The sequence below is a fragment of the Pelobates fuscus genome, chromosome 9 (assembly GCF_036172605.1).
Source record: "Pelobates fuscus isolate aPelFus1 chromosome 9, aPelFus1.pri, whole genome shotgun sequence".
Classification (NCBI taxonomy): domain Eukaryota; kingdom Metazoa; phylum Chordata; class Amphibia; order Anura; family Pelobatidae; genus Pelobates; species Pelobates fuscus.
Genome location: NC_086325.1, coordinates 43,566,077 through 43,710,255, shown reverse-complemented (window position 1 = coordinate 43,710,255; position 144,179 = coordinate 43,566,077). Strand labels below are relative to the sequence as shown.

Sequence of the window (144,179 nt, the reverse complement as noted above, 5' to 3'; positions counted from 1 at the left end):
TTATTTCCAGCACCACACGACCTCGCCCCCTTGGTGACATCATCAGAATTGCAGATGGGGAAAGCATCTGTAAGCTCGTTTCAGCAGGGCCCTGACCACTTTCTGCTCCTGTACGTCCAACTTGTTTTGTTGTCTACTTATTGTACAGTGCTATAGAATCAGTTGCAAATCTTGGTGGACTACAGTTTTACCAGAACAACTATTGAATCAATGCATCTCTATGAGAAAATTTATGCAGAGCGTGGGGACGCTGAATGGCAGGGCTGCTTGCTGTGCAGCACTGACCCAGGATGCACCTCCAGTGGCCATCTAAGGAGTGACCACTTGGAGGTGTCCCTAGGGGCAATGTAAACACTGTCTTTTCTCTGAAAAGGCAGCATTTGCATGAAAATGCCTGAAGGTAACGATTATACTTACCAGAACAACTACATTAAGCTGTAGTTGTTCTGGTGATTATAGTGTCCCTTTATCTGGTAACTTCTCAACACAAAAAAGAGTAGCAGGATGAGAATTTTTACATTGTACAAAAACATTCTGTATATATGTTATACCTTTAAATGTAAAACTGCATTAGTGAGCATTTCATCTTCACCAGTACTGACTGTTCCATTTTGTTGAATTATAGTAACTCAAGTATCGATTTTTGGGATGTAATCAGTGAATTTTGACTTGATGTGCATTTTTTTTTTTAACTATAGGACTAAATAGCAGAGTTTTAAAACATCACCTCACTTTTTTAACTTGGCTGTTTTAGCCTATATAATGCAAGTCAAAGTTCGACTAACTAAAATTTTAATGTTTCATAGACAGATATGTTTGCATGTCACCTAACATAGGGTTCACCTAACATAGGGTACCACACAGCCACTAGTGGTGCTTCCTGCTGTTTCACGGAGTATTACCACCGTCTTCATAATCCCGATAGGAAAGCAAAGCATTGATTTAATGCTCTCTAATGGGGAGGCCTAATGCACGTGTGACGCTGGCCAATTATGTGCATTAGGTTCCCTCTTGCGATAACGTCAGAGGGGCCTGAGACGGAGTCAGGGCCGAGGTCCCTCTGTGCTTGAATAAGGTGAGTGTTTAAAGAGTTATATAACCCTTTGAGTAATAGGAATACAGTTTTGTATTCTTAGCACTATAATGTTCGTTTAAGCATTGCTTATACCAACTGCTGGCAGATATTTATTGCTAAAAAAAAAAAATATAGGAAAGTGTTGTTGGCTCATCCCTGTGTTTAATGTCTTCACACTAGTCATGTCTGTCTCCACTTATACCAGCCACCACATTTATTATTTAGCAATCTGCTCATACAACATGATGCTTAAATGTTCTTAAATACAAAATAAATGTATTTTTAGAATGTATTGAGAGTTTTCATTCATTAAATTCCATTTTCCTCAGTTACACCTAGATAAGACAGGTGAGGTGTCATTTTTAGTCAGATAAAGACAGGTGGAACGTTTTTACCTTTTAACGTGGAAAACAGGTACTCCTTAATGTTTAGCAGCTCGTAACAATCTTTATAGGAAACATTAAATCTTTCAGCAGGCACTAATTACTAGTAGCTAAAGATTACAAATTATAGATTTTAAATTATTGACGACAGTGACTGCTATTCTAGTGATTAACGACGTGACTCATAGAGGGTGATGGTTTTACATGTTAAACGCAGACTGTAGTGGTTATTCTGTGCTCTGGCAAAGTCTCACGGTAAGTAGTCGAAACATTTCAGTGCGGTTTGACAACTTACCTGGGTCTCCTTTAGAACACTCACTCCATATCTAGTCTTCTCCTGCAGGGTGAGTCAGATGTGTCTGTAGATTAAAACATGGCTCATAGATGATGGCCAAACATGGCTCATTGGCTGAAAGTGCCCCGCTGATGCTCTCAGCCAATTCGCGTTGTCCTGCTTGGTCCTGCTTAGCTCTGAAGGGCTGCAGGAGATGACTGGAAGCAGGCACTGTGGCTGCAGGTGCCACGAAGAACCTAAAATGGATTTACTACTTAAAGGAACACTATAGTCAGCAAAGCAACTACAGCTTATTGTATTTGTTCTGGTGACTATAATTAGTCCCTTCAGGCTTTTTGCTGTAAACACTGTCTTTCCAGAGAAAAGGCAGTGTTTACATTTCATAGAAATATAGAAAAATAGAATGTGACGTCAGATAAGAACCATTCTGCCCATCTAGTCTGCCCAATTTTCTAAATACTTTCATTAGTCCCTGGCCTTATCTTATAGTTAGGATAGCCTTATGCCTATCCCACGCATGCTTAAACTCCTTTACTGTGTTAAACTCTACCACTTCAGCTGGAAGGCTGTTCCATGCATCCACTACCCTCTCAGTAAAGTAATACTTCCTGATATTATTTTTACAAACTTTGCCTCTCTAATTTAAGACTATGTCCTCTTGTTGTGGTAGTTTTTCTTCTTTTAAATATAGTCTCCTACTTTACTGTGTTGATTCTCTTTATTGATTTAAATGTTTCTATCATATCCCCCGTCTCATTTTTCCTTCAAGCTATACATGTTAAAATCCTTTAACCTTTCCTTGTAAGTTTTATCCTGCAATCCATGAACCAGTTTAGTAGCCCTTCTCTGAACTCTCTCTAAAGTATCAATATCCTTCTGGAGATACGGTCTCCAGTATTGCGTACAATACTTCAAGTGAGGTCTCACCAGTGTTCTGTACAATGGCATGAGCACTTCCCTCTTTCTACTGCTAATACCTCTCCCTATACGACCAAGCATTCGGCTAGCATTTCCTGCTGCTCTATTACATTGTCTGTCTACCTTTAAGTCATCAGTAATATCACCCCTAAATCCCTTTCCTCAGATGATGAGGTTAGGACTCTCTCAAATATTCTGTACTCTGCCCTTGGGTTTTTACGTCCAAGATGCATTGTCTTGCATTTATCCATATTAAATGTCAGTTTCCACAACTCTGACCATTTTTCTAGTTTACCTAAATCATTAGCCATTTGGCTTATCCCTCCTGGAACCTCAACCCTCTTAAATATCTTATCAGTATTATCAGAAAAAAAGACATACCATACCATCAAGATCTTCTGCAATATCACTAATAAAAATATTAAAGAGAATGGGTCCAAGTACAGATCCCTGAGGTACCCCACTGGTGACAAGCCCATGCTTCGAATATACTCCATTGACTATAACCCTCTGTTGCCTGTCACTCAGCCACTTCCTTACCCATTCAACAATACTGGAATCCAAACTTAAAGATTGCAGTTTATTGATAAGCCTTCTATGTGCAACAGTGTCAAAAGCCTTACTGAAATCTAGGTAAGCAATGTCTACTGCACCACCCTGATCTATTATTTTAGTTACCCAATCAAATAAATCAATAAGATTAGTTTGGCATGATCTCACTGAAGTAAACCCATGTTTTCTCTGATCTTGAAATCCATGTGATTTTAGATGTTCAACAATCCTATCCTTTAACATGGTTTCCATTACTTTCCCCACATCTGAAGTAAGGCTTACTGGCCTAAAGTTGCCCGACTCCTCCCTACTACCTTTCTTTTGAATGGGCACAATATTCGCTAACTTCCAATCTTCTAGCACTACTCCTGTTAACAATGATTGGTTAAATAAATCTGTTAATTATTTTTAAAGGGGAACTGTCACTTGTCTGGAACTTAGGATGTGTAGAAAATGGATGAATCAGGTGCTCACTATATGATAAAAAAAATAGGCAGCAGTAACCAATACACGGAACCCCAACCTTGTAGAAGAGTAGCGTAAACAGAAAAGAAGAGAGGAAACCGCGCCCTAAATATGAAGAAATACACAAATATACTAAATTTATACGTACACAATGATAGAAGTAGTGGTCTCTTATGTAATTTGACCTCAAAAAGAAAAAGAACACATACAAAGTGATAGTGCAGTATATCAAATATAATAGATAAGTGAATGAATAATTGAGATATCTTCCACTCACATTTCACAGAGCTAACTAGGAGCTCTGCCGTTAGTGCGCGTGGACGGAACAATCCGTTCTGTTCTGAGAAACTTTAGGTGACTTACTAATAACAATTGACACAACTAAAATGGAATTTAAAAAAAACAAAACAATGAATCTAATTTATTTATAAAATATTTTACCAGGAAAGATACATTGAGATTTCTCTTGTTTTCAAGTATGTCCTAGGTACTTGGACTGATATAAAAACACATTTATTGTTGTTTAAAGACACATTATTACTGTGTAGCTCTGTTATACATTCAAACACGCCAACAATATGGAGCTCCTTGAAAAGAGGGACATTATGAAAGAGAAGAGGGACAGAGTGATTAGGGTCCAAAATAGGGACTGTCCCGCCTAAATAGGGACACTTGGGAGGTCTGCGATGACACAATAAAATGAAACAAAACATAAATGCATGCCTGCAAGTACAACAGCAGATGCTTGCATTATATTACTCTTATTTAAAGGGACGCGTTGAGAATTGCAGCACCAAGTAACCAGCTCATGGTGGGGAGGGGACTAACCTACAGCTGCTGGAGCTAAAGGTCACAGCTTATCCTTGGGCTGCTGATAGTGCATTGCTGGAAATGGCAGGCGGAAGCTCAGATAGTGCATGTAGCAGTGGCTGCAATAAACTATCTCAGGGCTGGACGACCTTCAAGCTTCTGTTGGACTACACATTCTATCACTCTGAGGCAGCCAGACAGCCAAAATGCTGAATTTCATTAATAATAGTGGATATTCATACTGCTGCGAAGGACCAGAGGCTGCACCTGCATTAATATGTGGCTGATGTCAGAGTTGCCAGCTGTCACCTGATCAGTTTACAGCACAGCGTTCATGGAAATGCATTCTGCGGGGCTAATTAATGAAAATGCAAGCCTGCGATGCATCTGTTAAAGCGTTTATGCTATAAAACAGGGCAGCGCTGAGATTAGGGGAGCCCTAAGTGGTCTGTCTCCCTCAACATGGGAGCGTAGTAAATCAGTGAATTAAGAGTAATTCGTATCAAACAATCTAGCAGTCTTGGATTTAAAAGGACAGACCAATTTGATGCTTTGTGCATTATTAGTCCCCAAATCAAGCTGACGTGCCCTTGGTGGCGTCATGAGATGTTCCCTTGTGGCCGGCCCCAACACCTGTCCCACAATAATACCACCAAATGTTGTATGGCACGTATAGACCTTAAATCACAGCGGCTATATTTCACTATAACACTATAACACTATAGTCCCCTAAATTACTTTAGCTAAATAAAGCAGTTTTAGTGTATAGATCATTCCCCTGCAATTTTACTGCTCAATTCACTGTCATTTAGGAGTTAAATCACTTTGTTTCTGTTTATGCAGCCCTAGCCACACCTCCCCTGGCAATGATGGACAGAGCCTGCATGAAAAAAAAAAAACTAGTTTCACTTTCAAACAGATGTAATTTACCTTAAATAATTGTATTTCAATCTCTAAATTGAACTTTAATCACATACAGTAGGCTCTTGCAGGGTCTAGCAAGCTATTAACATAGCAGGGGATAAGCAAATCTTAATTAAACAGAACTTGCAATTAAGAAAACCTAAATAGGGCTCTCTTTACAGGAAGTGTTTATGGAAGGCTGTGCAAGTCACATGCCGGGAGGTGTGACTAGGGTTCATAAACAAAGGGATTTAACTCCTAAATGGCAGAGGATTGAGCAGTGAGGCTGCAGGGGCATGTTCTATACACCCAAACTGCTTCATTAAGCTAGAGTTGTTCAGGTGAAGTTGTTTAGTGTCCCTTTAAGCATGATCTGGGCTCAATGATATAAACATGGTGTGGGTTATTTACTTATTTGTCAATTGTCAGGAATTCAAAGCGAATTTTAAATCTGAGCTCAAAATAACTGATCTGGAAAAATCCTCCATCCTCTTATCAGCTGTACTTAAATTTTGAAAATAATTTTGAATTCCCAACAATTCACACATTAATGAATAACTCTGACAGTGTTTACCTAAATGGACCTTCCCCAATTACTTCCTGTCCAATGCAATAAGGACATATGTTATCTGATTATCTACTTGATATTTAATGAGAGTAGCAGCTTTGTGTAGCACCATTCAAATAACAATTTATTGTTTCAGTTCACACTGGGTTGACTTGGGGCTCCAGAATATCTACGGTACCCTCATTAGAAGGGTCCACACATCATGGGTACGGACTGAAGAGGATTCTTGATGCACAAGTCCAGCTTTACCACTCACTTGCAACTATCACAGATTCAAGAGAAATGCATTGCCTTACCTCTGAGCAGAGATGCAGAAACTGGTCAGGAATCAGCAGCTGTCTTATAGTCCAGTGCAGTTTGGCTCTAAACATTCCGGCTGACGTGTGCCAAGCCCTGCATGATACTTCCATCTGGCTTTTGTGATGGCCCAGAATTTGTAGAAAATAGTTTATAGGGATAAAAAGTAGCACAGCCTTTGCTCTGTCTTAAAAATGAAGACAACTTTTAGACTCTGGTATTTTCTTCAGGCAATACACAAATATATATGAGGCATCACCTTTAAATACATTTATGACATATATTGGGCAACAGGTAATATAACACAGCCAAAACCAGTATCTTTGATCCACCAGTAAAGTTGAAAATTATTCAGTACGTGTAGCCGGTCTCTGTCAAAATAAATGAGTGAATCGTGATAAGGGATTTTTAATTACCTTATGATACAGGGCGATCGCTTTTACAGTCAATATGCAACACATCCTGATTCCTCGGAAACTGCGGAAGACCTTTGACACCGACAGAGACTGACTACATGAACTGAATGCTATAAACTTCACTGTGTTACTGGGCGATGACCAAATGTAGTGTTTCCTTGCTGTTTTTTTTTATTTTCTGATATGTAACAATCTAAATGATGTATTGTGTAACAATAATTAAAGGAGATTCTAAAATAAACCCATAAGAGTGACATCTATACTCTTACAGTCTACTTCAGTAAAATGATGTCACATATACTTTATTTCACTTGAGTAAATTGATGGTACAATATAAGTAAACGGTAAAAAAAATATGTACTGTCAATGAGCAGTGTCGTATACTTATGATATCCTTTCATTTATACTCATCAAGCATCTTATTTCAAAGGGCCTGCTGTCTTGGGTTCATCAAATAGAGTAAAAGTAATCACAGAAATAAAAACCAGCAAAACAGTAGCCATCCATCAAGACTCACTCCTGAGGAGGGACTTCATTTGTAACATATTGTCAGATTAATATTTAAGGGTTATTTCAAGCACCAAGACAGCTTCAGTGATTTGAAGTGGTCATGGTGCCTAGAGTCTGTATGTTCTGCATTTTGCTTTGTAATGCTGCACATGTGGAGTTTAAAATAAATTAGGTCCAGACACTCAGGATTGCTGCTGGAAGGCAGGTTTATAGGAACAAAAAGTGCGCTTTTTGTACCAATAAACCCACCTTCCCGCAGCAATCCGGAGTGCTTGGAACTAATTTATTTTATCTACTAAACTGGGTTTTGCCAAACCTGGCCCTGATAAGCACCTGGATTCCTAAGTGTAAGTGCGGTATCCTCCGTTTGTGAATTACTGCACATATGGAGTTTAACCCTTTTGCTGCTGGAGGTGTAACTCCACTTCCAGAGGTGTCATAGGGGTGTTATCAGTCATCAGAACTAGATCTTAATTCTTCCCAACTTTCATTGCACAGAATGTCAGTCACTGGCTGAGAGATGACTCTCTTAGTTAATGAATAACGGTGGCTGCTCTGTAGAAGCCAGAAGTCTGCCCCTGGACAACCAGGGAGCATCGTTGCTGGCAGGGAGCCAGGTAAGGGACAAACCATTGCTAAATGGGCTGTAGTGGTTATGATACTTGGAGTAACTCTTATGGCATCCTCAGGGTCCATGGATTAGACAGGTGCCGGCAGCGGAACTATCGCTGGGGCAGCCCATGCAGCTGCACAGGGGCCCGCACACTAAGGGGGTCCATCAGGTGCTCCAAGAAGTTAGCGCCACCAAATGGCAATGTGTCTTTAGGGGCCAGATCAGATCTGCAGCCCTTTAATGGCGTAACCGGGCCTCCTGTAATGATGTCAGCAATGGGAGGAAGTGACATCTGTATGCGTATCTATATGTGTGCGTGTCTGTGTATCTTTGTGTCTGTATGTGTGTCTGTGTGTAGATATATCTGTGTGTCTGTTTTGGCTGTGTATCTGCATGTGTCTATCTGTATATATATCTGTGTGTCTATATATCTGCATGTGTATCTGTATGTATCTGTGTGTCTGTATATCAGGAAGTGTTTGTGTACCTGTATGTGTGTCAGTGTTTGTATCTGTATGAGTTCAATTATGTGTATCTGAATGTGTGTCATTTTGTGTATCTGTGTGTCATTCTGTGTGTCTGTGTATTTTTATGTGTGTTAATGTGTGTCAGTGTGTGCCCCTGTGCATCTGTATGTGTGTCCGTGTTTGTATATGTATGTGTATTATTGCGTGTATCTGTGTGCTCATGTATCTGTATATGTGTCAGTATATGTTTTTCTGTTTATCTGTATGCATGTTAATGTGTACCTATGTATCTGCATTTGTGAATCTGTGCATCTGTGTATCTGCATGTATGTCAGTGTGTATCTGGATGCGCATCAATGTGAGCACCCATGTGTCTTTGTATCTGTGTACGTCTTTGTTTGTCTGTTTATCTGCATGTCTGTACTGTGTATGTGTGTAACTGGATGTGTGTCAGTGCTTGCATATGTATGTGTGTCAATGCGTGTATCTGTGTGTGTGTGTGTGTGTGTGTATCAGTATGTGTGTGTGGCTGTGTATATCTGCATACAACTCAGCATTCAAATGCCAACACTACACACAAATCAACCCCTGCATTGAAATGCCAACACTACATATAGACACACCCCTACATTCAAAGGTAAACACTACACACAAGTAAACCACTGCTTTCAAATGGGTACAGTACATAAAAACACACAACACTACACACATGCTCTTACATTAACATACACAAACTCCATACAAAACATGTTTGCATTAAAGCACACAAACATCGCTTGGTGCTAAATATAACCCTGCAAGGACGGGTAAATGGTAGATCCCCAGCTGGCAAAGCATTGTGGGAGTTGTACAACAGATGGCAATCTACCTTTTGGCAATCCTTGCAGGTTTATATTTAGCACCTAGAGGGGGCCCAAAAAAATTCTTGCACCGTGGGCCCTCTCTACTCTAGTTCCGCCACTGACAGGTGCCCCGATGACATGAAGATACTTGGTCAAGCTTGGTCCCATTCACCATGCCTATACTTAGATGGAAGGCAGGGCAAATTGATAACCTGTCATGGGTCCTTTTGGAATCTTAATCATTTCTTGGTAAGTACGCAGGAATAAATGGTGTGGTTAGTTTTGCAGAACTTTCCGCTGAAACAACTCAGACATTTAAACTTAGGGATGGACAATTTTACACCATCCGTCAATTCTCTGATGGATGTGGAGCCAAGTCAAAACAAAATGTGCTAGGTCAAAAATCGGCACAAAACCAGGTTAAGTCTGCAAACCATTGAAAATCAGATAGGGATAATAATTAATTTTTTCTTATTCATTTATTGACTTTTTTAAAGAATCCCCATTTGTTATGTGAAACATATTCATTATTTCTCGTGCAAATCTACATTTTAGCCGACTAATCATTTTTCAAAATGTGAGTATAAGCGGGGTGATTTAACTATTTGAGTACAGATGGTAAGGGTTCATTGATTATTGTTTTTTTCTGCATTTGGCTGATACTTTTCTGTACATTGTACAGTGAATCCTAACTTGTTGGAGAATCTGTGACACTGAAGCATTTCCATTTTGTTTCTCCTGCCCATTAGGCATTGTTCCCGTGTCCCATGCTTGTATTTCCATCTCCCCTGAGTGCCTCTTCTGTTGCTTTTCCATTGCGGGAAGAAAATGCTAGTGACTCATACAGGAAACAGCCTGAATTTTTACATGGGAGCCTGGAATCAGGAGCATGCGGCAGATGGCTAATTGTACTCTTTATATGTATTATAATACAGTCAAACGATATGCATTCATAATATGAGATCTTTGGCAACCAGCGTTCAAACATTAATACTATGGAATGGTACTGTTCCCCATAGTGAAAGAATGGTGCTGGGTCTCAAAATGAATGATTGGTGTGAATTCTGTATGTGGTCCTGTAGGTTTGTTATTAAGAAAACAACAGTACTAGTAATATTTAAGAGATGCGGGAGATGGGTCCATTTCAGCCCTGCCTACACTACTACAATGAGCAGATAATAGGCTTCTGGCAGAGAGGCAGTGGTAATATTTTCAATCTAGGTTTGCCATGACTAGTTTTGTTTTGGCATACCAAATAGAACCTCTCAAACAACAACATGACTTTTTAGGTTTCTGAAAACCTAGCAACGTTACATCAATCTCACTTACAGGATCCTTAATTTCATCCCTTGAAACTCATAAATAATATTCATTTTAAATAATTTCACCAGAAATGCTACATTTAACTTTCATTAGTTTTCAAGTATGTTCTGGGGGTACTGATATATTATATTATGTTTCTCTTAACAGTTGATACAGTCTGTTAATAGATCAGTGATTCTAAGTTATAATCAGACAAGGATAAAGATCCCACTGAGCCTGAGGCAGGTTATCAGTTTGGAATCCCCGCGACATTCTTCACATAAGGATGGTAAAAGGAATGCTATAGCATTAGAAATACAAACTGGTTGTGTTCAGCCCCGTCCACCATCTATTTGCTATTTAAATTAGTAAAAACATTTGCATTGAGATGACGTGGTCTAGGTGACTTTAGTTGTCCTTTAATGGGGTCAAGCAAATTCAAGGTTCTGGGGCCCCTGTCTAATTCCCTGGTCCGAGGTGGGTACGTTGGGTCATATTATGGTTAATATTGCTTTGTTTCTAATAAAGAGGAGACATGGACCTCATGAAATTTTAGACACCAAATAACATTTAAGATATTATGGAATTGGAGAAAAGGTTCAGAGACTGGAAATTGTAATGTCATTGGTGCAGTTTGTAAATAGAAATTGTGAAAATTTGTCCCTCAGTTTAATTTAGCTGCATAAGCTTTTTGTATGACTTTTTAAAAAAAATATTACAAAATTAAAATATCATTCACAATATTATATCACTGGAAAAAGGTTTATTCGACCATATTAAATCAAAACCTTAGTTGGATACTCTACACACAATTTCTTTTAACTTCATTGTGTATCTTTTAATAAAATGAATCTTATTTGTATTAAAAACATTTTTTTAAACATATATTATTATTATTTTTTGTATTATTCTTTATTTTATGTTGTGCATAGGTATACAAGCAGACTTGCAGAGCCACAGCAGCTAGTTTTATGAAAACAACATAGTAATACATTTGTGTGGCATAACGATATAAACATAAAATTAGGTTCAGAACATAAATTTTAAAAGTTTCTAACTAAGGCTTGCAATGTAAGGGCTGAGGGGAGAGCTCAAATCAGCCGATACCCTCTCAGGGTCTGGTCAGGGCCGGTGCAAGGATTTTTGCCGCCCTAGGCAAAATAAAGATTTGCCGCCCCCCCCCCCCCCCAGTGACATCACAAGGCCCTACCCATATGATCTGCCATATGAACTAACGCCAGTGGTGCACACAGTGTGTGTTTACATTAAAAAGCCTGCAGGGACAAACTATAGACACCAGAACCACTTCATTAAGCTGCAGTGGTTCTGGGGACTAAAGTGTCCCTTTAATGTGAGGTAAATTAGAGATTAGTGTCACTAATAATATACTAGATTGCCTATTTACAACCAGATGAGGATGGTGATGGGCTCTGGCTGCAGTCTGGCTCCACTGGTCTGGTGTAGAACAGGATCTCTGGAGGCTCTTTGTAACTGTGGTCACAAAATTCAATGTTCTGGGAGAATGGCAAGCAGCTCCATTTTTTGGGGCCCCGTACACAGCTCAAGATCTGGGCCCCAGAGCCTGACGGTGAGTATGCCCATAAGGTCCACCCATAAGTCCACCTATATGTTCGCTCGCAAGAAGTGGAGTGTGTAGGGGATGTGTTATGGTAGAGGATCTAATGTGTGTGCTTATGGAATGTAGTGTATAGGGATACCAGTTTGTGTTGGTGATACTGAGTGTTTGTGTGTAGTGGAAGCAGTGTGTTTTTGTGTAAGGGATAGGAAGCAGTGTGTGTTTGTGTATAAGGGATGTATTGTGTGTTTCTCGTTGTGTGAATCTGTGTTTGTATGCATAAGGGATGCAAAGTGTGTTTCTGTGTATGTAAGGGATGCAGTGTATGTGTCTGTAAGGGGTGCGTTGAGTGTGTGTAAGAGATGCATTGTGTTTCTGTGTGTGTGTTGAGAGAAGCAATGTGTGTTTACATGTGTGTAAGGGATGCAGTGTGTGTGTGTCTGTAAGGGGTGCGTTGAGTGTGTGTAAGATGCATTGTTTTTCTGTGTGTGTGTAAGAGAAGCAATGTATGTTTGCATGTGTGTGTAAGGGATGCATTGTGTGTTTCTCTGTGTGTAAGGGAAGCATTGTGTGTTTCTGAGTATGTATAGGGATGCATTGTGTGTGTGTGTGTGTGTGTGTGTGTGCGCAGTGTGAAAGAGCTCCCTGTCCTGCCCCCTGTCCTATAGAGCTCTCCCTTCCGTCCCTTAGAGATCTCCCGTGCCCCTTAGTGGTCTCTCATCTCCTCCCCTCCCCTGTCCCTTAGTGGTCTCTACTCTCCTCCCCCCCACCTCCCTTAGTGGTCTCTACTCTCTCCCCACCCTCCCCTAGTGGTCTATCCTCCACACCCCCCCCCTCCCTCCCTTAGTGTTCTCTGCTCTCCCCCCACCCTCGCTTAGCAGTCTCTCCTCACCCCCCTCCCCTAGTGGTCTCTCCACCACCCCCTCCCTCCTTTAGTGGTCTCTCCCTCCCCCACGTTCTTCTCAACCCCCCCTCCCTGTGTTCTCCCCTCCCTCTCCTCTTGTTCTCCTCTTCTTCCCCTGTGTTCTCCTCTTCTTCCCCCGTGTTCTCCTCTTCTCCCCCCTGTAATCTTCTCTTCTTCTCTCCCTCCCTGTAATCTTCTCTTCTTCTCCCCCCTCCCTGTAATCTCTTCTTCTCCCCCCGTAATCTTCTGAAAAGTTGAAAGAGTGTTGGAGCTGCTGTCTCATGCAGCCTTTCAGCATGGCAGTCAGGTCTCGCCCCCACAGATATTATTTTTAATGCACCTTTGCATGTAAGTGTGGTGTTTTTCTCCACTGGAGTATGTAAATAAGCAGTGAAACTATTTGAGAAGTGTTAACTTCTATCTTCTCTCATTGCTCATGCAACAGGAGGAGATAAAAAAAACAACTGTTCACCACATAAAATGATCTTAATGAGAATGTCTAATGATGAGATTTAGAACCAAAATGAGTTTCAGTTATGGATGAATACATTGTGGGTATGTTTAGAATCTGTTAGTAAAGGATCATTAAAGTCTAAAATCTATAGTGTTTTTAAAACATGATAGGTGTAAGATAGGTGTAAATGTAAGTTTCATTCCTCTATAAAAATCCCCCAAATAAACGGCAAGTCCCAAGTTGGGACCCCTGTACCACAGTCCTAGTTTTGCCACTGATGTCCCACTTCAGAAAAGTCCTAAACAACAGGAATGCAGTCATTTTATGAAACACGACTACACAAGTTCTCTGCAGGGCCTAAGGGCTAGCTAAATACATGTAAACTGTCATAGTAAATGTAGTTTTAGAACAACTGGAGTGTAAAGCTTCTTTGTCCGTGGTAATACACGCACCACCATCCAATAACCAGATTCCCTGACTGAAGCCACGGTTCAATTTGTCCCCGTATATGCAAACATCCACTCATGAAAATCACCTTTAAATAGCAAAACGTTAGTAATAGCAAATGTGAGAAATAATATCTGCTTGTATCATACTCATTCACATTAATTCTAAAAAAAAAAAAAAAATAATAAATATTAGTAATAAATTAATAATATGACTAATATTCAATAAATTGAAATACATATTATAATCATCACCATCGTGATCAATGTAAAAGAAACCTCACAGTTAAAAACAACAATAATAATTTAATTCCATAAGACAGTGTGCATTTAAGGTAGTGATTTTTGCAGTGCTGCACTGAACACAGTTATTCGCTAGATATTTCTCATAAAGCTGTATGCATTAAGTAAAGGAAGGGTTACCAATTTGACATGCTTTTGTTGTTGTTGTCTAAAAAGCTCAGGAGAAACCCAAGCTTCAGAGTGGGGCTTAAAATTATGACATCTAGAGGTAGTACTTTTTTAAAGAGGCACTATAGGCACCTAGACCACTTCATCTCATTGAAGTGGCCTGGGTGCAGCCTCCCTGTCCCTGCAATGCTTAATCCTGCAATGCTAATTATTGCAGTTTCTGAGAAACTGCAATAATATTATTCCAGGGTTACCCCTCCTGTAGTGGCTGTCTTCCTCCTTTGTGTAACAATGCTGGACGTTCTCACGCTTTGCATGAGGATGTCCAGCGTCTTGAAAAATCCCACAGGAAAGCATTGATTCAGTGCTTTCCTTTGGAGAAGCCCTAATGCTGGATCCCAATACAGTGAGGAAGGACAACAGTGCTGGAATTAGGTAAGTGAATGAATGTGGGAACACCGCAGAGGAGCACTATAGTGTTAGGAATACAGTTTTGTATTCCTACCATAATAGTGTTCTTTAAATAAATCTTGTATTATAGCAGATATATGGTTACTCTAATTGGGAGGAAGGTCTGTTCTTTCCCTTGCAGTAAACACTGCTGTTCCAATGAAATTTCAGAGTGCGTGCCGTAATGCTAACCATCTTAAATTGCAGAAATAAACCAATAGGTGGGGTACTGGAGCAAGGAACAAAACACGAGACATTTCTAAATATAACGCTTCCGTGTGGATTTGAGCAATAAAAAAATCGGAACCTTTCACTGCTGAAACGTCTAGTAAAAACACCGGCAACAATATGCAATGACATCTCATACAAAGGGCTTAATACTGCCCTTCTAGGTTATCTTTTTGATGAATTGCATCTTCAATAGCAGTTATAGTGTTTACATGTATAATGTGCTTTATAGTTGTGTTGGAAGCATACCTCCCAAGTATCCCTATTTAGGAAGGAACAGTCCCCATTTGGGCCCAAGTTTATCTGTCCCTCTTTTCTATCCTAATGTCCTTCTTTTTTAGGAGCTCCATATTATTGATGTGTCTGTGTGTATAACAGAGCTCCTAAGCAATAACACTCACAAACGACAATACATGTGTTTGGAAACCAGTTTGTGTAAATAAGTTACATTGTCTAACTCTACATTGTATTTTAGTTGCATAAATTGTTATTATTAGTAAGTTACCTAAAATGTCTTAGAACAGCCCGAACCCTAAAATTAAAGAACTGCCCCATCCTTCTTTACATCTTTATCTTTTTGAAATGTTGGTATGTGGAAGTTATTACTTAAAGGGAACACTATGGTGTTAGTAATGCAAAACTGTATTCCTAACACTATAGTGTCCTCTGGCCACGCGCATGCCTTTCACTGGCAAATAAAAGGTTAAAACAAACTTTTTTTTCACTTTTCGCCGGCACTAAGGTCCCTTAGGCTAAGGTCCCTTAGTGTTGGATCGCTCTGTGCCTCCTCCGGCATCAGCGATAGGGGGAACCTAAATTTCTCTAAAATTCCAACCGAGTCTAAAGACTAAAAGACAAAAGACTAGGGACTACTTTGTCTCAGTTCTTTTCCTCTGCTTGACACTTCTACATAGTTACTGCTACTGCTGTGTAGAAATGTCACCTGTGAAGGCTGCAGGCCGGGAAATTAGCTCTGTCTATGGAGGACCCTGTGGTCTTGCCGGACCCTCCATATACCTTAATGCCATACTCTCCCACTGCGAGAGTACCCCAGTGACGTCAGCTCCTGGTGCTAAAGCGCAAGGAGCAGAAGAGGACCAACTGGAAGAGGATGGTGTTGGCCACAAAGGAAAAGGTTGTCAAAACTTAACTCGTAAACAGTGAGGCAAGTAACCCTAAACACAAATAAAGACGTGTTGCTGGGCCTTAGAGCGGCCAGACTTACTTATATAAATATGATTTGCAGAGTATATGATAGTCAGAAACAGGTCTAGGTCAGGGTTGGAGACTGGAGGATAACTAGATACAAAGCCAAGGGTCAGGGATACCAGAATACAGGATAATTAGTATTACAAAGCCAAGTCAGAATACCAGAAATATCAATTATACAGAATGCACTCTCAGGCTACAAAGACAACGACAGGGCAAGAAAGTTATATCAGAGAAAGGTATAAATTGGCATAGGTGTGTGGTGATAGGTTAGGGAATAATTAGGGTAATTAGAGTAAACACATAAAATATATTTTCAGTCCTTAAGCAATTTGGGCTACTTTCACTTAAAATATTTGAAATAGGGAGGCATAGCGTCATATCAGCATGTACCCCCCAGCATGTATCTGCGTGAGTGCATGCAGTCGCATGTGACGTCGGTCGAATATAGTGACGCGGCATTGGAAAAGACTGGACGTTGGCAAAGGCAGGAGCATCAGAATGGCGTGGGCTGAGAGGAGGTATGACAAAGATTCAGGTAAGTTAAACTCACCTTTGTCTTCCCCACCCCGGCCACTGGACCTCCAGCGGATATGTCACCTTTGGGGGTCTTTGCAAATTATGTTCCGCTTTAAAGCTACAGTTAAAATGACAAACAGCAACCATTAGCAAACAGCTTGACTACTTACCCAAGAAGGGCGCGAGAACACTTTGTAAGTGCTGTAGTGTAGTGGAAATGGAGTTTGGAGTGTTCCTTTAAACAGCAGGAAGCCTCAGGCAGACAATAAGGACATGTGGGCATCATCTGACCATGCAAAATTTGGTAATTAAAATGATTTAAATTTAGAAGGAAAGTTTATACAAGGCACACTTCTTCACACAAATATGGACAACACATACAATACATATATTTAGAGCAGACGTTCTTAAAATATTTAAGAATATTTAAAAGGGACCAAAGTTACGTACATAGCATAAGATTGGATACCCATTTTTCAGTAGTGTAATATATTAAAAAATTAATTCTGCAAAAAAACTTTAGACTTTCTACATTTTGCTCCAAATTACATTCTGTGAATGCCTGAGGGGTAGTTTCAGGTCAGAAACAGATATTTTCTATGAATTTAGCAATTCACTCGCACATTTATGGCTTAGTGAATATCCCAAGTGCCATAAGTACTAATAATCTCCCAAGAACACTTCTTTTTATACTAAACATTTTATACTAAGAATAAGGTAAGGAGGAATCAAAAGACAGATGCCATCAAATAATGATCCCATGACTTCACAGAACATTTAAATGGAAATTCCACTTACTAAATAAAAGCAAAGCCCTGCTTAGTAGATAAATGCCCAATGAAAAAACATGCATGCATTTAATTATACATTTTTTATTTATCTAAAACCAGCTTGCAAAAGTTGCAGTTCTCTTGTCTGATCCCATTGCAAACATGCTCCCTTCCTTCTCCAGCGAGAAGTCTATGCAAGGCAGATGCTTTAAGCAATCCCCTGCCTCTTGCGTTTAGCTCAACTGAGCTAAACAAACCAGGAAGTTACAGGACCTGAAGTCTGCTTGAAAGCCAGGAGTAATGTAACAAGGTTAATTTATAAAAGTGTCAATTGCTATTGAAATCTGCACTTTTTGTAAAATAAAAAAAAAGAGAACACACTTTTACACATAAAGCACTTAAGCAAGCTAAAGGGCTTTCAGGGTCGAGAGTGTCCCTTTAACATAGTTTTAGATGTCTGCTTCATACCTACCAACATTTTAAATAGACACAGAGAGACACTTTAATCTTGGGGTGTGGGTGGGGATGGGGCCAGGGTCGGGGCTGCTGTGAGAAAGTTTAAGTGACATATTAATAACAATTTCTGCAATTAAAATATAATTTAGAAGAAAAAGAATGTGTATCGTATTTACTCACAATTCTAAAACACATTTATTGCAGCTAAAAGACAGATTACTGGGGGCGGGGCCTGACAGCCAAGATGGCCGGTCACGATTACTGAGAGCTCCAGCACCGACAAGCAAAATACATTAATTATAATCAAAAGGCACTAAGCAAGCGACTCACGGTGCCCGGAGAGAGACATAGGACTGATCGGGGAACGGGATGATACCTGTCTGGACCCGAAATGCTGCGAAAACACCTGAACCGGCCATGCGGCCTACTCAAAAGCGGCACCAGCGGCGTAGAACCCAGCAGCTTCGGAGTGCCCCTGGGCCTTCAGTAGGCACAGTAACTAAGCAGACCAGGGTGAGCACGGAGAAGCCAGCCGAGAGCCACACAGACCACGCTGACTACACAGCAAGGCTGGATGCAATCTTCACAGCATTTTGGCATAAGATCGAAAGGCGCATGCAACAACATGCTGAAAAGGTTAGAACCAGTCCACTAAAGCAACCACGAGGAGGACATAAAATGGCCGCTGCAAAGCAACCCAAGCGCCCACAGCGCCAAAGATACCGCGCAACCTTATACACGAAGCAGCGATCACAAGCAACTGCTCAGACCCACAAACCTCCCTCTGGGCAGGGAGTCACACGGAGCCAAAATCCGACCCACCGTCCTCATACCCGCAGGGGCTTCAGGAGAGCGGAGCCCCGGAGGGCCCACGGTTCCGCCAAAACAGGCAAGGGGACCCGAAGACACAGGGAAATGACCCCCGTGACAACCCGGGCTGGAGGATCTCAGCGCCACCACACCAACCTTCCAACGCACCCACTAGGACACATGCTACAGCAGGCCCATGAAATGGAAGGCAGAAGCCACGCAGAGATAACCCCGGCGTAGCCCGCGAGAAGGGTTGGTTGAACGGCATGGGAAGAAACCGCTGGCCTAGCGGGCAGAGCACAGGGACACTCAGTGCACACAAGAGACTTGAAACACCCCACAGTGAGACATGTGCTCGCACCCACAATATGCCGATAAGTGAAACGTGCTCATGCATTGATATGTACCCATAGCTGATACTAGTGTGCAATGGTTAAGGGCATATAAATATTGCATTCCTACAGTCGATATACGCCTATAGCTAATATGTGCCTATCCTTAAAGCTGGCTCACATATATCGTAACATACGCGCAAATTAACACAAATCTAAGCCTTAATGCGTGTTGTAATGCTTCAGTCAGCAATAGCCATACTTGGCGTTAACTTGCTGACATAACATTTTGATGAATCATCGCTATGGTTATTTATGTGTCAAAAGTTTAATTAGAAACACAACCACTAAGCTAAGCCACCACTGTTAACCCCTAAATACTGTGGCTCTGCTATTGATCAACAACAAAAGTTAAGCATAAAGAATGTAACTCATGTTTAAAACCACCGTCTCTTACCTAGTGCCAACCGTTAATAACATGTCACTAACACTTTCAACGTAAAAGCTGTCTTTCCTAACGAAGAAAAGCTACATACATATTAGCTTTGTTACATACACGTTTTAACCTAGCATGCTAAAATCTAATTCAATTATGTTTAATAGCCTGTTATCCTCTTGTTATATATATAAAAAATGTGCTGTCTCAAGTGCCACACTTTGAAATGTTTTGAAAAATGCCTGCAGATGCTATCGTGGCTATGCACGCTTGTTGTTACTTTTCGCACAAATAAAAAAAAAGACAGATTACTGCGACTATTGTTGATGTGGTGCTCTGTTATACACTAACACACGCCAACAATCTCAGAAAAGTGGGACATTAGCATAAGAAAAGAGGGACATATGGTCTGCCACTTCTAAACAGAGACACTTGGGTAGTATGCTACCTGCTCAGGTGGTAGAAAAGGAAGTTGTGTTTGTATCATTAATATGGGAGCTCATTTCTACCAAATGGCGACTAGGTGTATCTGTTTATTTACTTTTTTTTTAGACAGCATGGTTCTCTAAATCCTGATATTGTTTACATGCCACTGCTTTACCCATTTAAACCATCCCCATTAATCTTTCTTCCTTTACACAAGGTAAATGTGGAGGATCCCCATCTGAATTATCCTTCCAGACAAGCATTAACAGACCTGAAACTGATTTGGCTCCCGTCAAATCTATTGACAGCCCTGTTTTTATGGGGACACAGCACAAGTGTGTAATGAGAAGGTAGCTTGTAGAGACCGTTTCGGTCTTCAAACAATTCTTGGGGACCCCAACACTATTGCTTTCTTCATTTGCAGTCCTTCCAATAGCACTTTGGTTTAGGTTAGCTTTAACCACCAGATAAAACATCTAGAATCCAGCGTTGGGCAAAGATTTCCATGCTATCTTCCACGCTTTGTTCGTCGTCACTCCTTTCCTCTGTCGTCCAATCAAATGTTTCTCATACCTTTCAGTGAACAAATCTCTAGTCTCAAAGTGCACGAGGGAGGAAAAGGAATATTATATAGAAAAACAAGTCATAATGCATCGAGGTGGGGGGGGCAGGGCGGCGGAGGGAGTGCACCTAGAAAGGGTTCCCATCGCTTCCTGCAAGGGTAGAAGCCTATTACATCAGTCATCAGTGTGCAGTGACTGTTGACGACAGACAGACTTTTTGCACATATTTAACGTTACTCTACTCAATATGTCACATGTGCAGAGGCTGTAACTAGCCCACTGCATAAAAGTGCTTATTTTTCAAAATGTGCAGCATTTCAAGCTGAAGCGCGGCACATACAGACCCCTTCCTCCATGACCACTTCTAAAAACAGAAGTGGTCATGGAGATTTAAATATCCCTTTAAGGAATCATACCTTCTATTTGTCTTTCTGAGAGTACAAGATTTGAAAATACGTGCCCATTCACCCGACTGAGGACTCCATTATATCCATTTGTTTCTAATGCTCTGTTCCAAAGCCCATGTTTTATCTCTAAGTGGATCTCTTGCTACCTGTTTTTCTCTCCTTAAGTTTAAAGGGCAATCCAGATATGGACCCCTTGCTCACGGTGCCTAGAGGGATATTGGCTATATCTCACTGATGATACCTTACAAGGTAGATACGATCGTCTGAGGTTGCTGTATCTCTCGTGCAGAGGGAACTTGCTGGCATTTCAGATCTGGACAGCTCGTATGGGTGGGACCAGTCTGATATGCTTCAGATATGTTCTCTCTGTAATGAATGCAGATCCACCAAAGGGAAGGCTAATTGAGCTGTTGTCCTTTCTCACCTCTCTTGCTACTTGTTTTTCACCCCTTTTATAGCTCTCTTCTTTCTCCACTTCCCTGCTGTTCTTTCTAATGCTTGCTTACAGGGCCGGTGCAAGGATTTTTGCCGCCCTAGGCAAAAACAAATTTGCCGCCCCCCCATATGTCCTGCCCACCATGTGACATCACAATGCCCGCCCATATGCTCTGCCAAATGGGCCAATGCCCGTCTGCACAAAGTGTCTTTTATCTGAAAAGACAGTGTGTTTACATTAAAAAGCCTACAGGCACAGGCTATAGCCACCAGAACCACTACATTAAGCTGTAGTGCTTCTGGTGACTATAGTATCCATTTAATGTGAGGTAAATTAGAGATTAGTGCCACAAATAATATATTGGATTGCCTACTTACCACCAGATGAGGACAAGAGGCTGATGATGGGCTCAGTCTGGCTCCACAGGTCTGGTGTAGAAGAGGCTCTCTGGAGACTGTTTGTTTGTAACAGTGCTCACAACAATTAACAAACAGGAAGCAGCTCAATTTTTGGGGCCCCTTACACAGCTCAAGGTATGGGTCCCCAGGGCTTGACCGTGAGTATGCCTACAATGCCCACCCATAAATCCACCTATATGGCCCACCCATGAGTTCTCTCACAGGGAATGGAGTGTATGTGTGTAGGGGATGTTTTATGTGTTATTGCAGAGGATGTAATGTGTGTGTGTTCTTATAGAATGTAGTGTATAGGGATACCAATTTGTGTAAGGGATGTAGTGTGTGTGTATAGGGCAGGGATAGGCAACCTTCGGCTCTCCAGATGTTGTGGACTACATCACCCATAATGCTCTTACACACATAATGCTGGCAAAGCATCATGGGAGGTGTAGTCCAAAACATCTGCAGAGCCGAAGGTTGCCTATGCCTGGTATAGGGGATGCAGTGTGTGTTTGTATGTAAGGAATGCATTGTATGTTTCTGTGTGTGTGTGTGTGTGTAAGGGATGCAAGTTGTGTTTCTGTGTATGTAATTGAACGCAGTGTGTGTCTGTAAGGGGTGCATTGAGTGTGTAAGAGATGCATTTTATTTCTGTGTGTGCTGCTGCTCATCCGCGCGGCTCATCTGACGGCTGCAACAAGAAGGCGGGCAGTGACCGCGAGAAGCGGTCACGTGTCCCGCCTGAATCTAAGAGCACGCCGCGAGTCTCGGGCGCGCTCTTAAAGAAACAGTGGGAGCCTAAATTGGAAAAAGGCTCCCATTGGCCCCTGTCATGCCACACTCCCCATACACTTACCTTTTGGGGGTGTGGATATGACAGGAGCCAATCAAATTAATTTAGAAGGTACTTATACTCACCTTTTTCCCTTAGTCCTTGCCCTATCGTGGTTTCTGTTGCAGTTCCCTCTAGCGCTTGTTGGATTCAGTTGTGTTCCTTCGTATTGACCTTGGCTTTGTTTCTGACTACGTTATCTCTTTATCCTCATCTGTTCTGTTTGCCGGCTTGCTGTTTACTGTGTACCAGACCCAGGCTAGTCCTAGTTTACGATGTCTCTCTGTGCCCTTGACCTCGGATCGTTCCTTACTCTGTCTCCTCTCATATACGTTGAGTCCGGCCATTCTAAGGTCCGGTAGACGTATCTCTCCTCTGTGTTGTCTTTTGTCGAGTTGAATCCTGCAAGTTGGGGTATATTTTCGTTATAGTGTGTAAGAGAATGAGTGTTTGTGTGAGCGTAAGGGATGCATTGTGTGTTTCGGGTGTGTCTGTGTGTGAGTAGGGATACATTGTATGTTTCTGTGTGTGTGTGTGTGTGGGGGGATGCATTGTGTATGTGTGTAGTGTAAACGAGAGGGTTTGTGGGGTAGGATAGGGACTGAGAGGGAAGCAGCTCTTTATTTAAAAAAAAAGTCATAGTGCTCTCCCCTGAAGTCAATTAGTGATTTCCCCTTCCCTCCTGTCCCTCAGTATTCTCCCCTTCTGTGCCATAGTGCTCTCACCCCCTTAGTGGTAATCTCCCTCCCCTCAGTGGTCATTATCCTCTCCCCCCCCCCCCTTAGTGGTCCTTACCCTTCTCCCCTCTCCCTAGTGGTCCTCCCTCCTTACCTCCCTTTGGTGGTCCTCCCCCCCCCTTAGTTGTCACGTCTAAACATTTGTTATGAAGGAACACAACTGCAGATTTCTTATAGTTTGAATATTTATTATAAAAAGTAAAAGGTATTGACTTTAATTCCAATTTACAGGTACTGTAGCTTTAAGTAATAAACGATAACTGAAGTCCACAATTAGAGGCACTGTAGCTTTAAGTAGTAAACGATAACTGAAGTCCACAATTATAGGCTCTGTAGCTTTAAGTAGTAAACGATAACTGAAGACCACAATTAGAGGCACTGTAGCTTTAAGTAGTAAACGATAACTGAAGTCCACAATTATAGGCACTGTAGCTTTAAGTAGTAAACGGTAGTAATTAGCAGACACTGAATCAGAAAGAGTCTCTTAGTAGTATTAATGAATTAGGTGATAAGAAGTTACAATAGCTGTTCCATAGACTTTAACTGAAGCAAGACAGATGCAGCTAACTGAGATAAAGTATGAGTTGAAGTTAGCTGTAACGGGTTTGTTTTATCGAAGGACTTTGGAGACAGGAAATAACAGCTTTGAGATGCAACGCTTATCACAGAGGTTTTACTTAGCTTCCGGCACATAGAACACTGGTTCCCGAGATCTCCTCAGAGGCGGTTATCCTGGATGGAGAGAGTTCAGCTTTAGTCGTGGATGAGGAGAGGTGAAGGGAACTTGAAGTCTTCCAGTCCGGTCCGGTAACAGAGGGCTTTCACAACGATGTTGTAGCCGGTCCGTGAGTACGGAACGTAGTTCAATAATCCAGCGTCGATCAGCTGGTGCGGTCGGATTAAATAGGGAGACCGTGTCATAAAGAGGTGTGGCTAAGCTCCGTGGAACCAGGAAGTAAGAGGATACCATAGTTAAGGCATGACAGTATCCCCTCCTTAATGAGCAACCTCTGGGTGCTATTGACTTGGTTTAGAAGGGTAACGCTTGTAAAATTTGGAAATTAATTTGTCAGCATGAACGACAGAGGAGTTTTCCCATGTATCTTCATCAATTCCATATCCTTTCCATCTGATGAGGTATTGTAAAGAGCCACGATGGATCCTTGAATCCAGTATACTTTGAATGTCGTATTCTTCTTCACCCTGGACCAATATGGGATCAGGAGAAGTAGTGACATTTCTTTGGAAAGGGTCAGGATGATGAGGCTTCAGCAAGGACACATGAAAAACAGGATGTAGCTTTAAAGTAGGTGGAAGTTTCAATTTAACAACATTACGGTTGATAACCGATATTATTGGAAAAGGACCAAGAAAAAGGGAACTTAACTTCTTTGATGGACGGTTTGTAGAGATGTTCTTTGAGGAAAGCCAGACAAGATCACCGATTTTATAAGAGGGTGAAGGTTGTCTTTTTGTATCAAAAAACTTCTTTTGATTGGAGGAGGCCAATTCTAGATTCTCATGCAATTTCTTGAATAAAGAGGACATATGAGAGATTTGATTCGAATCGGAGAGATTAGATGAAGAAACTGTCTGAGCAGGAAATGAGGAAGGATGAAATCGATAAGTGGATAGAAATGGAGTCATTTTGCTGCTGGTATGAAAAGAGTTATTGTATGCGAATTCTGCCATGGGTAACCATGTCATCCAATCGTCTTGTAAGTGAGAGCAATAACATCGTAGATATTGCTCTAAACATTGGTTGACTCTTTCAGTTTATCCATCTGTTTGAGGATGATATGCAGATGATAGTTTACGTTGGATATGAAGAGTAGCACATAATGCATTCCAGAATTTGGAGGTAAATTGAGTTCCTCGGTCTGAGATGATTTCGTCTGGTAGTCCATGAAGTTTAACTATATTGTCAAGAAATATTTTCGAAAGTTCAGAGGATGAGGGTAACTTCTTCAAAGGAATAAAATGAGACATTTTCGTGAAGCGTCCACTACCACTAAAATGGTGGTATGATGATGAGAAGGAGGTAATTCCACCATGAAGTCCATAGAAATGGATTGCCAAGGTCGTTCAGGAGTCGGTAATTTCAATAATTGACCGAATGGTTGATGGTGGACATGTTTGGATCTTTGGCATATAGAACAAGATTTGACATAAGATTCAATAGTTTGGTCTTGACGAGGCCACCAATAGTATCTTTTAGACAATTCAAGGGTCTTTTTTATACCTGGATGACCTGCCAGAGGAGAATCATGAATAAATTCGAGTACTTTAATTCTGAAAGAGGGAGGTACGTAAATCCGGTCTTTGAAATAGTAGAGACCGTTTTTCTTGGATAATTTAATTGATTTAGGAAGTTCGAGAGCATCTTCACTGAGATCTTTAATGTCGTCAATAAGAGAAGATAAGATTCCAATAACTTTAGGCGAAGGAGGTTCAATTTTAGTGTCTTTATGGATCCTGGAAAGGGCATCAGCCTTTTTGTTTCTAGACCCAGGTCTAAAGACGATTTGGAAGTTGAACCGGGAAAAAAAGAGATTCCATCTTACTTGTCGAGCAGACAGTGTTTTATTGGAGTGAAGATATTCGAGATTTTTATGGTCAGTATATATGATTAAAGAGTTCCGAGCACCTTCAAGAAGGTGTCTCCAGGTTTCTAAAGCCACTTTGATACTTAATAATTATTTTTCCCCTGTAGGATAATTCTTTTCGGCAGGAGATAATGATCGTGAGAAGAAGGCGACAGGATGAAGAGGTTCGTGAGGAGTTTTGTGTTGAGAAAGGACAGCTCCAATTGCAATTTCCGAAGCATCCGTTTCAAGGACATAAAGATATGAAGGATTTGGAAGTTGAAGAATAGGAGCTGTTGTAAACTTTCTCTTTAATTCATTGAAGGCAGTTTTCCATTCATCATTAGCCTTTATCCTGATGAGATTATATGCCCCGCGAAGGTCAAGCTTAGTGTAGATGGTAGCAGTTTTCAATCGTTCAACCAGTTCATTGATGAGGGGAAGAGGATAACGATTTTTAACTGTTATTTTGTTTAAGGCTCTGTAATCAATGATAGAACGTATAGTCTGGTCTTTGTTTCTTACAAAAAACATACTTGAGGCAGCAGGTGAACTAGAGGGTCTAATGAACCCTTTCCGTAGGTTTTCATCTAGATATTCTTTGAGAATTTGCAATTCAGCCTCAGAGAGAGGGTAGATGTGCCCAAAAGGTACTGGGGCACCAGGTATGAGGTCTATAGGACAATCGTAGGAACGATGAGGTGGGAGCGTTTCAGCTTCTTTTTTACTGAATACGTCTGAAAAGTCTGAATAACAAGAAGGTATAGTTGGTTCTTTGGAGATCTGAAGAATAGGAATTTGCTGTAAACATGTTTCTTTACAATAATGTGAGTTAAAGGTGAGAGAGAAAGGAGACCAAGAAATTTGAGGGTTGTGGTTCCTTAACCAGTTGATCCCTATTATAACGGGATAGAGAGGTGATGGAATAACATCAAATACTAGAAATTCAGTATGAATATGATTGGTGGTTACCTTTAGAGGGATGGTTTCATGAAGAATCGGTCCCGAGGAGATAAAGGAGCCGTCAATCACCTTAATAGGAACAGAAATGGTTTTTCGAACACAAGGAATGTTATTCTTTGTTACAAAGGTTTAATCGATGAATACTCCATTTGCACCGGAATCGATGATAGATTCAGTAACAATTCTCACCTTATCCCACTGTAGTACAAGAGATATAGGAGTGAACGGAGTGGTCGGTGTAGAGGGGAGTGCACTGAAGATCGCAGAGGTATAGGCTTGCCTACCGGCCTTTGTCCGTTTTAATAAGGGACAATCAGAAACCAAATGATCTTGAGAGGCACAATACATGCATAGGTTTAATTGACGTCTTCGGTTCTTCTCTGCAGGAGTGAGAGGACTTCTTATTACCCCTATTTCCATAGGTTCACTTGGTAAGGAAGTCTTTTCTGGAGCTTTTGAGGGAGTAAAAGGTTTGCGGTCTTTAGAATGTAAAAGGGCTTTTTCGGCCTTTCTTTCTCTTAATCTTCTGTCAATGCTGATTGATAAGTGAATTAGAGCGTTCAAAGTAGTAGGGAGTTCTGTTCTAGATAGTTCATCTTTTACAGCTTCAGATAAACCAATTCGAAATTGGTTGCGCAATGTGATGTCATTCCATTGCGTTTCTACTGCCCATCTTTTAAATTCAGCAATGTAATCTTCAACGGGTCTATTTCTTTGCTGTAGAGTTCTGATTGTTAAATCAGCTGTAGCTTGTTTGTTAGGATCTTCATAGAGAAGAGACATGGCTTCAAAAAATTCATCCAGTGAGCCTAAGATGGGGTCATCCTTGTCCAAAAAGGTATGGGCCCAGAACATAGGTTCACCTCTTAGAAATGAAATAACTGAAAAAACCTTAGATCTTTCTGTGGGATAAGATCTGGGTTTTAAAGCGATCAATAATTTGCAGGAATAAAAAAAACTCCTTATATTTGGAACGATCACCATAAAATTTTTCAGGGTTACATACAGCAGGATCGCTAGCCGAGTGCAGAATAGTATGAGGAGTATGAGTTTGTAAATCTCTGACATGAGTGAGAATTCTTTCGTTAGTAACTTGCAGGTCTTGCACACCTTGGGCTAGTGTATCAACTCTTTGATTCAGCGTAGTTATCGTAGAATCGAAATCTGCTGGATCCATTACAATGGCTGGATTATTCTGTCACGTCTAAACATTTGTTATGAAGGAACACAACTGCAGATTTCTTATAGTTTGAATATTTATTATAAAAAGTAAAAGGTATTGACTTTAATTCCAATTTACAGGTACTGTAGCTTTAAGTAATAAACGATAACTGAAGTCCACAATTAGAGGCACTGTAGCTTTAAGTAGTAAACGATAACTGAAGTCCACAATTATAGGCTCTGTAGCTTTAAGTAGTAAACGATAACTGAAGTCCACAATTAGAGGCACTGTAGCTTTAAGTAGTAAACGGTAGTAATTAGCAGACACTGAATCAGAAAGAGTCTCTTAGTAGTATTAATGAATTAGGTGATAAGAAGTTACAATAGCTGCTCCATAGACTTTAACTGAAGCAAGACAGATGCAGCTAACTGAGATAAAGTATGAGTTGAAGTTAGCTGTAACGGGTTTGTTTTATCGAAGGACTTTGGAGACAGGAAATAACAGCTTTGAGATGCAATGCTTATCACAGAGGTTTTACTTAGCTTCCGGCACATAGAACACTGGTTCCCGAGATCTCCTCAGAGGCGGTTATCCTGGATGGAGAGAGTTCAGCTTTAGTCGTGGATGAGGAGAGGTGAAGGGAACTTGAAGTCTTCCAGTCCGGTCCGGTAACAGAGGGCTTTCACAACGATGTTGTAGCCGGTCCGTGAGTACGGAACGTAGTTCAATAATCCAGCGTCGATCAGCTGGTGCGGTCGGATTAAATAGGGAGACCGTGTCATAAAGAGGTGTGGCTAAGCTCCGTGGAACCAGGAAGTAAGAGGATACCATAGTTAAGGCATGACATTAGTGATCCTCCCTCTGCCAACCCCCTTAGTGGTCCTTACCCCCCTTCTTCAGTGGTCCTTACCCCCCTCCTTCAGTGGTCCTTACTCCCCCCTTCCCTATGTGGTCCTTACCCCCCCCCCCCCTACGTGGTCCTTACTCCCCCCCTTATGTGGTCCTTACTCCCCCCCCTCCCTATGTGGTCTTTACTCCCCCCCTCTCTATGTGGTCCTTACCCCCCCCCCTCCATGTGGTCCTTACCCCCCCCCCTCCATGTGGTCCTTACTCCCCCCACTCAGTTTTCCTTATTCCCCCACCCCTCCCTCCTTCCCTCCCTCAGTTGTCCTTACTCCCCCCCCTCCCTCAGTGGTCCTTACTCCCCCCCTCCCTATGTGGTCCTTACTCCCCCTCCATATGTGGTTCTTACTCCCCCCCCTCCTCCCTATGTGGTCCTTACTCCCCCACCCCTCCCTCCTTCCCTCCCTCCGTTGTTCTTACTCCCCCCCCTCAGTTGTCCTTACTCCCCCCTCCCTATGTGGTCCTTACTCCCCCCAACTCAGTTGTCCTTACTCCCCCACCCCTCCCTCCTTCCCTCCCTCAGTTGTCCTTACTCCCCCCCTCCCTATGTGGTCCTTACCCCCCCCACTCAGTTGTCCTTACACCCCCACCCCTCCCTCCCTTCTCCTTACTCCCCCCTCCCTCAGTTGTCCTTACCCCCCCTCCCTTCTCCATACTCCTCCCCCCTCCCTCAGTTCTCCTTACTCCCCCCCCCTCAGTTCTCAGTTGTCCCTACCCCACTCTTCATTCCTGCCTTTGTAGCGTGGCCGGGCGGTGCGGAACGCGGGACAGGAACCTCTGTTTCCTGTACCCGGCCGCCGGCGGTGCTCACTTCCTGTCATTCCGCCGGCGGCCGGGTACAGGAAACAGAGGTTCCTGTCCCGTGTTCCGCGCCGCCCGGCCACGCTACATTGAGAGACCGGCAGGAGGGAGCGCTCTGCGCTTCCCTCCTGCCGGTCACTCAAACCCGGCCGCCCTCCATACAGCAGTGCTGCGCCGCCTGAGGCTTGCAAGAGCGCTCAGGCGGCGCAGCATGAGGAGGCGCAGCGGGGACTTCCGGGCACAGGGATCCGGCGCCCCCTGCTAAGGTGCGCCCTAGGCGGCTGCCTAGGTCGCCTTGCAGGTAGCGCCGGCCCTGCTTGCTTATCATATTTTCCACCATTTTTGTTAAGGTTTCATTTGTTACAGTATACTTGCTGGGTTAGTCACTAAAGTGAGAATAATCGGGAATTCAAAGTCAATTCCAATTTCAAGGCAGAAATAGCCAAACTGGAAAAGTTCTCCAAATCTCCTCTTCCTCCAGATCAGCTACTTTTGCCTTCGATTTTAAATTACCGTGGAATTCATGACAAATTTCACTTTAGTGGATAACCCTGTTTATATTTTATGTTGGCATAGTAAGTCTTTTATACCTTTTGATACCTAAAATGACCTGTTTGTTAAAGGGAAACTATAGTGCTAGGAATACAAAGTTGTATTCGCATTAAGACTATCCCATAGGAAACAATTGAATCAGTCCAGCGTCATTTAGGTGATCAAAAGTCTGCAAAGGACCCTGAAGCGCCTCTAGTGGCTATCTGGTAGACAGCCACTAGAGGTGGAGTTAACCCTGCAAGGTAATTATTGCAGTTTATCAATAACTGCAATAATTACAATTGCAGGTTTAAGGCGACAGGGGCACTGCACCCAGACCACTTCAATGAGATGGCATGGCCTGGCTGCCCTCTCTGATGATTAGAGGGTATATCATTGCTTGTCTCCCTGATATAGCATAGACTAGTAATGCCTGTCCATTGCTCGTCTGTTTGAGCCCACAATTTAAGAATGCCTTACCCGCTGCTTGCCCCTTTGTGAGTGCAGACACTATGAATGTCTGCCCATAGCTCGTCCCTTGGAGAGCGAAGAGGTCTTGTCCATCTTGAGTGATGGTGTGTATAAAGCCTATACAATGCTATATATTTTAGAAGGCACAGGGTTAAGCACATCGATTCAGGGTTTATTCTGTGGAAGCCTGATTATTGCTTGTTTTTCTGAGAGTACACAGGTCAGGGAAGACTGTCCATTGGATATCTGCTGACTCCAGGGTTCATGAAAATTTGCGATTTGCCTGTAGGGATTAAGGAAGCCTACTCATTAATCAACTGTCTAAGAGTGAAGGAGTTAAGGAATTATACACGTTGACAGTCTCTGTGAGAGTGCATGGGCCTAGGAATTATGCACAATTGCTGGTCTCTCTGAGAATCCATGGATTAAAGAATTATACACATTGCTGTTCTCTCTGAGAAGGCATGGATTAAGGAATTATACACATTGCTGGTCTCTCTGGGAGTGCAGGGGTTAACAAAAGGCTCCTCTCTCTGTTCCAGGCTTTCTCTGTTGTCCTGTGCCTGTTTGGCAGCTCACTGAACTTTAACTGACTTCTTGTAAAGTTGTCCCTGAGAGTGGACAAAGAGCAAAGCAAATGCAGGAGATTGGCCACACTGAGTTTAGGTTAGCAGGCAGTGAACGACTGAATCTGGGTTGGGCTTAAAGGAACGATATCATGCATAAAATGACAGAGTGCGGTTGTAATCTGCAAATATTTTCACCTGTACATTACTCTAGCCAAAGGAGAAGCATGAAACAGCAGATAGGGTATAAATAGAGAACAGGTAGATGCAATGAAAACTCTTTGAGCTATCTTGATAGAAAAGCTGGGTGAAATTAGGGAGGATGATGGGTAAGACGCAGACGCGCAGGACCCTCTTGCGACATCTCTCACGTTGCCTGGAACCAGAAGGCAGACAAATATTTTTTATGATATCAGCAAATCTATACAATTGCTAGCCTTTTGGCCGACACAAAGTATAAACAGAATTATTAGAGGTTTCATACAGCACCCTCGTGTAACACACAACAGAGTTTCTTTTAGCGCAAGACTACATTTTGTACTAAAATTATTTTTTACAGCAGCTGAACCTTAAACAAAAAAACATAAAAGTTATAAAACGTGTGGGTTTAATAAACAATCCATTAAAAAGCTTTTTTTTTTTTTTTTTTTATAATAATAAAAATATACTCACTTGTGAAGTTTCCAAGTGGGTGTCAGCTTCTGCATTGAATTCACACTAGATTAGAAAGGGGAAGTAATTCTGAATCCTGAAACTACTACCGGTATAACTTGTGCATCTCCATTCATGTTCTTTGAATGAACCTTATCACAGGGATCCCTTGTCATTGGGATGCCTACAGGCAGTTTAATTGCACAATTTCTATCTCCTTTCTGTAGGGTTTACTCATCACCAAACAACAAACTTCAAAAGTTAAGTAAAAAGTCCTGGTTTGTCACTTTCTCCAGGGCTTGGGTTTGATTTATTTTTCATTATGGAAGAAGAACGAAAAATATATAATTACATACATTACCACATGCTCACATGTTCCCTCATCTTGTAACAAGTTTGTCACCAAATACACAATCTATAGTGAAACTCCTTTTCATGATAAATTATATCAGCTGCAGTACTCTACCACTTTACTTTTCTGTATCAGTCACTGTTTCTTTCTTTGTGTCTACTCCTTCCACATCCATTTCAGTTCCCTTTCATAAATCTTCCTCCAACTCCCACTGATGTAAATTCCCACTCCTGGCTGAGATTCACAGCGCTCACAACACCCTCTCCTTGCCCCGTCTCTTGTCCTCTGGTATCGACAGATATACACCCCCACATCCACACACTTACAGGCCTCCTAACTGTCCCCATTTCGGCGGGAAGTCCTGGTTTTCAAGGCCTGTCCCAAATTAGTTCCCTGGTGTCCTGATTCTGGGGACATAGGGAACTGTCTACAACATGCATCACTAAATGCACTTGCATTATGTTTAGGGCACTAGAACCCTGCATTCAGCACTCCAAGCAGGGCCTGGCCTTTGTAGGTCAGGCAGTGGTATTGTCAGGCAGCCTGGCATGCCAAGCTGAGATGCCAGTTAATTTGGCAGACCTGTAACACATTTGTGTCATAGGCCCTACCTCTTTACGTCCCTACTGGTGACTTGATTCTTGGGACTCCTGTAGTTGATGATCCAAAGAAATACACCCCACACCCACACACCGATGCTTCACAGTAATATATCCCTACATCTGCACACGGACACTTCACAGAAATGTGTCTCTGTGTTTGCACAGTTACGCTTCACAGACATCATGCACACCACACACAGCCAACTTGCACACCATCCATATTACATACTGCCACATCATTATAGGATCTCTAATTGAAGCTTTTCCTCTGTTTATGGTGCTTGGAGTGTTCGTTTAAGCTTCTAAGTCCAGTTTGTTTTACACATTCGCTGTTCTCGCTAAGATAATGGAAACTTGCTGAGTTTTTACTCAGTTTAGTGAATATCCTGCATTCCAAGTATTATCACCAATATAGCCCAGCGGGACCCTGATAAGTGATGTGAAACCATTGTAAATCAGTTTGACAAATTGCACAGAAAGGGTGCGAGGGTGCTCCTGGCACCATAACCACTACAGTGAGCTGTAATGGTTATGGTGCTTGGAGCATATTTTTATCAACATGTTCTCATCTTAGCAGAGTTCCAAGTGAATTGTGAAATAGTGGGAAATATTATTAAAGTGAGAAAGGCAAATCAGCCGAAACGCGTATTTTATGTGTAAGGTATTCTGTCAGTTTGTTTAATAAAGCCTGTGGTGATTTTACACACCTATATTCAGTATTCTGGAGTTTCCTTTGGTGCTGCACCTCAGGAAAAAGGCAAAGCTGTGAATCTGAGTATCCAGCTCCTTACCAAAGTGGCCACCATTCCTTATACTATTCAGCTTTTAGTCTGAGCCAGCTTGTGGAGTGGCTCAGAACCATGTGAGTGGATCCAACATTGCTTTTATCAATGATCCAGTTTCTACTATATTACCCTACATGTATGATCCTTTTTGTTTTTAGATACATCTACTGTATGTGCCATTTATAGTTACACAGTTACATAGTTACATAAGTACATAGCTGAAAAGAGACTTGCGTCCATCAAGTTCAGCCTACCTCACATATGTTTTTTGCTGTTGATCCAAAAGAAGGCAAAAAAAAACAGTTTGAAGCACATTTTGCAACAAGCTAGGAAAAAAATTCCTTCTTGACCCCAGAATGGCAGTCAGATTTATCCTTGGATCAAGCAGTTATTACCCTACATTGAAAGATTATATCCTTGAATATTTAGTTTTTGCAAGTATGCATCTAGTAGCTGTTTGAACATCTGTATGGACTCTGATAAAACCACTTCTTCAGGCAGAGAATTCCACATCCTGATTGTTCTTACAGTAAAAAAAAACCTTTCCTTTGCCTTAGACGAAATCTTCTTTCTTCTAGTCTAAACGCATGACCTCGTGTCCTATGTAAAGTTCGGTTTGTGAATAGATTTCCACACAATGGTTTGTATTGGCCTCAAATATATTTGTATAATGTTATCATATCCCCTCTCAGGCGACGTTTTTCTAAACTAAATAGGTTTAAATTTGTTAACCTTTCTTCATAGCTGATATGTTCCATTCCTTTTATTAATTTTGTAGCCCGCCTCTTTTTCTAGTGCCATAATATCCTTCTTTAGAACAGGTGCCCAAAATTGCACAGCATATTCAATGTGTGGTATTACCAGTGATTTATAAAGAGGCAAAATGATATTCTCGTCCCGAGAATGAATGCCCTTTTTCATGCATGACAATACCCTACTGGCATTGGCCACTGCTGATTGACATTGCACATTGTTGCAGTTTGTTGCATTTTATCTACAGTGTGCTCTCACCACAATCTATTGTATATTTTACTGTTTCTTTTGTGTGTTTGGAGTGATACACACAGTGATTGTAGCACCTTTTACTCTGGTTTTTACAAGCTTTACTATTTATTACTTTCTGAGTTTTCTTTTGCCTACCTTTTATTATATACATACTGTTGCTTTGAGATAGTTGGTAGTGTTATTTAGTTTTTATACATAAAAACATTTATACATATTGTGACGGATATCCAGGGTAGTGAGGGGTATCTGCCGTTGGCGACGTCCTTCCTCCGGGCAAGATGCTGGGTTGTAGGGGAGAGGTGAAGTCCCATCTGCTGGATCCCTGGAGCAATAGAGAGGCAGAGCTCTGAAAAGAGCTAGTGATTAGGCTGCAAATTCCCTTTCAACAACGAGACACAGCTACGTTTTGAAGGGTAATTTGCAGCTTAATCACTAGCTCTTTTTTGTGGTTTTAACACCATATGGTCAGGGAAACATATTTGTGTTCTTGGCCCTATAATGGTCCTTTAGCTTGGTGTGCATCTTTTATCTATTCGGAATGTATTTGTCAGTTGCAAAACTATCAGGGTTATTCAATAAAGTGAGAATTCAAAATGAAGGTCAAAATAGGTAAATCGGAAAAAAAAATGCAATTATCTTCTATAGGTAAATCGTAAAATAAATGTAAATTATATTCATTCAATAATTAGCCCTACCACTATTATCACGCCATTTGTGAGTGTTACACTAAGTGGGAGTCAAATTTGTAACTGTCCCATGGAATCAGGAACAGCTGGAGGGGTATGCCATAACTACAGTTAGCTGTTATTTGTTATGGTTCTGGGATTATGAGTGCAAAGTTGAATTAACCGGAGACTACAGACAGCTGTATTATAAATAAATACGTTTAATTGTGAGTTTTATTGAGGAGGGCACTCACTGCCTCTTGTCTATGTTACTTAAATGTGCCTTGTTGATTTTACTTGTGTATCACTTCACCCGTTGTAGCGTGCTATGAAATATGTTGGCGATCGGTTAAGCATAGTTTGCTGGTTACTTGTATGTCTTGTCTACTCATTGTACAGTCTCCCCTTTGCTATGTTGATGCTACATATATATATATATAGAGAGAGAGAGATATAAATATACATACTACTACTCCTACTACTACTAATACTAACAATAATATATAGACATACATGTCTATGTGTGTGTTTGTATGTGTTATATAAATCCATAACATAGGTATAGACAAATAGATGGATGGACGTAAGGATAGAAGGCCGGAGTGAGCCACTACATTTGTTCATATCACTACTAGAAACATTTGTAGGCCTAGGAATTGTGGACTGTAACTCTGCACTCAGCCCACAAGGAGGAGCGTCTGTCTTCGGCTTACCTAGCACAATGCACTTGCTCACGGCTATAACATTCACACAGTCTATGAGCCAGAGAACGGTAAAGATTAACCCTTTGTACACGTGAGTGGCGAGTGCAATGTAGTAGCACTCATCTTCCAACATTTACAGTTTAACTTATCACATAGATCATTGCTTCACTATACTTGATAATCTATGTGTTAATACAGACAGGCATATGGTCAAAGGAGGAACAAATATATGATGAAGAAGCCTTTAGAAATCCACAAAATTCTTATCCAGTCTTCTAGAAGATGTCACTTGTCACACACATTCTGCAGGATCTTAACATTCCAAGCACAAAATTTAAATATCTTTGGAAACTGTAATACTTTTTCAAAATTGTTAGCCTTGCTCATAAATTATTTTACATATATATATATTATATATATATATATATATATATATATATATATATATATATATATAAAAGCATAAATACAAAAGGTTTTCAGATTTAAGAAAACATATTAAAAATATAACCAGTAAACAAAATATTCACTATACCATTTTAATTCAAACTTCCCGCGGCATGGTACAATCGTACCATTAAAATGCTTAACGCCTAGTGTTAAATCCGTTTTTATTGACATCATCACAATGAACAGTTTTCCCACGCAGGGGACGTGGCTCAAATACATCTTAATTGTGCCTGTAGTTTTTGGGTGAATTCATAAACTTTAGCTGAGCACAATACGTGACCTGCGCAGAGGTTGTACGCAACAATTTGCGGAGTAATAGTTTCCCCGCGAAAGAGATGGATCAAAAGCAATACGGTGCATGGGGATCACCTTTTCTGGGATACCATGATGCTAACCTCTCTTCGTGTTGTGTAGTTGACTTTCTCTGTGTGTCTGCAGTGAACAGACTCACCACTTGCCCATCTGGTGGGTTGTGTTCACTCTAGTTATCGTTAGCTGTGTGTTGGTATGGGAGTGCTGTGAGAGGTGCTGCATTGTCCGTCCTTCCAATAACATTTGGGAACGTTTTGTGTCGTATGTAAGGCTTGCTTGAGTAAGTGTTGTGGTGTGGAACCATCTCTGAGTATATTTGTCCCTGTCTTTCGGTGTTGTGACTTTGAGGTCTTCGACCTTCCTTGTGTCTTCCACCTCCTCCACCCAGTGTTTGAGGGGTGGCGTTCGTGGCTGCCTCTAGAAGAGGGGGATAGTAACTTTGGCCGCATTAAGGAGCTTGGGATAACCGACCGTTTGTATGCAGGTGTCAGCATAGTGGTATTGTGTAGAAGGAACGGGGCTGGGACCATGGTAGCGATTCATCCGTTACCTCCTTTATTACTCTGCTGATCAAGATCCAAAATGTTTTGACAAGGGTGCAGTCCCACCACACATGGGTGAATGTGCCAGTTGCCTCCCCACAGCGCCAGCAGACGTCGGGTAGTGTTTGGTTCCTGGCGTGGAGCATCGTAGGAGTGAGGTACAAGCATGTGAGGACCCTGTACGAGTTTTCTTGCAGACGTGCCGATCCTGGTGTCTTTTGTACATGGGTTATGATTTTTTCCCAGTCTGCTTCTTTTAGGGGTTCCTCAAGGTCCTCCTCCCATTGTCTCATGCATGGTGGTACTAGGAGATATCTCCCGGTTATCAGGTTTGAATATATTAGGAACAGGGCTAGTGGTGGTTCTTCAGCCTGTGTGCAGAGTGCTTTAAATTGCATTAGGTCATTGAGGCAGGATCGACTGCGCATATGGAGGAAAGTGTGTCGCTGTTCTGGGAAGAATTCTGCAAGTGGGCTGGTGGCAAACGGTGCCTGGAGGGCGTTTGTCATACGGAGTATTGGTATGTGTTTTGTCAAGCTTGGGAGTGGTCCCTGATCTCCTGCTGGGAATTCTGGGTTGCCCCTCAGTGGTAATGGGCTGGGGTCCGTTGTGAGGTAATGCTGCAGGGTTGTGGCTACAAAAGGATTGGAAAGCGGAATATGTTTGCTGGCCTCTTTAGTGATCCATGGTAAGGTCCGTAGATCGCAGCCAGTGTTATCCGACTGCAATTGTATCCATGGCTTGTCATGCGCCGCTGCCCACCACCTTCACCAGGATCCTGGTGAAGTGGGCTGCCAGGAAGTATTTCTCAACGTCGGGTAACGCTAGTCCTCCTTGGAGTTTGGGTAGTATCAGTTGGAAATTCGCTATGCCCTTCCATATGGAGTTATGGATTGCCATTTTCAGTGTGTTGAGGAATGATTTCGGAGCCGTGATGGGTACAGTTTGAGCCATACTCCCAGGTACCGCATGCTCGTAGTGCACCAGCGGAACGGAAACCGGTGTTGTAGGGCTCGTTGGAGTGTGGGGCTGATAGATAGGCCTAGGATCTCGGATTTGGTATAATTTATTTGAAGGTTCGAGACTCGCCCGTAGTCTTTGAACTCCGACTGGATTGCACGCAGGGAGGACTCCGGGTTCGTCACCACGAATAGGAGATCATCAGTTTACGCCAATACTTTATAATGCGTGTATCCAATTAGCATGCGTCTGACCTTATTGAGGAAGGGCTCAAGTGTCAATGGAATAGCAGGGGCGATAGCGGGCAGCCCTGCCGGGTACCGTTGTAAATCCGGAATGGCTCCAAGAGGGCCCCGTTGATCCAAATGCGGGCGATGGGACAAAAGTATAGTGTCTCGACCGATGAGAGGAATTTTGGTCCCATTCCCCGGCCTCTGAGCACCCCGAACATCAGTTCCCATCTCAGTATTCTGGCTGACAAGATCAGGTTTAGGGCCCAGATGGTATTATCCCGAACTTCTTGACCTGGGATGAACTCTGTTTGGTCCGGATGTACCGCCTCTGGGAGTAGTGGTACGACGCATGATGCCAGGACGCTGGCCAGCAACTTTAGGTCCACATCCAGGACCGAGATTGGACGGTAACTTTGGCACAGCGTTGAGCCCTTGCCTTCCTTCGGGAGGAGCGTAATGTAAAGTGGGCCGAGGGTGTAGCTCTGTCCAGAATGGAGTTCAGGGCGGCTTGAAATTTTGGGAGGAGGTCCTGCCTGAATGTCTTATAATACAGGAGAGGAGGCCATCTGGTCCTGGTGATCTGCCAGTGTTCGCTTTCTTGATGGCTTGCGCCAATTCCTCTGATGTAATGGGGTTTTCCAGGGCCTAGGAATCCCGGTTCTTGAGTCTGGTCATTTTCGCTGTGTCGAGGTATCACTGTATTTCTTCTCGTCTATGGGGGTCTACTGCGCCCTGCGCGTCGTGGTGTATGTGGTATAATCGCTGGTAGTACTGAAGGTGTTGGGTTTGTTGCCTGGAGTCTTTGATTTTCGGGATATATAGTTTGGACCTTCGTTGTTTTGGAAGGTTCACTAGCAGTCTGCTGCATTTGTTCCCGTGTTCATAGATCATATGTTGAAAGTGTAGGAATGATCGTTGGATCAAACGGTTCAGGAGCGTGAAGAGTTGGCCTCGCTTGAGCAGGAGGTCTTGGTATACCCGTTTGTCCAGTTTGCGTTTGTGCCGAGTCTCCAAGGCCGCGATATCTCTGCTGAGGTCCAGGATCGCTTGCATAGATTCCTTTTTGCACTTGGAGCAAACTGCTATGAAGTCTCCAAGTATGACCACTTTGTGGGCTTTCCAGCACATCAGGGGAGTAGTGACACTCATTTCGTTATTCGCAAAGTAATCCTGCAGGGTTTTCCACCCCGTTTCCGCCAGTATTGTGTCTGAGAGGATGGATTCGTTCAGACGCCACAAAGTTTGGCGGGGCCGAAATAGGGGCGAGCGTAACCACAAGCGGAGGGAGCAGTGGTCCGACCATGTCATGTAGGATTTCCAACTCTATAAGGAGGGTCAAGTTGCTGTGGGGCACGAGGAAATAGTCCAGCCTAGTGTACGTGGCATGTGTCATGGAGTAAAAGATGTAGTCCCACGCCGTTGGGTGCAGCGCTTTCCAGCAGTCGTGTAGTTGGTGGTGATAGAGTAGACGGAGGGTTTTAGCGTGCCTGTTGTCCGGGCTTGCCCCAGGTCGGGCAGTGGAGTCCTGGTTGGTGTGTAGCGCCAGGTTCAGGTCTCCCCCTAACACCAGGATCCCTTCTGCGAATCTCATCAGGGTGTTTAGCGTGGAGTGGAGGAACTGGTATTGTTTCAATTTTGGGGCATAGATATTGTCGAACGTGTATTGCTGGTCCTGAATGGTGCCCTTCGTGAATACATATCTACCTTGTTCGCAGCGGAGGGTCGAGTGTTCGGTGTATGGGATTAGTCTAGAGAACAGAATGCCCACTCCATGGACGCGTCGTTGTGGGTTGTTGCTGAAATCCTAGTGAATAGTTGTGGTTTTTCAGTGTTGGTTCCTGAAAATGTGTCTCCTGGAGGAAGGCTATTGATGTTTTATATCGTTTGAGGTCTCGCAGGAGACGGGGGCACTTATCGTAGATATTTAGGCCATGAACATTGTAGGAGAGGAGGATCAGATCATCCTGGGCGTACCGGGTGTCCCCCGTGGCTAGTATCCCCAGGGCGACAAGCAAGGGCAGGGCTTAGTGATGGGAGGGGGAGAGAGGCGGTCTGGACTGTACGGGGTGTAGAGCGCGGTAAGAAGGGTGTTTTATTTAGTGGGTAGCTGGTGTGGTGAGGCAAACTAACCATGGCTCGAGTGGTCCTCCCCTCGGCTGAGGGAGTATCTCAGGTCAATGGACAAGGTAGATGAGCGTCTCGGGGCCTGTTCGGCTGGGTGCCCGAGTAAACTCCCGGAGCAAAGCGGTGTCCCTGTTTTGGGATCTCACCTGTTGGGGGGTGAGTCGTCTAACTCTAATCTTCCGAAGGAGACTTCACTGTCTCCAGGTATTTGGTGTGTGCCTAGTAAGTGCAACGAGCATGTACCTAGAGGGAAGCTCCTTGTTCTACGGTGGGGTTGTGGGTGAGTGCTTCCTCTATGTGGCCTATCGAGGTATAGGTTCGCTGCACCTCTCCGCAGTAGAGTGGGTGAATGCGGGTTGCATTGCTTTTTTGGCCCTGGGTGAATGTCGATGCCAGTGTATGGGAGCTGTCCTGCCTGGCCGGGGTGCCTTCTCCCCCGACCTTGCTGCTATGTCTCCAATCTCGCCCTCTCTCTATACCAAGTAGGGGCTCTTCCCTGTATCACCTATATGTGCAGTTCCTCAACCTTGTGTGAGGATAGGCGTCTTAGGGGTACCGATGGCTGTGAACTATAGCAGTGCGTACCAAAGGGGATGGTAGGTTGTGTCTCGGTGTTTGTCTTTCCTGCCTTGGCACCTTTACATCTAACCCACTATTGTGCCCCACCTCCCCCCTTTTCCCTTCCCCCTCCATGGTTAGATCTTTGACATTGAAACAATACAATTCTGTAAATGCAAAAATAGCGATTGTGACTATAAAGAGGCATACAACAATGAGTATAATGAGATCAGTCGTAAAGCTATACTTGTCCCGCTTGTCTAGCGTCCTCCCGCCATGGTTCACATCTCCAGCTGATCCCCCCTCTTCCCACCCCTACCGCGGTTAGGACCTTGACATTGAAGAAATATAATTCTGTTAAAGCGTAAATAGCAATGGTGACTATAAAGAGGCATACATCATAATGAGTACAATAAGATCAACCGTAAAGCTATACTTGCCCAGCTTGGCTAGCGTCCTCCCGCCATGGTTCACATCTCCAACTGATCCCCTCCTCTTCCCCCCTTCGCGGTTAGGACCTTAACATTGAAGTAATACAATTCTGTTAATGCGAAAATAGCGAATGGGACTATAAAGAGGCATACATAACAATTAGTACAAGGAGATCAATCATAAAGCTATACTTGGCCCGCTTGACTTGCGTCTTCACGCCATGGTTCACATCTCCAGCTGATCCTCCCCCTGTTTTTTTTTGTTTTGTTCCCCCTTCCCTTCTCCCCCCGGTTTATAGTATTGTCAGTTGTTATCTGTCAATGGGATTTGCGGTTCCCCTCCCCACGGACCCCCTTTTGGGAAATTGTGCTATCCCAACCATCCCCCTCCTGTGCCCCCTCTCCCCCTTAGCTGGGCGGGTGCCTAGTTCAATCGTTGTTATCTATGGCATTACGTATCCGAGTTGTCCCGGCTGTGGTGGGCATCTGTCCATCTTGGTGGGTAACGGTGCTTTCAGTAGTGGTGTAAGAGGTATACTGAGTCCCCAGTGCTTCCTAGCGACCGATAAAATGGCCAGCACTTCTTAATCGCACTTGATAGAGGGGGCACCCAAGCTGTTAAGCCGAGCCTCCTGGTGCCCCCACCCCCCTCCCTATGAAGCACCCTAGGCAGCTGCCTACTTGGCCTTTAGGAAAAGCCGGCACTGCATTGGGGTAGGTTTAGCTTGTTGCTTTTTTGGTAAGTTGTCCTGCTAGCCTAACTTTATCACTATTGGCAAATTTACTATTTTTGTTTTTTAAATGAAGGTTTTATTTATAGTTTAAAGGGACACCAGCTATAGTCACCAGAAAAACTACAGCTTATTTTATTTGTTATGGTGAGTATAATCAGTCCCTTCAGGCTTTTTGCAGTAAACACTGTCTTTTCAGAGAAAATGCTATGTTTACATTACAGCCTAGTGATAACGTCACTGGCCACTCCTCAGATGGCTACTAAAGGTGCTTCCTGGGGCACCCTCTGCACTGAGACACTGAAATTTCCTCATAGAGATGTATTGATTCAATGCATCTCTATGAGGAGATGCTGATTGGCTACGGCTGTGTTTAGTTTGTGCTGGCTCTGCCCCTGATCTGCCTCCTTGATACTCTCAGCCAATCAAATGCTTTCCTATTGGAAAACATTGTGATTGGCTGAGATCACCACTTTTGATGATATCAGCAAAGGATTCAGATCAGAGGCAGAGCTAGCAGCAGCAGCAGAATATAATAAAGGTAAGATTTTACTATATTTAGGGTGGAAAGGGGGAGCCAATGGCATTTTTAACACTATAGAGCAGTGGTTCCCAAACATTTAAGGTTCAAGGCGCCCTTAATATTTCAGTAGTTTTCTAAGGCACCCCAAGTCAAAATTTCTAGGTTGCACATCTGTACAGCGCTATATAGTATAATGTACAGTGTTAGTGTTTGAAGGGGTGCTTGTATATAGTTATTGTGTTTTAATACAGATGCACACCCTGACACACACACACTCACACACTCAAACTCATACACATATAATGTTACGGCAGATAAGAACCATTCGGCCCATCTAGTCTGCCCAAGTGAGGTCTCACCAGTGTTCTGTACAATGGCATGAGCACTTCCCTCTTTCTACTTCTAATACCTCTCCCTATACAACCAAGCATTCTGCTAGCATTTCCTGCTGCTCTATTACATTGTCTGCCTACCTTTAAGTCATCAGAAATATGCCCTGGGGTTTTTACGTCCAAGATGCATCATCTTGCACTTATCCACATTAAATGTCAGTTGCCACAACTCTGACCATTTTGCTAGTTTACCTAAATCATTTGCCATTTGGCTTATCCCTCTTGGAACATCAATCCTGTTACATATCTTAGTATCATCCGCAAAAAGATGCTGATGATACTAAGATATGTAACAGGGTTGTTACCATCAAGACCTACTGCAATATCACTAATAAAAATATTAAAGAGAATGGGTCCAAGTACAGATCCCTGAGGTACCCAACTGGTGACAAGCCCATGCTTCGAATATACTCCATTAAATACAACCCTCTGTTGCCTGTCACTCAGCCACTTCCTTACCCATTCAACAATATTGGAATCCAAACTTCAAGATTGCAGTTTATTGATAAGCCTTCTATGTGCAACAGTGTCAAAAGCCTTACTGAAATCTAGGTAAGCAATGTCTACGGCACCACCCTGATCTATTATTTTAGTTACCCAATCAAAAAAATCAATAAGATTAGTTTGGCATGATCTCCCTGAAGTAAACCCATGTTGTCTCTGATCTTGAATCCATCTGATTTTAGATGTTCAACAATCCTATCCTTTAACATGGTTTCCATTACTTTCCCCACTACTTAAGTAAGGCTTACTGGCCTATAGTTGCCCGACTCATCCCTGCTACCTTTCTTGTGAATTGGCACAACATTCGCTAACTTCCAATCTTCTGGTACTACTCCTGTTAACAATGATTGGTTAAATAAATCTGTTAATGGCTTTGCTAGTACACCACTAAGCTCTTTTAATAACTTTGGGTGTATTCCATCAGATCCCATTGACTTATTTGTCTTTACTTTTGACAGTTGAAATAGAACCTCTTCCACTGTAAACTCACATGCAACAAATTACTAATTTGTCCTTTTTCCTAACTGAGGCCCCTTTCCTTCATTTACATCTGTAAATACTGAACAAAAATAGTAATTGAGACAGTCAGCTAGACCTTTATCCTCTTCTACATACCTTCCTTCTTTTGTTTTTAAAGGGACACTATAGTCACCTGAACAACTTTAGCTTAATGAAGCAGCTTTGGTGTATAGAACATGCCCCTGCAGCCTCACTGCTTAATCCTCTGGCATTTAGGAGTTAAATCCCTTTGTTTATGAACCCTAGTCACACCTCCCTGCATGTGACTTGCACAGCCTTCCATAAACACTTCCTGTAAAGAGAGCTCTATTTAGGCTTTCTTTTTTTTTTACAGGAGGCTCTTGCAGGGTCTAGCAAGCTATTAACATAGCAGGGGATAAGAAAATCTTAATTAAACAGAACTTGCAATAAAGAAAGCCTAAATAGGGCTCTCTTTACAGGAAGTGTTTATGAAAGGCTGTGAAAGTCACATGCAGGGAGGTGTGACTAGGGTTCATAAACAAAGGGATTTAACTCCTAAATGGCAGAGGATTGAGCAGTGAGGCTGCAGGGGCATGTTCTATACACCAAAACTGCTTCATTAAGCAAAAGTTGTTCAGGTGACTATAGTGTCCCTTTAAGGTAAATTACATCTGTTTGAAAGTGAAACCAGTTTTTTTTCATGCAGGCTCTGTCAATCATAGCCAGGGGAGGTGTGGCTAGTGCTGCATAAACAGAAACAAAGTGATTTAACTCCTAAATGACAGTGAATTGAGCAGTGAATTGCAGGGGAATGATCTATAAACGAAAACTGCTTTATTTAGCTAAAGTAATTTAGGTGACTATAGTGTTCCTTTAATCTAACTAATCCTTGTTTTACTTTCGTTTTCTCATTTATGTATCTAAAAATGTTTTGTCCCCTTTTTTTTACTGACTGTGCTATTTTCTCTTCTGTGTGTGATTTGGAAGCTCTTATAACTTGCTTAGCCTCTTTCTGCCTAATCTTATAGAGCATTCTGTCTTCCTCACTCTGGTTTTTTTTATAATTACTAAATGCTAACTTTTTGTTTTTTACTATTTTGGCCACATCTGCGGAGTACCACAGTGGTTTCTTGAATTTTTGGTTTTACTGACAAGCCTAATGCAATTTTCCATTGCCTTCAGCAGTGCAACTTTTATATAATCCCATTTCTCTTGAACTCCATTTAAATTGCTCCAGTCTGATAATGACTCCTTTACACATATTCTAATTTTTGAAAAGTCTGTTTTTTTTAAGTCTAAAACTTTAGTTTTTGTGTGGTGTGACTCAGTCAGTGTTCTTATATTAAACCACACTGACTGATGATCACTAGATCCTAAACTTTCACCTACAGTAATATCTGATAACAAATCTCCATTTGTGAACACTAAATCTAGTATGGCCTCTTTACGAGTTGGCTCCTCAATGATTTGTTTTAGAGACAATCCCAGTAGGGAGTTTAGAATATGTGTGCTCCTGGCACAAGCAGCTATTTTGGTTTTCCAGTTCTCATCAGGAAGATTAAAGTCACTCATGATGATAACTTCCCCCTTCATTGTCATTTTAGCTATTTCCTCAACTAGTAGATTATCTAACTCTTCTATTTGTCCTGGGGGCCTATAAATCACACCTACACGAGTTACTGTTTACTATAACTATTTTTAATACCTCTAGCCACCCTCCTGTCAGCTTACCTTATGTGCCAGAAGGGTGGCTTGGAGTCCTGCTGCTGGTGGGAGTGAGAGGTCTGGAGCTCTTCATGCTCCTCTCCCCTCACGCTGCAACTGCCTCCTCCCATGCGGTCTCCCTGCAGGATGCTGGGAGGAAGTGACAGCCTGTCATTTCCTCCCAGCCGGTTGACATTACAGGGGTCTGGTTGCGGTCTTAAAGGACCGTGATCCTGTTGTACAGTAATTTTTCCCCGGTGCTATAAGGCACACAGTTTGGGAACCGCTGCTATAGAGTCATGAACATCTATTTGGAATTTATTTGTCAGTTGCAAAGCTATCAGGGTTATTCAATAAAGTGAAAATTCTAATTGAATTTCAAAATTAAGGTCAAAACAGGTAAATACGTCATCTATGCTTCCAGTTTGCCTGCTTTGGTCTTATATTGGAAATTCACTTTGAATTATCCCTTTAGTAAATAACCCTGTCTGTGTCATATAGTGAGTTTGCCTGGAGAACGCACTCTGTGGAATATGGAAATGGCTGTTCATGTACTCATCCAATTTGAAGCTGTAGTGATGCAACAATCCCTGTAGAATCAAAGGATGGCTTCACTGATAAAATTAACCCTGTGACTGTGAAATTGCCTGGCACCTCAGGCTGCCGTTGGCCCAATTCTCCTAGTCCTCTAAGAGCTATTCTAGGCTTTTTCTAAGTCATCCAATTTGTTGGACAAGTAACATTCTGTTATTTTGGATATCCGTTTTTTTTATTTTTATTATTATTAAAAAAAAAAGAGAGAAATTGTTATGTGATGTCATATAATGCCATTCCATGGGCATGGCATTAAAAATTGTTATTAATAAAAAAAACAAAAAAAAAACATTTGTGACTATCACAGTCCATCAGGTATTTGCCCAATGGGCAGTTCAGACCTGGCTAACAGATTAATGATCACAGTGTTTTTATGGAAGCTCCATGTATATTAATAAGTATTGGTACCCCACACAGTCTGAACTACTTTCTATGTGAAACCTAGTCATATTTGGTTTTATCCCATCACGACCTTAGTCATGGAACTTTATAATGAATGATCCTGATAGCAGAGGCTAGTAAAACTATCTTACGTGGTTTGATGACATCTGATGCACCAACGTAGACCATTTGTTCAAATAAAAACAATTTTACATATTTCGATGGGATTGGTTGTAGGCAATCAAGTCAAAAGCAAACAGCATCCCTTGTATTAAGACATCCTCAGCCAGCGGGATTTTCAGCCTGTCACAAAAACCTTTTGTATCACAGCCAAGCGTCAACATCAAGGCCTTGCCTTATTCTTCATTAAAAAGATCGCTAACAAGGAAGGTGAAAAGAAAAAGAGGAAGACGTATCTTCACTTTGATCTCACTTTTATTCCTACACAGGACTTTGCATTGAGAATACTTTCTTTCTCAGGTTTTCATAGAAATGTAGGAACCTTGCATTAAAATTACATAATCATCGCATTATAAGAAAAAAACACTTTTTTTTAATTCATGTTTTGAATTTGTTTTATGACTGTGATGTTTGCTAATATCTACCTTGACTTTTGCCATCAATAAACACAATTTGGGGAAAAAATTGTGATGTTTTTTTAACCGAAATTTGGTTAACTCTTCTCTTCTTCATAAATCATTTAGGAGAAACTATAATCAAATATTCTGCAATGCTTACAGACAGACGTTACATGCACCCTATGGCTGGCTAATGCCAATTCAGGCCATTGAAAACTGGGCCAACCTTGCTCTAGTTGTTTGGCAGGTGACTTTAATATTAGCCCTCTAAATAGTGGCCAGGCAGCTATGTCATGCAGCTTACTAAAAACTAAACAAACCCTTCCTTCAACTGGCTGCCAGGTAAATTTAATCTTACACCAAAGAGAAAAACTAAAATAAACTATAGATTAATAAGTATAACAACAATGCACCAACCTAATTAAAGGATTACTATAGTGTCAGGAAAACAAAGCGGTTTTCCTGACACTATAGTGCCCTAAGGGTGCCCCCACCCTCAGGGTCCGACTCCAGTGGCACTGAAGGGGTTAAAACCCCTTCAGCAGCTTACCTTTATCCAGCGCCAGGCTCCCTCGGTGCTGGTGACCTCTCCTCCCCCGCCGACGTCAGCTCCCGAGTGGAGCGGAATGCGCATGCGCGGCAAGTGCTGCGCATATGCATTTAAACTGTCCATAGGAAAGCATTTCTGAATGCTTTCCTATGGACGTTCTGCACGCTGGATGCGAATTTCGAATCCAGCGTTGCAGATGCGCCTCTAGCGGCTGTCAGGAAGACAGCTGCTAGAGGTTGGATTAACCCTGCTATGTAAACATAGCAGTTTCTTGAAACTGCTATGTTTACATGTGAAGGGTTAAAACCTGAGGGACAAAAACCTCTTGTATCACAGCCATTGAGCTGAAGTTGTCTGGGTGACTATAGTGTCCCTTTAAACAAATAATCACATACATAGCAGATACACTGCCACACACATAGACACACAACAGCACACAAACACATGCTGACATGTCTCCATAGTTACTTAAGGGGAAACGTGTAAAATAAAAAGTGTCTGCTCTGAAAAATAGTACACACATAGAAAGAGGGTGGAGTCACCAATGTAATGTCCCTGCTGGTTCCACTGGTTTCCATGGTGACCGCCCCACTTTTAGTACATTAGACCACTTTTTGGAAGACGACACTTTTTATGCATAACACTGTATCAGGTGTGCACAGACTAGCACACATCCAAAGACACACTAACACACATTCATAGAAACACAATAGCAGACATACTCACACACATAAAAATACGATCAGGCTTCTATGAATACACACACACACACTAACATTTCTATAGACAAACACGTACATAAGCATGCTTTCCAATGGTGTCGTTGCTCCCTCTTTTCATCCTGAAACTCACCTTTCTCACGGTGGAAAATAGGAAGAGGGATCATAAGAGCAATGCACCAGCCAGCAGGCAGCAAAGCCTTCCCTCCTGCAAATCTATGGCTTGCAGCTGCATAGTTGACAGGCAGCGGGTGCTGAGATATGACAACCCTATTTTAAGTCTCTAGTTTCGGACAGCTTGTGGTTAACAATCTGGCCTGCATTGGGCAATGTCAGAATGAGAGCCACTCCATAATGGCTCCCCAAAGTGCCCATAGGAGGGCCTGCCTTTATCACAAATATATTTAACCCTTTTTGCCAGCAAGGCATAGTATATATTGCATTACAGTGTACAATTTTACTATCTGTGATATTATATAGTGCATAAACAGAAAGTCCTGCTATCAATGACGGGACATGAAACAACTAATGTAGACATTGCATGTGATGCCTGGCAAGGTCACATGGTCCATCTTACATGTCTTTTAAGGCAAGGCAACCCAGCAAGCTGCAGCCCACCTTATACACAGGTAATGTAATAAACACGTTAATGAAGACTGCGGCCCACCTTATATCCAGGTAATGTGATAAACACATTAATGAAGGTTGCAGCCCACCTTATACACAGGTAATGTAATAAATACAAAAATTGTACAACTCATATGTTGCATTCTGCAGCCCACCTTTTACACAGGTAATGTAATGTACACGTTAATGAAGACTGCGGCCCACCTTAGATCCAGGTAATATGATAAACACATTAATGAAGGTTGCAGCCCACCTTATACACAGGTAATGTAATAAACACATTAATGAAGACTGCAGCCCACCTTATACACAGGTAATGTAATAAACACATTAATGAAGGTTGCAGCCCACCTTTTACACAGGTAATGTAATGTACACGTTAATGAAGACTGCGGCCCACCTTATATCCAGGTAATGTAATAAACACATTAATGAAGGTTGCAGCCCACCTTATACACAGGTAATGTAATAAACACATTAATGAAGACTGCAGCCCACCTTATACACAGGTAATGTAATGAACACATTAATGAAGGTTGCAGCCCACCTTATACACAGGTAATGTAATGAACACATTAATGACGATTACAGCCCACCTTACACACAGGTATTGTGATAAACACATTAATGAAGACTGCAGCCCACCTTATACACAGGTAATGTAATAAACACATTCATGAAGATTGCAGCCCACCTTATACACAGGTAATGTAATAAACACATTAATGAAGATTGCAGCCCACCTTATACAGAGGTAATGATCCCTGGCTATGCCAGCTCCCAGCCCCCCCTGTGTGGGGTATTAGGTATTGCCCCTGCTCTCCCTGTGTAGGGTATTACTTATTATCTCTGCTCTCCCTGTGTGCGGTATTACTTATTGCCCCCTGCTCTCCCTGTGTGGGGTATTATTTATTGCCCCCTGCTCTCCCTGTATGGGGTATTAGTTATTGCCACTGCTCTCCCTGCGTGGGGTATTACCTATTGCTCCCTGTGTGGGGTATTAGTTATTACCACCTGCTCTCCCTGTGTGGGGTATTAGTTATTGCCCGCTGCTCTCCCTGTGTGGGGTATTAGTTATTACCACCTGCTCTCCCTGTGTGGGGTATTAGTTATTGCCCCCTGCTCTCCCTGTGTGGGGGTATTAGTTATTGCCTCCTGCTCTCCCTGTTTGGGGGTATTAGTTATTGCCTCCTGCTCTCCCCGTGTGGGGGTATTAGTTATTACCACCTGCTCTCCCTGTGTGGGGGTATTAGTTATTGCCCGCTGCTCTCCCTGTGTGGGGTATTAGTTATTACCACCTGCTCTCCCTGTGTGGGGTATTAGTTATTGCCCCCTGCTCTCCCTGTGTGGGGGTATTAGTTATTGCCTCCTGCTCTCCCTGTGTGGGGGTATTAGTTATTGCCTCCTGCTCTCCCTGTGTGCGGGTATTAGTTATTACCACCTGCTCTCCCTGTGTGGGGTATTAGGTATTGCCCCCTGCTCTCCCTGTGTGGGTATTAGGTATTGCCCCCTGCTCTCTCTGTGTGGGGTATTAGGTATTGCCCCCTGCTCTCCCTGTGTGGCGTATTAGGTATTGCCCCCTGTGTGGGGTATTAGGTATTGCCCCCTGTGTGGGGTATTAGTTATTGCCCCCTGCTCTCCCTGTGTGGGGTGTTATTGGGGAGAGGTGTGTATGTGGTGTAGTGGGGGTAATGTGAGGTCCCCGGCTGTCGCTGGGTGTGATCCGGGGGGAGGGTTATTTGGCTATTAAGGTGCCCACGGACTGAGCTGAGCTGGAGCACGTGGTACGCTCGGAGCCTGGACTTCGGTGGAGTGAGATCGGGAGCGGAGGGGGCGCTCTGATTCTCGGACTGGGGGCAGGTATGACGTGTACAGCACTGACTGCGTTCCTGTCCCGGGCTGACTCCGGGTGGGGGCTGTTTACCTACCGTTCGCAGTGTGTGCAGTGTGAGTGGAGGGGGGATTATTGGGTTATTTACAGGATGTATAGTACATAGCGCGGATGGGATTAATCGGAGGGGTTCACTGAATCCACTGTGGGTTTTGGGGTGCCTAGACATCGGGATAGAGAGAGTGGACCTGGAATGGGGTCCGGATTAGATGTGGGGTCTACCGGTATCAGTGTGTATATATAATGCATCTCTAGTGAAACTGGGGTGTCTGACGAAATGGGGTACATACACCCTCTAATTATACAGTGTATAGATATAAATGGGGTACATACACCCTCTAATTATACAGTGTATAGATATAAATGGGGTACATACACCCTCTAATTATACAATGTATAGATAGAAATGGGGTACATACACCCTCTAATTATACAGTGTATAGATATAAATGGGGTACACACACCCTCTAATTATACAGTGTATAGATAGAAATGGGGTACACACACCCTCTAATTATACAGTGTATAGATAGAAATGGGGTACACACACCCTCTAATTATACAGTGTATAGATAGAAATGGGGTACACACACCCTCTAATTATACAGTGTATAGATAGAAATGGGGTACATACACCCTCTAATTATACAATGTATAGATATAAATGGGGTACATACACCCTCTAATTATACAGTGTATAGATATAAATGGGGTACATACACCCTCTAATTATACAATGTATAGATAGAAATGGGGTACACACACCCTCTAATTATACAGTGTATAGATATAAATGGGGTACATACACCCTCTAATTATACAGTGTATAGATATAAATGGGGTACATACACCCTCTAATTATACAGTGTATAGATATAAATGGGGTACATACACCCTCTAATTATACAATGTATAGATAGAAATGGGGTACACACACCCTCTAATTATACAGTGTATAGATAGAAATGGGGTACACACACCCTCTAATTATACAGTGTATAGATATAAATGGGGTACACACACCCTCTAATTATACAGTGTATAGATATAAATGGGGTACACACCCTCTAATTATACAGTGTATAGATAGAAATGGGGTACACACACCCTCTAATTATACAGTGTATAGATAGAAATGGGGTACATACACCCTCTAATTATACAGTGTATAGATAGAAATGGGGTACACACACCCTCTAATTATACAGTGTATAGATAGAAATGGGGTACACACACCCTCTAATTATACATTGTATAGATAGAAATGGGGTACATACACCCTCTAATTATATGTTGTATAGATAGAAATGGGGTGCATACACCCTCTAATTATACATTGTATAGACAGAAATGGGGTGCATACACCCTCTAATTATACAATGTATAGATAGAAATGGGGTACATGCACCCTCTAATTATACATTGTATAGATAGAAATGGGGTACATAAACCCTCTAATTATACAGTGTATATATAGAAATGGGGTACATACACCCTGGAATACATTATATAGAAAGATATGGGGTACATACACCCTCTAATACATTATATAGAAATATATGGGCTACATACACCCTCTAATACATTATATAGAAAAATATGGGGTACATACATCCTCTAATAGTACATTATAGATAGAAATGGGGTACATACACCCTCTAATTATACAGTGTATAGATATAAATGGGGTACATACACCCTCTAATTATACAGTGTATAGATATAAATGGGGTACATACACCCTCTAATTATACAATGTATAGATAGAAATGGGGTACACACACCCTCTAATTATACAGTGTATAGATAGAAATGGGGTACACACACCCTCTAATTATACAGTGTATAGATATAAATGGGGTACACACACCCTCTAATTATACAGTGTATAGATATAAATGGGGTACACACCCTCTAATTATACAGTGTATAGATAGAAATGGGGTACACACACCCTCTAATTATACAGTGTATAGATAGAAATGGGGTACATACACCCTCTAATTATACAGTGTATAGATAGAAATGGGGTACACACACCCTCTAATTATACAGTGTATAGATAGAAATGGGGTACACACACCCTCTAATTATACATTGTATAGATAGAAATGGGGTACATACACCCTCTAATTATATGTTGTATAGATAGAAATGGGGTGCATACACCCTCTAATTATACATTGTATAGACAGAAATGGGGTGCATACACCCTCTAATTATACAATGTATAGATAGAAATGGGGTACATGCACCCTCTAATTATACATTGTATAGATAGAAATGGGGTACATAAACCCTCTAATTATACAGTGTATATATAGAAATGGGGTACATACACCCTGGAATACATTATATAGAAAGATATGGGGTACATACACCCTCTAATACATTATATAGAAATATATGGGCTACATACACCCTCTAATACATTATATAGAAAAATATGGGGTACATACATCCTCTAATAGTACATTATAGATAGAAATGGGGTACATACACCCTGAAATACATTGTATAGATAACTGAAATGGGGTACATACATCCTGGAATACATTGTATACAATATCCTGTGGGTATGAGTACGTGTACACACACCCTCTAATACATTGTATAGATAGCTGAAATGGGGGTACATACGATATCCTGTGGGTATGAGTACGTGTAGAGTACATACATGTATATGTATACAGAATGGGGTTAATCATAGAGTATAGAGCTTAGACAGTGGCTTGTCCACAGCACCATTTAATGAAATCCTTTTTACACTGACTTGCGGCTGGGCCCCTCTAATATGTGATGATGACCTTCAGGTCCAGATGGAATATGTGCCTGGGGTGGCCGAGTGGGCCCAAAACTGCAAGGTTAGTACCCTCACTGTTCCACTATTAGAGGCAATTGCCCCTGTGTGTTGCAACTTGCAGAAATCGGATTCCTCAACATAATGGCTGTTAGTGCATTATGGCAGGGGTCAAGTCCTGGGGAATAAAGTGTGGGAACTCACTCGAGTTCCACCCTCACCCCACCACCAGAAAAAAACAAAACTTGTATGCATATATAAACGCTTACACACACACTCAGGTGCACACATACACAAATTCACAGATAGACACACATACTCTCACAGACACATACACTCACAGACACACACTCCCAGACACATACACTCACAGACACACACACATACATACACTCACATACACACACACTCCAAGACACACACACACTCCCAGACACACACACACACACACATACACACACACACACATACACTCACAGACACACACTCCCAGACACATACATACACACACACACTCAGACACACACATACACACACACACTCAGACACACACATACACACTCACACATACACACACACACACACACATACACACACACACTCCCAGACACATACACACACACACACTCACACACACTCACAGACACACACACACACATACTCACAGACACACACACACACTCACAGACACATACACACTCACAGACACATACACACACACACTCACACTCACAGACACACACACATAAAAATGATTTGTATATTTTTTTTAAATTTAAAAATGTCCACCCAGCCTCCCTACCTGGAGAGCTGGCGTGGACCTGTCCCTGGGGTCCAGTGGGGCTTCAGTGTGGCCGGCTCTTGTCTCGCTGTCAGACGCGGCGAGGGAGCTGTGTTCTCTCTGCTCCCTCTCGCCGCGCGGGCTGTCTGCTGATGCCGGGAGCCGGAAATGACGTCATATTCCGGCTCCCAGCGTCTGACAGCGAGACAAGAGCCGGCCGGGGGGGGTCCTTCAGGTGGCCATTAGGCCACCTCTTGGGACCCCCATGACAGGGGGAACACAGGGGCATTTGGGGGCGGCATTTTTTGCCGCCCCCTGAGTGCCTGCAGGACCACAAACGGGAACGGCGTTCCTGCTCTAAAAAAAGTGCAGGAACGCCGTTCCCATGCGTTCCTGCAGGACTCGAGCCCTGCATTATGGGAGATGTTGTCCACAACATCTGGAGTGCCGAAGGTTGCCTACCCCTATGCCCTTCTGTGCAGTCCAGCACTTGCTAAATAAATCATTTCATATAATCCGAGCAGGATCAACCATAAAGCAACCCTAGGTGACTACGTTGGGCACAGCGGTTAGACTGGGGTCCCGTAACCATGAATTTGCTTGGCCCAATTAACCATTCCTATGTAAAGAACGACAGGGGTGCAAACTGGTAACCTGCCTGGGACTCTTCTCTGCATATAACATATCTAATCCTGCACTCTGAATTTCGCCACTCAAAACTGGAGGTAGCAGTGTAGCCTGTACCTACAGGATTTTCAGAATGCTCACTGTCCACAGGGCAGCTCAGGACAGCATTAAGGGTCATCCTGAGTAGCTTAGTTCAGAGTACCTGCTGGATAGGAGTTCATATCCTGGCGGTAGGGCCTTGTTGTATCATTATCTGTTTCTATGGAAGTGGTGTCAGGTCCACTAGGAAAACATAATGCATCTGGCAGCCCTAATGTTGGGCCTAGTATCTGATTTTGAAAGGGAAGAGGACATCCAAACTCTAACTTCATGAGGCCTAACCTGTGACAAAATAGTTGTTATGATCCAGCTGCTACAGACTCCCACACATGGCTAGCAAACCCTAGGAACCCAAAATCCACGCTTTGAAAATCAAACATTCACTGCGGAGGCCAAGGATGGGCAAACAGTCAACTCGGAGTGGTTGCTGGCTGTAGGAACATGGTGACTTAAAAACTCAGAATGTCCCTCCTAGAGATGAGAAATTTTCAGTTCCTTCTGCTTGGTAACTCTAATTTGTGCTGTATGCAGAAATCGGTTCCCTGGCAAACTCGTTGACCGTTTATATTCATTAACACCTTGATTAAAGTAGAGATGTAGTGGTATGCACATTGCCAAATAATCAACTAAAACATATTTAGGAGAACACAGCATATCATCCACGTTTTGAAGTTGGCTTACAGTGATACATTTTTTTTATTCTTCAATTCAAACCTGAAATCACTGGGCAGAATGGTAGAATAATGAAAATAAATGTGTGAGATAATGAAGGATGTACTGACAGCAGGTGGGGATTCTAAACCAGTATCTAGTGGTACTTTCTTTTGTGTGTCTTTGTGGGAAGCAGAAGAGGATGACAATAGACAGGTTGGGTGCACACATCCCTCTGATATAGGGCCTTATTCTATACTGCAGTAGTTAGACATTTTAAACATGTTCTTGTTCCTCAGCCACTCTTTAACTCCCTTAACCTCTATTTAGATATAATCAGGGATTCAAAACACAATTATTTTTATGATGATTTGTATGCAACTAGTTCAGCTAAAGAAATCGGCTCATTTACTTCTCCTGAGTTTTGAGACATGTCATATTTCTTAGATTTATAAGGTTATTCATTCAGAAGTGAAATTTCAAATTTACGGCCAAAGTAGTCAAATTGGAAGTGTAACTGACTTAGAGAATTTTTCCTGTTCAACAGTTCTTACATTGAAATGAAATTCACTTTGAATTCTCACCTTAGTGAATAATCCTGTTAGTTTTTCGTCTTTTAGTAGGTGGGCTGTTTTACATTATGTCATTGTTGTTACTAAGCTGTCTTTATCTCTTGCACTCGGTCGTATGCTTGTCTTACAATATAAATATGTCCCTTTTGGTATGCACAGGTATACCTTTTTTATTTTTTATAATTCTCTTTTTATTGAAATTTTCAAGGTACATAAAAGTATTCATGTAGCGTATTCATCAGCATTACATTAAAATACAATAGCTTTTTTTTGTATTAATTAAATGTAGGTGAATTGTAGTAAAGCAGGTTACATCTGTAGGAACCAATTAGGTATGCCCACCAAGATACAGGTATCTAGGAACATTGATCAGTTTTTCATTGAATACTGTATTCGTTCCTAACCTTGGGATGCCACTCAATAGATAGTCGAGTGTTATACTTGAGTTGTTAGACTTTCATGGGTACAGCCCCTAAATAAAGTCTAATGGGTGGCTACACATGGGATCTTGTAGTTTTGTGAACCTGTGTGGGGTAACACCTGAACATCTAAGGTAACAGGGAGGTGTAACTATACATATAAATTATTAAGGTGTAAGTTGCCCACTTACTTTTTGAAGGCTCCCACACTTGGCCATGTCCCTGGTGCTGGTGATTTTTTTTTTTTTTTTTTAAATTCTTTATTTTTGTTGTGCATGGTATAACAATAGGCTTGTTCAGCCACAACAGCGGTCACAAGCAGTCATAACGTGATATATGGGTATACTGCACAGTTTTAAGTTTTGTAAGAGAAAAAATAACACATTAGTTGAACATATATGGCATAAGAGTGTCAGCACATTTTCATATTTTATAGCAAAAACAAGGTATTCTAAAAGAGAAAACAGGCTAGTAACATATGAAGGTCTGTAGCCCTACTGGGTACAGACTAATGTCGCTTGTTTAGTGTGTGGGTCTTGGTAGGGTCATCCAGCTTGTTGCGCGAAACATGCTATGGTTCCAGTGTATGGAGTATTTACTTGAGACATTCAAACATTGCCTAATTGGCTGAAAATACGATCGCGTTGTCTACTGGCATAGCAAACTGTGTAGCATGGTGTTAATAATTATTGTAAGCTCCGTTTGTTTCTGTGCGGAGGGTAAGGATCAGTTATAAGTAGTATCATTGGTAGGTCTCCTAATACATGTGGCTGATTCTAACTTTAAGACCAGTCGATGGATGGCACGGGTGTAATTTTAGATGTGTACTTATGGGTCACATTTAGCTAAGGTCCCGTGGGGTTTTGTGAGGGCTGGTGGTTGTCTCATGTGTGGTGGGATACCCTTTTGGGTGAATGCGCTCTGGGGGTGCGCCTTGGGCCTATGGTGTTAGCCTGTGGGTGGGGGAGTAAAGGCAAAGTATATCTGAGAGAGGAACATAAATTAACATATTACTATAAAAATTAAAAAAGAAAAAACAGAAGGAAAAAAGCAAATTAATGCCTTTAATAATCCTCTGTGGTTATGGTCACCCGGTGGATCAACCGGTTTCTGCAGATAGTCCGCTGCCATTCAGGTAGTGACCTTCACGTAAGCATCTGGCTTTGTCCCCCTGGGTACAAATGGACACACTGTGTCCGGGTTCCATGTGTGGGTTGCTGGTACCGTGGCGTGTGGTTGGACTGTTTTCAGAGCATCCCTGGGTAGTCCCAAGCGAGGCAGCAGGTCGTTCGCTTCCCGTAAGTCCCGAACAGGGTATGCTACGGTGCCATGTTGGACCTCCATATGTTGTGATTTCCATCTGTATGATACGCCTTTGGCTCTGAGCAGGGATGTGAAAGCTTGTAGCGACCTTCTCCATGCCATGGTATATGCCGAGAAGTCCCTATAAAACGAGAGCTGCATTCCCTCAAAGGTGTAAGGTGAATGGTTCCGGATCGCTCCCATGGCCGCTGATCTATCCTTGCTGCTCTGGAACCTCACCAGTAAGTCCCTTGGTGCCGAACTCGGTGCTTTTGCCGATTTTGGCAGGCGGAACATCACCTCTATGCCAACCTGTTTTGCCTGTTTGGGTGGCAGCAGCGCTGCGAGGAGTCGCCGCAGCATGTGTGGTGTCTCAGTCTCCGAAGTCTCCTCCGATATACCTCTTATTTTAAGGTTGAGACTGCGCCTCTGGTCCTCCGCTGCCGCCAGCTTCTGATCAGTCCTAGCTTGATGAGCCTGCAGGTCCTGCACAACCCGTTGAAGCTGGGCTGTATGCTGGATAGTTTCACGGGTCTCATTCTCTATTGTCCCCATGCGGTTTGTTAGGCCTCGTACCTCTTGTCGCAGTTGGGCCATGTCGGCCTGAAGGTTCTGCCTAAGTTCCGCGAGGAGCTCCCTCATAATTGAAGTCGTTACTGGAGCAGAGTCTGGTGGAGAGGTGGAGGGTTTGGTGGCCTGCCGCTCCACTGTGCTGCTCTCTGTCATGCCCAGGGAGAAATCATCGGAGATGTCTGTGTCTGCATCTGAGCCGTCGGCCATCTTGGGCTCCCCTCCACTCCGGGCCTGGCGCCAAAGGTCGCCGATGTTCATGCCCATATGTGGTTTTTCGGATCGTAGCTTTTTGGTTTTCTTCCCCATGGCCGGTAAGTCAAGTCTTGGGGTGCTTTTCGGGCAATTTGGGGTGGTAGAAATCCAATTTTGCGGCAATACGGGCGTTCGTCGGCTCGGAGCCTCATTGACATGCGGCTGCTCGGATCCGTGGCTTGGCTCCGCCTCCAATACTAAGCAATTCGGTGCTGGTGATTTAATTGCTCAAATCCACTTGTTATAGATGTTGAATCATATACCCCACACTCTGGGAACTGCACATAATTATAGACAAAGTGTTCCTATCTGTGCAAGTTTAATAGGGACAGTACAGGCACAACATGAATCCACCAAAATTAAATACAAATATAAAAATATGAAAATTAAAGGAACACTATAGTCACCAACACTTCCTGTAAAGAGCCATCTAATGTGTATCCTTCCTTTATTGCACGTTTTGTTTAATTTAGATTTTCTTATTCCCTGCTATGTTAATAGCTTGCTAGACCATGCAAGAGCCTCCTGTATGTGATTAAAGTTATATTTACAGAGCAAGAGATAAACATTTTAAGGGAAATCGCATCTGATTGAAAGTGAAACCAGTTTGGTTTTTTCATGCAGGCTGTGTCAATCAGAGCCGGGGAAGATGTGGCAATGGCTTCATAAACAGAAACAAAGTGATTTAACTCCTAAATGGTAGTAGATTGAGCAGTGAAACCTGAGAGGCATGATCTACACACTAAAACTGCTTAATTAAGCAAAAGTTGTTTAGATGACTATAGTGTTCCTTTAACATTATATTTGCATGGAATAGAGGGGGAGGGGGAAAAGGACACTAAGATCCGACAGAGACCCTGAACGCAATTCACGTCGCCTGCATAGACATCCTAATGGGGCTAATTGAGGTCATTAAGCCATGGGCCTCAAATTTTGTGGAAATTATTAGAGGCTTTATGAACTACTACCGTCTACTGTCTATCACCACTGCTTCTTTCACCTTGTGGATCACTGTGTCCAATGTGGGAGTGTTTGGTATCTTCCTTAAAGGCACCATTTAGACACCCAGTCCACTTCATCTAATTGAAGTTGTCTGGGTGCAATGTCCCTGTCCCCCTTCGTCCTGCAATGTAAACCATTGCAGTTTTTGAGAAACATATATCAAAGAAATACCCTCACTTTAATGTACAATGCAAATCAAATTTTATTAAATAATAAAAATCTAAAACATATTCAAAATTAATCTATATACACCCATGAAGGAATAATATTCCAATAGTTGATATATGATCAAATTATACTATAGGTAACAGTTTTCTTATATAGTCCATAAATATAAAAGGTTTTTTGTAAGGGTATTGTCGTCGAAGAGTGGGCAAAGTCATGAGGAAAGGGATTTGGTAATTATTATAGACAACAAGCTAGGCAGCAATATACAATATTAGTCGGCAATTGCTAAGGCGAGTAAGGTATTATCATGTATAAATACCGACATTAATTTGTGAGATGAAAAATAGAATTTTGCCTCTTTATAAATCACTAGTAAGACCACACCTTGAATATGCTGTGCAATTTTGGGCAACTGTTCTAAAGAAGGATATCATGGAACTAGAAAAAGTGGCAGGCCACACCGTTAATAAAAGGAATGGAGCATTTTTATTATGAAAAAAGATTAACACATTTAAAACTCTTTAGTTTGGGAAAAATGGCACCTCAGAGGGGATATGATAGCGTTATGCAAATATATTTGGGGCCAGTATAAACCATTGTCTGGAAATCTTTTCATTAACCCCTTAAGGACCAAACTTCTGGAATAAAAGGGAATCATGACATGTCACACATGTCATGTGTCCTTAAGGGGTTAACAGGGCATTAACATAGGACAAAAGGGTTTTTAACAGTAAGAACAATAAAGATATGGAATTCTCTGCCTGAAGAGGTGGTTTTATCAGTCAACAGATGTTTAAGCAGCTATTTTATACATTTGATAAATACTTGCAAAAACATAATAGTCAGGGATATAATATTTAATTGGTGCGGTAACATCTTCTTGATCCGAGGAGATATCTGACTGCCATTCTGGGGTAAAGAAGAAGAAGAATTAGAAGCTCTTTAACTGGGTTTTTATGCCTTGTTTTGGGTCAACAGCAAAAACAGATGTTAGAAAAACTGAACTTGATGGACACATGTCTCTTTTCAGCTATGTAACTACTTAAAGGACCACTATAGTGCCAGGAAAACATACTATCATCACCCCTCCCGCCGGGCTCTAGGGGGTGGAAGGGGTTAAACTTACCTCTTTCTCCAGCTCCGGGCGGGGAGCTCTCCTCCTCCTCTACGCCCTCTTCTTCCGTCACCGGCTGAATGCGCATGACCGGCAAGAGCCGCGCGCGCATTCAGCCAGTCCATAGGAAAGCATTATCAATGCTTTCCTATGGACGCTGGCGTCTTCTCACTGTGAAAATCACAGTGAGAAGAGCGGAAGCCTTCTAGCGGCTGTCAATGAGACAGCCACTAGAGGCTGGATTACCCCATAGGTAAACATAGCAGTTTCTCTGAATAGCCTCCAATATAGCTGAGGACCCCTCATATTATTATTATTTTTGTTGTTATTTTATTTCTTGAGATCTTTCTGGACAGTCTCCCTGGTAGCAAGCCAGTGCTGCCAGCAGGCTTTTTTAAATTGCAGAATTCTTCAGGTTGGGTTATCAGAAGCATCTCAGCTTGAACAACTAATCTGACTTAAGCATCGGTTTTTAAAAATTTTGCATAAGCTTTTCAAATGATTTCATATTTTGGACAAACTTTTAAATTGGTTTATTACTCACAAAAATGAATATATATTTAAAAAAAATAATAATAATAAAAAAATATATATATATATTTGATATTTTAATATTTAAAAAAAAAATAAAGGTTAATTTAAAAATATGAAATAGTAAACAAAGGCCTGATTTTTAGTAAAGCTGATTGTGGCGGACTGCCTGGCATCCAGACTGCGTACCTCCGCCAATCACGCTTCCTAGTGCTTACCGAGTACCATAATCACCGCACCGTACACCATAACCACTGTAGCCCCCTTGGCCGCTGCAGCTCGGCTGGGGTCTCACAGTCCCTTCCCACCCTGGACCAACCACCTGGATCCAGCTCCCAGTGGGAAGACCTCTCCTCCAAGAGAGTATAGCAGGTATAGTAAGCCAAAGAACAGTTAAGCAATCCCCCCCCCCCCCCCACACACATGAGCCAAGACTTAATGCTGGGAAGTATTCTGTTTAATGGGAGCACATTTACAGAATCTATACAAGTCACAAACTCCTCCCCTGTGCCTGGGAGATAATTGAGTCAGGATCTGTACAGAAAAACATTCAATTTTGGAACACCCCAAAAGTACCCCCAAACACATGAAAACCCCACAAATACATCTGTTACATCTGATAGCCCCGATCTGGTTGACCAACATATCTAAAAATCACCCAGATCGGTTCAGGGGTTCGGGATTTCTATGGAAGTGATAATTTGACTGACCGTGCACATGGTCCTATGCCCAAAACAGTTCCATGAATTCAGTGCTAACGGTCAGTCAAGTTCGGTAGTTTAAAAACGAACAAACTACCGAACGTCGTCAATAGTAATACCGTGGAGCTTGTTCCCCTCATCCAGACGATTGATTCCACCAAACAGTGCCCTTCTAGGTGGTGTGGAATCAGGAGTGTTCAGGAGTTTCCGTGTCCGATTTGAGTTCCATGAACTTGACGACGGGAACAAGATGGCTGCCGCCTCGTGGTCATTCATACGAACTGCGGCCACCCAAACAAACAATTAGAACACTGCGGTTAGAATCGTTAAGAGGTGATGATAGGGCTTAACAATCTTTTCATATGGCTTTTACATAGCCCATAGTCCTCGGGCAAGAGGCTGGCCCCAGTGTGGCGAGGTCACTTTCGCCACACAGATTTTTAGTAAAAAGCCAATATGCTATACGTATAGCAATTTATCTGTTTTGTCCAAGCCATACCCAACTGTAACCGAGCAGGGAACATTGGTTAGAGTAACTTTGCAAGAAAAATTATGCAAGTCATTTTCAAAGTCCCCGAAACTCAATCTTTTTTTAAATCGATCTACAATTGTCTGGTATAAAACTGTGTTCTAGACCAGGGGTTCCCAACCCGTGGTACGCGTACCCCCAGTGGTACAATGCAGTACCTCCGGAGGTGCGCAAAAATAAATTGGTAATGGCGGCTTTGCCGCCTGTGCCTCAACACCACACAGACTGGGAACCACTGGTCTGTCATGTTGACCTCAGGGCCACCCAGCGGACATCTGCTATGAGGGGCCCGGTTGTGCTCTGTGACCGGGCTCCTCCTAAACTGCAGGGAGAGCTAAGAAGAATGTGACAGCCTGTCACTTCATTCCAGCTCATTTAGACCGAGCCGCTTTGGATGGGGGGAAGACAGTGAGCTGCGAGGCGGGGCAGCTACAGCCAGCAAAAGCCACCCTCCAGCACCTAAAAAGGTAAGAAACTGGAGGGTGGCTAAAATTGTGACCTGCATGTGCGTGCTTTGGGTGGCTGCATTTTGGGTGGCTGCCTGTATCTGTGTGCACATGTATGTGTGCTAGTGTTTGTATCAGTGTGTGTTTATCTGCATGTGTGACAATGTTTGTATGTGTATCTGTACATTTGTATGTGTTGCAGTGCGTAATTATATGTATGTGCAAAATATATATTACACATACATATACTTAATTGGGGCAGAAGAGAAGCAGATGGAGCCTGGGACAAAGGAAGAGCAGGGAGATCCTGGGGCAGAGAAAAAGGGGAGATGGGGCAGAGAGAAACATATACATTTGAAATAACAGCAACTCTAATAATTACAAACATTTTGCTAATATGAGGGGTACAATATATAGAAATAGGCTGCCCAGGGGTACTCGGAAAACCACAGTTCTAGAACCTTTTGTTGTAAGGCATACTTTCTATATGTTGTCTCAATTTGATTTCAGTGTTTCAAACTTTATAAAACACCAGTGCCACGTACTTCTACTTATAGGATAAAAAAAATTGTAGATTGTATTTTCCTATGGTTTCCTATGGTAAAGGGAAGTGCTTGCAAAGGCTGCTGACAGCAGATCAGCAGCTTTTGCAAATTTTTTTTTTAAAATATACTCAAGTTTAAAAGGATTTTATAGTGCCAGGAAAACAAAGCCGTTTTCCTGTCACTATAGGTTCCTACAGTGCCCACCTCCCTCACGCGCTGGGTCAGGCTCCGCCCACGCTGACGTCGGCGGGGGAGACCTCATGCGCATGTGTGGCAAGTGCTGCTCTCGCATTAGGATTCCCTATAGGAAAGCATTGCTTCAATGCTTTCCTACAGGGATTTGATTGACACTGGATGTCCTTATGCACAGCATGAGGACGTCCAGTGTAATTTAGGCGACTTTAGGCCTCATATCCACCTGGACGTCCCTCTAGTGGCTGTCTGGTAGACAGTCACTAGATTTGGAGTTAACCCTGAGAGATAATTATTGCAGCTTCTCAGAAACTGCAATAATTACCACTGTAGGGTTGAGGGACATGGGACATTGCACCCAGACCACTTCAATGAGCTGAAGTGGTCTGAGTGCCTATAGGGTCCCTTTAAACATTTCCATTGGAATTTTACTTTAATAATCATTAAAGTATTAAAACTATTTATTTTCACTTAGAGCTATGAATTCCAAATTATCCAAACTAGTTTCAGTTGTAAGTGTCACCTTTCCATGTTTTTGTCTGAGAAAATGCAGTTCTGTTGCTTTTCAGTATTTCATAAATATATAATCTTGATGAAAAACTGAATCTGATTGCATTGGCATTTTATAGAAATTCCAACGCAATCCATAGATCCCATTAACACTGCAGGGACTACTTTGTCTTATGGACAAGCCTGAGGTTGAGAAAACTTGTCAAAAGAAGAAGGGTCCACTGGCAACTTTTGTCGAATCCCAGCAGCCATCACAAATGCTGATGGCTGTGGATATTTGGCATCGATCTATGAAGGTTTCTTAGTGGGAACCTCCATAGACCTTAGTGTTAAATTCTAGTTGCATGTCCCAGAGTAAACCACTGATGCAGCTCCTGGCATGAAGCTCCAGAAGCTGAGAAAAACCACCAGGTAGATGATGGCAACAGTTTCAGATAAGTTCAACCTATCTTCCACTGCATCTGGAAGCCACCTGACCCACACCGGGTATTTTTGGGAAGTTTTTGCAAAATATGAAAGATCCGGTTTACAGATACTCCATTATTCATATTGCATTGTATTGTACGAAACTCTTTTTGTATCTACAACATCTAAATTTGAGCTGTTCTGCCAAGAGTCCATACAAAATCAACTATCCTAACTGCATCTCCTTTCTAACCGGGACGAAACGTTGATTGGGAGGACGAAATAATAGAAAACAGATCTAGATGCATACTGTGGGTCATCCCACTCAGGAACCTAGTCATTGACAGACCAAGTAGGCCTTGTGTATGCAGTAAATTTGTCTCTGGATGCTGGAATGAACCCCATATAACACTTAATAAACTGTTTGGCAATATACTAGGAAGCTTGTGTCAGGACACACTGGGCAACATAAGCACGATAGCAGTTACATTTCCACTTATTCTTTCTTTAACATTGGATCATTTTATTTCAAACTATTTAACTGTAACATGGTATCTTTCACAGATTTACTGCCTGTATCGAGGGGTTCTATAAACATACCACAGGACGGATCCATTGCTCTTTTGTTTTACCAACAACCACTGCTTTAGAGCTTATAAAGTGCTCAGATCCACGTGAGTAATATTGCATGCATATTTTCCTAATTTCTGTACTTCTCTAGTAAATTAAACTGAAAACCTATTTCTAGCTGCCATTTGTATTGTTCCATCATGCAAAAGTATTAAAGGGACACTATAGTCACCTGAACAACTTTAGCTTAATGAAGCAGTTTTGGTGTATAGAACATGCCCCTGCAGCCTCACTGCTCAATCCTCTGCCATTTAGGAGTTAAATCCCTTTGTTTATGAACCCTAGTCACACCTCCCTGCATGTGACTTGCACAGCCTTCCATAAACACTTCCTGTAAAGAGAGCCCTATTTAGGCTTTCTTTATTGCAAGTTCTGTTTAATTAAGATTTTCTTAACCCTTGCTTTGTTAATAGCTTGCTAGACCGTGCAAGAGCCTCCTGTATGTGATTAACATTCAATTTAGAGATTGAGATACAATTATTTAAGGTAAATTACATCTGTTTGAAAGTGAAACCAGTTTTCTTTTTTCATGCAGGCTCTGTCAATCATAGCCAGGGGAGGTGTGGCTAGGGCTGCATAAACAGAAACAAAGTGATTTAACTCCTAAATGACAGTGAATTGAGCAGTGAAATTGCAGGGGAATGATCTATACACTAAAACTGCTTTATTTAGCTAAAGTAATTTAGGTGACTATAGTGTTCCTTTAATATTTTCTGCTTTTTCATTATGAGCATAATCTGTATTTTTACAGTTTACAGGAACATAATAGTGTCAGGAATACAAACATGTATTCCTGACACTAAAGTGCTGGAATGCAGTATTAGGTTCCTGGCCCCCTTCTTGCCCCCCAGAGATGATACCTTTTCTGCCAAGCTGCTCCATTCTCAACACGGCTGGCCATGCCTGGTCCCGTGGCTGAGATCACCACTTTTGATGATGTCAGCCAACTTTGGAATGATATGGATTTCTGCACAAATTGGTCATAAAATGTGATCTGATCATCATCTAAGTCACAACAATAGACAATCACAGTCTGCTTAAACTAATAACACACAAAGAATGAAATGTTGCTATGTTTGTATTGAACACACCATGTAAACATTCACAGTGCAGGTGGAAAAAGTATGTGAACCCTTGGATTTAATAACTGGTTGAACCTCCTTTGGCAGCAATAACGTCAACCAAACGTTTCCTGTAGTTGCAGATCAGACGTGCACAATGGTCAGGAGTAATTCTTGACCATTCCTCTTTACAGAACTGTAAAGGTCATTGTCCTGTTGCAACACCCATCTTCTGTTGAGCTTCAGCTGGTAGACAGATGGCCTTAAGTTCTCCTGCAAAATGTCTTGATAAACTTGGGAATTAATTTTCCTTCGATGATAGCAATCCCTCCAGGCCCTGACGCAGCAAAGCAGCCCCAAACCATGATGCCCCCACCACCATACTTCACAGTTGGGATGAGGTTTTGATGTTGGTGTGCTGTGCCTCTTTTTCGCCCCACATAGTGTTGTGTGTTTCTTCCAAACAACTCAACTTTGGTTTCATCTGTCCACAGAATATTTTGCCAGTACTGCTGTGGAACATCCAGGTGCTCTTGTGCAAACTGTAAACGTGCAGCAATGCTTTGTTTGTACAGCAGTGGCTTCCTCTGTGGTATCCTCCCATGAAATCCATTCTTGTTTAGTGTTTTACGTATTGTAGATTCGCTAACAGGGATGTTAGCATTTGCCAGTGACTTTTGTAAGTCTTTAGCTGACACTCTAGGATTCTTCTTCACCTCATTGAGCAGTCTGCGCTGTGCTCTTGCAGTCATCTTTACAGGACGGCCACTCCTAGGGATAGTAGCAGCAGTGCTGAACTTTCTCCATTTATAGACAACTTGTCTCACCGTGGACTAATGAACAGCAAGGCTTTTGGAGATACTTTTATAACCCTTTCCAGCTTCATGCAAGTCAACAATTCTTAATCGTAGGTCTTCTGAGAGCTCTTTTGTGCGAGGCATCATTCACATCAGGCAATGCTTCTTGTGAAAAGCAAACCCAGAACTGGTGTGTGTTTTTTATAGGGCAGCTGTAACCAACACCTCCAATCTAATCTCATTGATTGGACTCCATTTGGCTGACATCTCACTCCAATTAGCTCTTGGAGATGTCATTAGTCTAGGGGCTCACATACTTTTTCCACCTGCACTGTGAATGTTTACATGGTGTGTTCAATAAAAACATGGCAACATTTCATTCTTTGTGTGTTATTAGTTTAAGCAGACTGTGATTGTCTATTATTGTGACTTAGATGATGATCAGATCACATTTTATGACCAATTTGTGCAGAAATCTATATCATTCCAAAGGGTTCACATACTTTTTCTTGCAACTGTACGTAGTACATTTTAGTAACTTTATGACCAACAGTTTTCTGACAGTTTGTTAACTGAAAAAAGACCATTGAAATAATACCAGGGTATTTTATTTGTACAAGCTAGACTGTTCACATTCCCAAACCCGATAGGAATTGCATAGTCTTTTGCCTGCAGATATCCTTCCCAACATTTGTCAGGGTGAGGAAAGCTTTGGCATAGTAACTCTTTCTTTCACTAATCAGCTGAGATATAGGAAAAGCTCTACACAGTTGCCACAACTTTAAAGTCTTTAAATTAAGATACTTTGGGTATACGTTTGTTGCCTTCATCCAGAATTTGTAATCTACACCCCAAACTTGCATTACCTTGACTCCACATATTTTACCCCCCAGAGGGAAGTGAGACAGAGCTGTCCCTTATTACCTCTTACTTAAAATTGCAGTGGATCCACTGCTGAGAGAGTGGAATGGCTTCCTAATTATCATAGCATTATCTTAATTCACAATTCCACTTTAAGGGTGTCAGCCTTTGCAGATGACATTAATTCACGTCAAGCCCTGCTCTCTCCTTGTCCTCATTGTTTAACCTAATAGACCCCTACTATGGCTGGTTTTGAAATTAATTGTAACAAAACAGTTCTTTGACGAGCGATAGGATCTCCACCCACCCTACCCTCCCCTCTCTTTCACTAACTTGGTCCCCAACATTGATCATATATTTCAGAGTTAATATTCCCCTGTATTTGTTAGCATTGTACAAACTGAATTTACCAGCTGTGCTGACCTAGACCGATGGAAACCTCTTTCCCTCTCCTTGTTGGGCCTTATTAATTCCTTATTAATTGATATAAAACTGTAGGTTTTCCAACTTGCTTTATCTCTAGATCATGGGTATCAAACCTTTTGGCTTCCCTGGGCCACATTGTGCGAAGAGGAATTGTCTTGGGCTGCACATAAAATATATAATATAATGAATTTATATACCGTATATACTCGAGTATAAGCCGACCCGAATATAAGCCGAGGCCCCTAATTTTACCCCAAAAAACTGGGAAAACTTATTGACTCGAGTATAAGACTAGGGTGGGAAATGCAGCAGCTGCTGGTAAATTTCTAAATAAAATTAGATCCTTAAAAAATTATATTAATTGAATATTTATTTACAGTGTGTATATATAATGAATGCAGTGTGTGTATGAGAATGCAGTGTGTGTGTATGAGAATGTAGTGTGTGTATGAGTGCAGTGTGTATATGAGTGCAGTGTGTATAGGAATGCAGTGTGTGTATATGAATGCAGTGTGTGTGTATGAGAATGCTGTGTGTATGAGTGCAGTGTGTATGTATGAGAATGCTGTGTATGAGTGCAGTGTGTGTATGAGTGCAGTGTGTGTGTATGAATGCAGTGTGTGTGTATGAATGCTGTGTGTGTATGAGAATGCTGTGTGTATGAGTGCAGTGTGTGTGTTTGTATGAGTGCAGCGTGTGTATGAATGCAGCGTGTGTATGAATGCAGTGTGTGTGTATGAATGCAGCGTGTGTGTATGAATGCTGTGTGTATGAGTGCAGTGTGTGTGTATGAATGCAGTGTGTGTGTGTATGAATGCAGTGTGTGTGTATGAGAATGCTGTGTGTATGAATGCAGTGTGTATGAGTGCAGTGTGTGTATGTGTGTGTGTAATGCAGAGTGTGATGCAGAGCCTTGGTGGGGGGTGGGCATTTTTATTTTTTTATTATTATTTTAATATTTATTTTTGTTTCATTACATTTTTTTATTTTATTATTATTTTTTATTTTATTATTATTTTATTGTATTATTTTTATTTTTTTATTATTATTATTACATATTACATATTTACATATTAAATATTACATATTTATTATTAATATACATACATTATTACATATTAATATACATACATTATTACATATTATTACATATTGCATATTTACATATTAAATATTACATATTTATTATTAATATACATACATTTTTTTTTGTCCCCCCTCCCTGCTTGCTAGCTGGCCAGGGAGGGGGGCTCTCCTTCCCTGGTGGTCCAGTGGATGGGCACTGTGTAGGAGGGGGCTGTGGGGGTTGCAGAGAGATGTTACTTACCTTTCCTGCAGCTCCTGTCAGCTCTCTCCTCCTCCGCCGGTCCGTTCAGCACCTCGGTCAGCTCCCAGTGTAAATCTCGCGAGAGCCGCGGCTCTCGCGAGATTTACACTGTGAGCTGACAGAAGAGGTGAACGGACCGGCGGAGGAGGAGAGAGCTGACAGGAGCTGCAGGAAAGGTAAGTAACATCTCTCTGCAGCCCCACAGCCCCTGTCTGTATTATGGCAATGCAAATTGCCATAATACAGACAATTGACTCGAGTATAAGCCGAGTTGGGGTTTTTCAGCACAAAAAATGTGCTGAAAAACTCGGCTTATACTCGAGTATATACGGTAATACAACTTCAAAAGCCCATTTCTTAATTTTTATATTTTATTTGTTTAGTAGATAACTCCCTTATTTGTTATCCTCATGGGGTTTGCCATATTTAAGGATACCAAATTAGGAAGATATCGATTAAACACATACACGTGTATACATATACAGATACACAGACCTATACATACATCCATCACAAACGTATATAGACACACGTTCAATTACAGACCCACACACATTAAATTACAGACCCACACACATACAGTCACAGACACACAATCACATACACACATAATTGCTGGCACACACACACACAAATATCATTCATACACACATTTTAGTAATTAAGAGGTCCACCCAGGCTCCCTTTCTTGCTCTGGGAGGGCTGGACAGTGGATCCTCTCCCTGGTGGCCAGTGGATGCTGCTGTGATGGGATCACTGTGCTCTTCTCACCCAGGTCCCTCTTGCGCACAGTAGTGATGCCGATGCCCGGGATGATGTTATATCTCAGCTGCCGGCTCGAGGGAGCTGTGCAGAAAGCGCACAGCAAGTAATGAGCTCCCTGCCTCCCTTGCTGCCCAGCAACCTACATGTGGTCTGTGGGCCACTGGTTAGACACACCTGCTCTAGATAGTGCCACTTCCACTTACTCAAGAAGGTGAAACCTTTCGGAATAAAAAAAGTCTACCATTTCATATGTAATGGTTCCCCATCCCAAATTAATCTAACCAAACGCACTCCTCCACATAAAGAACTTCAACAAGCTGAAGTGCTTTAGGGACCTGGAGTGTATTTTTTATGTGTTTGCAGTTTAGCGTGTGAGTGTGCCAAGTTAGATATGGTTGTGTGGCTGATTACTTTTGTGCATTTTATTTATTTTTTAAATATTTTTTTTTTAGCGTTCAGGTTTTCTTTCCTTATTCCTCTTATATCTTTATGATACTTCCCACTCCCTCCCCCTTGCCTTTTAAAAAAAAAAAAAAATATATATAAATATATATATTTATTATCTTCTTTTCTGGCTGTTGTATCTCAATATCCCAGTGCTGCCATTTTGTTCTCGTCCCTCCATGATTGCCTGCCGATTGCCCTTCTGTTGTGGCATTCTTTTCACTGGAAGATTGTGGTTAAATCAGCTTAGCAACTGAAGTGTATCCTTGTTTGTGCTCCTCCCATATTCAATGATAACATTCTAATTTGCAATTAATTCATTTTTCTGGATAATACTGGATTACAAAAGGTAGGAGGGGTCAGATCCAGCCTGGATTTTTAATTTAATGTTAAAAAAAGCCTGTTCTTGTCTTTTTACACTGATTACTGTCTCTTCTCCTTATTATTGGCTGCAGCGAGAGCCTTGTTTTTGGCTGATATGCGACCTTGTAGGGCTCCCTTTCGACTTCATATGACAATGAATATGGATGAGATGGCAAACGTTTCAGAATATCATCCAAAGTGCCTTCAGACCAGGGCCGAAGAAGCCCAGCAAAACAATATCCATAATAAAATGGACTGGGTACATGAAGATGAAGATGGTTCAGGCAGATTTATGAGAATAGCCCATGCAATGTTTCCACTCTGACGAGAAGGGCTCCTTATTAAAGCCAAGATTTTACATGGACTGTCCTAATAAATCTGCCCTAGCTGCCTTCAAATGCCTGGTCCAATTTCTTTATTGATCCATATGACAATGAGTGTCACTGAACAGGTTTCTGTTTGTGGCTGTTGCTGAATGGGTACGCCTGCACTCGTCACATCAAATCATAGGTAGTTCCCTAGTGAATTGAAAACCAAATAACAAAATTTAGGCAAAGTAGTGCTAATTTGGAAACATTCTCTGAATGCACGAAAGTCACACCGTGACTATTTTATACTAAAGATTGCCATTCATTTGTCATGCCCCTTCCGTCCGTTCCCCCTCTGCATTTTACCATACTTGTCTTTTTTCCCTACTCTAATTGCATGCTTACTAACATTTTGATTTTAGTAAAGATTTAAAGGTTAAAACCTGCAATTTTTTTTATATATATATTTATTTTAACCCTTTGCACAACAGGCAATTTGAGGACTGGGTAATTGGGCTCATCCTGCTGGAACTCATTAGGTTTGGCCGTGAGCGATCTGCTATAGAGGATGCAGAGTTCTGATGTGTGTGCGATCTAACACGGATCATTGTGAACGACTCGAGTGCTCTGCTCTGCTATTCTCTATGAAAGGGTGCCAGGTCTTTCTGCGCTGAGCCTTGTTTAATGCTCTATGTCAGTATTTGTAGGCAGCGGATTGTCACACAGGAGGGGAGGGTGCAAAGCTGGCCACAAAGGAGGGTCTGTACTTCCCTCTCTGAGCGAGTGATCCACCACACAGCAAGATGACATGCGAGGGGCAGGCACTTTGCATAACCACTGGAGGAGAAGCACTTCTCCTGTATTCACCACGTTTGTACAGAGCAGTTCAGATACGCCCTTACACACCCTGGCCTGTCCCAGCCGACACTGAATGTGAATGCTTTCCATTTACACAGTACGAGCTGCAAATAGTGCACATCCATTCTCTGTTCTTGATATTAACTGTTCAAACAAGTTATTATTAAACGGACCTTTCTGCACTGTTAGCGTTCAGGCATGAGGGGTTGGAGGAGGCCGGGCATTAGAATATTATTGTAATTGTTTGAGGTGCAAGTGTTCTATCATATTTTTGTTCCTCATTTGTTGGTTCGGTAACGAGAAATGAGCTGCAAGACAAATGCAGATGGCGCATTCTCGCTCACGTCGTGGTCCCATTTTTAGTTCCAGTTTGGTGACATGTATGATGTCATTGAGCATTTATACATTCATATCAATGTCCAGAAAGAGCCTGTCCGTAACGGATACGGTTTATTAGCTTATAACCAGAGGGACTTCGCCTTAAAGGGCCATTGTAGGGTGGGTGGATTTGACCCCCACCCTTTTTTAATATACAAATGTGAATTGTTGGAAATGAAAAGTACATTTCACATTGTAAACCACAATCTCCTAATTTGAAAAAAAAATATTCCATGCTGGCTATAATTAATAATATTAAAGGAAGAAACTGCTCAGCTGTGCTCTGCCACTTTTTACGTAAGTAAATTAGGCAGCTTAAAGCAACACTGTCACTTTAATTTTTTTCTTTTACACATAACTGTGGCCCTAACATGCTATCTAATGCCAGTTTTGCCTCTAAATGAGCTTGCAATGAAAATGATGGCCGTACAGCTGTCTTGCTGTACATTGTGTACTCAGCCAGTGCTCAGACAACAGTCTGCACAAAACAGCATCGTTCTACAAAGAAGCAAAAGGTAAAATGAAGGTTAATTTTATTTAAAGGTTATATGTTTGGTTTTCTACGTCTAACCATGTTACTGCACACCTGTAGTTTTGTTTGTCGACGCTGTGGTATGTGTCCGTCCACTAGAAATGTATAATGATGACAATAAATGGCAGACTGTGTGGACAGAGGAGATAAAAGGGAAAATGTCGTATTCAGTGTCAAACGGGTCATAAAAAAAAAAAAAACTGATTTCAACCAAGAATCAATTAGCTTGTGTAGCCTGCTCGTTCACATCCAAATAATACAGTCTTTATTTTCAATGTTATTTCCTGCTCCAGACACCTGCTCTGTTTATGCACTATATAAATCCATAGATCGCGCACGATAGTACGATCTCTGATTGAAAAGGAGCATTCTTTCTGGTTGTAGCCATTATCATTCTCTGCAAAGTTTGTTTTTTATGCTCGTTTAAATCCACTCGTATATTTAAAGGACTTGTACATTAAAATGTAATTTTAGAGTTTTAAACGGCAAACCACTTTCTGCACTGCACAGGGATTTTGAATTTAGGGATGGCGTAGGTACAAATGATATCCCATTGCTACCCCATGAAGTTTGGCATCAAGGCTGAACACATAGGGGAAAACTACTATGTAACATCATGCTAAACCGTGCTAGGTTCTACATCATAGAAAGAGGCTGTCAGGTGCCATATGGCATATAATACAAAGAAAAACATGGACTTGATCAAAATTATGTTTTGATACTTGCAAATTCCTTTTTTGTAAATTTTTTTTTTTTTTTTACAGTGTTGGCATCGATTAATATACATAATAAAGTCAAAGTTTGAGAATTCAAGCAGGTGTGTATATATATATATATATATCACTGGTATTATGAGAAGCCTTTAGAGACAACAAGAGAGGGCAACAGGATCTGGGCAACCACTTACTGTCTGGAGTCTTTATCTCTCAAGTGGTGATGGGCAATCACTTACTGTCTGGAGTCTCTATCTCTCAAGTGGGGATGGGCAATCACTTACTGTCTTATAAACTGGAGCATAGGAGGACAGTAATACCAAACTACCCCAAGTTAAGTGTTTCTAGAAATGCTGTATAACTGTATAAGCCGTATAACTATACATTTTTCAGTACCCTTTTATTAGTAGACATTTGCATACTTGTAAACCTCTAGGTTAAGCAATAACATGGTGGAGATATCGTGGAGATATCAAACTCCCTATGTAAGATTGGGAGCTTGCCTATTTTAGTCGAAAGATTAAGGTTACGTTCATAGACCTTCATAAGTAACAGTTGCACAGGAGGTTAAATGCCAGCATTTAAATATCCTTAGCTGTGCCTACCTGACTCTTGCATTTGCCTTGTCCTACCTGCATAGCGTATTCACGTAGAATGATTAGGGGTTTAGACACATTGGCTGAACGTCGTTCCATTCATCCTTGCTTTACAAAACCTGCTTGGAGTAGAAATGATGTATGCAGATGATACATCTTGCTTGCATGCATAATAATTTGATGGTTATGAAATTTTTACACAGTCCCTCCCAAGGCAGCTGATACTGACTATTCTACATATGTATTATGTCGCTAGGGTAATTAAGTAAGGGATACAGGCCTGGATTTGCGGTCTGAAAAGCGTCAAGACCAGATCACGTGTCATCCAAATACAGACCTTTTTTCTGCTTTAGTTGGGTAAGTATGCCTCTGCCATCTATAATCTATGATGAAAATGTGGCCATGCATAATGCAGCACTGGTACCACCTTGTATGTCAGATACACAAAGAATTTGGTGACAATTCTTCAGAGTCGTTATTCAAGGTACTAACTTTACAGTGACAACCTTTACATTGATTTTAATATTGATTAACTGTTAACTTATGTATCAGGGCACCAACCCACATCTTCTCATTTCCAACAGCCTCTATCTCCATTTTATTATTGTTACTCTGATTTATATAAAAACAAAAAAGAAAACAATATAACCACCAATGTTAACCACCAGTCAGTTACTTCAATTGTTAGATACACAAATGTAAAAAAAAAAGGTAACCTCCTCAAATATGTCACTATTGATAAAAGCTGGTTTTGGTAACCATAACCAGCCACTGACAAGGATCTTACCCCAAGAATTACATTGTGACAAATGTACAAAGAAATAAGGGCACACCGCCTGCCTAGAGTCCCTAAAATGGCTAAAAATATGCTCCCACCTCAACTCCATTTACCTCCTCCTGATCTGGTTTGTAATCTCCTCTGACCACTTTTTGTCGTTTGTCTGTGTCGGTTTTCTTCCTCTTTTAAAACGCTGTCTCAGGAAGGAGGAGTATAGAAATCTAGCAATTATGATATGAGCTCTGAAAAAAGATGTTATAGGGCCTAGATGTCCCAACCTATATGTGCAGAGGTGATTTTTATTTTGCAAACTCTTATTGCTTAAAGTGTTACTCCAACCCTTTACCTCAGTTTAGTTTGTAAAGTTTAGAATGCCTTATTGGGCATTGCTAATCGGTCCTCCCCTTTGAAAATGTGAAAAAATTAAGGCTTAACTGAACCCCTTTTTCTGGCTCAGAGCTTAGGCACACTCTGAGCCAGCAAAGGCAGTGAGTAGACAGGGATTTTGGAAAGAATGATGGGGATTTTAATTAAAAACAAAACACACGCAATGGGAAAGATTTTTACGTCTGTTGCCAGCACGCTGGCAATAATAGCGGATTCAGTCTAATCATGCATGTTTAAATTGTACCCAGCGACTTACCTGAATCTAGCCCTAACTGCTGTTCAACACAAATTGACGGGAGCTAATCTACTACGCAACCCAAACCATGCGGCCTGGAGCGCACAGGGTGGGGGAGGCGGCTGCTCCCCCAGGCTGAAATTGCTCAAGAGCATTCAGCACTGAGCAGATGCCCCGTTACCCCCCCATCCCCTTTGGAACGGCGGGGGACATCCCGCTCCACCCCTGGGAGGCCATCCTGACATAAGGAGAGTGAAGGGTAAAGCCACTGAAGCTGCAGGAAAATCTAATGTTCCATCCAACATAGCGGATTACATGTGGCACCCCAACAATATTAAGGAAAAGAATGATATCGGGTTCAGGCTTGACAGAATTTTTCACACTTTCTGGAGGAAACTCGAGCATAGGATGCATCAAGCTGCCCCAGTGCAGCCAAGGAACCACTCACCTCAACAGCTGACTCTCCCACAGCAGCAGATGCCTGTGGCGCCGGCAAAAACAAGGGCCCCAATATGGCGGCGGAGCATGAAGCACACAACACTCCAACACAAGGTGACACAAAAAGGGTGACACAAAAAGGGTGACACAAAAAGGGTAACCATCACGAGCCAAAGCTGGGACTCATCAAGTCTCAAAGGTCAAAACTGAACCCAATGGAGACCCAGAGGGGCTGCAGGAGCTCCAGTCCCAGTCCTTGGCATGTACCGACCTGCTAGTATCGGGGCTCCGGGACATGACATGTACCTCCTTGCTGCAGGTCTGTGCTCTGCCCATGGAGGGCATAGGATGAACTCTGCTCAAGGACTGGGCACTGAACGGCTTATGGCTACTCCCCTTTTGCCTCTTATCAATACTCAGTAAGGGACTTAACTGTCCTATAATCTAACGCTACATGCCTTTCCCATGCTACTCCTTTCAGCTTCTGTCTTGCATCTCTTTTCATCCCACTAACTTGGGAACTTTCTAGGGGGGTAAATCTTAGAAAATACTTGCTGTTGTTAATCCTTTTATTACTAACCACCGTATTGAGACCACTCTTATGCACATAGCCCGTCACTTAATGCTATAACGACTTATCTACACTGTGTTCATCAAATATTCTCTCCTTTGTTCTCAAAATTGTGCAGTTATTTCAAATGCAACTGAATTGTCCTGTAAAATGCTGATCCTGTACTTGCTGTTGGGGCATTGCAGGAACTTCTGTTAATCTCATGCACAACAACAAAAATAAAGAATAAAAAATAAATGAATGTAAAATATGCACAGAATTGACATTAGGCAGGCAATCCGGGCTGCCAAAGTCACGTGTATTGGGGTGTAATTGGCCCCTAACACACAAATACAAATATTTCTGAACGTGCAATGTTTCAAGCAGAAAGACTGCTCATACAGACTTCTACCACAATGGCCACTTCAAATCACAGAAGGTGTCGTGGTGGTTGGAGTAACCCTTAAAACTTGAGAAAGGGCATTTTCATTTCAATAGAGGTTGCCAGGGATGGTCCGTCTCCACTGTGTCTACAGTCTTGGTATAGAATAGTGGACACTCATTTAAATTATAAGGTGCAATTTTGAAACCAGTAAGTACAAAAAAGGCTTATTTTTTTATGTAAGAAGCACAAAACTGATACCCCTGAAAAGTTCAAGTCTGTGTGCTGTGTTTTTACACCATTCTTCAAAAGAAAGACTTGATTTCCTTGAAAGACTGAAAGTGGTGAAAACCCGCAAGATACTGTATGCTCAAGAACATCCAATAAACATTCCGCACTTTTTTAGACCTAGTGATTAGTAACTGCGCCATTTTTGACACTGATCATGATCCATTCAGTAATTTTCTCGCCTTTGTTCCAAATGTTTTTTATAAACTTCGTGCGGCCCTGTTACCGTCTGGCGACTTTGCAGAAGAACCCCGACGGTGACATTGCCGCTTTGGCACTGGAGGCCGGTGCGGGGCAGAGAAAGCTGAGTTACACTTACCTAAACCTTTCCCTCACGGGCTCCGCCATCTTCCAGGGGGGCCTCTTCAGCCAGGAGCTGATGTCACTGATGTCACATCTCAGGTGTATGAAAAATACATAAGACAAAGTAGCAGTGGCAGGTCCTGGGTGGTGGGGGGAGGGGAGGGGGGGGCACACACTGCTCCCAATATACACATCCCTATACATACACTACACCCCTCTCACACACGCACTGCCCCTCCATACACATACTGTGACCCTCACACACACTGCCCCCATACACACACACTGCACCCATCACACACATAGACACTACTGCCCCCATCCCGGGGACAACAGGTAAGTTATCAAACTGTTTTTTAAACGGTTTGGCTACTTACTCTGGGAGGGCGCCACAGCACTCCTAGCACCAAAACCACTACAGAAAGTGTAGTGGTTATTGTGTCTAGATTGTTTCTTTAAATAATCTGCCAGTGCCCCTCCCGAGATTAGGTTCTGGATGCACCCCTGCAAAGTAGTGCCCAGTTTGCCTTATGTTTTTAGTTAGAAATAGATGGAAAAGGAAAGAGAGAGAGAGTAGGAAAGAGGAAGTGATTGCGATAAGGTTAGTACAGCGTGACAGTGCCGCTTAAAGAACAAGATGGGTGGCAGTTTTAACTTTTTATTAAAAATTCTCAATCCGACTTTAGGTTTAGATTTCAGGTTTTCCTAAAATGCTAGTACTACCAGATTCAAGATGGCAGAGAAATACGATGCCCTAAAATGAGCAAATGGTGAACTGTTACAACTACTTTAATATGTTTCCTGGAACAAAAATTTACCCTTTTTATTTTGGCGCAGCTGCCTATCATTTTCTTGCCTTGCTCAGACATGAGTTGTGATTTAACAGGCCTCTTCTCTCACTGAAGCCCTTTGATACAGGATCCCCAAGGTGTTTCTTTTTTTAGAGTCTATTACTTGGTAGGTTCTGGTTTGAGTGATTGGCAGCTGATTGAGACGTGAATCTATCACTGTCACCTGGCAATGGGGAGTTTTCTTCCTCTTTGTCCGTGTTTTCGTTTTGTATTAATTTAAGCTGCCGAATGAGACGGCTCCATAGAGTAACACTGACGTTACCTCCATCTTGATTTGACAAAATGTGTCCTACCGGTAAAGCCTCCAGTTATGTCAGTGGTCCACCTGTCATACATTCATTTATTTATAAAATATTTTACCAGGATGGATACATTGAGATTTCTCTCGTTTTCAAGTATGTTCTGGGTCTACAAAACATTGCATTGTTACAATGGGATACAATATTACAAAAATACAATATATATATATATATACACACACGCACACACACACACTTATATAAATTTCATAACAGGTAATAAATATATTCAACCCTGACAGGTGCATTCTGTGCTGACGTATATGGCCATAGATCTCTTAAAAGATTTTAGATTAAATGAAGATTTGACTGTGTCCCTGAGGTTATTCCATAATTGTGGTGCTCTGTAGGAAAAGGAGGATAGAGCCACGTTATTTTTGTATTGCGGTATGCTAAATATCGTGCTAGTACTGGATCGGAGGCTATAGGAGGTGGGAACAGCTGGGGAGAGCATTCTACTCAGGTAGGGTGGGAGCTTCCCAGAAATGCTCTTATGCACAAGGCTGGAAAGAGGAAGAGTGCGTTGGGATTCCAGCGACAGCCAGTTTAGCTCTTTTAGTAATTACATTCTAGTACAAAGAGGCAACATTTTTTTTTGTTTTGTCTGTAAATTAGGTCTAGGTTAAGAGCAAGAATGTGTTTAGCCTTAAGGCCATACCAGGACATACATGTCCCAGCCTTCTTTAGAATGGAGGAAGTTAAACTCCTGGGTAGCAGCTGTTATTTACAACTGTTGCTTTCAATTTAGCCCCTCTCCCATTTTTGACCTGCAGGGAGAGTAGCTGGGATACAAGCTCAAATATTCCTCATGTTAAGTGAAGATGGGCAGTACAGTAATGGTGGCAGCTGCAAACAGCCGCTTCTTTCTGGGCTATCTCCTTGCAATCTAGGCAGACTTGGTACTGTTCTGCTGTGGATCGATGCAATATTAGTATGGAATATATGGATATTGTCAATTTGTACAAAAGGTAATGAAGACATTATAACAGCGAGGTTATAACTGCTAAAATATGTTTGCAGAGGGCATGAAATAACTTTGAGGTTGATGTTTTAAACGTATCAAGTGATACTGCTTTGGAATAGCTACAGTCTGTGGGGTATTATGTCAGCTATAGGTAAGTGTGTCGTACATGTAAGTGTAATACTATCCCTTACACCCAGAGGATAATTTTTTATTTTTTGGGTTCTGGAAACCTTAGACAAAGCAGCTGTAAGGGATTGATCATCTTGAAGTACAAGACTGAACCTTATTACATCCTTCTTTTATATTTATATTTTTTGTTTCATTTCTTTATAAAGCATGCTTATATGTAATATTATAAATGAAAAATGGGTTCCTTTTTTTTTTGTCTGTCTACTGCTCATTCTTTGTTTCTTTGCATCTCTGTCACTCTCGCTGTTTTTATGTCCCTCTGTGTATCTATGCATCTCTCACCATTTTATGTTTAACTCTGTTTTTCTGTCTCTCTATCTCACTTTGTGTCGTTCACTGTTCTTCTATTTCAATCTCGGTATTCATTGCTGTCCCTCTGTACCTTTCTGTGACAGAGCTCAGCTTTAGTGTCTCCGTCAAGGGTCCCTCTCTTTCAGCATTGGATACATGGAGTGGTTATAGCTGTTTTAACTGACTCACTCAAACACTAGTCGAGACTTAGTGAAGGGTGACTAAGAACTGGTTTATTGAGAACAAGGCACACTTTTATATACACGACCCCCACAAGGGGTCCATGGCTTGAGCAATGTAAATCCCGCCCTGGGCTCCTCTGAGTCTGGGAGATAACTAGATAATTGAATGCTAAGCTAATTATCCCCATTAAGATATACCCCAAAAAGATACAAAATGACACAAATAACCCCCACATGTTGGATAGCTTTCCCTCAGTAAAAAAGCACGCTCTTGTTGCACTAACTGTGTTGAATTGTCACCCGGTTAAAGTCTAAATCTTTCTCCTGGCCAGACTGACGGCTAGGGGACTCACTGTTTTCTCTGTGAGGCCCTGTCACTGGGGGGGTTGGAGTGAGGGTGCTGTTTGGGGCTCTGCCTGGTGAAGGACAGGGGACAACCAGGGAGTGTGACTTTAGCCCTTCAGTGAGAAATTGGGGTGAATGTCTCTGCATAGAGGCAAAACTCTGTGTGTCTCTCTCTCTCTCTCTCTCTCTCTCTCTCCGTATCTGTATATCTCACTCTTTCTTTCTGTATCTCTCTATTTCTCTCTCTTCTCTCACAGCCAGATATTATGCTGCTTTTTAGCATTGAATTGGTATTCATCGAATTTTAAATTAGTAACTTTGTTGTAGGTGTAATTCTTCCTTATTTGTAAATCTACAATGTGTATATATCATGCATTAAACCTATCTATGCAGGATCCATGGAGCTGCCCGAGCTCTGACAGATAATGTGTATACAATCCGGCCCCTTCTTGGGAGGTGACATTTTTTACAAGTCTCGGCACCACCTCCTCTTCTTAGCCTGCTTCTGCTTCTCTCGCTGCGGCCTGGGGCAGCTCCAAGGAGCTGCTAGTGCAAGCCTGCCAAGCGCTGATCTGAGAGGGGAAAGCGAGAGAGGATAGGAGGGGTAACCCCTGGTGAGTGCTACAGGTCTCTGTCACTGAAAGACAGGAAGCAAAACTGCAAAGGCAAGAGTTAAGAGAAGTGTGGAACCCTGGCAATATAAGAGACAATTCCTGGAGCAGTGAATCAGGTGCCTGGGTAATTAGGGACAGGTCACTGAGCAATGGCAGTTAGAAACTGTATGAGATGTGGTTCTGGGGTAGGTTGAAGGCAGGACCCAGGATATTAGCTATGGTAAAAAAAATGGGGTAGGTTTTTTTTTTTTTTTTTTTTGGTTGCAACAGTGGCAGCCAGACATGACACTTAAAAATAGCTTACTTGGACGTAAAACGTTGCTTAACAGTACAAAATAAGGATTGGGCAGTAATTCGTGCTCTGCATAATGTAAACCTCTTGATCTGGTAGATCTGAGATGAATGTGTATCTACCTGAGGTGGGCCAAGTGAAATGCATGATGCCACTAATCACTGCTAGAACCTGCTGACAAGTCTGCTCATGGGTTAGAATCCCCAGGTATACATAGATACTTGGGGGTGTTATCTGAATATGGTTAGCTTAGTGCTTACGCATTGCAATCATTTTAGAGTAGGAAATAGAAGATTTGACACATGGTTATATGTGTTATCCTTCAGCTCTTACTGGACGAAGTGTGGCTGTGAGGGCCGACAGTGTCTCAGCCTTGATACAGAGGTTTAAATATAAAAATGAGAACAGATGAAGTTGGTAGGTCTTATGACGATGCCAATTGGTTTTACTTAATTGAGCTTTTGATGGAATAAAAAATGCGATCAGTATATAGCAGCACAGCCTTGTGCAGCTACATATAGAGAGATAGCTGCAGCTTTGGACACATCTGTTTGCAGTCAGTGGCTCAGAATATAAAAACAACTACCGTAATATAAGTGAGGAGGTCCTGAGATACTGGTGTTTATAAAGTTACAGGAGCCCTGTTCTGATTGGATTGCAAAATGGGCTCTGTTTCTAGTGACATAGCTGTAATATCTCTAATATTCCAGGTCTTAGATGGTTAATGACTTAAGGTAATCCAAATCGTTTGTGCCTTTAGCCTGAGCAAAACTGATAGGTAGGGTCAGGGTCCTAAAACTGAGGTGTGTGTGTGCGTGCGCGTGAGCTCAGGAGATGTTCAACGCATTGGGATACAAACTCTGTGATGAACACCCCTACATTAAAAATGAAAGGTGGGTGCTGTACAAGGCACAATGTGATAATATAAGGTAAGTCAATGGCAGGATTTTGTAATTTTACACAAGAATGGAAATTGGATACAGTTAGAGTTCATTTTGTATCCCTATATCTCTATGTGGAGCGTATATAAATAGCTGGCATACTCCAAAGGGGAATGGGATACAGACAGGAAATTTAAGGCCATGCAAACACAATTGTTGGTGAGCAAAATGGAAGCACTCAGTCCCGTTGTACATGAGCTAGGATGTAAGCTTCAGTTCAATGTAAAAACAACTTTATTAAAGCAATTCCACATAGACATCTACGTTGTGCCATTGTGCCAAACCAGGATTATTGGACAGGCTTTTTTTTTTTTAAATAATGAGTTGGATATCTGTACTCATTCCACTTACTTCCTCAGGTCGAAACACAGAAGGGATTCCTGATTCGCTGAACTTAATAGAGGTTACTTTTGAGACTCTAAAGGGGCTGGAAATCAGGAGCTGAACGTCAAGGTAGCTATATGACCCTTTCCCTCCTTATCCACTTTATGACAGCTGACATACATTGTACGTTGCTATCCTCATTACTGAAGGTATCCAGCATTAGCCCCCTTTGGGTTGCTGTATGCTTCCGATTATTATTATTATTATTATTATTATGATTACTAATATTTATATAGCGCCAGCATAATCAGTAGTGCTTTACAATATTATCAGAGGGGGAGATTAAACAGTAAATGAGACAATTACAAAAACCTATAGGAACAATAGCTCAAACGAGCTTATAGGAATTGGAATTGTGACAAAACTTTTTTTTTTTCTCTTAGTAAGTCATTTGTAGTACTGGGAGATCTGGTATGTACCACAATTGGCAGTAGTACCACTTGGGTTATCCCAGCACCATACCAAAGTAACTGGATGCACTTTCTTTCAGTGAACCAATGGTAGTAGTGAGAGTCCTGGTCCAATCATGCACAAAGGTATTATATGATTTAGGGTTTATTAAGTTTGCTTGGAATCTCGGAGCCAGCTAAAGAAAGTTAGGAGCCCGGTTTTCTTAAACTAGAAAAGTTTTTTTGTTTTTTTTCCCCCAACGACAAAAATATCATTCTTAAAGCAACACTATACTCCCCACTACAGCTTAAAGGACCACTATAGGCACCCAGACCACTTCAGCTCAATGAAGTGGTCTGGGTGTCAGGCCCATCTAGGGTTAACCCTGCCTGCTGTAAACATAGCAGTTTCTGTGATTTTCACAGTGAGAAGACGCCAGCGTCCATAGTAAAACATTGAGAATGCTTTTCTATGGACTGACTGAATGCGCGCGCCGCTCTTGCCGCCCATGCGCATTCAGCCAAAGAGGGAGAAGAGAAAGATAAGTGTTTAACCCCTTCCTCCCCCTAGAGCCTGGCGGGAGTGGGACCCTGAGAGGGGGGGGGGCTAAAGATCATATAGTGCCAGGAAAAAGTTTGTTTTCCAGGCACTATAGTGGTCCTTTAATGTAGGGGGCTCTGGACTGGTGTCTATAGTTTCAGAGAAAAGGCAGTGTTTGCATTACTGCCTATTAACACTTTTAGTGACAGTCATTCAGGCGGCTACTAGGGATGCTTCTTATTGTGCAGCACCTTCTTTCAGTGTCTCCAAGCTCTGCGTGGATGTGCTGAATGTTCCCCTTAGAGATGCATGGGATTCAGTGCATCTCTATGAGGAGATGCTGGTTGGTGCAATGTATGGTATTTTGCCACGCATGTGCAAAATCCTATGGGAAAGCATTGGCTTGGCTGAGATGATCATGATTGATTATCTCAGCCAGTTACAGCAAGAATGGCGTGCCGTTGAAAAAAACGTGAGTAAAAAAAACCTTTTCCTTGCGATTGGAGGGTGGGTGGTCACCTAAACAGACTCCCAGACAGTCACTCACTGACAGACAGACATACACTAACAAACACACTCACTGACAGACACACACACTCACTGACTTGACACACTGACAGACATATAAACACACACATACTCACTGACAGAGACAGACGCACACACACACACACATACTAACACACTCAGACACATTCTCTCACACACCCACAAATAATTATTTGTTTTTATATTAATTTAAGTCTTCCATTGGGAGAGCTGGAGTGGATCCTTTCCCTGGTGTCCAGTATAAGGCTGAGCTGTGCTGAAACGTTCAAGCTCTTCTTGCTCTCCTTCCTTGCGCACCATTTAGTGATGCCGGGGCCGGAGTGATGTAATATCCTGGCTCACTGCAGTGCGCGCAAGGGAGCAGAGCAACAAGATTAAAGCTCCCTTGCTGTCCGGCTCCACACTGCCTCAGCTGGCCATTGCAAGGGTGCAGGGAGCTTATTCCACAGCCGCTGAATGCGCTGACAAACCCAGGCGTCAAGACAAAATTCCTGGTCGCCATGGTGACCTGGTGCCTGGGATTTGTCGAGCCCTGGTCTGGCCATGTCTTCGGCAAACTGAAATAAATATCTTCAGGCTGGCCCATCATCTGGTCACTATGACAGGCTATTGGGATCAAATGCCCAGGTCATGCGATTGGACCGCTCCCTAGGCATCCTGGTTCATTTGGATTCGGATTAGTTAAGGTTAGCTAGTGTTAGGCTTAGGTTGAAGATAGAAGTAGTATCAGATTTTGATGCTGGTCAGTATGATAACACAGATAGATTTTTCCTTTCACCAAAGTATCTCAGGGAAGCAACTTGAGGGTCATGTTCAAATTATAGCTTGTATCAAATTTCACCATATATGTTCTCCCCAAAAACTGTGGGGTATTGCTGTACTTTGGAGATGCAGCAGAATACAAATATGGAGTCTTTGAAGTAGCACAAAATATGAGGCCTTACCATTATACCATTATAATTCAGTATTTATATGGGAAAACAAAATCACCCCTAATTTCGGGTGAATTTGGTTATGAAACTTCCCCATAATAAACAACTGAAGGTGTCTTGTTTTGCAGATGGTTTGCCATCATATTCTAAGACGTAGTTAGGGTTTTTTTTGTCCTAAAAGTGACATAGGCCATTTAAATCAATTGGTCAAAATTAAAAGTTTGAAAATGTAAATAGATCTTCCCTGATGACAAGATTTACATGTGGGTAGTAAGGTATACATTTTGAGCAGTAGAAGAATAGAAATATGACTCTTCCTGCTTCAAAACGCTGCACATATACATTCCAGGCACCATGACCATTTCAAATCGCTGAGGTGGTCATGGTGCTTGGAGTAACCCTTTAATAAACATCAGAAAATGTTACCTAAACTAAATAATACTCAAGTATTTCTTCCAGTAAATTTTATATGCACTAACAATAATTATTATATCACACCAAGCCAGGCTTCCAAATTAATCCTTGTCTATTAAAACCATCCATCCTCGGATAACTTAAGAGGATGACTTTCAACGAGACAAAACCATGACCGCATACGCAAGTATATTTTAAAAACTGTTTGTTTCAATCAACTTTTAATACAAATGCCAAAATTTGAATGGTGTATGTGGGGTAGGAGTGTGATAATAAAATTGCTTTGCAAGCTAAGGTGGATTTTCTGATTTACTGACACCAGTGACAGATACCGCTACATGGGACATGAAGAACCCTAAACTGCTTAGTGAGATGAGTATTGATGTTACGAAGGTCAAGCAACACTGCTAGAATTCAAATTACTGAGGGCATTATGTCCCAGGCCCTTCCAGATATCCTTCATGTCTGCCACAAGCTGATGTGGCAAAGGATAGCACAGATTGTGACCTTGTTTTATTATTTCCATTTATTTTGATTACATTTTCAGTATGAATGCTTTAGAAATGCATTAGGGATCACAATAGGAAGGACTGATCTGCTTGTATGCATGTGTTTGGGGGAAATGGGTATCAGAGCGTAGGCCATGTTCTTCCTGCAATATAAGAAGCGTAGCATTGGTGACCTGTGGAATCAAAGCCAGTAATAGATTGTTTAATGGGTTACTCCAAACCACTTTGCTCCCAGAGATGTAAATCTACCTCCAACAGCATCATTGGGGCATCATTCGCCAGCACAGAGTTCCGGATGGCTTATGTTAAGTATGCATATTTTTATGCACAGAGTTGGACCCACTGGCTGATAGCGGTCAGCTGACACTCTCAGCCAATTAATAGCCTGCGGGATCGGCTTCTGCAGAAGCTGGATGCACATCACTGGCCACTGGATGACCTTCTGAGATTGGTGGGACCCAGGTAAGAGGTCAAACTGTTGCAAAATGGTTTGTCTCATTACTATGAGATGGGCCAGGGTACTTCTGGGATCATAACCACTACAGCTGACTTAAGTGGCTATAATGCTTGGAGTAACCCTTTTAATGAGACCCCATCTATTACATAATGACTGGGGTTTGATTCAGTGTATATGGAGTGTACTTACAAATAATATTGGGGGTAACATTCTAAAAGTTGAGCAGTTGTCATGGAAACCAGTGAAATCGCTCCTTCGCTCCAGAATTTCTCCTTATACATCACTTCTGACGTCTCAAAAGGAGCACAATTAAAAATTACACTTTTCTGAAAAGTCTGAAGTTTAGGTCACTAGATTTTTTTTTACAAAGAAATACAAATGACCTTTTGTACTGAAATTCCTGACCGGTGCTTACAATGAAGAGTCTGTGTGCACAATAACATATGCTTATACAAGAGCGTCGAGATGGAAATGTATTTGTGTTGCTTTTTTCAGAGTAGCGGAATTGAGTCACAAAGATGGTCTCTGTATATCTGAATAAATTGATTACTGTAGTAAGGACCAGCATTTCACCTGCAATTAAATTCTAAAATGAATGTAGTTTGAAAAAAAAAAAAAAAAAAAAAAAATTCTGCATATGATATGGAAAAATAAATGCAACTTTCTCAAAACAAAAACATTTAAAGAAAGCATATTTCTTTGTTCACATTGTGATGCAAAATCAGTGTATTGCAGAAACTTGTTACATATATTTATAATTTTATTTTTAATTGGACAAACAGAATCTCAGAATGACAAACTTTCTGGAGATCATCCCTTCATTTTTTTTACTTAGCGTCTGCATTGCTAGACTGATACGGATATTCATAAAACTCTGTTTATGTAACATAATGTGAATTTATACACATTTTTGCAAATAACATAGAAGCATCGGAGCAAAAATAATTGCATCCTGCTTTTACTGGAAATAGGATATTTATTTATTTTTCTCCCTTCCCCCTTTGTGTGAAACGGGTACTACGAGCAATGAAGGATTTGTATATACTGTAGTTATTTCATGCATTGGCAGGGCTGTCTGTGTGAACGTAGTCCTTTTCAGTGAGATGTGTGTGCATAATTAGTGATTGGTCTCTGAACGTGACAGATTCCTGCGCGGCCATCTCTGAGCGTAACAGTTGTTCATTGCACTAAACATTTATTTCTTTGTTCTGTGCATGATGAGTGTTTTGTAGCAAGGGGCCCATGTCGCCGACATGCTGTATAGTTTTGCATGATATGCTTACCAAACGACGACAACAATCCGCACATGACATAAGTGTGAGGATAGCCCTACTTTGGTCAGCTTGAAGCCTAAAGCTATTCTTTGTGTGTTAGAGGTGATCCTTTTGATAGTTGGGAGCTATGTATGATATGCACCACCTGCACATTGTTTGTATTACAATATATTCAAGATATGAAAGACTTGTTAGTGCAAGAGTTGCTGTGCATGTAAGTGGGCTTTATTTGATTATGAGAGTCAGGGATGTATTTACCACAAGGCAAACAAGGCATTTGCCTAGGGCGGCACTTTCAGGGGGGGCGCCCAAAAAACGCCACCCCAGGCTCCCAGACAAATGCCTTGTTTGCCTCGTGTTCTGGGGCTGTCCACCTTACTGTGAGTGAGTGAGTGTAGCTGTCAGTGTGTGTCTGTGAGTGAGAATGGGTGTGCCTGTGAGTGTGTGTCAGTGTGTGTATGTCATTTTATGTTTATCTGAGAGTATGTGCATGTCAGTGAGTGGGTGTGTCAGTGTGTGTCTGTCAGTGAAAGTGTGTGTTGGTTAAACAGTGTGTGCCAATGACTGTGTATCTGTCAGTGAGTGTATATCAGTGCATGTATCAATGAGGGCATGTGTCTGTCAGTCAGAAAAGTGGCCTTGACACAAATTGCGGGGGCAAATTTAGATTTTGGTGGTGCCCGAATTTAGTCGTGCCTAGGGCAGCGCAAATCCAAAATACATCACTGATGAGAGTACTGGGAGTAGTGTGCATTGCATTGGGAGTTTTTTTTCTTCTTCTTCCTTTTCACTATATCCATGGCCAATGTTTTTTATATGTTCGTAGAGTGTGGTAGGGGGAGTGTTTGTGTGAAGATGGTCGTGTGTGTGTGTGTGTGCTTACACTGAATATTTGTGTACCCTATATGTCCATGTAACAGGAAGTGGGATTCACATATAATAGGAGGTCCTTCCATTTATGGATGCCGTTTTGTAAAGAATATATGCGCGCTGACATGTGGTATCTTTGTAATATCTATATTCGAGGAACCGTGTTTCTTTGTATGCAGATAATAGAGAATTCTTCATATAGTGTAGGTGTGTGTGGGGAGAGGTGTAAAGTGTGCAGGCTACACTGAAAGCAGTGAATAGAATGTTGGTATCGTGGCAGTAAGATGACTCCAATTTAAAATGGGGGAACTCTTTTCTGTAAGACAGCTCTATATATGACTGACTACCAATATTAAGAAGGCTGCCATGTCATGTCTCCTATCAAGAGAGATTTAATCTGTAATGGGAACCATTTACATGGGTGTATGACCCTTTAGAGCAACTAAATTTAAAGAAAATGTGGTTAACTGGTAGTACCACTCCTGCTTTTGATATCTGTATTGTTGTAGACATGCGGTACCCTATATTATAGTCAGGTTGGGGTCTCTGTCTGCCATGTGAGGACATCAATGATCTGCATGGAATTTGTGTGTATGTAGGTGATCTGTAAAAGGGTGATGCCCGATTGTGGTTTTGTGTAAGCTGCTTGAAATGACTATGCAAACAAAAAGTACTACTTTTTTCACTTAGGAGTAATGTAGATTAACTGGCTGGGAGTGGTGGGAGGGGCAGACTGTGTGTATTAGGGTAGACTGGCTGGGAGTGGTGGGAGGGGGTAGACTGCTTGGGAGTTATGTGGGTCAGACTGGATGGGATTGATGGGAGGGGGCACTCTGACTGGGAGTAGGCAGATTGGGTGTAGTAGGGTAGACTGGCTGAGAGTGGACAGTATGGCTCAGAGTGGTGGGAATGTAGAGTCTGACTGGGAATGGTGGGACGGGCAGACTGGATGTAGTAGGGTAGACTGATTGGGACAGTCTGGCTGGGAGTGGTGAGACTGGCTTGGAGTTGTGTGGGTCAGACTGGCTGGGATTGATGGGAGGGGGCAGTCTGTCTCAGAGTGGGCAGACTTGGAGTGGACAGTCTGACTGGGAGTGGTGGGAGGGACAGACTGGGTGTAGTGGGGTAGACTGCTTGGGAGTGGACAGTCTGAGGGGGTAGATGGGCTGGGGGTTGTGTGGGTCAGACTAGCTGGGATTGATGGGAGGGGGCAGTCTGTCTCAGAGTGGGCAGACTGGTTGTAGTGGAGTAGACTGGCTGGGAGTGGACAGTATGACTTGGAGTGGACAGTCTGACTGGGAGTGGTGGGAGGGACAGACTGGGTGTAGTAGGGTAGACTGCTTGGGAGTGGACAGTCTGAGTGGGAGTGGTGCGAGGGGGTAGATGGGCTGGGGGTTGTGTGGGTCAGACTGGCTGGGATTGATGGGAGGGGGCAGTCTGTCTCAGAGTGGGCAGACTGGTTGTAGTGGAGTAGACTGGCTGGGAGTGGACAGTATGACTTGGAGTGGACAGTCTGACTGGGAGTGGTGGGAGGGACAGACTGGGTGTAGTAGGGTAGACTGCTTGGGAGTGGACAGTCTGAGTGGGAGTGGTGCAAGGGGGTAGATGGGCTGGGAGTTGTGTGGGTCAGACTGGCTGGGATAAATGGTAGTGAGCAGTCTGTCTGAGAGTGGGCAGATTTAGGTAGACTGGCTGGGAGTGCACAGTCTGGCTTAGAGTTGTGGGGGGGCAGACTGTCTGGGATTGGTGGGTAGTAGGGCAGACTGTCTGGGAGTGGTGGGTGTGGGCAGAATCTGTGTAGTAGGGCAGAATGGCTGGGAGTGGCACATCACACTGGTTGCATATAATGGACATCTTCAAGTTTAGGAATTGATGTTTTCAGCCAGGGGAGTGTGTTTCTAATGGATGTTCCTTTAAAACCAAGGGGATTATAACACAGAGCTTGCGATACAAGCCATAAAGAAAGAATGTGTATATCGTGGGGGATCCTGGCAGTAAGTTTGCATGTATTACAGTATATTTTTGCAATACGGGCATACTGTGTTTGACTCTTGTAGGTGCATGCTGTGGAGGTATCATTGTGCTGTAAGGTGCATGTTGTGTGGGTATGTTGCAGCAAGGTGAATGCACTGGTGGTATGTTGCAGTAAGGTTAATGCTTTAGTGGTATGTTGCAGTAAGGTGGACGTTGTGGGTGTATGTAGTAGTAAGGTGCATGTTGTGGGAGTATGTTGCAGTAAGGTGCATGTTGTGTGGTATGTTGCAGTAAGGTGCATGTTGTGTGGTATGTTGCAGTAAGGTGCATGTTGTGTGGTATGTTGCAGTAAGGTGCATGTTGTGGGGTATGTTGCAGTAAGGTGCATGTTGTGGGGTATGTTGCAGTAAGGTGCATGTTGTGGGGTATGTTGCAGTAAGGTGCATGCTGGGGGTGTATGTTGCAGTAAGGTGCATGCTGTGGGTGTATGTTGCAGTAAGGTGCACGTTGTGGGGTATGTTGCAGTAAAGTGCTTGCTGTGGGTGTATGTTGCAGTAAGGTGCATGCTGTGGGGTTATGTAGCAGTAAGGTACATGCTGTGGGGGTATGTAGCAGTAAGGTGCATGCTGTGGGGGTATGTAGCAGTAAGGTGCATGCTGTGGGTGTATGTAGCAGTAAGGTGCATGCTGTGGGGGTATGTTGCAGTAAGGTGCATGTTGTGGGGTTATGTAGCAGTAAGGTGCATGCGGTGGGGGTATGTTGCAGTAAGGTGCATGCTGTGGGGGTATGATGCAGTAAGGTGCATGCTGTGGGGGTATGTAGCAGTAAGGTGCATGCTGTGGGTGTATGTAGCAGTAAGGTGCATTCTGTGGGGGTATGTAGCAGTTAGGTGCATGTTGTGTGGTATGTTGCAGTAAGGTGCATGTTGTGTGGTATGCTGCAGTTAGGTGCATGCTGTGTGGGTATGTAGCAGTTAGGTGCATGTTATGTGGTATGTTGCAGTAAGGTGCATGGTGTGGGGGTATATTGCAGTAAGGTACATGCTGTGCTTGCAGTTAGATGTTTGTGCATGTTGTGGATGGTCCCTGTAGTGAAGGGTGCTCTGGATAAACGGGTTCTCCTTACATTCGGGGTGTGTTTATTACAATGGGTGCCTTTGCTGCGAGGGGAAGGAGGTTATTACAATGGGTACCTTGAATGGGGGGAAGGGGGGGGTTATTACAATGGGTGCCCTGACTGATGGGTACCCTGGCTGAGGGGGCATATGGGGGACGGGGTGTATTATAATGGGTGCCTGGGCTGGGGATGTGGGAGGTTATTACAATGGGTGCTTTGGCTGGGGAGGTATGTTTATTCTAATGGGTGCCCTGGATGGGGAGTGTATTACAATGGGTGCCTTGGGGGGTTATTACAATGTGGGCCCTGGCTGGGGGGGTTATTACAACAATGGGTGCCCAGGCTGGGGGTGAGGGGTTATTACAATGGGGGCCACGGCTGGGGGGGGTAGGGGGGTTATTACAATGGGGGCCCTGGCTGGGGTGGTTATTACAATGTGTGCCATAGGAGGTGGGGGGTTTGTTTACCATTGTTGCGAGCAGATTAAGTAGTCCGGGGGTGTTTATACAGTGGGCACTCAGTAATATTTTAAGCGGACAGGCGGTGTTTAATAATGGGTTCTCGTTTCATTTTACAGGGGTAGAAGGATTCACATGGGGTATTCACTGGGGGTGCGCAGCTCGATTTAAAGGGACATGGGCGTATTACAAAGTGTGTATTCAACGCAGTTTTACTGGAGAGAGAGGTACGACCAGTGTTTCATGTTTGTGTAGGGGGGATTTACTGAGGGTGTTTATTCTGTATGGGGGGGGGGGGGGGGATTTACTGAGGTTGTTTATTCTGTATAAGTGGGGGGGGGGGGGATTTACTGAGGGTATTTATTCTGTATAAGTGTGGGGGGGGGATTTACTGAGGGTGTTTATTCTGTATAAGTGTGTGTGTGTGTGTGTGGGGGGGGGGGGGTTACTGAGGGTGTTTATTCTGTATAAGTGTGTGTGGGGGGGATTTACTGAGGGTGTTTATTCTGTATAAGTGGGGGGGGGGGGGATTTACTGAGGGTGCTCCCTGCAGTTTGGCATTGAGGTGGGTATTTCTGCCATCTCTTCCTTATTTCCGGGGGGGTTGCTGTATGTGATCCCCTGGGGGTTGGCATGACGCTATGTCTTGCCGTCTTCCCTAGGCTGGCCGTGCTGGGAGTGGCAGTCCGGCCCCAGCGGGTGGGGGCTGATTGCCAGCCGCTGTTAATGTGAGCAGACAGGAAGGCTCGCTCTCTCCGAGCTTGTTTGTGTCGGAGCGCTGTGGGCCGATGAGTGGGGAATGGATGATTAACCCTCCCCGCCCGAACCGTAAATCCCTGCGTGGAAGGAACACGTCACGGCCCGGCCGGGTTTCCGTGTGAGAGAGCCGGGAACACCCAGGACAAGTTGCCCTCATTGCGGTGTCTCGGGCGCCCTCTCCCCTGCCGGTGAATTCGGGTGAGATGCAGTGTCCGGGGGTCACCCGGGAGCCATTTTTAAAGGGTCTCAATACGCGTAGAGGGTGGCATGGGCGGACGGCATCGCCAAAAACACATCGTGCGCTGCGCTCTATTTACAGAGCTCCAGCGTCAGATCTCGCGAACTGCGCACCGGGGGGGATCGGGAACTTCGCTAAACCGAAACACGTTAAACCGTTCTGGTAGATTCCGCAGGAAATCACCCCAAAAATATCATCCTGCTAAATTCCACAGTCACTATGTACTAAGGGTTCACCATCACCTGGAGCCACATTGAAGGGCCTTTATATGGTGACTGGGTGTCAACCTATCACTAGTGTCATGGGGACAGGGTGTCACCTTTATCTCTACTGTGCTCATGGTGACTGGGGTTCACTTTTATTGCTACTAGTGGGCTCTTTGATTTGGGGTGCATGTGACTCACACTCACATTTGGGTTGGGGGGGAGTACCGTTTATTATGCATTTTGCAAACTAGTTTGTCGTATAAAGTTTGGGTAAATATTGTGTTAACAGGGACTACATTGTGTGTGTGTGTTGGGGGGAGGGGTTCCCATTTTGACTAATTTTCATGAAGGGGTTATTCATTGAGTCTCTTCTATGATCCAGTCCATATATTGGTCATTTATGAGGGTCCAGTTATGCATATTTTCAATTTGGGGATACCAATGTCACTGGGACTGTTTGCATTGCACCTCATTTTTAACATTAGAAGTGTCCAAATTTTAAAATGTCATAATATTGTTAATTGTTAATAGTGTTAATATTGAGCATTTAATGGATATATTACGCAGAAATGTTAGTGGTGGTGAGATTAGGGGGTTATAGAGTGTCTCGTATCAACTTAGTGTAGTTAAAGAGCTGCAATATGCCCAATATTAAGATGGTGCAGTTGGAGAGTTGCAGTATGACCAGGATCAAGATGACATAGTTGTGAGGTTGCTGTGTACCCCCATATGAAGACCATGTACTTGGAAGGGAAGGTGTAGGCGTATACACCTGTATGAAGACTGTGGTTGGAAGTGGGTTTTTTAGATGTGTACAAGTGTGGAAGAGTGTGGATTTAAAAGGGGTTGGTAGTTGTATATCCCTCTATGAAGATCATGCAGTTGCAAGGAATGGGTTGTACTTGTGTACCCTGTATGACGTCTGTGCAGTTAAAGTGTTTTTTTGTAGTTGTGTTCCACTCTATGAAGACTATGTAACTGTAAGAGGGGTTGCAGTTTTTCACATTACAAAGATTGCATTAGGGGTTGCAGTGTGCTCCAATATAAAGACTATATAGTAAGAGGTCTTGTGGTGTGGCCCAGTTGGATGATGTAGTTGGGGGCTTGTATGCATGCCCCCATATGATCATGGTGAATTTATGGGGTTGTAGCACGCATGTTATGGAGGCAGTGCAGTTGTGAGATTTGTAGTGTGCTCAATATTTAGATGACATCGTTTTGAATTGGTACTGTACCCAACTATCACTATGCATAGTTGGGGTTGTGTGGTTGAGTGCATGTTGTGTTGTTGTATAGGCTGTTGGCAGTTCTAGTATCTCACAGTGACCCTTCTCCCTTTGTCTCACTGGGATGTTTGCGTGTGTGTGTTTGAACATGTGCCTGTTGTTGGAAGGTATGGGTTGTTGTGGTACGTACAGAGTGCCATACTTATATGAGATAGAGGTATCTTATGTGGATTGTGTTTTTGTGGCATATAGTGTCAAAGCGATGACCTGGCTTTCAAACCAGTACCAATCTTGGATACTTGTTTGTGTGTATGTGTGTTTTTGTAGTTGTGATGGGATATCCATATATATCCCTTGGTGCATATTGTGTAATTGTGTTGTGCGTAGCTGGTGTCATTTCTGTATTGGAATCAGTGACCTGTGTCAGTGATGCACTCTTGTCTTCCATGGGTTCTTGTTGTACAATTGTTATGCACGTTTGTGCCTCCCAGGGTGCATGTTGTGTAGTTGTTTTGGTGTGTACTTAGTGTGTCAGTGATGCCCTGGGGTGTATGTTGTGTTGTTGTTGTGGAGTATAGTTAGTGTGTCTTTAGTGTGTAATTAGTTTCTCAGTGATGCTCTTGGGTGTAGGTAGTGGTGTATAGTTAGTGTCAGTGATGCCCTGGGGTTTATGTTGTTGTTGTGTATAGTTAGAGTGTCATGTTGTGTAGTTGGTGTCAGCGATTCTCTGAGGTGCATGTTGTCTAGTTGTTGTGGTGTATAATTAGTGTCATGTTGTGTAGTTAGTGTGTCAGTGATGCCCTGGGCTGTATGTTGTGAAGTTGTTGTGGTGAGTAGTTTGTAATTAGTGTGTCAGTGATGCTCTGGGGTGCATGTTGTCTAGTTGTTGTGGTGTATAGTTAGTGTCATGTTGTGTAGTTAGTATGCCAGTGATGCCCTGGGGTGTATGTTGTGAAGTTGTTGTGGTGAGTAGTTTGTAGTTAGGGTGTCAGTGATGCCCTGGGGTGTGTGGTATGTAGTTTGTAGTTGGTGTGTCAGTGATGCCATGGGTGTATGTTGTGGAGTTAGTGTCAGTGCTATTCTTAGGTGCATGTTGTGTAGTTGTTGGGGTGTATAGTTGGTGTGTCAGTGTTGCCCTGGGGTGTATGTTGTATAGTTAGTGTCATGTTGTGTAGTTAGTTTTTTTTATGTTGTGTAGTTCGTGTGTCAGTAATGCCCTGGGGTGTATGTTGTATAGTTAGTGTGCCATGTTGTATAGTTAGTGTGTCATGTTGTGTAGTTAGTGTGTCAGTGATGCCCTGTCCTTCTCCTCCCTCCCTGTGTCTCCCTGGGATGGATGTCTGTGTGCGCTGGGTTTTTTTTTCCTCTCCCCCGGCCGCTCCAGGTGCAGGCCGGGAGCTGTAGTTCTCCGCCGACCTGGTCCCCATTGGCTTTAGTGGTGGGCGGCGCGGTCCTCGGACTACACTTCCCGTCACGCCCCGCGCGGCCTGGCTCGCTGCTCTCGATCGCTGGCTGCCAGTGTCTCCGCCGGAGCTTCTTCTTCTTGTCCGGGATCACGGGCAACCGGCTGCCCCGTCCCCGCCCGAGACCCGGCCTGGCACTCCCGAGCTTCGCTGCTGGACTCGGATTCGGGAACAGGTGCGTGTTTGACCGAGCTCTCCCTCCTCCCAGTCCCTCTATCCCCGTGTGTCCCCGCCGCTCCGGACATTTAAACCCCCCACCGGGCGCACATCGCCGCCCTCTCCCCCCCATTCCTCCCACCCCCAGGGGGCCGGGGCGGCGGGGCCACGGCTAATGGGCAGCTGGGCGCCCACTTCACCTCCCTCCACTGCCCGATGGGAAAATCGGGTCACTCCGGGTGTCCCCTCCGCACTGATCGGGTGTAAGGGCGTGGGGTGCCATGGTAACCGCGGGGCGAGCTCCGGAGCGGGGCTAGGGGTCCCGGACTAGTGCCAGCCCTCCCCGGCTACCGATCTACCTGCGGGACTTACTCCGGGGGTTTCTCCCCGAACAGCCCGGGCGGGAGTACATCGGAGCTGCGCGCTTCCTCGCTATGGGGAGACCGAGCGACAAGTTTGTAACAAGCCCCCCATGGGGGGTCCTCCGGGGCCCCAGCTTGTAACTCGCTCCCCGTGTGGGGGCCACTGCCAGTTATAACCTCCCCGGGGCCCGTGCCGGTTACAAACCCCCGATGTGGAGTCCCCGGGGCCCCTGCCAGTTACAAACCTCCGATGTGGGGTCCCTGGGGCCCCTGCACGGGACTCGCTGTATCGATATTCAGCACCAGAACTTGCAGGAGCGACTCGTGACCTGGGATCGCGATAAATAGCGAGTCTCTGTAAATACTCCCATGGTAGCTGCGAGTTTACATGGTGTGCACTCAGTGTGTAGTGTTTGTGTGTCACTCTCTGTTTATCTATGGCCCCTCATATTATATACTCATACTGTATATATTTAAAACTGTAGACTTCAATGCCCTTCATATGATTTAAAACAGGGCTGTACAAGTAAGCAAGGTAGCTCCATTCAAATCCACTCTAGTTATTATATATTTATCATTTACACAGGTAGTTTCAAAAGCAAGTATGTCACATTGTCGCCAGTTAAAAAAAGGTAAACAATAATCGACATTAAAAGCTGTCCAGCAGACCAATGTACTTTTTCAGTAATACAGTCAGTATCTATGAAATCAGGAAGACACATAGAACAAAGTAAGAAGTAGGCTTAATACAATACTTATCATTTTCGTTTCACGTTTAGGATGTGCTCCTATAACATCCCCCTTGTTTAATGCTGTGCTCCTATAACATCCATATAGTTTAATTGTATATGTCATGATCTTGAAGGTATATTTTAAGCAGGTTGTGCTATCCTGAAGACATCCCTTTCTGCATAGGTTTGAGACCCTTGTATTTTCTTCCTGTTGGTTACCTGTATGTGGTCTTCAGTTACGTTAAACTGGTATTTTTCAGTAAAGTATAACTCAATAAAGTTCTATAGTTATAGGGATCCTTTTTTTAATACATGTCCTAGAGGACACCGAGAATCTTCTTTTGGTTAATCTAAATGGTGAGGATTTACACAAGTGTGAAGAAGGGACCATATCAAGATTACATAAATATATTTTTACTATGATCAAATTTGTTGTAGAATGCAGGAGTCGGATACTTGAAATTTCACAGTCGTACTTTTGTCCACTGTTCCTTCTTAGTGCCTAATGACATTTTTATATTGAATACACTGATTCTGCATGTACTGAGTACCCTAGACAGGGATCTAGGTAGATACAGATCCTAAAATATAGTGATTCTCTGTATTTTATAAATCATTCTAAAGGCAGGAATGCCGACCTAGTTCTTAACATACAGTGTCACCTCTCTTTACACTATATAGCAATGCAAACATACAGACATTAATAATGTGCTAATAGCTGGGCATTACCATTGGCAGGCATATCTGTATTCAGAACAGGGCAAGGATGCAGAGAAGTGCAACTCCAGTGGTTTTACTCACCAAAACTGTGTGTTATGGTAAGTTGACCACCAAGTCCAAACTATCCGATTTGATAGGCAGCCTGCAACTAAGATGTTGAAGATTTAGAGGTGCCATGCAACTCTCCGTTTAGTAAACCATACTCTAGGCAAATTCAGAATTGCAGCAGTTCTGATGAAAATCCTTGCTGTACATCTCGGTGGTACATCCGTTTATTGGAATTTTGTAAGCATTATGAGAGTGGCCTATTTTAATTTGGGAGAATAGTCTGTATGTAGAGTTAAACAATATTTTTGTTTTGAAATATTGTTGCATATTTATTTGATGCACCCCTTTGCATATATAAAAACTATGCACATTGGCAAACATGGATTGTTTTTATGTATTATGGTTTATTGCATAGACTTGTTTTGGGTGTCTATGAAGTTGTTTTGAAGATATTTCTTACATTAGTACAAACAAAGTTGCCCCTGATATATTTGATTTAGTTCACCCTCCCTCTACCCTCCAATATTTTTACATCCTATAGTATATCATTTTTCTAGGTTCGCAAGTCTGAGATTTGGAAGAAGCATATTATTAGAACGCCCAGTGATCAATAATTACACACTTGCAGCATGGTTAAAATATGTATAACTAGAAATAGCTGGTTGAACAATGTAGGACACTGCACATCTTTACAGTCCATTTGTTTTGTGGTGATATTTTTTTTTTACAGAGTTTAGGAACAAAGTGATACTAATAGGAAATAACGAATCAGAAGTATATCTATAAATTTGTGTGCAAGATAGATGACTTTTAGGTTTATTTTGTTATTTTTCACCAAACTAGTAAACTTAAGACCACAGCTAACTTGAAGATAATTTTTTTCCCGTTTGCATGTTTTGACCTAAAATTCAGATTTCACTTGGAATTTTTGACAGTTCAGAGTCAATAACCTAGTTGGATGTGGGAACTGAAGGATCCTTCAAAGGAAAACGTACCATAACCACTACATCCTGGACCTCCATTACACAATTAGATGTTAAAGCTTTTTAGTCTGGTTTGACAATTTATGTAGGTGTAGCCGGAAGGCTCCCTTGCAGCATCTGGTCTGCCCTAGCAGGAAAAGTCTGATTGCTCTATAGAGCAAAGCGAGCAGATGCAGGACCACGCTCAGCAGACTGTCAGCCAATGAGTACGGGACCAGCTTTGCTCTTAGCATTGCCATCTAGCTTCTCCTGTTGAAGACTGAAAGGAGCAGATGCGGCATGGGTGCTTGGCATAATGCTAGTAAGTTGTCACACCGTACTGATACTGTTTTACCATGGAGTGGAGGTAGGGACCTCTTTGCACCATAACCATTGCACAGTGCTGTTGTGATTTATGGTGCTTGAAGTATTCCTTTAAAGTGATTGCTCCCTGGTACGGTTCTGACGTTTCTCGAGCAATACCATTTTTGTATTCTACTTCTACACTAATCATTTATTGCCAGTTTTTATTTATTTATTTATTTCTTCTCTAATCTGTTTATTAGATTTGCTAAATTAGGCATTGAGGAGAACAGAGATGATTATTAGAAATGTTCCTTCTAGCTGTTCTTACTTTAGCAAATAATCCCCTTTATGTTCCTAATCACAATGCATGTTCATACTAATAGGAAGTAGACCAATAATCAGATAATCTCTCCATGTTCGAGTCTCACAAATTGGCTGCATGGATTGCAGGGGGAGGGGGTTGTAATTCCAAGATGGCATCTAAGTGGCAAGATACAGTATAGCAGAAGTCTAGTTTATTTTTTATGTCAAAGTCCAGGGTTGTTCTCAATACATGATGATACTGTTCTTCTTACAGAAACATGCATGAAGTTCAGCAAGATTCCCTTTTTAAAATGGTTTTACTTTCACTGATCCTTTGATCTCAGGCACACAGACCTGAACCTAGCATCTTTGGGCCTTATGGGGTGCAGTAATCAGGATGTAAGCTTAAATGCACGTCTGCCAGGAAGACTCCTTTTCTGTAAAATTGTGGCTGAAGGTTTTTTGTTTTTTTTTGAATGGTTAAATTGTGCTTTCTGTAAAAGAGGAAGGAGAGTATGTTTCAAAATATTTCTCTTTAGAAATAAAGCAGGGCTGGCATGGGGTGTACAAAACGCAGCGTCTCCTGCCATTTTTGTCTAAATTTAGCCTCTTTACAAGATGTGGGTATTATCGTATCCTTCTGATCGCCATTCTCAATATAAATTGGTTTACTCCTTAACCCCTTAAGGACACATGACATGTGTGACATGTCATGATCCCCTTTTATTCCAGAAGTTTGGTCCTTAAGGGGCTTAAAGAGGGTATTGTAAGTGTTAAGCAAAATGTCGGGGGACCTTCAGGTTTGACAGTGTTTTTTCAGCTGTTTGGCTTAATTTTTGAGATTCCATTGTCCATTTTCAATAATTAATTGACTAACCCTCCATAACTTTTATCCGACAGAAACCTATGTTTCCAGTTTGGTAAGTCTGACAGAACCAAGGAAGAGTTTTGTACCCGCTGCTTCATTTCGGAACTGAATTGTATTGGTCTAGAACTACTCTTGTATACTTTTACTAAATGTTCGACACTGTGGTTTGAAGAGCAGCATATTGTTAAAAAAAAGATTTCACAGTACTGCTCTGAACTAGGGTTTTCAATTACTAGTGGCATACTATCAACTACATTTTATTTCTAGAAGTTACAGATATTTTTTAGAAGGCTCTCAGTTGACAGCCTCTGCTCCATATCAGGGCTAAAAATGTCTCTAGCCACTGGTGAGTAGAAATTCATCCCTGGTAAAAGTGTCATGGACCCCCTGGCTTGCATTGGCTAGTATTTTCAAGGCCTGGTTGGTAGTGTTTACATTTCAACAGGAGTATGCTGGTAATAGTAGGTTGTTTACCTATTACTTGCAGCAGGAATGGCAGCGGCAACTGTCAATGCCGTATGCACTTCCCTTATCTAGAGGATTTTACATGCAATGTGATTTATTATTTTTGTAATTTATTTTTTTCACTGGTACGAAGTCTAGGAATGGATAATGTGATCCTTTCAATAAAACTAATGCCCATTTGCAAAGGAAAATCCTGCAGAGGTTGCAGACTTTTTAATGCACAAACATAATGCAAAAGGAATGGGCTTTTTCTCTATACTTGTAGTCAACTTGTTTCCCTTGTCTTTTTCTAGAGAACATCACACGAGGCTAGGGGGCAGCGGAGACTACGAAGCAGTGACACTTATGCCGTGTTTTTTTTAAAGTGACAAAAGTATTTCTCTCGTGTCTGTCTAGCAGCAGCTGCTGTAAAGAGGTATGTTTAGTGTGCTTGACTGCATTTACTGTGATCGTGCTGTTAAATGGACATGGCGCTTTGTCTCTATTGATCGTTCATGTTATTATACCTGTGCTATTATTTAACTATAACCTGATCAGTCTTATGTACGTTTGTCACTAGAGCTCTGTAGCGATAAGTTGAACATCAGATAAAGTACCTTATTGTGCTAATTTAAAAAAATATATATTTTCTGTCCGGTACAAGTCAACAAGTACTTGTTGAATTTAAGCACCAAAGAACAAACTTAGACCTATGTGTGGGGGAAAAAAACAAAGACCTTAATGTTTGACATCTTCTAATGGAGTAGGCAACCTTTGGCAGTCTGAGTGTTGTAGACTGCATCTCCCTTGATGCTTCGCCACCATTATGACTTTACGAGCATTATGGGAGATGAAGTGCACAAAATCTGGAGTGCCGAACGTTGCCTACCCTTCCTCTATATCATTCTAGCAGCCATGGCTCACTGGTTTCAAAGTTGCACATGGTTATTCACAAAACTCCCGAAATTGATTTTAGGGCAACAAAACTAAGTTGGAAAGAGGGGATTTTGATTTTTTTTTTTAATTAGTTTTTTTTTAACTTGCTGACTAAGGAGGTCAAAACCAAGCAATGCGATGCATCTCTTAACTCTGCTCATAAATGTATTTTTCTTTATGAGTAACAAATAATTAAAACAAAACCTAAGCCCTTGCTCCTAACCTACTGGTATTAGAAAGATTAAATTTTGATTGCCAGAGAAACTGGTTGGTTTTATTATGTTTTAATTCCATGACATCCCTCCCTTGCCTTTGTGACACTGTCATGTCGCCATTTAATATACTGAGAATGTTTCACTTTAAATAGTGCAGTTTCATGAGGCTAACCAGCTGCTGCTGAATTCTGTAATCCTCTAGAGGCCAGAGATTCAAAACTTGAGCTGTAGAGGATTATGGGAATTGTTGTTCGTCTTTACCTGTTTGCCTTGTACTGCTTACCCTTCATTAGGTATTGCTGGTTATTGGGTAAACTCTGATTTGGCCAAATTATTGAAATGTGGATATTTTGGACTAATAGTTTGACATTTTCTTGATAATTTCTGACAATTTATGGTTCAGGGAATAACCCTGGGAAAGGTCCCAGTGTCTTTCTGAAGTTTATACACCTGTGTGAGTTTTTCTGGTCTTTCTGTTAACACTGTGGGTATTGCTAAACAGCCAGTTGTGAATGGATGCTGTCAGAATAATTTGTAGATCAGCATTGTGTGTTTGTTTTGCTGAAAATCTTTTACTGTCTAGTGAAAAGAATTCTTACTACAAATGGCCTGGTAGTTATAGAGACACTCTATAGTTATAGAGAAACTTTAGCTACTGTGGTGGTTATAGTATCATGAGTTCCGGGGGTGCTGTCAACCGGTAATCTGTGAAAACATTTACAAACAGTTTGACTCTTACCTTGCTGTGTCAGACGCTTGTGTTCCTACCCGCCTGAGTTAGACTGATAATGCGGAAATTCGGAAGTCCATATTCATACCAGCTCGTACCAGGTTTAGAAAGTATTAATGAGAGAGACACTCTTTGCCAAGTAATACCGTTTATTCATTATGTAAGTTGGGATCAGAATGCTTTATCTGATGAACGCAGACCGGAAGGAACATGGGTGCTTGCAACAGTAACTGAGTTGACCGATTACAGACGGACGGCGCCGGGGACTCCTGGTACCACTATAACTAGTAGAGCTTGCTCTTAGTGGTGTCTAGAGCATCTTTTACCAGGTCTTTTGTTTATTTTCAGAGGATTTGATTTATTTATTTACTATTTCCATATCTATTTCCCCCCACAAGGCTCGTGTTTTCAGAGCTTTATTAAGCAGTAATGCACTAGAGCTATAATATTGAGGGAAAGATTCACATTATTTTAAAGAATGTCTGCCTTTTCTCTGACAAAATCCCTTGCTCTCTTCCTGGGGCCCCCATTACCCTTGTTTTTTAGGTGCTCACCCTGAGTGATGAGTGTGTCCACCTTCTCACAGTAAACACTCTCTAATTTTTTATTATTATTTTGACTGCTATTATTTAGAAAATCCATAATCTACTTTCACTTGGGGAAAAAAAGAGCTGATGTCTAGCAAGTGTTGTGTTTGTGAGATAAGGAGGGAGGAGAGAAGGTAATTCTTGCTCCGTACCCGATCTCACGCAGGATATTCACAATGCCTGCTGCAGGGTAGTCGGCTTCCTTGAGCCGCCTGTAATCTCTTGCTGTCTAATAGTTGCTGAGAGCCTGCTAGTGACTCCCTCCCCAATGAAGGAGTCGAGTCATGTGACACTGGTTCATTTCCATCTCAGCACGGAGAACGCTGATAAATGCTTGTCCAATCCTCTTGTGCGTTTGCATGCATAGCTGGACACCTATCCCTCAGAAGCCATGGGTTTCATAAAGAGATTAGCAACCTGGAGTCCACTGGCAGTTGGACTGCAACTCCTATTACTTCCTCTCCCTTTGAACACCAATCTAAGAGTGATAGGAGATGACGCCCCCACAAACACACAAAAAATTAAAGTGGCAAAGTTCAGCTTTAACCCTTTCAGTTCCTTGTCTTTTATGTTTTAACCTTCAGTCAAATCTGCTTTCGCTTCCATTCTTTATGTAGCTATAAGTCCAATGTTTAATAAAGTATTAAGCTATAGCAGTATAGTAATAGGTTGATGGTGAGTTAATATACATGCATAACAGAACGTTATTATATAAATATTATATTTAGCCTGTTTCTGAGCGTGAGTGAGGTCTTGCAAGCTGCATCTTTATTTTTACCATTGTATATACAGCTGCATTTCACTATGGGGCTTTTTTCACTAGAACTAGAATTGTGAAGGATTTGCAAGGAAACTACAAATTGTAGCTCATCGTTGTTGGCTTATTAACTAAACAATGAGCTGAAGTGAACTGAAATTGAATTGCAAAATATAGACAAAAGTAGCGTATAATAGGAAAATTCAACATTTCATCTCTAATCGCAACTTCGCTGTTTAGCCTGACCTTGAGTTTCAGTTTTATAGATGAATGTTTAGTGAATAAACCCTTTTGGATTAGGTAAAAATATTCCTCAACTTCCCTAATTATTCAGCTAGATTTTCTTAGCCTAAAATTGACAGTTTTAGTCACAATTCCTGGTTTGATGATTATGCGTGCATGAATGTCTGGCTTCATCAAGTGTCGACTTCATTTTAACAGCGTTCCTGCCCGTGTGTGCGTGTGTGTATAGGAGCCATGTGTGGGGGCGTATCATGTTTGTACGATGTGTGGGTAACATTGATGAATGTAAATGAAGCCTCAATGCGATGGAGAGCAGCTGATATCCAGAGTGGACTGATCGTTTCACGTTAGCTGGAATAGTTTGGATTGGGGAACGATTATGACGTGTGAGAACCACAAAGGATTAATAGCCACCCACACATTTCAAGTTGCATTCAACACCTTCCGTGTTTTTGTAGATGAAATTCCTGCAAGTCCTGAGCCATCTGGTGTACAAATGTTTAACCTGCCTGAGTAACACCTTCTGAGCTTCTACTCGTTGGGGATTGTTTACATCATTTGGCGTGACGGCACTCTGTCTCTTTCTAGGTCAGTGACGACTCCTTAAAGGTTCTTGGTAGTTTTATTACTGTAAGGCCTGTTATTTTCTATGAGCAAGGAAAATCAGATCGAGATGGTTAACCATATTTACTCATTCATAAACATTGTTTATAGGCTTTTTTGTTTGTTTTTGTGAGGTCCTTGCTTTTTCTGCTTTTTTTTTTTCATTTACTTTTCTTTTTGTTTTAAAGATTGCGTAGTTTGTGCCATTAGTGGCCATTCTGTATCTATTGTAAGTTAAATTGGCCCAGGGCACGATTATTATTATTATTATTATTATGTTATTTATATAGCAGCAAAAAAAACAGCAGCGCTTTACAGTGGGTGGACGAACAAACATGTAGTTGTAACCAGACCAGTTGGACACACAGGAATGAGTCAAGACTTATAAAATGATTACTGCTAGAAACCAATATACACATATCTTTCTAGAGTGCTTATTACTGGATGACACCAATAAGTTGCTATCTCCGTGTGACTTGTGACTGACTTTTAAATTCTCCAGGTTAAAGACTTCTGAATTAACCTACTAAATAGACTTACAGTAGAATTAACAGGATTCATAAGATCAGCTGCCATAGAATGGCCATTTAGATGTATTCCCCTTCCTGATTTGTTTGGTAAAATGTTTATTCATAATGCGATGATCATGGCTCAGTTGCGTGCTTTTCACATGGCTGTGTAGTTGATACCGGCAACCTAAACTGGTTTGTAAATAGACCAGAATCCTTTTTAATTTTATAGGAGATTACTGTAACCTTTTATTCCTCTGAATCAAGCTATGTGTATTTGTAGAGAGACACACATGACAGTGTGTGATTCAGTGGGTTGTGACAGATGCCCCAAGGTCGTAGCTATACAGTGCAGCTATACAGTGCTTCATGTACTGTCACCAAACAGGTCACTTTTGAAAGTGGTTGTAATGCAGTTTACTAGAAGCATTCTTAGCCAGCCTTCCTGTTAAAAGTGTTTTAAGGGATAAAATGTAAGGACTAATCAACATATCTGTGCTTAACATTTCAATGACATTGGTCTGAGCATTGCTTCCTAATATCGGGATGGACTAAATTCTTATTTTATTATAAACAATCTCCAGCTTTTCAATATTCAACAGTGAAAACACGGGTACCATTTAAAACAGATCTGCCACTTTTCTGTATTTCATAAAGATATAAATATTTCTGAAATACTGATTGAAGACTCGGTTGGAATTTTACTGATGTTCCAGTGCAATCCAGAGATACTGTAAAACAAAGTGGGGATTACTTTTTCTTATGGTAAGCCTGAGGTGGACTTAAAGGAAAACTATAGTGTCAGGAACACAAACATGCATTCCTGACCCTATAGAGTTAAAACCACCATTTAGCCCCTCATGCCTCCCTAAATATAGCAAAATCTTACTTGTATTCAAACCTGAAGCTGTAGCTCTGCATGCTATTTGCCTCAGAATAGCAAGCTGTCTGCTGACATCATCAGAAGTGGTGGCCTGATCCAATCACAGTGCTTCTCCACAGGATTGGCTGAGAGTGACAAGGAGGCAGATCAGGGGCAGAGCCAGCACAATTCAAACACAATCCTGGCCAATCAGCATCTCCTCATAGAGATCAATTGAATCAATGAATCTCTATGAGGAAAGTTCAGTGTCTGCATGCAGCGGGAGGAGATACTGAATATTTGGATGCATTTTAGGCAGCCATGACCCAGGAAGGATCTCTAACAGCTATCTGAGGAATGGCAAATTCAATAAACTGTAGTTGTTCTGGTGACTATAGTGTCCCTTTAATGAGGAGCTCCTCTGTCAACGTTTCTCCAGTCCCAGCAGGCTTCACAAATGACAGCTGTGAGGTTCAGGCTTTGTGTATGGAATATCTGTCTGGATCCTACATAGACCTTAGTGTTGTAATCTCGAGCATGCATGAGAGTACAGCATGGACGTGGCTACTAGCAGCTGGAGAGACACAAAGATGGGGAGCGTGAGGGACAGCCGAAGGTAAGTAAAACTCATCTCCCCTGCACTGGACCCACATCTGGTCTGTTAATTTCGGTGGTCTTTGTGAAATATGCAAAGTACTACGAAATTGACAGATCCACATAAACAAACATGGTTTCAACTAAGTTGGGTATTCTTTTCCCTTCAATTTTATACTGTTTTTTTTGACCTTTTAGAATTGAGTGTTCTTTTGCCTTCATAAAGTTGTTTATACTACAACTCTCATTACATCCAGCCAGCACAAAAAATACAATCTTTTTGTATTGAACTGGCAATTGTGGACAATAGGATTAGAAATGTCAGGCCAAAGTTGGGGACTTATTCCTGTTTGGCTATTTGAGCTTACAGTATTTCCAGTGCATCTTCCACATTTCCTGGCACTGTTTTTTTTTTCTTTTCTTCTTGTTAACCTTAAGAAATGCAATCACAAAGTGCACCATGCAGCTGATGAAACCACATTTAAGTATTTGTGATTTTGTCCCAGAAAGAAGTTCTTAAATTCTTGTGTCCTACGAACTGGTCATACCGCTGTACCAGTAATAGACCACGGGCTCTTCAGCTGCCCTTCATTATGACTAGTTGAACTAATACTCAGCAGAAGTTGAATATCCCATTCTAGGCTGTAAATATTAAGAGCTTGCATCCGGGCTTTTTTTTTTTTTTACGTTCAGATAGAAATTTGTGCAGTGATATTAAAGTTAAGACCAGGAGCATGAAACTTTTGACTTTTCACAGGAAGTATAAGTGACCGGGTCATTTTGGCATCTTCTCCTGTCACTGAATGGGGGGTGTGCTCATGAAAAGAACAGCTCAGGTTACAGACCAAAACCTCCGCCTGCACCCTTTGCCCTCCCTAAAAATGGCCCACTGCCTTCTACAGCTAAGGAATTGTAACCACTTCACTGCCATGTCACAGGGAATACGATCACTAGAAATTGAAATCCTATTGTATGTATGTATATGTGTGTGCATATTTTTGTTGTGACAAAAGTGAGCCACGAACAGCTCATTCATGTGACAATCGAGGTTTTAATTTTTTAAATTAATTTTTTTACATTTTGCCAAAGTTTGCTTCTAAAGTATCTTTATTTAAACCTATAAACTATGTTGATGTATGTAGCATGGTAGAATTGATGCAGTCTGATGGCTTAAGAGTATGCACAAGAAGAAGGTGCAAGGAATTTTAAATGTTGTATCCGTATTATTATTATTTATTTATATAGTCAAAATACGTAGTGTGTGTGTGTGTGTGTGTGTGTGTGTATGTGTGTTTTATTGTATGACTCAGAGGATGATTTGCACAGTGCTTACAGATCAGGTTTCTTGTGTCACTAATGTAACTAAATAACCTTTTAGTGCATGGGACGCACAAACATTCATTTATATGACTTGCTTATAGCCTTTCCTGCAACTAAACCGTACCAGGGTATCGAACTGTGTTCCATTCATGCATTCGGTTAATCATAATTTGTGGAGAATGCTTTTCCTTACTACTGGAAACTGGAGATCTTTGCTTTTTGTTTTCGTTTCATTTGCATGCTGGATATCATTTTAGATTATTTGTGAAAATGTAGCTGGTGGGGACTCTTTGATTAGAAAAAGTTTATACGTTTTGAGGAGTAATATAATGTACCCGATCTGCTTACACCGTAGTCGAAATGCAGTATTGTAGCTTTTCCTAGTACCTCCCCACTGCACTAGTGATCCTAGCCCGAGGCTACCACATAATCCGGTTTTCTTACGTCATTCCTCGACTTCCCATGTCAGATATGTTAACTAGGATGCCCTCCCAGCAGGATGCTATTGGAACTAAGAAGGTGGGAAGTAGGGATTTATATCCCAAGCAATGCTTGATTTTAAAAATGTAAGTTTCTGTTTGATTGTAGTCCTGTTGCCATAAACGTCTAGCATACTTGAGTGTCCACATTTGTATATTAGGTATGAAGATGTGCCATGTGTGTCCACTTCTTTGGAAGAACTGCGTGAACTTGGCATGATTCTGACCTAATAAACATCCTGCGTATATGCTTAATAATTTAACTGCTCTGTACTGCTATAACATGCCATGTACATTGTATATTCTGGATGCTGTACGTAGGATTGTATACTCTAATGAGCTTACGCTGTTTTTACTATTTCACTCCAGGTGAAAAAACGTGGAGGACGCAGCCAATTAAAGCAGGGGAGCTGTGGACACCTACAGCAGCTCCAGGGGCGCAGGCACCTGCCATGATATCAGCTGCCCCACTTTACAGTAGTGTGCACAACTGGACAAGTGCGGATTGTGTGCGCATGTGCGGCATCGAGGACAGGTAGGGGGTGACTGCTCAGTTTTGCCGTTCCACTTTGCATGCACTGCTTACTTATTGAATGAGCATTTACTGTTCACACTTTGATTTAAACAATTTTTTACTGGATTATTATTATTACTACAAACAAAAAAATTGGGTGGGGGGGGGGAATGGCACTAATTTTAAAGTGCAAAAGAGAGTAAAACTTCACTTAATTTTCTCACACAGCGCACCTTTTCAATACATACAGTTTCTAAACAGGCTAAAATTCACAATATGAAATGAAGAGCCAAAATTTTTGTAAAAATTTCAAACATACAGCAACCATCTAAAGTATAGCACAAATAGCCACACAATGGTTATTATTATAATTATTATTATTGGCATCTATATAGTGATTAATGTATTCTGCAGCCCTTTACAATAATGCTTAGTTGTGAATTTAACAAATACATACAACACATTTTGACAGGAGAAATAAGTTGATGCGGTTCCTGCTCGAATGTTCTCACAATCTAATTATTATTTTAATTATGAAGTGCCAAAATAGTCCACAGTGCTGTGCAATGTGATGACATGTCATTGAACCTAAATCAACATTCAAATTTTTTAACTGATGTCTTGTATTCCTAATTTTCTTATTATTTTCTAAACAGGAGAACGGCACTGTCTGATGAAGAGTCCAAAACCAACAACTCCCAGCACCTGGGGTCTGAAGATCGCGTGAATAGTGTTCTTTCCAAGGTGAGGAAGATGTCAGACACATGGACCCTCTTGCAATGCCTTACCTAGAGTTTAAAGAATCTTTAATAATGTCTACTTACCACTAACACTCTATTGTTTAGCGTGCTCAAAAATAATAAGTCTGTCTGTCCTTCTATCATGCATTGGTAGCCTGTCAGGTAAACTACATCCCAAAGCGGTCTATAGCATTTACTGCAATGTTTCCTTTGCAGTAGGAGAGATTACAACTACTGCAGTGCTCATATCAGTTATTTCTTCATAGAATAGAACATTAAGAAATTATCAAAAAGATATGTAAAAGTCCAAGTACCGGCATAATTCTTCTTCTTTTGTCACATATCCTCATTAGGATCTCGCCTTATTAAAACAAAATCTTCTTAATGTTGCCATACTGTGGATATGTAGTTACTTGTTATTCATTTGTTTCAGGTGGATTTCATACCAGCAACCAACCAAAGTGATGCCCTGATGCTGCAGGAAGATGGAGGAGGCGAGGTGGAAACTGTTCAGAAACTAGAAGAGAAGCCCCCAGATCCCATCTTGTTAGTTTCTGCAGTTGAGGCGGTGACCCCAGAAACCCGCATTAATATTTCACTACTAGGCAGCAAGCAAGTCAACAGCATGTTGGATACCTCCACCCACGGGGCTTCAGTTACAGACCATAAAAGAACAGAGTCTGCCAGGGCTCCAGCTCCAGACAAAGTAGCCGGAGCAGAACCTTCCTTTCAGCCAGCTGATGCAGATCAATCCGTAAAGCAAAAGACTGTCCTGGGGCCTGGCTTACAAATAGCAGGTCAACCAGTGGAGGCTTCACATACTGTTGTGTCCTCTAGTTTTAGCACGCTAACCCCTTTTGCTATGAGCAGAATCTGCTTCTCTACCACTCAGGTTCCTAATGTTCAGAAACTTCCTCTATCGTTTCCACCTGGAGCGGTTTTGACCCCAAGCCAGCCTCTGGTTTACATCCCACCTCAAAATTGTGGGCAGTCTCTCAATGTAACTACCTTACCAACGACGTTTGGAGTAACGTCCACACTGACTCTTCCTATTCTGCAACACTGTTTGCAGGAGAGATGTCTACCTAGCATCATAGCACCTTCAGAAATGCATTCACATGCGTTTGCATCCTCTGTGGGAAGACCCATCACCACTGATTCTAAAGGGGTTTCTACAGAATTAAATAAGCCAGCCAGCACAACAGCTTCCACGTCTAGAACCAACAGCAGCAGTATCACAGCACCTGCTGGTGTTGCAAATATCTGCTCTGATGCCCCATCTGCTGCTTTGACAACTCTGCAAACTCTGTCTTCTCATCCCACGCTCCCTTTAGTCAGTGTGAACCCTGTTACCCTTGCTTCCTACACCAGGACATCATCTAACCTTGAATCACAAATTGATACTGCAAATTCATCCGTCTCCCCGCTAAAGTCCCCACCTCAACTTGAGAGGGAAATGGTTTCTCCCCAAGACTCTTGTGAAATGCCTCTTGACCTGTCCTCAAAATCCCACCGTAATAAATATACAACACCAAACCAGCGCAAAACCCCTCCTATGCCAGTGTTAACCCCGGTTCACACTAGCGGGAAAGCATCATTGTCCACTGTCTTGTCCAGATCTGACTGCAATTCTCAGCGTCCTCTCCTAAACAACTTCACCAGCAGCAGTAATGTTAGCCAGAATCTTCGAGCAGCACCTTCCATAGTAATGTTCCCAGAATTCTTGCGAAATGGAGATCCAGGGTCATCACAGTTGTTAACAGCTCCTGGGTCTTGGATCAAAAATTCTGCTCCTCTCATTAGCACTATACCTGGTACCTATGTAGGAGTGGCCAACCCAGTGCCTGCCTCTATGTTGTTGAACAAAGACTCAAGCATGAGCCTTAGCACAGACTCTCGACTTCTGGCTAAACAGGAGCCGATCTCAATCATTGACCAGGGAGAGCCAAAGAACTCAGAGTCGTGTAGCAAGAAAAGCAACCCGACTACAGCAGATGGGCAGCAGCCTGCTGTTCAGAGGTACGTTCATGGTCATGTTACTTCAGTGTCCTCTTTATGTCCACCAAAGAATTGGACATCATCTGGACATGCGAGTGTACACCCAAAGTGTCCCTTAAATGGGAAACCCAGCAATGCTCAGGTTTTGCCAGTTAGTTGGTCTCCTTATCATCAGGCCTCGCTGTTTTCCATTGGTATATCGACCACAGGAACACTCCATTCAAGCCAAGGCACTCAACACAGACTTCCCATTGGAGAGTACACCTTATTTCCCAGTATTCTTCCTGCAGAGCCCAGTGTGACCCCTCAGAAGGCTGTTGGTGAAACAGTTGATGCTCCACAGAAAAATTCTGTTGCATCAGTCCCTGTGCAGGAATTGTCTGCAAAGGGAAGGACATGTGAATCTCTTTCCAAGCCAAGGAAAACAAATGCAAATAAAGCATTGCTTGCACCAAAACCTGCTGCCGGAAACCCTGTCCTGTACATTCATTCATTTGTACCTGAGAGAACAGATAGCGGTGTAGACAGTGTAAAAGGAGCAAATGTTAGCACAATTGTAAACAAACCTTCCGACAAACAGAACTGTAAAGAGGAAAAAATTCGCTCTAAGTTTCCATGCAACCGAAAGTCTTTTGGAGATACCAAACCGAAAAACAATGTCTTGGCCACATATATGACTCATGACCAACCTTTAGTCAATCAACAAAAAGATAGTCATTGCCTTTCTTTGTTGGATCAGAACTGTACCAAGAATGTTTCAAAATCTGAGGTATCCCAAAATCCTCCTGTGCCTAGTAAAAGGAGTCACAAGAAAGGGCACAGCATGGACACACAACATTGTGTGCAGGAAGTTGACTTGAGTAAGGTGAAAATTGAAAGGGTAGATGACGATGAGAGTTTTGGATGCATTTCTTCCTACAACAATCAAGTGTGGTCTCCTGCTGACATGCCCATTATTCCCAAAGTCAAAACAAGGATTAAGAAAGAACCTGGCTTAAGGAGCCGTTCAAAACGATCTGAAGAGGTTACACCAACTAAGCAAGCTCAGCAAAAGTCCAGATGTAAAAGGAAACAGAAAGACGAAGTGGTTAACACTTCTCCAGAACCATACAAAAGAAAGGTGAGCATGAAATATTTTTTTTTTTTTAATTTCATATTGGGGAGTTTTATTTATTAATTTTTAAAGTAAAAAGTAGTGCTCTTGTGGGACAACGTGCTAAATACAAAGTAATCACCATAGAAACCAGTGGAATATCTCAGTATTTAGCTCTATGTGCCCAGAACAGCAACTGTTTTACCTTGATATATCTTCTGTAATATTAAATTATTAATGCTAAAAATAGAAAAGCGAAATGTCAGTTTGAGATAGAGATTGACCATTTGGACCTTTTCAATGGGGACTTCTTTGTAAAACTGTACCGTGTAATACTCCTAATAGCACAGTTGCATATTTTTCTATCCATGGATACAATGAGCAGTAAAGGACCCAAATACTTCAAGTAGTTATTCCAAGTTTTTGCATTACCAAATAGCTAGCTAAAAGTTAGCTGTTTATTGTGCTGATCTACTTCTTATTTCTTATACTAAACATGCCATGCCTTACACACTGGTCAAGGCATGTACATTAGTTAACCCCAGCAGTGCAGTACTCACAATGCACGCGCTCACATGCCACAGCTGGTCAAAGCATTGAGCTCACATGTGCGTCTTCATGTAAGTGTTCCACAAGTTATTAAGGGATGACAGTGCAGACATGAAGAAGAGGTTTTTGTTTTTTACCTTGCCTCTGCAGCATTATTCACTACCTAGTGATTGCTGGGATTAAATAAGAGACTGTCAATTCTCTAGTGGTGACCAATCCACTTTAACCCTTTAAGGACAAATGACATGTGTGACATATCATGATTCCCTTTTATTCCAGAAGTTTGGTCCTTAAGGGGTTAAAGGACCACTATAGGCACCCAGACCACTTCAGTTTAATGAAGTGGTCGGGTGCCAGGTCCAGTTAGGATTAACCTTTTCTTCTATAAACATAGCAGTTTCAGAGAAACTGTTATGTTTATAATAGGGTTAATCCAGCCTCTAGTGGCTGTCTCATTGACAGCCGCTAGAGGGCTTCCGCGCTTCTCACTGTGGTTTTCACAGTGAGAAGACGCCAGCGTCCATAGGAAAGCATTAAGAATGCTTTCCTATGGACTGGCTAAATGCGTGTGCGGCTCTTGCCGCGCATGCTCATTCTGCCGATGACGTCGCTATGGAGGAGGAGAGTTCCCCGCTCGGCGATGGAGAAAGAGGTCAGTTTAACCCCTTCCTCCCACTAGAGCCCGGCGGGAGGGGGACCCTGAGGGTGGGGGCACCCTCAGGGCACTATAGTGCCAGGAAACGAGTATGTTTTCCTGGCACTATAATGGTCCTTTAATGACATTATGTATGCCAGATTGGAAGAAATATCCTTAAAGGGACATCACTTTTTATAATTTTTCTTTTTTTAAACCAAAAAGCACTTTTAAACAAATATAAAATCCAAAATAAAGCATGAAAACCATTGAAAAGTATGTATACTTAAGGATGCCTTATAATTTATAATCCTTGACTATTTTCTTTTACTTTCTGAACTCTATTTATTCTACTAAGTAAGCTCCTGGATAACTGTTACTATTTATTATAGTATCCACAATCTATCTACATTTTCTATAGGTCCTTGGTGAATCCCTATACCTTTCCAGTTTTAGAGCTTTTGTCTAATGGTCTGACTCCCTCTTTTCTGTATACTATATATATAGTAAGCAGTTTTGTGTTTCTATTATCTTTCAACTGCACTTGTTTGACTCAGTCAGGACCTTTCCAGCATTCCTAAGGATAGGACACTGATTGGTAACATCAGTGCCCCCCCTGGAGTGAGTGTAAAAAACATAAGAAAGAAGCAGGTAAACATTGGGGGAAAAAAATCATGTTTAGCAACTTTTCAGCCTGCAGACTGAGGCAACTGTCTCATTCAAAGCTAAAACTTTTGAATGAGTCAATTGTCTCAAAGTGATGCATGTTCCTTAATATAACATTACACCTAATGACAGTTTAGTGAAATTGATATTGTCCATAATATCGTGAGTGGTTTATAAAGCTTTTAGTTTCTTTAGATGCTTTATTAACTGTAAATGGTATTAAAACCGCAATACTGTAACTTTGCCATAATTAGAAAATGGTTTAGGAGTATTCTTTGTCATCCTCTGTAGTAAAAACTATCAGCCAATTCTCCTTTTTGTTTAAGCATCACCTTTTGTTAAAATGTGCTTTATCTATCACTTAAGGGCGTAGGTGGGAGGGAGCATGATTTTACAGACATTGAAAGGAAAAATTGGCTAAGTCAATATGGAGTCTACTAAATTGAAGCATAAAAATACAATTGTTAAAGGGGCACTATAGTCACCAGAACAACTACTGCCTAATTCAGTTGTTTTAGGAAGTATAATCAGTCTCTGCTGTTTTTTTGCAGTAATCGCTGTCTTTTCAGAGGTGTATCTAGGGACACCTCTAGTGGCCACTTCTCAGACTGCCACTAAAGGTGCTTCCTGGGTCCGTGCTCAACAGTGCATAGCACAGATGTTCAGCGTTTCCATGCTCTGCATGCAAACGCTGAACTTTCCACATAGAGATGCACTGGTTCAATGCATCCCTTTAAGGAGATGCTGATTGGCCACCTCCTTGACAATACCATGCCTTTTTTCTCTCACACAGACTTTCAGTCTGTGCTGGGGAAATTCCCAAATCAGAGGCATCTCGTTACGTAGTCTCTGATTTTTGGCCAAGAGTGAACGATAGCAGGCTCACGTCTTGCAACCTTTTTTCTCCAGGCTGCAAGGCAGGGAGTCTGTGCAGGGCTAAATCGGGCTCTGTAGATGCGCATGTGCTGACAGGCACACTTTTACTTTGTGGATAAGGCAGGTGTTCTAGCAGAGCATGCCTGCCACTTTCATTAGCTCTGTGGAGCTGCAGGAATTGGGAAGAAAACCTCCCTGGCTGTCTGATGTCCATGGAGGTGTATCTGCAATTGGTTATCAAGATGCCACTTTCATAAACTGTAATTAATCTAAAGTGCTTTATCTGGATGGATTGTTTCCTTAGACCTGGCCTTAAATTTTAATATCATCTAAGCGCTAAAGTAATGGCGAGACAGTTTATTATGATGTTTCCAGAAACCATTGATGACTTAAATTATTCATGACACACAGTTAACCGCCATATATCTTACATTTTCTTAGTATAAATCATTTTTTTTATAATTTAATTTAAACTTAAAAGGTGGTTGGTTATTGAACATAGTTAAATCAGTTGAAGGTAAAAATCCACTTCCTCACCTAAATTTATTTACTGTTAAATATACGTGTTACTCTAAAGTTTGGTAAAATAGAGCTTCATCAGTTCTAACAGACAATCAAGATCAAGGGCTCTGCTGGTTCTAGAAACATCTAGGGCTGGAGCCTAAAATAAAAGTTAATACCCCTACACTTACAGAAAGGTGGGAATATGTCATGACATATCTCTGCCTTTCTGTTTTCTCAACTCATGAACGGTTTCCTGCTGATGCTTTCCATGATTTCAGGGAATGCACCAGGAAACAAGCACGTGATGCACAGCAAGGTAGTCAAAGTGTTCCCATCATGCAACAAAAAGCTTGGTTCCCAAGCATCCAACAGTCGCTTGGGAGGCACGAAACTAATCGTTGGTGTTTTTATAACTCTTTAAAAAGCAGCTGCCTGAAGTGAAATGTAAAAATGAAGAAAACCAATAATAATCTCACAGCCCCCACCAACTACTCTAAGGTTCCTGGGTTAAGTGCTCTACATCTGGGGCTTCATTCAATCCCCAAAACCTCCGTCTAGCAATGCCTGTGTCTTTTCCTAGGTTTATAAAACATTATGGCTGATGTCGTCGTTCGTAGAGTCCAAGCATTTTTATGTGCCATGGTGCTAAAAAATAATAATCTGCATTTTTATAAGCCACTTTAAATAATATACCACAGTTGTATGTCTTTTTTCTTGACCATTTAAAATGGAGTTGTTACCTTTTAGCTTGTTCTCATGTAAGAGATGTGTGATAAGCTATGTCTACTTTAAAGTTGTTTGTGTATGCATTTAGTTTTAAAGTTTAATAACCACTAAACAAATGTATATTTTTTTATTTGGTTGTGGAAATTTAATGAATTAAAATGTTAATTAGAAATTCTTGGTGGCAGTAAAAAGGCATAGGTTTATAGCAAGTAATGAGACTGTTAGAAGTATTTTGTGTCCAAGTATTGGCTGGGACTCCAGTAGATTCCCCCAAATGTTGCATTAACATCGTTTCTTACACGCAGCCTGTTTTTCTTTCAGTGGAGACGGCAAATGAAAACACCTCCAGCAGTACCTGAGAAGAAGGCGAAGGCGAACAAGAAATCTGGTTCAGAAAAGGAAGCTGCTGGCATTCGGACAAGGAGACGAAGAAGAAAGAATATAAAGTGTGAGCCTTTTGACCCAGAATTTGACATAGGTAATATTTGATGAGGATCATGTTATCCAAGGCTACCGGAACAACATATCTTGTTTTTTGTGTTATCTGCTGCACCATGATCATTCTGTCAGAAAACACAATAGCAGATATGGAGCAAAGAAATTGATTTGGAAAATCCTGTATTTCAGGACGTATCGCATTAGAGCTTGTTGAATTGCCTGAGATGAAGGATTTAAAGGAACACTCAGGGCTCCATATTGCAAGTAGTAAACTGGCACCATCCCATAAGTAATCAGTTGGTCAATCTTCTTTTGCTGCAGCTAATAAAAGGCTTAGGGACTACTTGTGCAAATGTTAGTAAATGCATCATCTTTTTTGCATCAATTAGTTGTAAGCATTACATTTTTTGTTTATTTGGACATAGTTTCCATTTAAGGGTAGCAAAAAAGCCTTGCCAACAAGTTAATATATGGCATGTGCATAGTGTCTGTGTTAGTGTGACTTTAAATTACTGTATATTACCAATGTATAAAATTAGAGGAATTCGGATGATGCTAAGCACCATGACCACTTCACTGTTTTGAAACAGTCATGGTATATGTGCAGCAATTCAGTATTAAACAATGCACGTACAGAGATGTTTAAAGGGATTCTATATTGCCAGGAAAACAAAGCCATTTTTCTGACACTATAGGTTCCTACAGTGCCCCCCTACCGCAGTGCTGAAGGGGTTAAAACACCTTCAGTCATTTACCTGAGTCCTGCGCCAATGTCTGTCGGCGCTGGGTCGGGCTCTACCGACGATCCTCCCCCATCAATGTTAGCCGGCGGGGGAGACCTAATGTGCATGCACAGCAATGGTCGCACTCGCATTACGATTTCCCCATAGGAAATAATTAATCAATTGGTGGTGGACAGTTTAGAAACTACAATAATTACCACTATAGGGTTAAGGGACATGGGACATTGCACTCAGACCACTAAAATGAGCTGAAGGGGTCTGGGTGAGCATAGTGTCCCTTTAACCCCTTAAGGACCAAACTTCTGGAATAAAAGGGAATCATGACATGTCATGTGTCCTTAAGGGGTTAATGTGGTGCTGGAGGTGGAGTTACACTTCTGGCAACAACACTAAATATTTCTGTATGTGAAGTATTTGCGAGAGTTCCTAGCACATGAGAGTTCCGGGCTTGGTAATTTTGTGCCTGTTATATGCACACAAACTTATACATTTACAGTATCCAATGATTAAAGCCTTTATAAGCATAGAAGCATCTAACAAAAACATTAGCGACAGTGCTATGTGTGTATACTGTACCAGGCAAACCTTCTAGTGCACGTTCTTGGCAGCACCATGGTCTTTAGTTTGTTCTACTGGTGACACAGCTATGAGCTTTTCCGAACCTACAGCAAGGGGTACCAGCATAGCTATCTTGGCATACATCGGAAACTTGCTGTTCCATCAGCTTTTTATCTAGCCAGGCACATCTGATAGTTGTCAAGATAATTGTATGAAACGCACATCTTGGCTTATTTACCCAACAGTAAATTGTAATGACATGAAAATTACATTTGCAAGTCCTGAATATTTGAAGTTAAAGAATTTTTGAGATTCACCCCAATTCTGAAATCTCAAAGTACAGCAGGAATGTACCGGAGAAGAATGTAATTCTGGTCTTCCTTTTTTCCCTCATACAGTAAATAGAGCAGACCTTTTGTCAGATGCCTGATTCCAGACTTTTTTTTTTTATATAGTACTCTGTGGAGGGGAGGATATTACTTAATGATCTGAAGTTGCTGGCAGGCCGTTGACTGAGCTTCCTATGTCCCCAATCACACTTCCTGTTGCAGCCTGTAGAATGCCCCCCCTCCCATCCCTTCTGATCCACCACATACACCAGTAATTGCAAACAAAAGTGTTTTGGTTATCTTCTATTGTGTAACATTCCAGCATTATATGTTTTATCATATTATTATTATTATTATTATATCAATATTTGATGCAACAATGTTCTTGATTATTAGAAACTTATTTATAAGACTGGTCCTGATCAACCTATTGTTCCTGTAACATTTTTTTAATTCTAAAATGCCTCGGAATAAGTTGGTGCTATATAAATGCCAATAATAATAATAAGGAATTGGTTATTCAGTAATATACATTTATTCAAGAAAATGAAGCTGTTTAATTGGGACATGTAATTGGTCAGAATGTTTTTTTTTGGTTTTTTTTTATTACTGTAACAATTCTGCAGTAAATATGGGGCTCCAGCTATGCATTTTGTTACTGCATAGGCAAAGAAAATTATCTGTCCTTGGAAGTTTGTTTTGGTACCAGACTGTATCTGCCTCCATTTCCAACCATGAATATGTTTTATGGGCACATAACTGTACATATAATATTTATGATGTTCACAGTTATCATTAAAATGGTAGGTGCAAATCTGAGCTGCAGCTATATGACAATGCAGTTAGTTGCTGTTTTATATATGTTTTGTTTCTCATTTTATTTCATATGTTTGTAGTTAGATTCCTGAAAGTTCAGTGGTGGCTTGTGGTGGCAGACCGTTTTCTCCCTTGGTGTCATGGCTACTTGCTCTTTGCTAGAGCATTATTTGGGTTTTATTTACTCAGTGAATTTAATTGAAAACTGAATTGCAAAAGTAGCTGATTTGGAAATACTATTTTCGGTGTTAGTTACAGCTGATCTGTTTGAACTGAAACCTTGTAGTTCAGTTTTCAATTTATTGCAGTTTGAGGTTTAGTGAGTAAACTTATGTGTTTGATATCCGCTAATTGGAATATGATTCTTGAAACTCATTAATTGAGGTGTGTATTTTTATTGAGCGAATTGTGAGCTGCAGATATTATCTTTCTAATGCCCAGGGCAGTGATAGTGAACATTTTTTTGAGACTCTGAGTCTGGTCTTTTTCAAAAATCCAATAATTCTTAAAACATGCCACTTATGTTGACTCCCAGATACACTTCCTGCTTTTATTTGGGATTCTCCATACCTAACCTTAGCCTGCTACTGAAGCCATCTATGTTGTAAATTCGCCATCACTGATTTACAGCATTGACAAAAACATTACAGTATATTGCCAAAACAAACAATACAATATGATTTTTCATTATATATGTAAAATGATGTCCATAGATGAAGATGATTGAAGAAACTAACTATTAGTGTGCTCTCTCTCTCTCTCTGTTAGACATACCAGAGAGGAAACACAAGAACAGTTTCAGAGACTTCATCCCTGTAGTCTTAAAAAGCAGAACCCGCAGCCAGACAGGTAAACAGAACAGCTGGGTGCTTGGAGAGTTGTGGAAGTAAAGATATTTGGTGCTATATGGTTCAGTAAGAGCTAATCTGTTCTGTGAATAGTTTATTGAAGTGTGGTGGTGTGGGGCACACACAATTGTTAAATTTCTTGGAAAGGCATAACATGGATGTAGCTTTGTCTACTCTCCGTCTAATCAATGCACCTATCCGGTACAAATTTGGGCTTAAGAGAAACTGCATCCTCGATTTAAAATGTATGGTCAAACGATAGGACAACCAATTATGGACTAACTTTTTGTTATTTCTTTTCATTTCAGGAAACACTTGTCCTTTGGACTCTGTTTCTGCCTGTGCAGAGTCCTTTTCAGCTGAGGAAGCAGAGGTGGAAGTGCCTTGTAAGAAACGGAAACTAAGGAATGTTTATAAAGCTTGCCAATATCGCAAGAGTATGGTGCCCAAAGAGGAACCAGAGTCAGTGCCCATCAGTCCAGTCCTGCGAGGGTCATGGGATATGTCCAGCAGATCATTCGACACCACAAAGCTGTGGGCCAAGTTAGAAGAGGAGGATGATGGCAATGAGGATGGACCTCTGCGAAGGAGGAAAAGGAGGAGGCAGAAAAACCGAAAATACCAAAATGGAGAATATTTAACTGAGAAAGAAGAAGAAGAGGTATCACTTTGTTACCGGAGGCGAAAAACAAGGCCAGGTGGGTCATTAGATTGTATTACTAGATTGTCTGATCCATAAAAAAATGCAATTAAGTTTGTTGGAGAATGGAACATTTGATATCTTGTAGTGCTGCATATAACAATCAGAATTTCTTTGGTCACAGTGGTTGTCATTTTGGGTAAGAAATAATAATTAATTCAAGTACTGTGTTCACCATGTGCCAGATTTCTGTAAATGCTGCATTTTGCTATATGTTCACAAATCGAGCTGTGATTGATAAATGCGTGTCTTTTTTAGCTAGCAATTGCAATGTTCTAATGATGTAGCCAACATATACAGGGTGTTTCGCTGAAGTGTTAATTGTCTGGAATTCAGAGTAATTTTCAAATTTAGACCAAAATATTTAAATTGAAAACTAATGAGAAAGTGTAAATGGTATAACTAAACTTTAAAGGGACACTATGTATAATATTTCCCTTCAGACTTTTTGCAGTAAACCCTGTTCTTTCAGAGAAAATGAAATGTTTACATTACAACCCAGGCCCTAGGGATATCTCCACTGGCCTCTCAGATGGCTGCTAGAGGTGCTTCCTGGGGCAGTGCTGCACTGTGAGCAGCACTGTCAATCAGTGTCTTCACCCTCTGCATGGAGACAATGAACTTTCCTCATAGAGATGCATTGATTCAAGACATCTGTATGAGCAGATGCTGATTGGCCAGTGCTGTGTTTGGTTTGTGCTGTCTCTGCTCCTGAACTGCCTCCTTGACAATCTCGGCCAATCCATTGCTTTCCAATGGGAAAGCATTGTGAGTTTTCTGATCAACACTTCTGATGTCAGCCAAGCAGGCAGATCAGGGGAAGAGCCAGGAGCAGCAAACTGGAGTAAATGTAAGATTTTACTATATTTAGGAATGGGGGATCAGGGTGGCAACACTATAGGGTCAGGAATACATGTTTGTGTTCCTGATCCTTTAGTGTTCCTTTACGGCCTTTATTTAACTTTGTTGGATACATTTTCTAAATCGTATAATAGTTTTAAATAAACATTTTAAATTCTTTTTTTTTCAAAATGTATAAATATATTAAAATATAAATGTAAAAAAGCTATCAAAGCATCACAGAATTTAAATATTTTAAATTCTATTAAACCAAGTTAAAAGTTTATCCAAAATTATGAAATCATTTGAAAAGCTCATCCAACAACATTAAATCAAGGTCTGTTAAATGTTATATCAAGGTCAAATGTGCTAGTATAATGGATCTAGCAGTTCCTTAATATAAAAGTGATAAGGTGTGATATCCAGTCATAACAGGGTTTATACATGTTTCACAAGCAGTGTTTGTCTATTTATATTTTGTTATCTGAAACACATTGCTATGTTTATAACAGCGCTACGGAATTTGCTGGCGCTATACAAATAATATATAATAACAATAACTGTAAATCTTTGTGATATTGTGCTGTCTGCGCATTGCCCATAAGCCAATTTTTATTTTACTGTGCTCTTACTAAAGGGACACTATTGTCATCAAAATAACTTTAGCTTAATTAAGCCGTTTTTGTGTGTAGATCATGCTCCATCAGTCTCACTGCTCAATTCTCTGTTAAAACACATTGTTTATGCAGCCCTAGACACACCTACCTGTATGTGATACACCTACCTGCCTTCCTAAACACATCCTGTAAAGAGTCCTCTACTGTGTACTCTTCCTTTATTGCAAATTCGGTTTCTTTTAAAATTTCTTATCTCCTGCTCTGTTAATAGCTTGCCAGACCCCTGTGTGTAATTAAAGTTCAATTTACAGAGCAGGAGTAAGTTACATCTGATTAAAACTCAAAAATTTTGGTTTCATGCAGGCTGTGTCAGTCACAGCCAGGGTAGGTGTAGCTAGGGCTGCATACATAGAGACAGAAGTTAATTAACTTTGAAATGGCAGAGAATTGAGTAATGAGCCTGCATGGGTGTGATCTTTACACAAAAACTGCTTTATTAAGTAAAAGTTGTTTTGGTGACTATAGGTCCTTTTTAAGTTGTATTGTATTAAGCCTTCAGGTAGTCTAATGGTGCACTAGGAGGAATTATAAGAAGACAGGGTTAGTGTTGAATAGGACAGAAGGTCAGAAGTCATAGATAGTGGTGCCAGGGACCAGTTAGAGTAACATTGAGGCAACGTTAATGGAAAAAAGATGAGAAGCATGCCTAAACAATCTAAAAACTGGTAGATAAGTTTGTAAAAAGACACGTTTATGGTAAAAAGTGGTATTATACCTTTATAATTTGAGTGTTGATCAGTGTTTGATTTATATCCTTGCTTCCAATTTCAGATGTGAAGAAAAGAAGACTCTCCCCATCAGAGCGCGTTAACAGCACCCAGAAAAGCAAGCTTTCCCTATCCACACGAGATAAAGAGAAACAAGGTGATTCTAGAGCCAGCCCAAATGAATCGCCCAATTCTCAGATGCAAGATAAACCCCCAGGAAAGCGCAAATTCAAAACAAAGCATATTGGTGGAAGCGCGGATGAGGACACAAAGGTAGGAAAAGTCACCATGTGGGGCAGCATACACACCTGATTTAATGCAAAGGTGTTTGTCTGAGCTTAGGATTATCCAGTTAACCACAGCTGGGTTAGGTTCCAGTTTACTTGGCATTCCACCTCTTTTAAAGCAGCACAGTTACCCCATCAGCCAATAAACGAGTATTTCACAAAGATAGTATCGTTATGAGATACTAATTTTGACTGTTGGAATTTCACTGACATTCCGACCCAGTCAATAGATATACTGACTTTCTTCTGCAAATCGGGCGGAGTCTAAGTGTCAATCCTGAGAGCTGTCACCAGTGGGGGATCCCACTGTCCCCAGACGGTGACAGTGCTGCTTTCATTTTTCCAATCAAGCAATATCTTTGGCATGTTTTATGTCATCACCTTTTTCTCTCACGTCTATTAGTCACTTTTCTAAAGTAGCTATCAAAGCTTCATATCAATAATTTATAAAGCACGATGAAGCTTGTGCGCAAAAACGGTAAATATCCTTAAATTCAATGTGCACTGTAAAAGCTGAAAGGCTGTATACATGTGATATTTGTTATTAATGCTGTTAAATTGCATTATTTTTTTCTTTTTATGTGAGGCTTAAAATTTTCTTTTCAGCAAGGGTATGCTGATTTGCATGTCCTGTTAAAAAATAAATAAAAAAATAAAAAAAATCTTACCATAATGGCTATACAGACATATTCATTGTAAATGCATGGTATCAGGGTTTTAGGAGGTTCATATTTGCTTTAGCTTATTGACAGTATTCTGATGGAATCATACATTCATTCTCTCAAGGACTAGGGGCTATGCAAATCCCTTTATATCTTGTCATGTTGGACATGTAGTCCTCAGGGGTTTTAAAGATTAGGCATGTCTGCATTTTGGATAATAAGTGACAGAATAATAAAAAGGAAATACAATTATACATTTGAATTTAAAGTCGAATTCGGTATATATTTGTCATGTTTTGAATGTGAGTTTTAAAGGACCACTATAGGCACCCAGACCACTACAGCTCAATGAAGTGGTCTGAATGCTAGATGCCCCTAGTTTTAACCCGGCAGCTGAGAACATAGCAGTTTCAGTGAAACTGCTATGTTTACATTGCAGGGTTAATCCAGCCTCTAGTGGCTATCTCCCTGACAGCCACTAGATGCAGCTTCTGCGAATTTACACTGAGTAAATCACACTTATCTGATGCTGGACGTCCTCACGGAGTTCAGCGTCAAATCAGATCCCAATAGGAAAGCATTGAGTAATGCTTTCCTATGGGCGGGTTTGAATGCATGCACGCCTCTGGCCTCTGGATTTTTCCTCTCTCTTTTTGTAATTTGTTCGGCTGAATAAATCCAGTAATCTCCTAAATTTTAAGAATCGTCTTGCTTGATTAGTTGATTAGGAATGTAGTAGTTTGTGACTCATTCAGTTTAGTTGACACACCTTCAACCGGTTATATCTGTCCCTAACTCTAATTGATACCTTGATATGAGTATATGCTTTCCATTTTTGCTCTCCTAATTGGTGACACTCTCTTCATCTTTAAGGTCAAAGCGCGGCGCATCAGTCAGTCTCCCAAAACGACCCCAATCAAATCCCCACCTTCGAGAAAAAGTACTGATCCTGGCACCCCTTATCGATCTCGGCGCACAAGTTCACTTGGATCCTCTGACACGCCGTCTGCTCAGCACATCCCTCCAGAGGCCAGGAGACTGATTGTGAATAAAAATGCTGGAGAGACACTGCTGCAAAGAGCCGCAAGACTGGGATACAAGGTGAGAAGAGATTTTCTAAGGATCGACCGATATTGTTTTTTTTAGAGCCGATACCGATAATCTGTGAACTTTGAGGCCGATAGCCAATAACTTGCCGATATTTTGTACATTTACTATTTTGAAAAAATAAACTATTTCTAAAGGTAAATGCACAAAATATACATGCCACATGTAGTGGATGCAGTGTGTTTAGGCAGGGGAGCTGTGTGTGTGTAGTGTGTATAGTGAATGCAGAGTGTGTGTTTATGTAGTGTGTATAGTGAATGTAGTGTGCGTAAAGTGAATGCAGTGTTTTGTGTAGTGTGTGTGCATATAATGAATGCAAAGTGTGTGTTTGTATAGTGTGTGTGTGTGTGTATATAATGAATGCAGAGTGTGTGTTTGTGTAGTGTGTGTATAAATGCAGAGTGTGTGTAGTGTGTGTCTATATAATGATGCAGTGTGTGTGTTTATAATGAATGCAGAGTGTGTGTGTTTGTGTAGTGTGTGTATAAAATTCAGTGTGTGTGTGTGTATTTGTGAAGGGATGTAATTTGTGTAAAATGGGCGGGAGGGGGGGGCACTTTTTATTTTAATTTTATTTTTAATATTTTTATGTTTTAGATATTTTTTTTTTGTCCCCCCTCCCTGCTTGTTACCTGGTCAGGGAGGGGGGATATAGCATTCCCTGGTGGTCCAGTGGCATTGGCCGAGCAGTGGGGGCCGGCAGCAAGCTGTTACTTACCCCCCAGCAGCTCCTCCAGCTCCCCTGTGTAAATCTCGCGGTCTGCATGCCGCGCGGAGCGTTGCCATGGTGACGCTCTGACAGTCGTGAGATTTAAACTGGGGAGCTGGAAGAGCTGCTGGGAGTTAAGGAACAGCTTGCTGCCGGCCCCCCTAGGACCGCCGGGCTCATTACAAGGTATGTATTATTGGCAATATCGGTATCTATATTGGCCAATACCAATATTGCCGAAAATACAGAATATCGGCTGATAATATCAGTAAAGGCGATAATCGGTCGTTCCCTAATATTTTCACTGTACACTGAATGGCAACGTGTGATCAGCTTATTTGCCAAGCTGCAAGTGTGACTACACAGCACAAAATTTAGGAAGAATATCTAAACATTGTTGGTATGCATTAAGAATAAAACCCTGTCTGTGGAAATAATGTGGCACTTTTTTTAGTACATGTAAATAAATAGTGATTAAAAATATTTTGTTCAAGCAGCTATAGCACTCTGTGGATACCCCTTGATTACACAACAACAATCGTTCAGAACCAAAAATAAACAAAACTTCAGTGTTTAGGGGATATGTCCCCATACACCAAACACTAAAGTGCACCTAAACACTGTTGTATATTTTTGGTTTTGAATGATTGTTGGTATGCATGCTTATAATGTAGAGCTATTTATTGTCTAAGTTTGTCCAAGTTTCAGACTTCAGTCCAAGGACAGATGCTCTCCAGTTGAGAAATAAGTCCTAAACAGTTTTGGTATATATGTTTGTGCAGCTAGTGGCAGCACCGAATAAATAAATCTGAACAGATCAAACTAAATTAATAAAGGAACCCCTAATGGAAATAGACTTACTCCACCAGTGGAATATCAGAGAAGGTTTAAAGTGCCAGACTTGCTGATGTCTCCCCACCAAAATTGTGCATGTAGAGTATAAGCAATAGTAGGTTAGAGCAATATCCCCCTCTCCGCTGTGCGCTCACATCATCTTTTTAGTGCAGCTATTAAAGAGAGGCACTGGATACCTGCAAGTTAAAGGGACACTATAGACACCAATATAACTTTAGCTTAATGAAGCAGTTGTGGTATATTGAATATGCCTCTGCAGTCTCTTCTTTCAAGAAATGCTTTTGTTTTGTTTTTTGTTTTTCTTTTTGTGCATTATTGTTTTTATGTATTTATATATTGCATTAAAACATGTGGTATGTTTTCACCTAGATAATCACTTTCAAGCTCTTTGTCTGGGCCCAATCATGGGTTCACAGTGCTGTTTTTAGTGGATTTTCAGGGGTTGAGATACACACATCATATTCGATAGGCCCCAGATGGTTAATTGGTGCAGTCCTGACCAGTGGGCGGCACTCCTTTGAGCTTTGGAAGAGCGTAATAAAGGCCTTCTGAAGAAATATATTGGCGAATGTTCTTTTAAAATTAAAGAATGGGCCTCTAAGCTCCTGTTACTTTTTATAATTTATATCTCTTTAAAAAAACCAAAAAACTTTTAAGGTCCACTGGTTCAACAGAAAAGTACATATTAAATATACTTGCTCTACTCAAAGCAAGTCTGTTCTCTGAATGACTGGTTCACTTTAAACAAAATTTCAAATCAGGAAAATTAAAATAATAAATGCCTTTGTACATTTCTGTTTTGTCTTTGGAATGCATACATTAAGTTAGCAGGAAAACACATCTCCATCTCTGTTGACCTGGAGTGTTGTGGTTTGCTTGTTTGTTTTTCTTCCGCCCCCCCAAACCCATAATTGGCTAATTTGACTGGAATCTTTCAGTGTGGTGGCCTTAGCACCTCATTAGTCCCTGTTGACTAAATAGGTCTTGTTTTCTTCTGCTTCAGTTTGTACCATTTATTGTTTTGTGTGACTCCTTGCTACTGTTGTGTAAATATGTGTTTGTGCCTTTACAGGATGTTGTGCTTTACTGTCTGCAACGAGATCTGGGAGACATTAACCACCGCGACAATGCCGGTTACACAGCATTACACGAGGCCTGTGCACGTGGCTGGACGGATATACTACAGATCCTTCTGGATAATGGAGCCAATGTTAATTGCAGTGCACAGGATGGTACTAGGTAGCCACAAATCTCACATTACTTAATGCCTAACATAAAGTGTTTATTTTTTTATTTTTTTTTCAATTCTTTAATACATTTTTTTATACTATAAAGTTGCATGTGAGGGCTGGCATAATGAATATAGATAGGGTGATTAATACAAAAGGCTTAAAAAGTGGAAATCTTAAAGGGATACCCGGGACACATAATCACTTTTCTTCATTGAAGTGGTTATAGGGCCTGGAATCTCATGCTGCAAGTTTTTATTTTCCTATTGATGTTTGATTAATGGGATGACTACCCCTCCCCCCAACAAGAGCACTAAATAACTTTCCTTTATTCCCCAGACAAGTCATCTTAAGGTATTTGTTCTGTTGAGTATAATCATTCCCTTCAGGCTTTTTGCAGTGAACACTGTTTTTTCATAGAAAAGGCAGTATTTATATTTCTCCCTAGGGACACTTCCAATGTCAGTCACTCAGACTAAAGGTGCTTTCTGGGTTTACAGCACTGACGTTCAGCATTTCCGCAAAAACACCAAACATTCCTCATTGAGATGCATTGATTCAGTGCATTTCCAAGAGGTGATGTTGATTCGCCATTGTGGTGTTTGGCTCCGTCCTCTCCCCTCCTCCTTTGCAGAGACCATAATTTCCTGCACGGCGCTAGAAAAAAAGGTACTCCCTGTACCCCGACTGGGTACCTCTGCCAAAGGACTGCTTCCTAGCTGGAAAAGGTGACTTGACTGGGGCCCTGGAACCGCTCCCTCCTGGAGCCGAATGGGGAACCCCTAGGCACTGGACGACACTCAGTCCTGGGAGCTCTAGTCCTCCACACTGGAACAGTGATTAAAGAATAGCCCTTTCCTTTCCCAGTAACCAGACGACACATAGTTTTGGGAGTACAACCTTTATTGGCTGCCACAACTGGCCTTATATGCAGGTCCCCGTGCAAGGGGCACTCTCCCCTGGACCTGAGAGTAGACTATAGTAAAAAACATACACATGATTACATTGGCCCTCAGGTCCAGCACACTTCCATGCAAAACAAGATAATCCCTCCCATGTGCCTGGGAGATAAATGAATCAAGCACTGTATTAAACTCAATTATCTCCAAGCACAAAAAACACACATTTCCCAAACCCCCCAAAAGTACCTTAAAGATACACAAAACCCCACAAAAGTTACATTCCCTGATAGACCCGATCTGGGTGACGAACATATCCAAAAATCACCCAGATCGGTTCAGGGGTGCAGGAATTTCCTGTAAGTCATAATTTGACCGACCGCACGCATGGTCCCCTAGCCCAAAAAAGTTCCATAGAATCGCGGCTAAGTGCCGCTGGGGACCGACCTGGAACCGTGAAGTCTTCATGCCAAAAATAGGCTAAGTCCCCCTGAAGTCTATTCACGGTTTTGGTCCGTGCGAACGGCCGCCAGGGAGCTAGTGTTTGGTTCTATGTGTACAAATGGAAAGTTCCGAACCAGGTGGATTAAAATATGGGTCTTTACAGTCGCTGACATGGCCCATAGTCGGGTGGCATGAGGCTGGCAAGCGGGCTTCTCCAGGAGCTTGTGGCAAACTCACGTTTGTGTTCCTGACGCTATAGTTTTCCTTAGTGACAGCCACTAAATGTGGCTCTAGGGACAAATGTAAACACTGCCTTATCACAGAAAAGGCAGTGTTTACTATTGTCAGATTGCAGGGACTGTCTGTAGTGCATTTGGTTCTTAGTGACCTTTTAAACCACTTTAAGCCTGATTCCTCGCTGCTGTTCTTGCCAGTGCTTTTCATTAGCTCAAGCAGAGATTGATGCAGTGACAGTCTGCCACCTATTGCTGGTATCAATTGGTATGGCTAATGCTCTGTTAAATTCTGCCTTAGCCATACCCTTCAGGAATCCCGTTCACTGTTAAGACTGATTGAGATCAGTTTGATGCAGAACACAGGGATGGCAGCAAGGGAGTCCAGGCACCACAACCACTTCAAATATATGAAGTTATTATGGTTTCTAAATTGTCTCTTTAAAACTTAGTTAAGGAGAAATTTTCCTGGGGTAGATTAGGCGGTCTTAACTGGTGTTAACTTTATTTTTTCATTCTTACTGCAAAAAGGTAGTTTTCCGCAATAAGTTTGGTTTGTGTCGTGTCCACTTTTGTAAAATAATTTTAAATTCCAAACTGTGGTGCTGGTTGGGAAACTCAACTGCTTTCGGGGGTGTATCTAAAAATAGCTTGCACAGACTTGCAATGTTATCTTGTCTGCTGCCTTTGTAAGCACCCCCCCTCCCCCATATTTATCAGTTCTTCCCCAGACTTTCTGTTGCTGTCCAATCACAGACTTTTCAATACAGCTGAATGAGAAATCTTTGCAAGGCAGATGCTCTAGGCAAGCTAAACAAACCAGGAAGTTACAGGACCTATTTGAAAACTTGGGGAGGGGGTGTAACAAGGTAATTTGTAAAAATTTTCACTTTGGGTAAAATAAAATAAAGAGGACACCCACTTCACACATAAAGCATTTCAGCAAGCTAAAGAGCTTTAGGGGTCCAGAATGTCCCTTTAAGTGATTTTTAACCCATAACTTATCTCAGTCTTTCGTATGTGTTTTTATTTTGCCTGATACCTTCTGTATTATAGTTTAAATCCTACAGGATTACACTAAAACAAGGAACACAGACTAATTTGTTATAATATAGAAGTTAGATGAGAGGTCTCCCTGGAAATGTTGTAAGATGGCCACCGTCCTATTCAGCCTTCTTGTTTCTATAGTGACCATGCATACAGAATGTGACATAAGATTTGTTCCATTTATTGAACTCAATCATTTAGAAATGTAAGGGGGATACTGATTTTTCCACAGAGAATGTATGTATTTGCACAAATGCATAACACAATGTAGCTTAAAAAAAATAGATCTGGAAAACTAAATCAATTCATATTTTTTTTAATATAAATAATTATTGGTAAAGAGCAACTTTCATTACTTTTTTTATTTCCAAAACTTAGTTTAATTCTACATTTTTTCCATCAAAACACCAGAAGTGACTCAGAAAAGTTGTATTCTAATGAAATACTGTAGCCTTTAGAATTTATTCTTACTGCATTTGCTGAAGTCTGGCAAGCAATTTTTAGGGATGGGAATGTTTAGGAAAACATATTTCTGTTGAACTATTTAGGTCTGATTCTTAACCTGCATTAATCTTCTTTCACAGACCAATCCATGATGCAGTGGTAAACGATAACTTAGAAACCGTATGGCTCCTGTTGTCATATGGCGCTGACCCAACACTTGCCACATACTCTGGACAAACACCCATTAAGCTAGCCAGCAGTGAGGTTATGAGGACATATCTAAGTGGTAAGTGTTGATGCTGTAAACCAATCTCTTGAAGAAATTATTTCTTGAAAGCGCATTGAACATGTGCTACCAGAATATGTTTGGCCAAACTTCATTGCAGGGCAGTCGATAAGTCTCATTATTTGTAGTTGTTGGAAAAAAATGTGTATTGGTTGTGGTCAGATGCAGGAACTTTAACCAGCTTTCCAGTTAGCCACTTAATTATGTGCGCTCCACCAACTAAACATTTTTGAAAAAACACCCTGCGATTTGTAGCGGACAGAACAGTGTTCACTGCAAACTGCATGTTTTGTTTGCTCGTAACAGTCCTTTATTTAAAAAGAGGGTGTAAAGACAGTTTTATATAGGTGTGCACAGAATGTATACATTTATTAAAACATTTAAGCTACACATTTTTTAGTGGTTTTTACCTACACCGTGTATTTACCTGCACAGTACACATTTTATATATACTTATCTGAAGGGGACGATCCACGTGTTTCTGAGTGTTAAAGGGATTAAAATGTACATAAATATTATAAAGAATTTACTATCAACTGACTACAGCAAATCAGGTTCATTGTCTAGTGAAGTGGAGATGATGTTAAAGATCTTAACTCGACATTTGATGAGAACCTGACATGACTCTTCACTGTAAGTGTTTGTGCATGAGACACTTCAGAATGTAAACAAACAAAAAATAAACCAGATAGGCCCACCAATGTCACGGTCCCTGCATGTTGAACAAAAGTATATGATAAAGGACGTGGAATAAATCATCTCCAGCCAGCTCTCACTACAAGTAAATGTTTACTTTATATGTTTAGAGGATGACACTAAAATCGTTACACATAATACTGTGCATTATGGGATATAATCCTAATAGCTGGGTGGTTAACGTTCGCGATGCTGAGCATCATATGAAACTTAGTCCCCTGCAGTAGGACTGCCAGTCTTAAGCCTCCTGAAGTTTGTTTTTAATGCTACGTGTACAGTTTCTCATTTTTATTCTGTACTGTATGTATAGATTACCTCTTTGATCTCCGAGGACGTTCTGAAGGGGATTCACGGGCAACCTGGGATTTTTACAGCAGCACTGTACTGGGTAAGTTGTGTATGGACCATTTTCCTTCGTAACAAACACTTCTTCCTTATATAGCATGGTGTCTTAGTTATTTTTGTAAATATCTAAAAAAAATAAATATATATATATATATATATATAAATACATTATTAAATAACTTTCCATTCCAGGTGGTAAGGATGATATTGGCCATGATGTGATCCTGGACCATTCTGACAATTCTGAAGAGGAGGGGGACAAAGATCAGGAAGACAACTTCATGTTTGAGTTCTCTGAAAAGCCACTCCTTTCCTGCTATAGCTTGCACGTCTCTCTCACAAGCGGGTAAGTGTCCGCTTCCTGCAGGGCTATACAATGTAATTCATTGTGGGATGAACATCAAGAGGATGCTGTTTTGAATAGGAAAATGGTGCTATACTGGCCTCTTGTGGGAAATATTTAAAGTGATCTTTATTACCGTGTCATGCTCAAGTTTCATGAGCATTTCCTTTACATCAAAATGTTCAGAATATATATAGGGATAGACAAACTTTATTTATTTATTTTTGCCTGAACAATATATATTTTCAATCTTAATCAATGTACAAAACATAGTGGCTAAATCCTCTGAGTGCCTGGACTGCCCATTTAACAGGCAGACTAACTGCTTCTTGACAAAGGCATTTATCTTGTACCCTGTACAAGCATTTTCTCTCAAACAATGTGTGTAAGAGAGACTCAAACCGTAAGCAGACACAACATTACTGACTGCTCTACCAGAACCACTCTCACAGCAGACTGGTTTGGAGGCAATTATAGCTTTATTTTGGAAGGTATAATACACAAGTGTCACATGAGTGTCAAAATAAACTGCATGTTTCTGTTGTGAATATTTGAATTGGAGAACTGCCTAAGAAGATACAGTCCCAAAAAGTCACATAACCAAGTTTAATAATGGAAAGTGGAATTTTTGTAATTTGACCCTGTGCCTTACCCAAAATACAAGCATGGGTTTGCCAGGTTTTGTGATGTAGCCCAAAGACAAAGTGTATTTAAAGGAACACTCTGCAATAAAAGCACATTACAATTTAGTTGATATGGTGCTTAAATTCCTTGTTCAGGCAGTCTGATAAAGGTTAACACTGCAGTTACTGCAAAAGGCATCCTTCAGCCAAGTGTGCCAATTATGAGATGTTCTCCCCAAAAAAATGTTTTATTTCCGTAAACCACAGCTTTAAAATGACTAATTATTGGAATAAAACCATTGCCTGATTGTTTTATACTGTATAAAATATACAGGTTTGTGGGATGTTACTTTTTGTTACCCAATGGGGACCTCTCCATCATTACTTAATATTAATTCCAACCAGTGAGGATAGAAATTAAGAACCATTAAAATATGTAACGAACGTGCAATGTATTAGATAAATATGCTGATTTCTTAATACTTGTATATTAAATCTTCTTATATCCTTTCCAGGCCCCGTAATTGGTTCATTTTCTCTGAAGTCCTAAAGAGGCTCAAGCTATCATCCCGAATTTTTCAGGCCCGATATCCGCACTTTGAAATAGCCAGCATTCATAAGAATGAATTCACCAGACAGGTGTTTACAAGCCAGCTTCTCACCCCCTCAGAGGGAACGGACCTCTGGCCCCAGGACATTGGGGAAGTTATAGAGCTGGTGCAATATGACCCAGAACTGCTTCGACTCTTGGGTTCATCTGTGGAATTCCAGTGTGTCAATAGCTGACAAGCAAACAGCTCTTGTTTGTAAGACTCTACAACTGCATCCGAGGCAATAAACCCAGACATAGAGGAGGCGGCCTTAACAATGCCAGCACTGGTGAATGGGTGTCTAGGTTTGATCATTTCTCTCCATTCTGTCTGTATGTTGATTATTTCTACTTTTTGGGACACGTGAGCTTCTCTGGACTTGGGCAACTAAGGTGGATTGGAGATTTTCTGTTCATCTTATGAAGCAAGGAAGAGCAAGTCCCTTTCCTTGGGTACTGAAGTAACAACAAATATAGTGGTAAATTGGGCATTTGGCAGAAGAACTCACAATACACCCTCTCTCTCCATCCGTTTCCTATCTACTACTTTTTCTTAAATACCATTTGAGTTGTGTTGAGCGGATGTCTTTGTTACTTCCTTTTGTTAGACTTTGTATGTTTTGAATGTGGCTGGCCTTGTCTACTTTGTACATTATGAAATTTTGGAGAAAGGTGAAAGTGAAACATGGACATTATCAATCAATTGACCCATGCAGAGTTTAGAACAGGATAGACAATCATGGATCTTTGTCTGGAGAAAAATGAGATCTAAGCTAACCACAACTAAGGAGACTGTGCACAGGTTTGTAATCTCCTTCTTGTCCACCCTTCTCATAACTTCTCAGACAGAAGCTTCAAAAAGAGAAAATTTGAAATATTGAAACAATTATCGTATATCCATTACGATACTACTTGCAGAAAAAGCAATGCACACATGCAATGTAGCTTCTTACTTGGTCTTTTGACCTTGAATAAATTCTTCAGACAGAAACCCACGCATTTCAGTGTGTGCCCTTCTACTGAAATAATTCAAATGATTACTTGGTGGGGCTGTTTGCTTGGATTGTCCCAATGACACTAGCCTGAGCCAATTAAAAATGCAGACTACGGTAATGTGTACGCAGTGATAATTGCATACATGATAAATGCTCAGGCCTGGCCGACGCCACTCAAAATGCTTCAGGCCTGCAATCTATAGTGGGCCCTGCAAATCCTTAAGCAGCATGGCTACGGAGTGGTGAGAAGGAATATGTGTGAATGTGCTCAGGGTTCTCCTTCCTGCCTAATCCAACAATGCTTCTTACTTTTTATAGTAAAAATGCTAATTTTAAAGCAATTTGGAGTGAAAGGAAAGTGTGTGACTGACTGTCCGCTTCCACTAAGAAAAAAAAAAAAAAATTTGAAAAAAGTCAAAGCCGCGTGTGTTGTTCTACATGGAACACGTGGCACTTTAACTTCTTATGAACTGAGTTTTTTTTTTTTTGTTTTTGTTTTTATTGTAAATGGTACAGTTTTATTGTACGGGTGCTAAAAAAAAAAAAAAATACAACAAAAAAAAATTTATTTGATGGCTTGGACAATCATTTATTTCAAAATGGGACACCAAACAAATAAAGATACTTGGGGAAACCCAGAGGTTATGTATGACCAAAAAAAGAGAAAAAAAATCGATTGTGTAATTCAATGCCAATTTTAGGTGGACTTTCTTTTTATCTTATTTATTATTGTTAAATCAAAGGAGACAACCATTTGACACGCATGTTAATATCTTTTATAGTTTACATATAATAAACACAAAAGTAAATAAATTAGGCATTTAAAAAAAAAAAATACATAGAATATATCCCAAGGATTATGGCCTCGATTTCAATATTGTAGGATATGCTTTCGAAATGATTTAATATTGTTTTATAAAATTAATATTTTGATATTTAAATTTTGCTATTGTTTTGATATACAGTGATATTTTCTATAAATGATACATTTTTTTCTATTTTAATATGCTAAAAATAATTTTAAAAGTGTAGCCAAAAATATTAAATTGTTTAGAAAGCTTATCCAACAACATTAGTCTTGTATCCTCATTTGCCTGTTGTCAAACATTTATGCAGCATCTGTAATCTGTATGCCACCAATGCTTTATGCTAATCGGGAGAATATTAGAATATTGTATTTCCTGTTCTTTGAATTCACAATTTTATTCAACATACTAAGGCTTATTAACTAAATGCCAAATTGTAGTTGAGGGAAAAATATATTGCAGAATGTAGACCAAATTAGAGGATATGTGACAAGTTGATTGGAGTAAATTTTAGATTACTGACATTTTCCCTTAACCCCTTAAGGACCAAACTTCTGGAATAAAAGGGAATCATGACGTGTCACACATGTCATGTGTCCTTAAGGGGTTAAGGCAGTGGTTCCCAAACTTTTTAGGTTCAAGGCACCCTTAAAAGAACACTATAGGGTCAGGAACACAAACATGAATTCCTGACCCTGTAGTGTTACACCCACCATTTAGGTGGCTTGCCCTCATCCCACTGAATGAATTAAAACTTACCTTATTTTCCACCTGTGCTGGCCCGCCCCCGATCCGCCTCCTTGGTGACATCATCAGATTTGCAGATTTTCAGCTAATCCAATACTTTTCCATAGGGAAAGCATTGGATTGGCTAAAATCGGCAAGGAGGAGGGTCGGGGGCGGGGCCAATTACTGTGCAGCACTGCCCTATGAAGCGTCTGAGGAGTGGCCACTTGGAGGTGTCCCCAGGGGGATGTAAACACTGCCTTTTCTCTGAAAATGCCTGAAGGCAATGATTATACTCACCAGAACAACTACATTAGGCTGTAGTTGTTGTGGTGTCTATAGCGTCCCTTTAATATTTCAATATTTTTCCAAGGCGCTTCAAGTCAAAACAATTTTTTAGGTTGTATATATGTACGCTGCGGCCCCTGTTCTGCAGAAATGCTTGCCGTTCAGGCGCAGATCAATAACCTAACCTTGGAAGAGGCACAATGTAGTGGTTATGGTGCCGTGGTGCCCTCCCAGGGTGAGTAGTCAAACTGGGATGTGCCGGGATTGGGGCTGTAATGGGATAAGGATAGTAATGTGTGAGGGACGCAGAAGTAATCTAAGGGAGGCTGCTCATTAACGTATTGGATAAGTATAACTTGATAACAACCATTTACAATGTTTTTATGGTAAAGGTGTATATATAGATTGTGTGTGTGTGTGTGTGTGTACGGGGGTGCATTGTGTTTGTGAAGGATGTAGTGTATATGTGGGAGGGGGGTTAGGTTGTGTGAGGTGTACAGTGTGTGTGTGTATTATTGTGGGTCTGTGGGAGTAGGAGGGTAAATTCATAAATATATACTTTAAAAAATAATAATAATAATCCATTCTTATCTTTGCCTGGGAGGGGGGGGACAATACAAAGAAATCCCTGGTGGTCTGCTGGAGATGCCCTGGTGGTCCAAGTGGTGAGAATGAACTCTCTCCTGCAGCTCTTGAGACACAAGTTCACTCTTGCTAGATTCGGAGCATTGCCATGGTAACAGCGGCAATGCTTTCGAGCTCGTGAGAGGAGAACTCGGTGGAGCTGCAGGATAGAGCTCCCACGGGTCCTCTATCCCTCCCCTGCCGGATGCCAGCATTACAGTACTAGCAGGCCGGTGAGGAATATCTCTGATCTCCCGTCCAATCCTGCAGAGCCAGCAGGGGAGAGTGAGGCACGGACAGTTCCCGGTGCTATGATCATAGGTGTCCCTAGACTGTAATTTAAACCCTGCCTTTTCTCTAAAAAGACCGTGCTTACAGCAAAAAGCCTACAGGGACGAACTATACTCACCAGGACAACTAGACTAAGCTATAGTTCTAGTGACTGTAGTGTCCCTTTAAATTTAAGACCTGTTATCAACCTATTACAAGCCTGATGTCAATGGTTCGAGGCACAACCGCTGAAAGCCACTGCAATAGAGGTTGGTGTTCTGAATAAAAATTGATTTCATTTAGAAGCAATTATTTTGTGAGAAAAACCAGGGACCTCTCATGGAAGTGAGAATAGCTCAGCTCTTAGAACCATACAAGGTCCCTGGATTCGCTAATGAGTAACCTCTGTGATGTAAAAAAAAAAAAACATCAAGACTGCTGTCCCAGAATAAGGAATGCAACAGAGGCACCATGACTGTAAATTGTAGTTCTGCAAATTAGAAAAATATTAAACATTTGAATGACTTCAAGCACCATAACTGCTTCAGCCTGCTGTAAAATAATGGGGAGAGGCATTATTTCGTATACGTGGGTTCTAGGTATTTTATTCAGGTCAAATCTTTCTAGAATATGTGTAACAGTTCAGCTTCCTATTACCCTCTCTTGCAGCATGACAGTGTCTCACGGTTTGGCACTTACTGTGGGAGTTGAGTAAGATTACATGAATACTGTTTTTTTGTTATTGATGCTATGGCTGTTACATTGGTCAGGAATATTAATTCAGTTAAGTTAAATTGAGCTCTATTGCTTGGAAGTGGGACCTCCACATCATTGAATTATTTAGATAATGCAATAAAATAAAAAAGGTACTTCGATTTGCTGCAAAACAGCTTCTTCCACAACAACTGTAGTGAACACGAACAAGAAAAGCAGCGCCATTGAAGATAATATGAACATCCTGCTAGGCTGAATGTATAAGCTGGGTATATAATTTCAGTAAAATTCCAACACAGTCAAAACGAGTATTTCATAAAGATTCTATATTTATGAACTTCTCTTTTTTGTTTTTTATGGAGGGTGACCGTGCCCCTTTAAGCAGTTGGCTGCAGTTCCATTCATCAAAGTTTTGCGAAAGAAGCTGTCAGTGGCTTTATCTTGATAAAAGTTTTCGGACTGTAACCGATCATTTGTTTGTGTGTGTGTATGTATGTATGTATGTATGTATGTATGTATGTATATATATATATATATATATATATATATATAGAAACTATGCAATTTCTGGCACTCTTCCCAAATAATAATACATACCAGGTGCTTCTCTGTGCAAAATACTATAAACAAAGCAAGAAATGAGAGCACTCCATGGATTTGGTAAATCAAATTACTGTATTCAAATAGCACGCAAAAAAAAAATCGACGTTTCGACCGTCTAGCGGTCTTTATCAAGATGCTGTCATATACAAAAACCTCAAATATATACATAAACACTTGTTAAACTTACCCAATCACCAACTGCTCCCTGTGTGTCCAATCTGCCATGTGAGTGAAGCCGCAAATCGCGGATCGTTGTGTTAATTGCCGTAAAGTGACGTGTGGTGAAATCACCATGTGTTGCCTAGAGACGGCACAGCTGTTTAAAAACCAAATGTCGGCAGATTTAAAATCAATACGGAGGATAAATAAAATTATATGTTGCATATGTGTTTTCATAAATGTCTAAGCAACTGCCTAACTGATCATTGGATACTAGAGTGAGCCAGGAATGGCTAGAAACGATTGCTCATATAGGGACTCGGTTAGAAAGACTGGTGTATTGGTAACTATGGACCTGTGTAGCCTAATAGAGCTAACTCAAATACTACCTAACTCCTTACTAAATTGGAAACCCTAGCTGGGAAAGCCATGTGTGTTGCCAAATCACAAACCTAAACAATAAGAACAGGCATCAATTACAGAAAACAGGCTGGCTTAGCATAATGTGAGTTGTCAGTATATAACAGAGAGTGTGTGTGATGTTGACCCTTTATCTACTGGGGTCCATTTATAGTGTAGAGTGATCAGCATGTGTGTGATGAAATAAATAAACACAGGGAATATTAAATGGTGAGTGACAAATCAGTATGTGTGAATTCCAAACTAGTGAAAAATAGATAAATGTAAAGCAAGAATGAGAAAATCCTGTACTAAATCAATCTACGGTATGTATGTGAAACACTGTAGAAAAGAGTGTGTGTGTGTGCTACTAAGATCATTCTCCGGTGTGTGTGTGTGTGTGTGTGTGTGAAATGATGTAGTAAAAAATGTGAGTATACTGCCTGACCTCTAGAAATGAGAAAATCAATGAAAAGTGAAAAAGACAGCTGAAACATGCACTAAAAGTGTAATGAGCCCTCGTGAATAATGAGAATGCACTGTCAGAAAAGTAAGAATGTAATGAAATAAAATAAAATAAAAAATACAAAATAAAATAAAAATAAAAAAATATAATAAAAATAGTAAAAATAAACAATAATAAAAAAAATAAACAATAAAAAATGTTACAGTGATCCTACTAACTATATGCCAGTTCAGCCTCCAAGATCGGCATGCTAGGTAATGGAAAATAGAAAAATTAGGTAAAAGGAGAGAGGGTCCTACTATAAGAACCTTATGTCACTGGGTATTTATCAAAAAGCCAAAAGTGCCTAGATGTATGTACTATCCCCAATCACCAATTGGAAGTCCACAACCCTTTCTTGCAGCTCTGTATTGTAACTCCCACCGGCAGGAAATCAGATGGAAATAATTCACAGTCTCCTCTTTATTATGGGATGGTCATTAAATCCTGAGTCAAAATCTCGCATCCAAGTCATTTACTGCTCAGCGATATCAACGGATATCCAAAAAACAACTAAATGAGTTGTATTCGTTTAATCCTTTCGGTTGGACCATATCCAGATGTGTAATCCAAAAGGTTTCCCTTTGTAAAAGTAACTTTGATCTGTCGCCTCCTCTTGTGAGCGGTGGGATGTGGTCTATCATAATGAACTTAAGCGTGGGTAAATGGTGTTGGAATTCTAGGAAGTGTTTTGCCACAGGTTTATCAGTCTTCCCATCCCGGTACGCCGTCATGATTCCTGATCTGTGGCCACGAATACGGTCCCTTACTGTGAGGTCTGTTTTACCCACATAATATTTCCCACATGGGCATGAAATGAGGTATACTACATGGTCACTCGTGCAGGTTAGTCGATGTTTGATCTGGATTCTTTTGCCTGTGTGGGGATGTGCAAAGGAAGAGCCTGTCAGCATGTGTCCACAGGTGACGCAACCTGAACACTTGAAACAGCCTTTCTTGGTATGCAATGTTCGTGTATTATATTGGCTCGGTGTATCTGTTTTTACTAAAATGTCCTTCAAGTTTCTGTTGCGTAAATATGCGACCCTTGGTTTCTGTAAAAAAAACGGATTAAGTGTTCTGTCGCTGGATAAGATGTCCCATCTACCTTTAATCCTGTGGGAAAATCTCTGGCTCTCCGTGTGGTATAATAAAGGGATCGTAATTCTGGGCAGATTTTGAAGTTGTTTAGTAGATATGCCCCTGCATATATTTTCTGCTTTTATTTGACATTCTTGGAGCACTTTATATTTGTATCCTCGTTCCACAAAGGATCTGGTCATGTCCTCTAGTTGAGTTTTACATGTGCTTTCCTCCGAGTTATTTCTGTACACTCTTAAGTATTGCGAAATAGGTAAAGACTCCTTTAGGGCTTTGGGATGAGCGCTGTTGGCGTGGAGCAGCGTGTTGCGGTCTGAGGGTTTTCTAAATAATCGATGTCCAATGTTTCGATCCTTCCAGAATATCTCCACATCCAAGAATTGGATCTTATCTGGGCTGTACGTCAAAGTAAGTTTAATGGTGGAGTTTAAATTGTTCAGTTCTTCAATCATCTTCTCCAATTCTGTTGCCGTGCCTTGCCATAAAATAAAGATGTCGTCCACAAACCTGTGATACTGTATCAAATGTTCCTTATATGTGGACAGAATGTGTCTGCTCTCATATGCATACATAAAACTATTCGCATATGTTGGAGCTATTGCCGATCCCATCGCAGTTCCCATCTCTTGAATGTAGAAATTCTTTTCAAAACGAAAATAATTGTTTGTCAATGTAAGTTGTAATCCTTCTAACAAAAATTCAATGGGGGGACCTTCATAGACATCTGATTGTAATAGCAGTGTTCGCATCGCATCCATCCCCACATTGCATACCAAGAAAGGCTGTTTCAAGTGTTCAGGTTGCGTCACCTGTGGACACATGCTGACAGGCTCTTCCTTTGCACATCCCCACACAGGCAAAAGAATCCAGATCAAACATCGACTAACC

At 41.5% G+C, this 144,179-nt stretch overlaps 1 protein-coding gene across 12 annotated transcripts; it reads left to right on the top strand.

Annotated features, from left to right (window-relative positions):
- The first annotated feature begins 66,116 nt into the window (after positions 1–66,116).
- Positions 66,117–137,633, top strand: BCORL1 (BCL6 corepressor like 1). Of its 12 annotated transcripts, XM_063431894.1 has the most exons (18): positions 96,658–96,716; positions 96,897–97,108; positions 97,412–97,787; positions 102,827–102,948; positions 106,439–106,568; positions 110,717–110,882; positions 111,518–111,605; positions 112,035–114,719; positions 118,969–119,125; positions 122,300–122,380; positions 122,688–123,077; positions 125,368–125,576; positions 127,126–127,353; positions 129,996–130,162; positions 133,360–133,505; positions 134,512–134,589; positions 134,739–134,892; positions 136,028–137,633. In XM_063431894.1, exons 6-18 carry the CDS (start codon positions 110,800–110,802, stop codon positions 136,296–136,298), a joined length of 4,737 nt encoding a protein of 1,578 aa, XP_063287964.1. In that variant the 5' UTR covers positions 96,658–96,716; positions 96,897–97,108; positions 97,412–97,787; positions 102,827–102,948; positions 106,439–106,568; positions 110,717–110,799; the 3' UTR covers positions 136,299–137,633. The 12 variants fall into 12 exon arrangements, with proteins under 12 accessions (XP_063287971.1, XP_063287969.1, XP_063287968.1 ...); XM_063431893.1 differs by lacking the exons at positions 96,658–96,716; positions 106,439–106,568 and adding an exon at positions 96,464–96,641 and having other exon boundaries at positions 96,917–97,108; XM_063431891.1 differs by lacking the exon at positions 106,439–106,568 and having other exon boundaries at positions 96,658–96,696; positions 96,917–97,108.
- The last annotated feature ends 6,546 nt before the right edge of the window (positions 137,634–144,179 follow it).

Excerpts from the sequence above, each read along its gene's own strand:
- BCORL1 (XM_063431901.1), top strand. The coding sequence starts at position 110,800 with ATGATATCAGCTGCCCCACTTTACAGTAGTGTGCACAACTGGACAAGT. Across the intron at positions 122,381-122,687 it reads CAGAACCCGCAGCCAGACAG|GAAACACTTGTCCTTTGGAC; the intron begins GTAAACAGAACA and ends TTTTCATTTCAG. Across the intron at positions 130,163-133,359 it reads AGTGCACAGGATGGTACTAG|ACCAATCCATGATGCAGTGG; the intron begins GTAGCCACAAAT and ends CTTCTTTCACAG.